Source organism: Mus caroli, unplaced genomic scaffold (assembly GCF_978045245.1).
Source record: "Mus caroli unplaced genomic scaffold, Mus_caroli_1 scaffold_3, whole genome shotgun sequence".
Classification (NCBI taxonomy): Eukaryota; Metazoa; Chordata; class Mammalia; order Rodentia; family Muridae; genus Mus; species Mus caroli.
The window spans coordinates 40,332,117-40,476,295 of record NW_028227258.1 but is presented as its reverse complement, the minus strand read 5'-3'; the positions used below and the strand labels follow the sequence as shown (position 1 = coordinate 40,476,295).

Genomic DNA, 144,179 nt, shown 5'->3' with positions numbered 1-144,179 from the left:
ATCCCTGCACAATTACTGTTCTGTTGATTCCATGCCCACAGCACCAGAGGACACTCCCTAAGCCAACCTTCATTTTTCCATCTTCTTTGTCATGTTGGGTGCATGGGAATCTTTGAGTTTCGTGTGCTATACTTGCTTCAGGTGTAATAGCTCTCTCTTCTACTTTCACATGATGGTAAACTTAGAGCACTAGAATTTGCCAGTGTCTTGGGCTAGGGGTTAACAGTTCTTTTTTGCACGTGCCCATGAAGGTCAGAAGGTGCCTGTTCCAATTGACCGAACTCTGCCATTGTGATATAACAGTACTCTGTAGACATGTGAGAGCAGGCAAGCCAGTGTCTGCATCCTCCCTTGGGCCTTTCCCTGGGAATAAAATACAGAGTTCTCTATTCTTGGCTCTACAAATTTATCAAGGTTGATTCCTAAGATGTAGCCCACTCATGATCACAGAATACATAACCCTGTCCTCAATCCTTCTACCATTCTAATCTTTACTTTTTCCTTAACCATTTATTTCTTCCTAGATAACATCTTGGGCCCAAGAAATTCTGACTTTGACTAATGACTTTAGGACATGCACCAAAATGGAATCTGTCTTCTACTGAAGGGCAATTAACTTTTTGCTATTATAAGGTATAATGCACACACACACACAATACAAAATAAAAGTCCTGTGCACATAGGTGTATTCTAGGTAAAGGGTGTGTCTAATGAAACCATCATGGCCAAAATCACTCTAACAGCCATTTGTGGGTGAATTCCATGAATTTGCAGAATCCTGTGCAGCTGTGTGAAAGAGAAAGGACAAACGGGGATGCAGGGTTCATTAGCCATGGTACAGTGATGAGGAGAACCAGGGTCAAGAAGCTACCAAACAGACCCACCCCTAAGGGTTTCAGTGTACCCCTGTGGCATCCTTCTTCTGTCCAGATAAGGACTGTAGCAGACTTCCCATCACTAGCCCAGATTCTCTATGCTTTCTTACCACAAATAATCTATCAGACCTTTAAGTAGAGTGGTGAGATGTAAGCATGGGTGGGAAAGTTGCAATATGCCAAGACATTCACGAGGAGATGAGCATGAGTGGCCTTAAGAAAAACAGCCTCCAGGTCCTCAGTTTCCCCTCCTGTATGGCAACCTGTCTGAACTTACATTAGCCTTCTTCCCCTTTTAGGGGTACATGGTCCACAAATCCACTTTTAATACATATTATTAATGTTGATTAGAAAATTTCCCAGGAAAACACAACAAAAAAGTATGATGGGGCTTCTCCTGGACCCACTTGTGGTATAAATAGCAGAGACCTCTGAATGTGTAGGACCTTTAATGAGGCGGAATCTCAGCTAACTCCCCTGACCTTCCCCTAACTCTTCTGCCATCCCATCTCCCCATGTGGCCCTCACTCCCTCCTTACAGCTCTGTTCCGTCCCTTCTGCTTTTTTCCTTCCCTCTCTTCATCTCCCCTCTCTGCCAACATCCTTCCTGTCTCTCTCACTGCCCAGAAGTTCTGCCCCTGTACTATCTGCCCCAGCTATTGGCTGACTTTATTACAACCAGTCAGCAATAAGACAATGCCTGGTCTATCTCTTTGCTTGCCTAAGACATTGAAAGCTGCCTGACCTTCATGTTTGGGGCAGGTGTGAAAGGACAAGCATTTACAAAAAGAAGACCCGATGGCTGGCCATAGAAACAATGTCAAAATCCTGCCAGCACTTAGCTCTCTGCCTGTACAGTAATCAACAATTAAAAATACAGTCAAAGTATTTTTAGTCAAAGGGAAGGAAAGTCACCCCAGGGAGGAAAAATGAATATTAGTGATGAAAAGTGAAGTACAGACATGGAAGATCCACCATTTACTTTCTTTTGGTGTCATGCCATTATATTATCCCCACCTCTGAGTGTGGGTACAGCCTGCCCTGAGCCAAGCGAATAGGCAAAGCTGATAAGTAGGATGTTCTTCCTGTAACTACACAATGTGATATGGCCTCAGGAGGCTGCATACATGAGTCCTGCAGAGATCTTTCAGGATGACCGTGATACAGGAGCTAACAGTAAGTCAGAGCCGCTCCTAGGCAGAATAGTCTAGGAATTCAGCTCTCATAATGGACATCCTTGTTTTTCCAGCCACCTAAGTTCCCTGTACTGAGTTGTGAAAAGGATTGTGTTTCTACTGATCAAGTCTGCAATTTCTTTGCGATGGGAAGTATCCATCCTCCTCAGCACTTTCAAAATGGCAACACTTCTTATGAAAATAGATAGGTGGAAATGTATTTCTTTTTCTAGATGGAAATATATTTTAGTTTCTCTGAAATTGCATCCATTAATCAAATTAAATCTATTTATGAGAAAAATGTAGCTTCTAAATGGACAAATGATTTATTCAAGGTCAGATTTAAATCAATCAGAGTCATGAGTGGCTCACTCTCCCAGAATTTTTATGTGTTCTCTTATATAGTGTCTTAATTGTAAAGAATTTCTTGCAGTAGAGTAAAAATTTTCCAGATGAAAAATATAATTGAACCAAATATATGTATAAATCTGGGGTTATCAAATCTCCAGGTTCCAAATGTGGGCTTTACCACAAAAATAATGATTTTATTTTTATTCTAATACTTCAGGATTCCACTAGGCATTTTAAACTATCACTTGTTTTTAATTGGGAAGAAAAAGAAAATTAGGTTTAATGAAGTTAGTTGGGAAATAAATGCACTATGACTATGTTGACATTCTTTAAAATTGTACTCACTTGTTTGTGTTTCACATCTGTAGAAAGGCATATACATGTGCCCAGCCATATCATGAGCATGGATGTACAAGGACAATGCCCCAGATACTGCTCTCTCCTTCTCCCATATGGGTTCAAAGCACCCTTGTCTACTGAGCCATCTCACCAGCCCATTTACAGGCATTTATTCTATAAAATGTTAGGTCTTATTGTGACACGTATCAGCCACTCTTTTATTGCTGTGAAGAGACACCATGACCACAGAACAGTTTCAGAAGCTTAGTCCATGATCACTGTAACAGGGAACATGGCAACAGGCACGGCAGGCATGGGGCTGGAAATGGAGTTGAGAGTTACATCCTGATGTGCAGACCAAAAGAGAGATTAGGCCTGACCTGTACTTTTGAAACCCCAAAGGCTATCCCCAGTGACAGGGTCACTTCAACAAAGCCACATCTCCTCCTAATTCTTATAATCCTTTCAAATAGTGCCATTTCCTAGTGACTAAGCATTCAAATATATGAGCTTCTAGGGGACCATTTTTATTCAACCCACCACGTGACATTTTCATACATGGATACCACACACTTTGATCATATTCACCACTACTATTACACTATCTTCTTGCCCCTCCCCTGTTATGCTGCTCTGTTCCTCTTCTTATTTTCAAATAATTCTATTTTCATATCATATGTATTACACACACATGCGCGCACGCGTGCACACACACACACACACACACAGATAAAGGGAAAAAGAGAGACTGGATTCTGTACAAAAAGATGCATGCATATAGTGTTTGTCTTCCTGAGTCCTATTTTGCTTAACACAACAATCTCCAGCTCCCTCCGTTTTCTTGAAATATATTTAATATTCTCCTAAATGGTCCAATAAAATTCTGTTGTATGTGTGTGAGCACACATTTTATATATTCACATCTTGAGTATCTAGACTGATTTTAGAACTTGCCTATTTGGACTAGTGCAACCATTAATACAGACATGCAGGTATCTCACTTACACACGTTGATGCTTTGGGTATACACCCAGGAGCACCATAGAGTTCTATTCTTGGTTTTTGAGAGAACTACACATTGACATCATAGTGGCTGTACTAAATGGTGTTTGCACAAGCATCACTCATCTGTATTATTCTTCTGTCTCTTGTATACTAACCACCTTTCCTTTTGTTTACTGGAGGATGGCCATTCTAACTGCGGAGAGATGGAATCTCAGAGTAGTTTTGACCTGCACTTCCCTGAAGGTTAAGAATAGTGAATATTTCTCCATATATTTATTGGCCATTTCTACTTCTCACTTAAAAGAACTGTCAGCTCATTTCATTTTCCATCTTCTGATCAGGAGCTCTTCATAAATTCTGGATATTAATGGCATCAGATGAACAGCTTTGCAAAAATTTTTCTCCTATTCTGTGAGCTGTCTCTTCACCCTGATGCTGCTTTTGCTGTGCAGAAAATTTTTTATTTGCTGTAATGCTACTCCCCCTCTTCCTCCTCTTCCTCCCCTCTTCCCCCTCTTCCTCCCCTCTCTCCTCCTTCTTCTCCTTCCATCCTACTCCTCCTCTACCACCACTGCCACCACAATCGCTTGTCCTAGACCACTGGAGTCCTCAGGTACACACACACACACACACACACGCACACGCACACGCACACACACACACACACACACACACACACACACTACTTTTCTTTGTCCTAGACCACTGCAGTCCTCAAGTCTCCATTCCTGTATCTTCACTTCTCAGAGGCTCTTGAGCTCTGTGCTCTCTTGGAGCAGTTTCTGAATTTCAGATTTTACCTCAAGGTCTTTGATATACTTTGTTAGGATTCTTCTAGCTTGTCTGTCACTACTGACTTCAGAAATGGTATAGTCCTCATAACTTCTGATAGTTTATAGTTTCAAACAAATGATGTATTTATTTCTGACAAATCCCTGCCTAGTTAAACTTAAATGGAATGAAATTAACCTATATTTCATATAAAGAGAATAGAACTTATAAAACTTACATAGGATTCCAGCTACCCAAATTACTTAACATTTAATATACAAAGAAAAATCATTATATTTGAAGTACTGCTGAATCTTATCATTTTATAGTTTTTGATACATTGTCTTCCCTGAATTAATAATAATCACCATAAATACTGGCACATCATTTACATAAGTATGTTGCTTTTGATTCTTTTAATAAAATTTGAGAATTTGTATTCTATTGGAACACGGTCCAAGAATAGAATTATATGAGATTTCTGAGTTCTTACGAGAAAACACCAAGAAACCAAGAGGCCTTGTAGCCTCTGTTTCTTAAAAAAAAAAAAAAAATATCCTTCAGGTTTGCTTTCATGCCCTTCCCAGGTATAGTAGATAGAAGTACATTTGCTTCAGATTATTCATTATAAATTGCTATTTTTATTTTTTTTACATGCCTCTATGGAAACAGAAAACATGTTTTTTTGCTATGTGTGGCTTGTTTGCCCCATCTGGCTTGGCCCTGTGGTTGTGTAAATCACTCGATCCTCTTAACCTTCTGTATATAAATTGTCTGGTGCTCTGAATAAAGGTAGCTGTCACATGAGACTTTAGTCTGCCTCATTGATCAGCTCCACTCTCCCAGGGACCACCTCCTCTAGAGCAGTAAGCAGTGTTCTGGTTGATTTTATGTCATCTTGACATAAACTAGAGTTATCTGGGAGAAGAACCTCAATAGAGAAAATGCCTCCACCAGACTGTGTGTAGGCAAACCTGAAAAGGATTTTCTTAATTAACGATTGATGTGGGAGAGTCCGGTTCACTGTGGGTGGTGCTCCTCCTGACAAGGTAGTCCTGGATAGATTAAGAAAAGAGTCTGAACAAGTCATGGGGAGCAAGCCTGTAAGCAGCATCCTTTCATGGCTTCTGCATCAGCTCCTGCCTCCAGATTTCTGTCCTGACATCTCTTCATGATAGGCTGTAAACTGTAAGATGAAACAAATAAGCCATTTCCTCTCCTGGTTGCTTTTTGTCATGATGTTTAGCACAGCAATAGAAAACAACTGAGAAGAATATGTGTGCCTGTCTGAGTGACTCGCTCATGCCTTTGAAAGTAGAGTTGGAGGTGGGTATAAGCTGCCAATATGAATGCTGGAAACTAAATCTGCATATTCTGCAAAAACAGGAAATGCCCTTTAGCCTGTGAACTATCCTTCTAGCACCAAGGATTTTATATTTTTCATAGAATGATATTTTTGGAATAAAAAAGTATCGGTATATAAGATTTTTGAGTCATTGGAGAACATACAAAAGAAATAAATACTTGCTTTAATGTTAGTAGATGATTTGTCCTCATTTTCAGGGATATAACAAATGTTAGTCTTACCTTAGGTTTATTCTTGCTTTTATGATCATCATAGTTATCAAAATAACCTCAATGCAATCTTCATTTCAAATTGTCAGAATTCTTATAGCCTCCTCTCACTCTCTCCTCTCCCACCCACACATGTTGCTCTTGTCTGATTGGTTTTGAGATAAGGTTTCCATGTATCCCAGGCTGGCCTCGAACCTGCTATCCTCCTTGCCTCAGCCTCCCAAGTCCTGGCATTACGAGGTGTGTGCACAACTCAGCACAACTTTGTCCAGGTTCCATTTGTTACTTATTTATGTGTATGCGTTATCTGTGGAGGTCAAAGGGCAACTTCCCACAGTTGCTTCTCTCCTTCACAACGTGGGTCTTAGCAATTGAGCTAACACCAAGGTCATCACATCAGAGAAGTGGCAAGTGCTTTTATCTGCTGTGCTATCTCGCCTGCCCAACAACAAATGTGCACCCTACCCCTTATTTCTGTTAAGTAGAAGACAGAAAAGCAGTCATAACCACAAAATTTAAAATTAATGTGCACTATACTTAATTCAACTATTACAACCCAACCCAAATCAATGACATGTAGACTTTGGCAAATTTCCTAACATATTTATAGTATGATGAAGGAAGATATGGTAGCATGATAAAGTAGCAACACACAGAGTACTTCCCCTCAGAGAATGCTAAATTGAAATTTATATTAAAAATAAATATGATAGGCAATAAAATATCCATAATTGACTGATAGACATTCCTCAGGAGTTCTACAGATAAATGTGAACTCCAGAGTCAAAGCAGTATTTTAGCTCTGGCTTGATTTCCTGCGATGAAATAGATATCCTGAGATTTAACTTGAGAATAAATGAAAATTTCTGGCAGCTTCATTACAGAAATAAGACAACTCTACGACACTGACTGCTTCCTAAGATCATAATCAAGTTTGTGAATTTTAAGGGAGGCTCGAGTTCAAAACGTCTCAAAGTTATGATTATACTTTTTCGCTTTTAAATTAATTTTGAGGAATAGGCAAAAAACACCCTGAAAGTTCATTCATAACCTGAATGTTGTTCTGTTGTCACAATAATGTTAAAAGCAGAACAATCTGCAGAAAAACAGTGCTGAGGAGGACCAGTGCCAAGGGCTGATGCATTTATAAATTGGATCATTAACATGACCAGCCTGGCACCAAGGGTATGCAGTCAATAGCTAGAAGGGATACAGTTCCTTGCTTCCATCTCTGGCTGGAAACACAGGGAAGAGACAATGGGCAATGCTTATTGCAGACTTGATAGTTACACAGTTATATATTAAGAACTGACACTAAAATGATAAACTGAACCACAGAAAAGAGATTTGGAAGCAATTACTAATCAGGAAAAGATTCTAATAAATCAATCAGCATTAAGGTGGCTCTTCATCAGCTAGACTCGTGGCATTGCAAGCTATTTACATTTTTAAATGGCTCACCTGGCTTAGCAATGATATTCAAATAATTTCCATAATGTCGCTTGACAAGGACATCTTAGGAAATTGCGTATTTAACTCAGGTCTTAATGGAACAAGGAGTGTGTGTGTGAGTGTGGTGAGAGAGAAGAGAACACGAGGGAGAGAGAACGTTCACCCAGCCGAAAAGAGCAAAAAAGAAAACAAAGAACACAAACAAAATGTTAATGTGACTGTAAATTTAGATTCAGGCTATCCAGAGAATATATGTAAGTGCAGACTTGTGTAATTCCTCCAATAGTATATCTATAATTTTTGTCACAGAAGTGGCAGTAATAGTCTATGTATATTTTCATATATGTGGTAAAAGCCATTCAGAACTCAGATCCATTTGTCTGTTGTAACCTTCCAGATTAGCATAGATTTAAACTTGAAGGCAGGACTCTATAAGTTAGAATATATTGTCAAAGTCACTTTGCCAAACAACAGCAACTAAAACTGTTCGATGTGCTTGAAAGATTCCTACGGTGAAAGAGGCCGTGTCTACAGTGACATAGTTAAGTCCATGGGGCACCCACATCCTTCCCCACGGTGGCATTTCTTTACACTGTGTACCTTGCCAGAAATTACCTTCTAAATTGCTTTGTGCTGAATTGAACTGAGATGCACAAGCCAAGAACAAGGTAAGTTGCTTTAAACACAAAGGATCCAAAAAGTAGCACGTTGCCTAAGCAGATGCTCTTTCATCAGGAAGTATCATTTTGTGCTGTTGGGTTTTTAGAGGGATAGGCTGTATGGCTGCACACCCAGCCCTCAGGGAACTCGGTCTAGTTTAGCATAGAGGATTGATAACATAAATAAACAGGTAAGTATACCACCACCATCATCCCCTTTCTATAGAAGTCTCGTCCACTCTATTCAAGCAATTATCCTTGAGGTATATAGTCCAAGGTCACTCCAGATATTGACTCTGCTCCTGTCTCCTTTCTTTGTTTTATGTATGCTTTTTTAAAGGTAGATGTCCCAACAAAAGTTTTCAAACATGCTGCTACCTCTCACTCTCTTACACTATATAGTACATGCCATGATACAGTTTGTTACACAGGCTACACATAGCAAGGGAAGTAAAGATATTATTGAGAGTGGGTGAGATGGCTATATGGTTTCAGATTATATAGAGCTGGGAATATAAGCTGTTTTCCAAAGTCAGATATACTGGGCTTGAGATGCTCCAAAGTTTTAATTCATGGATCTTGTAGACACTTAATAAGCAATTTTCATGGGCCAAACGTTTAAGTTTGAGAGATTCAGTAGAGAAGGGAAAAATGACAAATGCCAAGGTGAAGATGGAGTTTCCAGAAGTAAAGATCTTTGGAAAATATAGGATCCTACTTACAATTGTCAAGAGATAGCGATGGCAAGGGGATTCTGTATCCTTTTAGTTTAGGAGCGCAAGACAATTTAAGGATAACATAGACTGTTGATAAATCGAAAAGGTTACAGAACACAATCGGGATGTTGGGTAGAAATAAAGAAGTCAAGAGCAAATGACTTCCGTAAATACAAAAGCATCAATATGATTGGTAAGATGAAAATGGGTAGAAGAGAGAATGTGGTCTGGACTTGGCCAGTTGCAAATTCTTCAATGTGGCCATCATTTGGGGGTGTCGTTGTTGTTGTTGTATGGGGTTTTTGTTTGGTTTTTGGGGGTTTGGTTTTTTGTTTTGTTTTGTTTTGTTTTCTCTGTGTAGCTCTGGCTGAAGACCAGGCTGGCCTCAAACTCAGAAATCTACCTGCCTCTGCCCCCCAAGTGCTGGGATTAAAGGCATGTGCCACCACCGCCCAGCCTGTTTTGTTTTTTGAAAGTAGACGTTCCTATGAAACCATAAGAGAAAGTAGAGCTCACTTTTAGAATGTATGTGAAGTAAGAACCACTAGGTGCTGTTAATAGAGTGGTAGGAAAGGCATAGCAGGACACTATGGACATAGAGGATTCTGGTTCTGGAGCAAGAGAGCTACAGACCCATAGAGAGCATGATGGTGTAGAGATGGCTCAGGAAGGCACAGCCACGTACAGCATTAAGAGGAAGGAGATGCTGAGGACTTGAGCTAACCTTGTAAACCTGTAACCTCTAAACATGAGTTAGCTGACTCCAAAGTGTTAAGGGTCACTAGGGCAGGTTCTTTCCAAGGTAAAATTTAACTTTGCCAAGTCTTGGGAAACTCTATAAATTCTTTTGTGTTCAGTTACCAGACTGGAATTCCTAAATAATATCTATTATTAATAAGCTGAAATCCAAGAGAAAACATTAGTCTGATCTGTACATGTGGTAGTTAGTACCAAGAATAGGTTCCCTCAAATACAGAGCACTATAGCCAGTCATTGGACATTGGAACTCAGAGCTCTCAATGAGATCTCTCCAACAAATCCCTTCCCTCAGAGCTCAGAAGACCCTGCTGAAGAAGCAGTGGAAAGAGTATGGAAGGCAGAGGGGCTGAAGGACAACAGAACAAGGTTCTCAAAATCAACTGGACAAAGCTCATAGAAATCAACTGGACAAAGTTCTTATGAACTCACAGAGACGGAAGCAACAAACACAGGGCCTATGTGGGTCTGCACCAGGTCCTGGAATTCCTGAGTGTAAGAATGAGTGGGTCTCTGATTCTTGTGCCTTTGGGGGGGGGGCACTATTTTCCTTCTGTTGGTTTGCTTTGTCCAACTTTAATGTGATGATTTGTCTTATCTTAATTATATTTTAAAAATTTAAGAATCTGTATGTACTATAGTTTAATTAAGAATAGCATTGATGTAATTGTTGGGAAATTTTTCCATCAATACAGGGGTGAGTAGATGACAGAACTTTTAGAATTCAAAGAATTATTTTGAGAAACAGGCAGCCGGGATATAATTAAAGTTAGTTTGTGCTATTTAGCTGACATCAATGGTTAGTTTTCTCACTCTGAACAGCAAGATCTAACTTACTGAAATTCCCTGAATTTTCACCAGAATATAGAAAGGAAATTAAAGATGAAATGAAAAGACGTAAGTAAGTAAGTAAGTAAGTAAGTAAGGGCCCTGACTTCCTAGCACTTTCTAACACTGTCTTTTTCTTATAGTTATTACACTTTTGTAAAAATTAGCTCTCATCTCATAATTTTAATACAACATTGTTTTGTATAGGAAGAAGAGGAAGAGGGAGATGAGGAGGAAGAGGAAGAGGAGGAGGAGGAGGAGGAGCAGGTTCCCTATGAAAATGGAATCTAGAGTATAAAGAAACTTGGCGCAGATGGTAGCCACCCTGTCCTGAAGTTCTTACAAATCAGAACACAGTGAAGGGGCTAGAAGCCTGTACAGACATAGATGTTGGTGGTAGTCAGTGAACTCATGTTTAGGTCAATGTAACTTGTACATTAGTGTCCATTAGCGGTCTAGACAGCTTGTTTGTTTGTTTTGGGTTTTTTTTTTAATAGATCATGAACCCTTCAGGTTTCTTATTTGGTGGACATAGGATTCATCTTGAGAATACACATTCATAAGTTATCAGGTAAATATAATTCTGGTCCAGGGAGCTAAAGTGAAGAACACTACCACAAAGTTACATCTGAATGTAGATGCTTTCTTGGCAACTGCACATGACCAGTGAAAGGTCTACGTTCAATGAATGAGGTGATTAAACATTATGAAGAGGAACGTCTGTGGTTAGACATCAGAGAAGATATTGCAAAGGCTATAGTTGATACTGACAGCAGAAGGATGGAAGCCAGAGGATGAAAGCTTCGGAGAAAAAAAAATGGATCCCAAAACCAAAAATGTTTGCAGAGATAGCCTGAAATGGACCATAATTATGTTGTGCACAAAATAAATGCACTTTTGATGTCTGTACCTAACTTGAAGGATCAACAGTATTGAAACACAGAGCCACTAGGAAGTGAGCCTAATGAAGCTATTTGTCCTATTCTCTGACTCTGAACCCTAGCGCCTCCAGTAGGCTCTGCCATGAAACTACAGCTTTCCAAAAGCTATCAAAAGGTATTTATAGGGGGCTGGTGAGATGGCTCAGTGGGTAAGAGCACCCGACTGCTCTTCCGAAGGTCTGGAGTTCAAATCCCAGCAACCACATGGTGGCTCACAACCATCTGTAACAAGATCTGATGCCCTCTTCTGGAGTGTCTGAAGACAGCTACAGTGTACTTACATATAATAAATAAATAAATCTTTTTAAAAAAGGTATTTATAGACACTTATAGACACATGACAAAGTATTACTATTAATAGTCTGGGCTAGGGGTGACTGGAGGAGTTCTGTTTAAAGCACGGGCTTTACCATTTGCTATACCTACTGATCCCTGTTCTCCCCAAACATAATACTTGCCTCATGCTTTGTCCCAAGTCCCAAGCAAGCTAATGATGATAGGGCTCAGCCTGTGATAGTAAAGTATGCTGTAAGTTTCTCCCATTAAACATGCTCCAGAGTAGATGGGTCAGTCCACACCTACTGGACACCAAGGACTCTTCCTGTTGTCACTGTTCCCACAGTGTCTTTACTAAGAAAGGAATACTGAGGTCTCCTTCCTGTTAAATCCTCTAACTCACAGACAGGGGACAGCTGAGAAGAAACGTCTGACTTTCATCCAAAATTATTTAGATTATATACTGGTTGTATAATCCAAATGCGATCTGTATACTTACACATGACCTATATGTGCAGGATTTATATCCAAAGGACAATACAAATGTTAGAATTGAGGAAAGGAGGGAGATAGTTAATTATTAACCAGTAGACCACTCGGAGGAGAGGTCCTAGGTCATTTGGAATGATCTCTGAGGACTTCCATGCTAGATTCCAGAGGGCTTTACTCCTGGACTCTTGTCCAACAAAGCCTGCCTCATCACTGAGCCTTTTTTCTTCTCTGGCAGGATGTTGGGCTCTATGCCAGAAGGCTAACCTCTTCCCTGACCTACCGTTAGGCCACAGTGACCCTCAGACTGGGCTGTGTTAGGCTAACTCTCTCCTTCTTGCTGCCCTGTTGGAAAACAGGCAGACTCCTTAGGCATACTTCACCTAGATCCCAAAGGTCCCTAACTTTGTCTCACTAGGCCAAGTCCTTGCTGTCATTTAAAATGACCCAGCCAGTTCTCCCTCTCCCTCCCCAGTTCTCTCTCTCTCTCTCTCTCTCTCTCTCTCTCTCTCTCTCTCTCTCTCTCTCTCTCTCTCTCTCTCTCTCTCTCTCTTCCTCCTCCTCCTTCTCCCTATATCATGCAGGAGTGTCTATGTATGCTTATGTACTGTCCCTGAACTGCAAACTTCTTGTCCTATAATTCTTTTCTTAAAGGAGAGCTAGCAGACAATAATATCAAACACTGGCTGAGATGAGGAAGTAAAGAGCCAATGGTAAGACTGGAGGAAGCTCATCTTTCACTGAAGGAAGCAATCGTATGATTTCAGTATTGGGTTCAATCTAAAGGACTTTGTTCTTTTGTACTGAATAATCTAACAAAGTTTAGATCCCTGGATGGACACTTGTATTTGTATTTCTTGTACTTCTCCACACAGTCAAACAGCTGCTAGAAGCTCCTGATAAAATGTTTCATTCTTTGGGGACAGAAAAGGGGTCACCATAATCCTAAACCCCTGGGAATGAATTGATTGTTAGATGTAGTTGGCCCAAGAGAAATAGGCTCATCTGACTGAGTCTGTTATCTTCAGAAATCTCATTACATGACTGGTACTCTCTAGTGTCTCACTATTCATTTGAATTGTTCCTATCATACATTTCAAATTAATCTAAAAGAATTAAATAGTTCATGTATCTACCCCCTGCCCAAGACAGCATTGTATTTTAAAAAACCAAAACAACAACAACAACAAGGTAGGAAAAAACCATGCTTGTTGGCTCAAATCTTGTGATGGCTAGATTTTTCTCAATTTGGCACAGGTCAGGATCATTTGAAAGGAAGGCACCTCAACTGAGAAACTGTTGCTCTAAGATCAGAGGGTAGGCAGATGTGTCCCAGCCCATTGTGGGTGATGCTACAGCTAAACACCTGGGGTGTTTATGAAAATGAAGACTGTAAGCAGCATTTCTCCATGACCTCTGCTCCAGTTTCTGCCTCCATGTTCCTGCCTGAGTTCCTACACACTCTGACTTCCCTTAATAATAGGCTGTGATTGGGACATGGTAGCTGAAATAAACACTTCCTTTCCTCCCTTACCTGGTTTTGGTAGTGGAGTTTTACCTCAGCAATTGAAACCCTAAGACATACCTCTAGTTGTACCACTTGGGAGGCAGTGACAGGAACACTGTGGAGTCCAAATCAATATGAGCTTATGGAGCTACAGTCTGTCTACACACATAGAAATGCACCCCCTGGCTTGGACGCAGGCCATTGTCAGCTACACAATGAGGTTCAGAGTTAAATTCAAGGCCAGTTTGGGCTACAGGAAATCCTGGATACTTCATTCCTTCTTAGAAGAGGGAACAAAATAACCATGGAAGGAGTTACAGAGAAAAAGTTTGGAGCTGAGACAAAAGGATGGACCATCCAGAGACTGCCCCGCCTGGGGATCCATCCCATAGTCAGTCACCAAACTCAGACACTATTGCATATGACAGCAATGTTTTGCTGAAAGGACCCTGATATAGCTGTCTCTTGTGAGGCTATGCCGGGGCCTGGCAAATACAAAAGTGGATGCTCATAGTCAGCTATTGGATGGAACACAGGGCCCCCAATGGAGGAACTAGAGAAAGTACCCAAGGAGCTGCAGGGGTCTGCAACCTTATAGGTGGAATAAGAATATGAACTAACCAGTACCCTCAGAGCTCGTGTCTCTAGTTGCATATGTAGCAGAAGATGGCACAGTCGGCCATCATTGGGAAGAGAGGCCCCTTGGACTTGCAAACTTTATATGCCCCAGTACAGGGGAACACCAGGGCCAAGAAGTGGGAGTGGGTGGGTAGGGGAGCAGGGCGGGAGGAGGGTATAGAGGACTTTCGGGATAGCATTTGAAATGTAAATGAAGAAAATATCTAATAAAAAATTGAAAAAAATAAAATGATGAATATGGAAAAAAAAAAAACCTTAAGCCACACTTTGCTTCACAATTGCCATGTTAATTTTTACTAAACCAGGGTCAAGTGTTTGCTAGATTGGCTACCTTATTCTAGCTTTGTAATTTTATTTGTGGGTTCGTTACAGTAAGGTGATTTTTAATTTAAAAACTAGCTAGATAATAGAGACATTAACATGAAAAATAATTATTTTGCAATAAAAGTGTGCTAGTAAAATTCAAAAAAATAAATTAATTAAAATAAATTAATTAAAAAAGAGGAAAAATCTGGTCAAATACTTGCTGCCGGGATTATCAATACACCTATATTGCTCAGACTTAAGAATTTAAAGTAGTGGTTTTATTTTAGATCTCTAGGCTGCCTCCTGGTCTTGGAATACTCTAAACAACTCAGCATTGACTTGTAACCTGACTATTCCCTATCTGTCTCTCTTCATTTGGTCCTATCTACACCCATCTCTGTCCATCTTCTGTCTTAATCATAGCAAGAACACGGAGTCAGCCTAAATGTCCATCAGGTTACAACAGATAATGAAACGTGGCACATACACAAGGTGGAATTTTATTCAGCTGTAAAGACAACGAGATTTTGAGGACCAGAAGTCTGACTCAGGGGTGAATTGCATGCACCACTCTTGCAGAGTTTGGGTCCAGTTTCAACCACTTTTAACTCCAGCCCCAGGAATCCCATACCATTTTCTGGTCTCAAGAGGAGCATTCACTTGTTAGCATCTGCATACACACACACCCTCCCTAACACAGAGTACATTAAATTTTTTATAAAAACTGAAATCAGGAAATTAATAGGAAGATGACGGATCTGGAAAGCATATTAAGTGATCCAAACTCAGCTCAGGCAAACAAACCCCACCCTCTTCAATATGCATATTCAAGTCTGTAATGTATATACATAAAACACTATTATACAGGTGCTGAGTGAGGAAAAGCCTTAAAAACTAAGAAGGACATCATGAGAGGGTAAGAATAGCTGAGAAGCAATGGAACTGGTCGGTGGGGATGAAACAAAATGACTTTTGGGATGTCAAGATAGACTGATGGGAACTTTAAAATGGGGATGGAGAAGCCCTGGGTGGGGAAGACCAATCTACTGAAACATGCGGTTCAGGCTCTGCTTCTCCATCCATATGATTGGGCCACAATCACAACATTGCGAACTGAGTCGGGAAGCGAGGCGAGCTGGCCAGGAGCAGAAGAGACCACAGGCAAAGGAGGCAATGAGCATGGAGAAAACAGTCAGTAGGCAGCTTCAGTGAGACAGCTCATTGAATGGGGGGAACAAAGGCTATTTAAACCCTTGTGGGTGAGTAGGGGCTATGTAATAAGGATGCCTCATTTGCATAAGGAGAAATTCCAGGTGCTGCTGGACATGACCTTATAATCAGAGAGGAAGTTTAACCAGGCTATCAGGCTACATGATCTCCAGAGGATCAAAGGTGGGGGTACAGGGCTACAAGACTACTGCAGATCTCTGCACGAGATTTCCTAGGTTTGGACCTGTCGTGAAACCTCAACCTTCTCCCCCGACCCCAGTACCACATCTCCCCAGTCCCACAAAGAGAGAGCTGAAAAATGGCATAATGGTACTTTGAATGCTAATTTAAAAAATAAACAAAACAGATTTTGGGTGAGTTGTGTGTGATCCTGAACCCCATTGTCTAGCTCTAGGGTAGCTCTTGGGTCCTGAGAAGACTTGCAGGACCCCACGAGTGACCTACTTCCCCATGAAAACCTTTGCTGGCCCTAAAACTAAGCAGCTCAGAATCCTGCCTGACCAATCCCGTCCTAGTGGGATCCACAGGGCATCCCAGTTGGTGTGCCTGGGACAGCCTACAGAGGTGAGGGGCACGCGGTCCCCTGAGCCCCACTGCCTTGCCCTGAGCTCACTCTTCAGTCCGGTGGATACTTAGGGGAACACAAGAATATCTGTCCTGCTTCCCAGAAGAAACATTTAGGGGTCCAAAGACTAAACAACTTGAATTCCTACTTCAGCAATCTCATCTCTGTCAGATCGGCCCGCCACCCCAATTGGGTCCTACTGGGTACAGACCAACCAGAACACAACCTGGAGAGTGGGGTCTGCCTGAGGCACAGCCAGCGGTGTCAGGCACCCGGACCTCCATTGTCTAGTCCACGGATCGGACTTTCCGAAGAAGACCTGTTGCTATCAGGATCTTTTAGTCAATATTAGGAAAAAACAGATGCCTAAAGGACAGCTTAAGATTACAACAAGATCATATGCCCCAGTACAGGAGAATGCCAGGGGCAGGAAGCCGGAGTGGGTGGGTTGGGGAGCAGGGCAGGGTTATGGTATAGAGGGCTTTGGGGATAGTATTTGAAATGTAAATGAAGAAAATATTTAATAAAAAATACATTCAAAAAAATTTACAACAAGAACCAGGGCAATATGGCACCACCAGAGTCCAGCTATCTTGCTACAACAAACCTTGGATTTTCTAATGAAACTGAAGCAGAAGAAGAGGATCTTAAATCCAATAAAAATGATAGAGGTTTTTAAGGAGGACATATATTTCCCTTAAAATATATAGGAAAATGCATTGAAGCAGGTAGAGATATTAAAAGAGGAAGCAAATAAATATAAAGAAATACAAAATATACATATAATCAAACAGGTGAAGAATATGAGTAAAACTGTCTAAAACCTGAAAAGGAAATTAGAAGCAATAAAGAAAACACAAACTGAGGCAATCCTGGAGATGGAAAACCTACGAAAAAGAACAAGAACTACAGCCAGAAATATTACCAACAGAACACAGGAGATGGACGAGAGAATCTCAGATGTAGAAGAATCTATCAGTCAAAAAAATGCAAAACCTAAAAAGTTCATGACACAAAACATGAAGGAAAGTTGGAACACTATGAAAAGACCAAACCTAGGAAAAATAGAAATAGAAGTTTCCAAGATTAAGAACCCAGAAGAAAATTTTAATAAAAATCACAGAAGAAAATTGCCCTAGCCTAAAGAAAGAGATGCCTATAAGGTACACAAAACACCAAACATACTGGACCAGAAAAGAAAATCCTCCTGCCATGTAATAATCAAAACACTAAATATATAGAACAAGCAGAAAGCAAAAAAGCCAACTAACACATAAAGGCAGACTTATCAGAATCATACCAAATTTCTCATCTGAGATTCTAAAAGCTAAAAGAGCCTAGACAGATGTCTTACAGATGCTAAGAGACCAGAGATGTCATTACAGACTATTATTCACAGCAAAACTTTCAATCACCATAAATGGAGAAACCAAGACATTCCATGGCAAAACCAAATTTAAAGAATACCTTTCCACTCAGCCTTAAAGAGGATAGTAGAAAGAAAACTCCAACCCAAAGAGATTAACTACACTCAAGAAAACACAAGATATAATTTCATACCATTAAAACCAATTGAAGAGAAACACACACCACCACCACCACTACCACCATCACCACCACCAAAATAACAGGGACTCACAATCATTGGTCATTAATATCTTTCCATATCAATGGACTCAATTCCCCAATGAAAAGAAACAGGCTAACCGAATGGATGATGTGTAAACAGAATCTGTCATGCTGCTGTACAAAAGAAACACACCTCAAAGTAAAGGGCTGGAAAAAAGTTTTCCAAGCAAACAATCCCAAGAAACAAGCTGGAATAGCCCTTCTAATAGACTTTCAACCAAGAGTAATCAAAAGAGACAGAGAATGACACTTCATACTCATCAAAGGAAAACTCTACCAAGATGTTTCAATTCTGAACATCTATGCCCCAAATGCAAGTATACTCACATTCCTAAAAGAAACATTACTAAAAATCAATCACACATCAAACCTTACACATTAATAGAGGAAGGCTTCAACTCCCCACTATCATCAATGGACAGCTCATCGAGACAGAAACTAAACAGAAATAATGAAATTAACAAGAGGTTATGATTCAAATGGACTCAATAGATATCTATAGGACATTTCACCCAAACACAAAAGAATATACCTTTTTCTAGCACCTCACAGAATCTTTTCCAAAATCAACCATATAATCACTCACAAAGCAAGCCTCAACACATACAATAAGATTGAAATAACACCATGCATCTCATCAGATGACCATGGATTAAAGCTGGACTTCAACAACAGAAAGTCTACATATTCATGAAAACTGAACAACTCAGTGATCACTGGGTCGAGGGAGGGAAGGAGGGAGGGAGGGAGGGAGGGAGGGAGGGAGGGAGGGAGGGAGGGAGAGAGACAGAGAGAGAGAGAGAGAGAGAGAGAGAGAGAGAGAGAGAGAGAGAGAGAGAGAGAGAGAGAGAGGAAGGAAGAAGTAATTTGTTAAGAAAAAAAGAAATTAAAGACTTTCTAGAATTCAATAAAAATGACGGAACAACATGCTCAAACTTATAAGACGGTAAAGTTCATAGCACTGTCATCATAAAAAAATTTGAGAGTTCTCATACTAACAAATTAAAAGTACATTTAAAGGCTCTAGGAGAAAAGGAGGAGGAGGAGGAGGAGGCAGCGATAGCAGCAAATACACACAGGAAGAGTAGATTATAGGAAATAATCAACTTGAAGGCAGAAATTAATCAATTAGAAATGAAGAAAACAATACAAAGAATCACCTAAATCAAGAGCTGATTCCTTGAGAAAATCAACAAAATAGACAAATCCTTGGTCAAACTAACTAAAAGGCAGAGAGATTCTCCAAATTAACAAAATCAGAAATGAAGACAGGGACATAACAGTGGACACTGAGGACAATCAAAGACTCAGCATGCCTTATTCAAAAGCCTGTTCTTCACAAAACTGGAAAATCCAAATGAAATGGATGATATTTTTAGATAGATACCAATTCCAAAATCTAAATCAAGATTAGGTAAACTATCTGAAGAGTTCTATAAAGAAATAGAAGTAGTCATTAAAAGTCTCCCAATCAAAAAATGCCTTGAACCTTGATGATTTTATTGCAGAATTCTACCAAACTTTCAAAGAGCTAATGCCAATACTCCTCAAAACGATTCCACAATATATAAACAGAAGAAACACTGTCAAACTCATTTTATGAGGCCAGCTACCCTGATACATAAACCACACAAAGATTCAGCAAAGAGAGTTTCAGACCAATTTCCCTTATGAATATTAATGGGAAAATATTCAAGAAAATACTGGCAAACCAAATCCAAGAACACATCAAAGACATCATCCACCATGATCAAATAGGCTTTACCCAGGGATGCAGGGATGGTTTAGTATGCTAAAATCCATCAATGCAATCCACCATATAAACACATGGAAAGAAAAATAAAATCTGCATATCATCTCACTAGATGCCGCAAAAGCCTTTCACAAAATCCAACACTCCTTCATGATAGTCGTGGGGAGAGGGGATACAAGGTGCATACCTAAACACAATACAGTCAATTTGCTGAAAGCCAATAGCCAACATCAAATTAAGGGAAGAGAAACTTAAAAGCATTTCCACTAAAATCAAGAACCAATTAAGGCTAAATTCCACCCATCTCTTCAATATAGTACTTGAAGTTCTTGCTAGAGCAATAAGACAACTAAAAAGGGATATGAATGGAAAAGGCAGACGCCAGTGTATCACTAGTCACAGATGATATGATAGCATATATAAGCAACCTCAAAAAGTCTACCAAAGAACTCCTAGAGCTAATAAACACCTTCAATTAAGTGGTTAGATGAAAAATTAACTCAAAGAAATCAGTAGCTCTCCTCTCCTCTACATAAGCAATTAAGAGGCTGAGAAAGAAGTTAGAAGACAGTACCCTTCAAAATAGCCACAAATAATATAAAATACCTTGGTGTAACTCTAAACAAGCAAGTGAAAAACCTGCATGATAAGAACTTCAAGACTCTGAAGAAGGAAATTGAGGAAGATATCAGATGGAAAGACCTCCCATGCTCATGGATTAATAAGATTTACATAGCAAAAATAACCATCTCAGCAAAAGCAATCTACAGATTCAATGCAAGTCCCATAAAAATTCCAACACAATTCTTCAGAGATCTTGAAAGAACAGTTCTCAACTTCATATGAAACCAACCAACAAACAAAACAGAATAGCTAAAATGATCCTGAACAATAGAGAACTTCTGGGTGTATCAGTATCCTTGACCTCAAGCTACACTACATAATAATAATAAAACTGCATGGTGTTGGTATAGAAATAGACAGGTGGATCAATGGGATTGAATCAAAGACACAGAAATAAGCCCACAAACCTATGGACACTTGATTTTTGACCAAGAAGGCAAAACCATACAAAGGAAAATAAAAGGAAGTCTCTTCAACAAATGTGCTGGTCTAACTGGATGTCTGCATGTAGAAGAATGCCAATAGATCTGTATATATCACCCTGAACAAAACGCAAGTCCAAGTGGATCAAAGCCCTCAAACGTAAACCAGTTACACTAGATCTAATAGAGCAGAAAGTTGGAATAGCCTTGAGCTAATTGGTATAGGAAACAACTTCCTGAAAAGAACACCAATGGCTCAGGCTCTAAGATCCACAATGATAAATCAGACCTTATAAAATTAAAAAGCTTCTGTAAGGCAACGAACACCATTAAGAGGACAAATGGCAGCCTACAGAATGGGAAAAGATCTTCATCAATCCTACAACTGATTGAAGGTTAATATCTGAAATATAAAAAGAATTCAAGAATTTCGACAACTACCACCCAAATAACCCAATTAAAATATGGGGTACAGAGGTAAACAGAATTCCCAACAAGGAATCTTGAATGGCTGAGAAACACTTAAAGAAATGTTCAAAGTCCTTAAGGGAAATGCTAATCAAAACATCCTTGAAATTCCTTCTTACACTAGTCAGAATGGCTAAGATCAATAACTCAGGTGATGGCACATGCTGATAAGGATGGAGTAAGGACACTCCTCCACTACTAGTGGGAGTGCAAACTTGCACAACTACTTTGGAAATCAATTTGGTGTTTTCTCAGAAAACTGAGATAGTTCTACCTGAAGACCCAGCTATACCAGTCCTAGGCATATACTCGAAAGATGCCCCAATATACCAATATACACAAGGATACTTGCTCAACTATGCTCATAGCAGCTTTATTTGAAATAACTAGAAACTGGAAAACAACCTTGATGTCCCTCAACTGAAAAATAGAATACTATTCAGGCATTAAAAACAAGGACATCATGAATTTTGCAGGCAAATGGATGGAACTAGAAAATATCTTGAGTGAGGTAACACATACCCCAAAAGACATGCATGGTATGTACTCACTTATAAGTGGGTATTAGTAATAAAGTGCAGAATAACCATGCTAAAATCAATAGACCCAAAGAAGCCAATAAGGAGGGTTGAAAGGAGGATGGCTGAACCCTTCTCAGAAGGAGAAACAAAATAGTGAGTAGCAGTGGTCAAGGAAGGAGGGGCCTATCTCTAGGACATGTCAGAGACCTGGGAAAGCTCCAGGGAGTCTATGGGGGCAACACTAGCTGAGAGTCCTGCTTGGGGGTGGGGGTGGGTGGGTATGGACCCTGAAGTGGCCACTTCCTGTAGCCAGGCAGGACTCCCAGTGGTGGACAAGAAGAGCAACACAACCACAAACCCTTCCACCCAAAATGTGCCCTGCCTACATGATGTGTAAGACAAAGAGCAGATAGAGGGATTAGAAAACCAAATTTGAGGACCGTCCCAAGGGCAAGAACCGATCCCTGACACTATTAATGATACTGTGTTATGCTTGTAGTCAGGAACCTATCATAACCATCCTCTTTTGAGAGGCTCCACACAGCAGCCAATGGAAAGAGATACAGATTCATACCCAAACATTCAGATGGTGCTCAGGGAGTCTTGGAGTTGGGAGGATTGATGGACAGGAAGAGGACAGGGTCTCCAGAGGAAGATCAACAGCCAAATAACCTGGGCCCTTGGGGGCTCCCAGAGACTGACTTACCAACCGAAGAGGGAGCATAGGCTAGACGTAGGTCCCCTCACATATGTAGCAGATGAGCAGTTTGGTCTTGATGTGCATACCTCAACAACTGGAGCAGGGACTGTCTCTGAGCCTGTTGTCTGCCTGCCTGCGGATCTCATGCCCCTATGTGAACAGCCTTGCCTGGCCTCAATGGCAGAGGATGAGCCTAGTCCTGCAGGTAGTTGATGTGCTTGTGTGTGCCCTCGCGTGTTGGGGTAGGGCAGCCAGAGGGGATTCTGCTTCTCAAAAAATGACTTGGGTGAGGGAGGGGTACAGGTAGAGGATGGGCTGCTGTTAAGTTGTATCATTCATCCATCTATCTATCTATCCATCTATCAGATTTTGTTGTGCCATGCAGCTTTTTAGTTTGTACAGGATGTCACCATCTTAGTTTTTTTATTTGTTTTTAACTATTCTATATACATTTGCGCCCTTTTCCCAAACCTGGGTAACTCCCAAGAATCTTACAGAGCATATGCTAGTGGAGTCTAGGTGTTTCTCCACGCACTGTTACTAATCTGGACTATTATCTGGTGGCTAAAGGCCCCATTACATGACAGAAGTATACTTTAGTGGACATTCTCCATCAGTTTTCTAAGCTGGATTATTAGTAGGTATTTGTAATATGAGGGATGATCCTCAAGAGGCTAAAAGTATATGTCAGCACAGGATGTCTATCATCTGTATTTTTAAACTTAGAGCATAGCAGATAGGAAGGCGGCTCTTGTGGAAAAAAGTCAGTCAGTCATGTTAGTATACCTGTGGCCTCGGCTGACTAGTCAAACTAGTGTACATGGCAACAACCTCAGGCTCACATTTGACTTCAAATCGTTAGTGGGTGACAAAAATTCTTATTTTTAAAAGGGTGCAGACTTGAAATCAATACTGGTCATTTAATGACAATCCTCAAGGCTAAATTTTGTTTCTTCTGCTCGCTTGTAGTTAAGTTATTCATGTATAACATAGGTGTTTTGAGGATGAAAATCTGTTCACTCAGAAAACTGTAATGTCATCATCCAGAAATTAGTGCAAAAGGCCCTTACCAAACATATTCCCATGGCACTTGATAATTTGTAGTTACTACTAACTACCCCCTTGAGACTTAACCAGGCAAAGACAGACTAGCAACTCCATTTCATTGGTGAGGAAAGGAGCCGAGAACTAACTTTTGGGGACCAACTTACTGTGATTAGTAACTGGAAACCCAATCTTGTTTTTCAAAGTCCAACTTTACATCCTTTTGCTATATGCTGCAACAATATGAACTTTACTACACACAACCAAAATGGTCACTTCTTGCCACACTTGGCAAAAATGGGACATAAGGAAACACCATAAGGTTGCAATAAGGCACTCAAAATCTTTATCGGTGCCAAAGACTCAAAAACAGCAGCATAATCTTCCATGTTAAGTGGTTAAAATGTTTAATGCTGTAAATACAACTTTTCAGTCTGAAGATGTATTGGCATGTGTTTGAGGAAAGGAATGAAGGAGGGCAGTAGCTTAATAGGAATGATTGGCAGGGGGCTTATCTGAAGTAAGTCCACAATGGAGACCAGTGTGGTCCTTAACACGGAGGACTCGGAAGCAGACCATACATGATGAGGTGCATGTGGGCATTTGTGTATTCCTTACCCAGCTTAGTTCAGCTGGGTTGTCTCCTGCTTCCATTTTGTAGCTTTTCCAAAGAACCACGAAGCAAACATGAAATTCACATTTAAGCTGTTCCCTGATATATCAAAGTGCACTTTTTATTTTTAAGGTGCCATGGGGGCTCTTTGTGTCTGTTCGCCCTCCAATAGATAACATACACCGAGTATCTTCTGAAGATTTAAAATAAGCCAAAAGCAGGTAGGGCAGGGGACCCTTCCTAAAGGAAATGCCAAATACCACAACAGGGACAAGAGAAAGCTGACAATGAAATGGGACTCTTTCATGTGGTCTTCACAGGTCAATAGAGGCAGTGATTATCTACTTCACAGAAGTGAAAACTAAGGCTGACGAAGGTCTCACCACAGTATAATGAGGTCTCAACACCATACAGTGACAGTGTCATCAGTGCTTATACTCTACAGATGCCTCTGTAACTAAGTGCTTTCATATCAGAACATTCCAGACTTAGAGAAGAGCTCAAACAACCACAGAAGCAACATCCATTGTCCCTGAGACAGCTTCTACTGACATTATGAACTGGAATGGCTTCAGAGAACTGTGACCTTCTTTAAGGAGTTCTAGCCAAACCGACAATGTTTCCTCCATTAAACACATTTGGGGGTCGGGGAGAACACTTAGAACTTTCAAGTTTCAGGAAACCAGAACAACTACCACAATCTAGATTTGCTTGGGATTTTGTTGTTGTTGGGTGTGTGTGCACATATAAGAAAGTTAAGCCAAACCAGACCAAAAAAATACAGTAAAATACCTTATTATATACATACAATGCATCATCATTTGTCAGTTCATTAGCCAAAAGCAACAAAAAAGTTACAAGTGATTACAATTTTAAATCAGAGGAGCAAGAGAAAGTAAATTTCAAAGAGAATGATGAAATAGAGTGTAGGGATGGGCAGCTGAAGCAGGGGAAGATTGGATAGCAACGAGCAGAGCAGGAGACAGCAAGGCAGAACAGGACAGACACCAGACACATGCTGTGCTGCAGGGGGAGTGGCCCTTGCAGGCACACTTCTCAACAGCTAAGTCCTTTGGGATCTCTTCTTCCAGGAGGTGAGAAAGGGCACTTTAAAGGTACAAAGTGAAAGGAAAATGATTTACTAAAGACCCAGGGCTGCCTTCTTTCTTAATATGTTGACCAAGTCCGGGCTAGAGGTAATTTACAATTACTTTTAAGTCAGCTCTTGTGGAAATCTCCCTTTTCCTTCTATGCTAACACTCAGCATTAAATACAAGCCAAACTAACTTCAACCACATATCAATTCAAAGATTCTCTTTATTAAATCTAAGAGCAACTTGTATTTCTCTTAATTCATATAATTCAAGTCAAGGGTGGACTAGGAACCTAGTGCCCTGTATCTCGGTTAATGAAAGTCACTACTAATGTGTGCTGCTTGTTACTTCATCTAGTCTCGCCAGAACTGCTAATTCTTATGTAAAACTGCTAATGAAATAGAACAAAATGTACTCAAAGAAAACAGCAAAAACATCCTCACTCCTGTGCCTCAAACTTGTATGTGCAGGAATCTTGCCCAAATGCTAACTCAGGTCAGAGGTTCCTGATGTTAAGGCCTAGGTGACAGCAACCGACCTTGGTTTGTGGTTGTGTTGAGTAGCAAGAAAGAAATGCAATGCTGAAAAGTTAAAATTACTCAGATTATTAGAGAAAAGACAGATGTACCCAAAGATAAAATACGGTTAAGGAGAAATATAGTCTTGATGAACATTCTTGAATAATTATGCATTAAAATGAAGGAGGGTTGGGTGGTGAAGGGAAACCAAGGTTGAATTTATCTTAATTTTCTTATATATATAAAACAAAAATTCAGTTTTGTTGGCTTAAAGAAGAGAGACACAACACTAATACCAGATAAAAGGGACAAAAGGAGAGAAGTTGAATATTCTTTGTCAACCAAACTATTTACTGAAGAGGGTCATAAAACTTCTTTAAAAAAGGGTATCAGTTATCACTGTCTTAATATCCCAATCTTAACTAGGAACTGTAATGCACAAAAGGAAAAAAAACATACAGCAGCTTGGCTCTTATAGTATTTACGTTCATAGAAAGTTAAGCTTAAACACAATGACAGAATACAAAATAAATTCTTTGGAAAGCAACTACTGAATAAAACACTAAAGTCAAGGTAAAGATTGTCTCCAGTGCCAAAATGAGGTAGGTCCTAAGATGGGAAAGAGGTAGTCTCTGGATAGTCCATCCTTTCGTCTTAGCTCCAAACTTTGTCCCTGGAACTCCTTTCATGGGTATTTTGTTCCCTGTTCTAAGGAGAAATGAAATATCCACCCATTGGTCTTCCCTCTTGATTTTCTTGTGTTTTGCAAATTGTATCTTGGGTATTCTAAGTTTCTGGGCTAATATCCAATTATCAGTGAGTGCATATCTAATGACTTCTTTTGTAAATAAAGAAAATATCTAATAAAAAAAGAATAAAAAAGATGGGAAAGAGGTAGAAAAGGGGGCAGGCAAGGCAGTGTACACTCAGCAGAGCCGGTGGGCAGCTCTGATGCATAATGTTCTCTCCATCTTTATAGACTTGTTTTTACTTTGAATTACTTATAATGTAACTTTAAAATGTACACTACTCACAAAATCACACTACGAAGATAACCTACAGGAAATAAAAGAGTCTATGTAAGACTTCTTAAACGACTATGTCATGGAGACTGACAACCAGCCAACACTCCAATACCAGTTTAATAATTTCTCACATTTCTTATCAGACTTTCTAGAAAGCAGTGTTCAGCTGAAATAGAACCCTTTGTGTGCTCAATTTCATGAAATAATTCTATATTCTTATGTTCTGAGTGGAGACCGATGTTCCCATTTTGTATAAAGTCCTGGGTTACTCAGAAAATTATGCCGTTTTTTTCCATCTTATGCTGGAAAAATCTTTAGTACGGTTAGAATTATCTTCAAGTTTCACAGCAAATTGTAAAGGCTTATACATAATCTCCTTTTATATGGAGTCTGTAACTCCAAAAAGCTATACTTTATTACTCAACTATCAAGTAGTTCAAATGAAATTTGAGGCTGGGCATCCTTGAGCTCTAGGATGCATTCTGTAACGGCACTCTACTGTTAACAAGTAGCATTTGGGTGATTTTAAAACATTAACAAACATTTCTTTGCAACAGTGAGGAAGACAGTGGGACGATATGGAGTGTTGATAACTATGTTTCCTTCAGGCAAACCTGGCAAGGTAGGAATACTGGCACTTAACATTTTTTTTGCTTAACACAGAGTGCCACAGCTGGCACAGCCTACCCTAAAACTCAAACAGCAATCCTCCTGCATCAGCTTCCTGAGTACTGGGGATGTAACTTTATGGACTCCATTTTACTTTTAGATTTAGGAAAATTGTCCTTCCTCTGAAACTATACATCTGGTAGTTTAAACAGATATACGTGAACTAATTATGTCAATTAACATAGTTTCTTATCCTAACCTTAAAAACCTCAATATTGTTAACAGAATTTTTACCGATTTCATAGAACTGTTATCTTCTTCCTGGCAAAGGTCTTAGTGGATTTCCCACAAAGAAACAGGTGTCCAACATAAAATGTGATTAATATGAATGCCCTTCTTATGTAGGTGATTTGAAACACATTGTCAAAAGCCAATCTTGGTTATTAAAAGAAAGTTTTTCTCTCAATTATAAAAATTCAATTCATTTGTTTCTAAATTCCCAAGAGAAAGCTTTTACTAACAAAGCAGTTGAACAGTGAAAATGCTGTAAGGCTAGTGTGAGAGACTGAGGCAGTGAACATAACAACATAAAGCAACAGGACGTTTACCTCCTGTTCTTTTGCTAGAGTGCTATTCTAATCTAATGCACTGAACTTTAAGAATTCTAGATGGCAAACTTCCCACTTCAGTATCTTGATACTTTTAAAATAAGACCATATTGATGGAAATTATTAAAAGAGGGTAAAGCCAGCCACACCCTGGATGGGCAGGAGGCAGGGAGGGACCTTGGCTCTGTCATTAGAGAGCGATCTGGAACTCCTCCCAGTGTCTTAACATAGCCTAGAACCTTGTTTTTCCTTTTAAGCAACTGTAACCTACAAAGAACTACCTGAAACAAAGAGAAACATCTATTTTCAAGTATTGGAGCCTCCATGCAATCCCGAAGAAAACCACACTTAAAGCGGTTCTGTCCCAGTGCTGGTTGTAAACTAACAGAATTAAGGCATAGCTGATCTCCCTGTACCTGGTCACAATACTGCAACATCACTTTAAAAACAAACAAACAAGAGCAACACTCAAATTCTTAACTCTAAAACGGAACCATTCTTACTTACTGTATTTCTTGGAGTTGAGTACACTCTTGTGAAAAGAACAATACTTTTAAACATGATCCTTCATTTTTATAAAATGACCCTAATGCCCAGTGTGTGACTTTGAGGTATACATGTATTAACACCAAAGTTAATTGATACCAGTATTTATATATATAAAGTTACCAAAAAAAATAACTCGATGCCAGCATCAGTATAAAGAGTGAAGAGGACAGCACCTGCTGTTTAAAAGCCTGCATGTATATACCCTATGGCACTCAAATAGAAGCCAATGCCATAGCCCTTTCTTTCCAGTAACAGCAGAACCCTTTGTTAAAACTCAGTAGTAGTCTAAAATTAGTAGGAAATCTTGAGCAGACACAAAGATGAAAGATGAAACTGCAGCAAGAGAGCATGGCAAATCCAAAAGACCTATTAGTGCATAAATCTACGGGAAAACAACAACAACAACAAAAGAGATAGAGAGAATTAACAAGCTACAATAGAAGTTATGTCTTTAAAGCAGATTATAAACAGGGTGGGAAATGTTTAATATGTGTCCTCCTGAAAAAGCAGTTACCGTCTTTTGCATTAAAAAAAGGAACAGCTGGTACATTTTCACAGCATCTAGATTTATTTATGGTATAAAGCCATAGGATTGTAATAGTATTACTCCTTTCCCACCCTGGCAGAGAGTAAACATGAATTCAGAAGCACAGTGGAGTGAAAACAAAGGAGAGAGAGAAAAGGCAGCAGAGAAAGACAGAAAAGGTGAATACAGAGCTACAGAAGTGTTTATTGAGCATGCTACAGAGGTAAGCAGAGTACACACAAAGTGAAATTAAACAACCATCAAACCTCCCAACTTTGTTAGAAAATTAATTTTTAATTGTGCCGCTTTCAAACTATACTGAATTTTACATTTCTAAAGATGTAAAAACTCAACTAATAGAAAATATACATGACCATTCTGTCTACATAGATAACAGAATCTATGAATCTTGAAACTAAGTACATCAATTTCAAAAAGTATTGGTCATTTAACAGAATCAACAATTCAGATTGACAAGAACTGTTCAAATAAATTTGACCTGTAGATTCTGAGCCATGTTTTTATTAAAGTCAGATCTATTCCTAAATACAAAATATTTTGAAGATTTATTAAAACTGAATATTACAATGCAAGGTAAATTAAGACTAAAGGCACATAAACTTTGGTCCCACCTGGTTGTCAGTTTTAGAAAACTGCCACAAAATTAATCTTCCTGCAAGTTTTCGCAGTACACTTTCTTTGTCTTTGAAAAATACATGCACCAGTTCCTGAACTAGCTAGACCAGTCTGCACATGCTCAGAAATCCACAACCATTTCCAAATCTTAATTACAAACTAAGGATGGCAATATATATTTAAATGCACGTAAGTCATGTCAACTTCAAAAACATCTACGAAAAATATTCAGCCACAAACAAGACATTACTTAGTGCTGACATTTATATGACACGTCCCACAAGAGTGTGTACAAAAAGGTTAAGGTTCCACAATGCTTTCCACATAGGGCTCAAACTTACAGAAATCACTTGTCTTAAGAAATTAATACTCTGCATCTTGTTAATTTTAACTAATGCCTACATTCATAACTGAATCTAGACCAGATTTGTGAGATACAAAAGGCCAATGTTTTCAAAAGCAATAAAGCCTAAGATAATAAAAACTAAAAATGCTGTTTTATACTCTCAGTATCAAGTATCTTATTAGATTAAATAGAAAGAAATGTGATAAGCCAATAATTCAAAGAAAGTTCCAAGCAGGAGAAATAAAAACTTAACCTTTTGACACACCCCTGCCCAAACATATTTTAATTCCCACATAACGATGTGCCCTAAACAACCAATTCCTTTTTCCTAGTAAATGCACAATAGCAACACTAGTTTTCCTTTGTAAGGCACGTATGTCAACTAAGTTGGAAAAAAAAAAAAAAAAGCAAAATTAAACTAAAAGTTTAAACAGACAAAAATGGCTTCCCTATGGAACAGATGAACCACAGCAGTTAGCAACTCTGCCTTTACATATGCCATTTCACTTTATAACCAAGGAATGATAACAGCATGAAAAATCAAACTCTGGTCCCCACTTTTCTCAACAGTCAATAGGTGATGACACCAAACAATGGGATCTGCCCGCCATCTTCATCTCCCGTGCTTAGATTGTTGACTTGGAGAAAGACACTCTCAGATGATGGTTTTCTCCAAGGTTATAATTATGAAGATCAATCAAAGCCTGAATAGCTTCCTCCACTGTTGCCATCTGAAGAAGAGCCATTTTGTGATCTCTTCTGAAACAAAATTATGAAATTAGATACTTCATAAGAAGAGTTTAAACACTGATTTTCACCCATTTGAGGTAAATAGATACATTTGAAAAAAAATTAATTTCTATCAAGTCCCACATTTTAAGACAAAGAAGCTTGCTTACTGAAAAAACTTAAATGCTTTCACAGTGCCCCCGGTGTTGGCAAACAGAGTTCGCAGATCCTCTTCTGCTACAGAAGGGCTAGAAAAAGAAGACAGGGAGAGTCCAGATGAATACAGATAACCATAGACCTGCTTTGCTGACAATATGACTGTGCTCAGTCATGAGCTGAAATAGATACTCACGGGATGTTAGACAGGTGAAGGGTAGCAGAAGGAGGGAAAATGTTCTGAAAGTTTTTGGATCCCGGCTTTTTAAAACGGTGCAGTGGTGAATTCCCAAAATCTTTTGTTAGCCCTTGATCATCAAGTCCCTCTCGAGGTAGTTGCACAGTCTGATGTTTAGAGAGAGTAACACGAATAATTTTTCCATACATCTTCTGCCCATTAAGATGATTCATGGCTAGGAAAATAAAGAATATCTATTAAAATATCAAAAGTTTAGTATAAAAGTACTTCTAATTTGGAAATTCTGAATTTTCTTACAACTTAAAAATTTATTTATTTATTTATTTATTTATTTATTACCATTTTTTATTTTTACTAGACAAAGTATTGTACCAAAACACTTCCTTCATAGAACAAGAACAACGTCTACAAGCATCTACTATAAGAATCCTGATGATGAACTGGATTTTAATGGCCACAAGAAAAACGTAGTTGTCACCCCTAGTGTTATCCTCCCTCCTGCTGCTTGGCTTCCTAGTGTGTTACAACTCCTGGGCAGTAGGGTTGGGATGTCCTCTCAATCCCTATCAAATTCATGCTCCCTCTATTTCTCACTAATCACTAGATCTGGGTAACTCCATTTCCTTACCTGCTTTGCTATTGGATCTCTCTGTTTCTAACCCCCATCCATTCTATACAGAGAGAGATCAGTTAAAAGACTTTCACAGGTTATAACTCTGACCATGGCATCACTTAATAAACATCCCTGGGAACAAAATCTAAACTTACTCTTTAATGTAGTTACATTTCCCAGCCTGACCCTTGCATTCCTCCCAGCCTTTTTGCACAGAATATTAATTGCTGGGATGCAGTAACAGCTTGTGTTGGGAATGATGCTGTAAGACACTATCCAAGCCATAACGTAATGGCATCTTAGTAGTGTATTTTTTATAATGCTCTCTGGCTAGAAAGTATTCTCTAACACTTCTCTCAATTTTGTCAAATAATTTTTATGAAGTCAATTCTACAGAGGCATTTTAACCATCTATTGCAGAAGTTCATATCTCACTAAATATCATCTAATGGATACCCTATACCTTCATTTAAAGTCACCATAATTTATTCAAATCATTTGATTATTTTTTCCCTTCAAATTCTAGGACACATGAAGACAAAACACAGCACATGGTAAGAAGATATCATATGGCTTCCTTAGGTACCTGTCAGGTTGTCTTCCAAAGAAGAGAACTTGGCTAATATATTTGGTTGTTAACCTAGCCTTTAATGGCTGAGCCATCGCTCCAGTCTGAGAACTTGCCTAATATTAGCAAAGAGTTAAGTGTTTTCTTTAGTCACAAGTCTAGGCACATTAAGGGAGGAGGGGAGAGGGAGGCTATTTTTAAAAGATACTTCACTTTGTATTGAAGGGTTTTACACAATGGTTTATACCGAGTGTTAACACAACAGGATCTAGAACACCTAAGAGACAAGCCCCTGAAGGATTAACTAGATCAGTACTTCTCAACCTGTCGGCTGTCACCTTTGGGGATCAAGTGATCGTTTCACGGAAGTCATACATCAGATATCCGGCATGTCAAGTATTTAGACTATAGCAATAACAAAATTAGTTGTGAAGTAACAACAAAATTTTATGGTTGAAAGGGTCACGATAGATATAATAAACTGTATTAAAGAGTCACAGCAGGGATCTAGATGAACTCAGATGGGAATGTACACAATAACTAAGGACAGCAATATCCCATGGGCTTGCATTCTAGACAACATAAGATTATAAAAAGCAAGCTGTATCCCAGCTAACTTTAATTCACCACTCTGATTCCTGGCTATGACCTCACTGTGGCCAGCTACCTCAAGCATTTGCTGATGTGACTGCCTCATTGTGATGGACCAAACCTTCAAATTGTAAGCTAAAAGTAAACCCTATTTTCTTTAAGTTTCTCGGTCAGAAACTCTGTAGAAGCAAAGAAAGAAGTAAATCCACTCAGTATGCTCACGCTGGGCACAAACAGGAGTGGCAGGCAAAAGCGCTGTAACCAGGCTCAACAGGACAGCCTTCCATGGGTATCAGCACCTTCATCTGCAAACATGTCAGCCACAACTTCCAGCAAACTACTTTCTGTTGTTTCAACTTTACATCATAGTATTTTGTTGTGACAATCAAGCACAATAAGGATTAAGGTACCACTTGTTTAAAGTAAGTCTTTATATAAAATGAAAACAAAAAGTGTTCTGAATAAAGGTGTTAGTCCCCTTATCTCATGATGACTTGTTATTAATTAAAGGAAGATAAAGTCATATTCAAATACAAATAAGAGAAGGAAGTACCTGAAAATGTTTTTGTTCATGAGTATATGTCAAATGTTACTTACATATAAAGGCACTATACAAAAACAACACTGAGCTGGGGCTTTAGCTCAGAGAACTTGCCTAGCATGTACAAATCTCTGGATTTGATACCCAGCATTAAAAAATAAATAAATAAATAAATAAATAAATAAATTCAGTGATAACAAAATAGCAACAACTCACCTCAGAAGAAAAGCATGTTCATAAACCCAGGAGAAAATGACATACCAAATACCAATGTTTAAGCTACTAGCACATTTAAAATATGTATTGCCACTTTAAACCAGAAAAATCAGATAGTTTTGTATCTGACCTACCAAGTTCACAAAGCTCCCGATTGTTGTAACAATTAATCCCATCAAAATGGTAAATTCCAAAGTTTAAAAATGTGAATGCAGTCAGAAAAAGGTAGCATCATTCTTGAATTGTAATGAATCAAATTAGAAGCTAAGAGCCTGGTGATAGTTACAAATAATCACATTCTGAGCATGCAGTTGTGTTCTACACTGAAGCATGTGTGAAAGACAGTGATATATCTGCAACTTGACTGAATTACATTTTATGCCTTTGGATTAACCATTGGTGAAGATTTGTTGTTTTGTAAAACTTAGCAACTCAAAGATATTTCCCTTTCCACTGCCAAACTGAGTCAAAATCTAAAGTGATTTTAGAAAAACACAAGGACACTGAATAGGATTTTATGGCCTGTATGAAAAATTATTTCTAATACAGGAGATACACAGGAATAGAACTCTTAACCAAAAGTCACTTCAGCTTTTGGGCTAACAGCCTTTTCCATAAAGCTGTGCTCAATTTGTTAGGAAGAAAGCAAAACACAGACTCACCATGTATAAACTATAAAAATATAAAAGTTAACATGACATTTTCAGACTTGATCATTAAAAAGTCACAAATGATCTCTTAATTAAAAGGGTCTGGTTTTAGTCACAGATATGGACTACTGCATTTGAATGTAGAATTTCAGTGAATAGGGATTGTAGCCCCCTCTTACCGAGCTGGGACTGGTTCCCATCAGCCATCTGTATCAGAGCACTGTCTTTCTTATTGTACAAAATCTTCACACGCTGCACATCTCCATAAACACCTTTTTGTGGAGCCACAGAGAGGTAATCCAGAAATGGAATTAATTTTATGTGAAAGTCAGCTAACGATTGATTATCTTTCTGACACATCAATGAAACATTCAGACATCAACATGATCACTCACTCAATCTCACCATTTACACAAATGAATAAAGAAGAACAAGATTTTGAACAGTGAATTTTGAAAAGAATAATTTTTGATAAACCCTCAAAGCTATGTGAATGATATTAAATTAAAAACCATGCAAAATAAATCAGCATGCATTAAAACAAACTTTGTGTCTATGGAGAGTTTTAAATAGCAAAGAAAAATAGCAAAAGATTTACTATTCAACTTTAAGCCAAAGTGCTAGCTACAAATAAGAATTAAGGTGAAACAAAAAAAATCAAATCAATAATAAAAGTATAGTGCTAACAATAACATACCGAAGAGGGTAAACAGACTTTGGGGCGTAACCATCTTTAGAAGGAGAGAAGAGCAAGCAGCGTAAGACAAGAAGAGAGAAGAGTCGAGGAAGAGCGGAGATGAACAGATCATCCATAACGAAGGGTGGTTCCCGCAGAATGGTGAGGTGGTCATGGATCATGGTTCAAGGCGGTTAATTGGGGCAAGTTGGTCCGAGGAACATTTGTTCAAGCACAGAAGCATGAACATAGGGAATGGAGACAGGGAATGAAGACAAGGACAAGGAAAATAAGGATAAGACAGGGAAGGGAACGGGCATTTGGGAGAAGACAAGGAAAGGGGAGGTGAACACACAGGGAAAAGGATGAAATGGGGAAGGGAAACAGCAATGCAGAAGAAAAAAATAAGGAATTGGGGAACAAAAAAAAATAAAATATAGGTCAGTACATAGGAAATGCAGGAATTTGGTCAGAAAATGGTTGGTTTATGTACTGTACAAGAAAAACTGAGCAAAATGTAGTCATCCAAGACAAATATGGGTAAAGTACATATCTATCAAAGAGTAAATACAGCATTTCATCTCAACATGGGAAGGGACGCATGCATAGGGCTTTAAACTTTGAACTTTAACTGCATAAGCATGGCTGGTTATGAAATGCAGGCAAGTTGTAAAGGCACTCTGATTCAAACATTTTAGCATGCAGAACTGTGAATGATAACATTACTAAAAGACAAAATTAGGTTATGTTTATTATTAACAGAGGCCAACCAAAAATGAGACAAATACTCAAATTAGACATCATAAACTGATACATTTGAGGGTCCCACATTTCATACCAGCTTTCATAGCAATCAAAATAAAATATATCAGACATAAATGTACAACTGAAGAAAATAATAGCAACTATATTTAACAAAAGGGTGCAGGGTAAAGTTGAAATATATATTTGTAGAAGACAATGACTAAAAAACTGCAAAGAAAAAATTACTAAGAAAGACTGGAAGAGTGCCTCGTCAAGATCTTTGGAAGAACCTTCAAAGAAAAATGCATTAGAGTAGTTCACATAAAATAAGATTAAAAAAAACTCAATGACACATAAGCATGAAATGAACAAGCAAATCATTAGAAAAGGCAAAGAGCAAAATCATTTCACAGTTACACTTGCAAAGTAGATCACATTTGCCTTTGAGAATAACAGAAAAATAAAAAGCCAGACTACGGTACTTCACCATATTTTTCTTAGGAAAAATAGGTAGCTATATTAGAATCTATATACATATATAAAGATATATGACTGTCTAGAGAAACAGCACTAACTAAACAAGTACGGAGATTTTATTCAGAAGCAGAAATACAAAAGATATTTTGGCTAATGAATATACATAAAAAGAAAGGCAAGTGCAAAATGAAATATGAAAAACTTTCACAAATGAAATGGAGATGAAAAAGCCATTAAAAATGATTTCACTAACCTCTTCATTTAAATTGCTAACCAACAGGACTGTATTGCCACCAGCTGAGACTCCAGGCATGCCCACTCGGCCAGCGGCAGCGGCAGCAGCTGCTGCAGCAGCGTTTGGAATAGCCAAAGGACTGAGAGCCCCTGGAACAGCTGCAACAGGAAGCCCTAATTTTAAAATAAAGCATATTTTACGAAACACACACAAGTCGTTTACAAAACCAATTTAAGCACAATGGCTGCATGGCTTATGGGTGACCGTTCCAAATGGTTCCTGTAAGTCAATTTTTTTTATGTTTAGAAAAGTGTTTTGTTGGTGTGGAGCAGTTATAGAAAAATAATTGATTTCAACAGTCGTTTATTATTTGAACTAAGGTACATACCTGTATAATGTTAACATATTACATACATGGTAGTCCTTTATCTTCCCTATGGAAAAGCTAACAAAGCATGAAGAATAAATCTTCCCTCACTCATTTCCACCATTTACAGTGAGAGGTAGGTATAAGAAACCGTTTAACACAGTGATACTTCCCACTGCTACATAACAAACAAATATAGTTCACTTCCTATGAACAAATTTGTTTTCATACAAAATTCAGTTAGTACAGACAAATCCACCTAAACAATTCATATAAATGTCCTAAAAACGTGACAAGTTGCATTCTCAATTTCATACTGAAGTAGAAACAAAATGAACCTCCAAACACTTTCAACCCTTAAATTCTCATTTACCTAGTATTTGTTATTTGTTGCCAAGTATAATCCAAATCAGTACAGAGTTTACACCTTGACATAAAAATGGCCCCAGCACTACACTTAAATGACCCAGATCTAATGACATACTTGCTTAGAAACAGTCCTTCACTGTGGCTTTGTAAATTCACATTGTGTTTCTCTTCTTTTTATAGCGTTCTTGTTCTTATGCATTACTCTGGGGCTACTGCTACTTCACTAGTCGGGATCATACTTTGCCTGTCAGCTTTTAGATGGGTTTACGGAAGTTTCAACAATTTAGAGTGAAAATTCCTAAGTTTCTACATGAAAAAAATCTCCTCCAATTTCCTCATCATTCAGGCTTTCTTCCTCTTCTGTGTGCACCCTACTAAAGGTAGGTACACAAAAGATTCTCAATTATAAATTGTTCTGGGTGAGTGTCTTTTGCAGTTTTTTTGTCCACTTTCCTTGGGGATTACATTTGTTTCTGAATGTTCTAACTTAAATAAAATTACAAAGGCTAAAATAATAAAACCAGTATCATCATACCTTCTGAACAATCATGACACAATATTCTTTTAGTTATTAGCCCATTTTATTTCTTCTTGTATGTGGTATGTATGCTTGATAAGATAATTGTGCACATGTGGAAGAATCATATACTGCTCTTTGCCTTTGTGTTCTGAGTTGAGTGTCTCTCTTGAAGCCCAGGCTGACTCAGCGAGGCTGGCTGGATGATAGGTTTTCACAGCCTCTGACCTGGCCAGGCACGAGTTAGAGTGGTGCTGCCCTGCTAGGCTTTTTCACACTGGTTCTGGGGATTTGGGCTTAGGTCCTTATGCTTGACATGACAGGACTTTCTTTACCCAGCAGGACATCTACTTGGCCCTGACTTACTTCTTCACATTAAATACAGATCTTCTCACCACACCTCACAGGTTATTTCCATTTAACATCTAAACAATAACTTTACTTTTTGTCAGGGGACATATACACACTTATAAACTAGACACTCACACTCAGTATTTTTTCTCTTATATTCTCTTGGTAAGTGACCTCTCCATGCTTACAAACAAAGCTACACAGGAAAATACCCAGCATTTTTAGGTGGTTTGGCTGACAATACAATTATTTAATAATAGTGGAAATACGAGAAGTAGTAATTATATTGTCAAATCATTTCTTTGTTTTAATAGCTTTAATTGGCTACCTCTTGGAAGAAACAGTAATATGTTGCTAAATTCTATGGTCTTTATGAGGCTCAGAATTAATATTGGCAAAACTAAACCAAAACAAAGCCACCAACCTTAATACACTAAAAGCAACAGAAAAAAAAGTTCCTTGTCAAGTCTCACATTCTCTTTTACATAACGACTTCAAAACAGGTATTTGGTAAGCTCTTTTCCTACAACAAATGAAATCAACTTCATTGATGGGCTATTTTCAATTTTAACAGGTAAGGAGATGCTCTCAAGGCCACTAACTCAAAAAACTTTTACTGAAAACCCAACCATAACTTAACACAAAAATAAAACAATCTCAGGAATTTTCAGATCTCGTCTTTTCTCTGTACCTCTAGACTCTTAACATCTCTTGTTTATGATCTAGAGCTCCTTGAGCTTTGTAACTAGGCTAAAACAAAATTGAAACCTTTTCGTCTCATGTCTCCCTTTTACACTTAAAATTACTGAGGAAAACAAGCTTTGGTCTGAGTTATACCTACTGATTTTTACAACAAAATTAAAAACAAGAGAACATATAATTATGTACTCTATTAGCCTTAAGGCTGATGCACAAAATAAAACTCCTATGCATACCAATGAGAAAAATCAAGAATCAAAAAGTCAAAACCTATTTTAGTATTAATGTCATATTTTGATCTTGTGGAGCTCCCTATCAGGCATTAAGAGATTGCCTACAATCTTTGGTAATATTTTATAAACAGTACCCTTAATATTAAAAAGTACTAAGGTATTTTAACAGACAATTCATTTCAAAGAAAGAATGCTGTAATGACATTTAAAAAGGAGTATCAAGGTATGCAGTTAAAATTATAGACTACTGACAGTCCTAATCACTTCTTGTTTTCCTGTTTTATTTAAAAAAATAATGATAATCATTAAAATATTAACAAGGTTTCTATCTAAGTATACTTAGTACTTACTTCACTTTGGGGAAAACTCTTTTTTCTTCTTTCCCATGATAACAATTCACAATACTCTAACAAAATTATCAAAAAAAATAATAACAAGCAGAAAATTTATTCAAAATACTAAATATTTAAACATAATTGTTTAAAAGAAATACTCCAGGCTTTTACATATGTGTTTTATAAGGGAGCAAATTTGATGTTAAATATTTAGATAAAGCTTTAGGTCATGAAATGTCATTGAAAGAATTATTTATATGAACCTAGAATAATTGTGAATTAAAAGGCAAATGTAAATTGTTATAGATTCAAGAGACAGTTTAAAAGTCTAAGCTGAATTTTAATAAATATTACCTTTTAATAAGAAGACTGCTCAAATTTCACCCAAGAATGTTTGGGTTCAAAACAGAAGCAACGAATTCTCTCTTAGTAAGAAAAGAGATAAGGAACCTTACCAAAATGTAAAATGTGAGCTTCCAGGCCCCAGTGCTGCTCACATTTGTTTAAATGCTAATCCACAATCTATTTATTATCACTATTCCTGGCTAAGAGGCTACAAAGCAGGTTAGTGAAATGATGTCAAAGGGCCTGCATAATTGTGTCCTAAGCCACCTGCCACATGGACCCACTGGTTTTTAAGAGCTATGGCAAACAGCATTTCCCCTTACTAACATGTTCTGCTGTGCAGTTATTTCTCCCCTAGGCTGCTAACAGGAAAAACTACCTTCACTTCTAAACCAGAGGCACAGCGCAAGCTTCCATGACACTTGAAAACCTCTGTGGACAAATATCAGCTTTTTTTCCAAATATTCTTCTCTGAAAAAATTAACTTTGTCATCACACAGAAACTTTTTAGATTTTACATAAGTACTTGTGGCAACAAGAAAACCTACAAAATATTTAGTGGAATTTCTACATAAATGTATAAATGTTAAGTCAATTTTACAAGATAACTGCTCCTTTGTAAAACTTAAATAAAACATGTCACATGCGTAAGTTTTAAATTTTAGCAAGAGGCACCAATTTTAATGATTGACAAATTCTTTAGCTAAGTACATTAATACATCTTCCATTACAATAACAAGCAACCTGAAACTAAGTACTGTGAAAAAAGTTGTTTCTGGCTTACAGGCGATCACATGTGGTAAGAGCCCCTTCAGGTCACCCCTGGTGTTAAGGTACAAGACAACAAAGGTAATGTGAAAGAGAGCGAGGTCACATGGGGAGAGAAGTGGGAATGGCCAGTCCTAGCCTTTTTCAAAAATCCTTTCTCAAAAACCACTAAAACAAGTCTTTCACAAAACATCACCCAAGAACCCCCCATTAAACTCTACTTACAAGTTTCACCACCTTTGACTAATGACACAGAAGGGCTGACCCAGTCTCTAAGCATTCAAACGATTCCTAGCTATTCTTTTGAAAAAAACATTTTTTAAAAATATATTCCTAGTGGGTTTTTTTGGGAAAATATACAAACTATTGTCAGTTTTGGTCCAAACTTTTTATAAGAACATGAAAAATTTTCCTATGTCTTACAATGTTCCTATAAAAAGGCATTTTTTTCTACACATCAATATTCTCATTACTTCTTGATCCAATCGACTACAACAGATTCCAGAATTTTAGCTTGAAAAACAAACACTTGTTCCATGCTAGGCGCTGGGAAACCCCTTCATGTGTCATTCTATTTAATTTTCACAATAGCTGTAGATGGCAGGGGTCACCACTATTGCGCTCACTGCAAATGTGTATGCCAGACAAGGACGCTACATCACATTTTCAACATAGGAATGCTGGACTTCAACATTATCATTATGAATTCTGCCACACTGCAAACATTCCCTCTTGGGTAATTCTTTATTTACCATGCCATTTCTCCTTCCTATGGCAACACCTTTTGGACATTAATTTATTGTGTGGGTTTTGGGGGGGGGGTATAATCTACACTTCCTCCTAATATGCTTTATGTTTCTGTGGACAATCTTGTGGTGACAGTGCAGTCAAGAGCCACATGTGAGTTTAATCCTAACTGTCACAGCTATCACTTTTCATTTTAGGTCCTGGAGACTAAAGCCAGGCTTTGCAATTGTTAAGCAAGCACTCTACCACTGAGCTATGTCCTCAGCCTCAATCTCATTTTACTACAATAATAAATGTGTATTATGTACTTCCAAAATGTTATTTCAACAATTTAATCTTGTTCTCTTATATTTTGAAAATTGTAAATTAAAGCAAAGTTTTAAGTATTAATCTCTGGTTTCTAAATTCACAGCTCCCTATAGCTCTTGCCAAAATTCAGACTAAAATTTAAAATTCTAGATTAGATTAGGTATGGGAGTGCATGCTTCTGCTTCTAGCACTTGGAAGTCAGACACACATGGATCTTTGTGAGCTGGAGAGCAGCCCCATATTGCAAGCCTGCCTAAGTTTCACAGTGAGACCCTGTCTTTAAACAAACAAATCTTTACGCTAAATTCCCTTCTGTCTCATAGATATCTTCACATTTCATTTTTTTTTTTTTAAGGTTTTTTTGAGACAGGGTTTCTCTGTATAGCCCTGGCTGTCCTGGAACTCACATTGTAGACCAGGCTGGCCCCCGAACTCAGAAATCCACCTGCCTCTGCCTCCCAAGCGCTGGGATTAAAGGCGTGCACCACATTCTTTATAAATAACTATCATTAAAATATAATACATTTAGTTACTTTTGCCACATTTCATTTCATGCTATCTTAAGCTCTTTGAGACAAAAATAAAAAATAAAAATAAAAGCATTTAGTACACTTGTCTTTAGTCCCCAGATACACCATGAAGCCAGCTTCTTAAAAACTAAACTGACCATCCTTACTCAATTATTCAGACAACCAATACATCCTTCAGCAAACATTAATTAGCATTTTGGATAATTATAATCTATCTTCATAAAATAGAGAATGCCTGGAAGCTTATTTTTTGATAAGCTTTTGATGCTAAGACGCTAATAACTCCAGTGTAAAATTCACATTTCACAGATAACATTATCCTTAAGATCTTGCTCTGTAACCTTTTGTAACACCATCTCATTCCTATTTATTCTATGTGCCATTCAAAATACTTGTCCCTTGGGAAATACAGCGCAGACTTTGTGTCATATTTGCTTACACTGTGCCCATAGCTCATAAGACCCTCCTGATTCTTTAGAAGACACATCAGGTATTTCTGATCATGAATCACAGATTTCACTCTACACAAAACAACGCTACATTTATTTATTATCTTAAATCAAAACTATTCTTGGTAATCACCTCCCACTAGAATATAAAACATGATCAGAAACCTTGGTGTTCTGTTCAAAGTAGTATGAAAAAATATGCTTAAAATCAAGAACCTAATTGAAACCTTCTGTATGTATCTTATGTTTTCTCATTGATGAAACTCTCCTGCATAACTTCACCTCAAGCTATCTTCTTCTGTTGCACTAACTGCACACACAGATGTAATGTGCATCTTTAGAAAGCTTTTCTGAGTTTCACACATGTCATTTTTCTGTTTTATTATTCTGGTGAGACAAGGTCTCACACTAGGTGGTTCAGACAGATCTTGAATTCATGACATTCCTGCCTCAGCCTCCCAAATAGGATTACAGGTGCACATGACGATAGTCAGCTTATAATTAAGTCTGCAGCATGGTTTCATTTTAACAAATCTTCTAGAGTCAAAGGCTATTATAGAACTGTTATAGAATTCAGGCTATTCAGTCTTAAAACACTAAATCTTCTTGGTCCTGTTCTGAGATTACAGACTGGTGTCATGACAGTTGTTCCCCAATTTCTTTTCTAAAAGATTAAGATATAAACATTAAGAGTATACAAAAAAATCCAACTACAGTAATATAAAACACAGATTAATAGACCAAGAACCCACATTTTCTCAGATCATCTTTGAACATACATTATACACAAACACAAGATACAAACACAAGACTGCTCCTGGAATAACATGGGACACTATCTTACAGTAAGTTTTCCAAGTTACTGGAGTCTTTCCTAAAATAATGATTAAAAGGTATGATACAAAGCCAACAAGTCATTCAACATTATCAAGTATTATATACTGTACATTAACTATATTCACTATATGTTTATACAGTAGGCAGCACAACTGTTTCATAAGTCTCTCATGAGACAATGTTGCTAGACAGTAGCATTTTTTACCTATATTACAATCTAATGAGAACATCTTCTCTAGATCAATCTATCTCTGACTGAAACACTTAGTAAATGGTTGTATTTTAAATGTTCCTGCCACAACAAATGACATAAAGAACTTTAAATAGAGATAGAATCTGAAGTAGTTTTTCTTTAAGCTGGTATTTTTCTATTTATTCTGTAGAGAGAAACTATCCTTAAAATAATCTGTCTAGGTATTTGACAGTGGAGTCAAATTTTTAAATAGGAACTAAAAAAATGGGAGACAGGACAGAGTGCTGCTAATCCTTGTATTCATGTGTTCACAACTCTTCACTAGCACTAGTCTCTTTAAAAGGTACTTAAGTCTAGCAATGTCTTAATAATTGAAGGGAACCTTTTGATTCACAAAATTAACAAGCAGCGTTTCCATCTTTCTAAGCATGTTTTACTAATGGTTCAGTAGAAACTTTAGAAGTAGCAACCACTATGAACAAATTAAAAAATATTAAAAACGACAGTAATTCGTGTTTTTTTAACATACACAGATGAAAGACCAGGTCTTACTAGCATATATTATGGAAACAATGAAAACAGCTCTATTACTGCTACAATGCTCACTTACGGTTTTTCCTCCTGGTGCTATTATAAAATACATAATATAACATGTATAATGGAATGCCTTGTAAAAGCTGTTTACATTTTTCTGCATAAGTTATAGAATCACAAAAAAGGGAACCAATGGCAAATGTAATTTCAGGAAATGTTTTTTTTAAAAGCAGAAGACTGACAGAAAGGCACTAAAATTATTCAAAATAATTTTGAAAGAAAATGACAAAATGATGGAAAGATGTTTATAATACTGAATATAGAGCTAGAGTAAACAAGGTAGTAAGGTACCAACAGAAACATGCAAGCATGAATGGAACATAGACACACACCAGAAAATATTTGAAAAAGAACAGGTTTAACTCACTACAGCTTCAGCCTTGGTTAGACTGGGAGAATCAGCTAGTTTGAAACAAGGACAAAAAAATTTCCTAAACTTCATTCCTCATATAAAAATTTACTCAAAGTGGATGATGAAATAACTAAAACCAAAAGTGCTAGAAGACACCACACCTTCACGATTGAACCCCACAAACCACTAAGATAAGACAGTAAATCAGACCTCATCAAAATGATGGGTCTGTGCTATGGAAGATGCTGCTGAGGGATGGAAGAGCCTCCCTCCCCCAGATGTGCTGTGCTATGTGGATACTCTACAGTCTAAGAAGCGACGTGGAAGTAGAACAAAGACTATTTGAGAAGTGAAAGGGACAGGCTAGAAGGGGCAGGCAAAGAAAAAAGAAAGTCCAATTTATTATGACTAAATTGAAAACTTTTCACTGCCTCAGTCACACCGGGGTCTTTTTTTGTTCTCACAATTATGACAAGAGGTGCAATGTATTATCTTCTGCTATTTATTAAGAAAATACTACTGCTTTCTGATCTTTTTTGATTTATGGGCATGCATTTCTTTGGGAAAAGAAATATATCTAACCTGGGATAAACTTGGATTAGTAGCTTTGTTAAGTCCCCTGCCCAGTTCCTTCCATTCTGGAGTCAGAGAAAAAGCAAGTGAGTCAACAATCACACATGAATAAACTGCATCAATGACTCCCTAGGTTACTCTCTCAGGCTACGAGAATCTGGAAGCAATGGTCCTAAAGTATAAAGCAGATACTGGGAATCATCTAGCCTATACCCTGTACCAATTCATAAACTTGGCAACAATGAATGCTTGTACCCAGTCATAATTAAAACAACTAAATACATGCAAATGTTTTGTCTAGCAACTGTATTTGTTAGCAAAGAAACTGAGGGATTTATTGTTCTACACTGCCTTAAGGATAGGCTGAGTCATAGCATATGCCCAAAAGGGTCTGAGGTTCTGGGTTCAGTCTGCAGTACTGCTTCCATCCCCAAAAGTAAGTGAAAGACCAGAATTATTTCGCACACACTCTCTATGACAAGGCAAAGGTCTAGCTTATTGAGGGGGAAAAAAAAACCTTAAGTTTTTGCTAACTAATGAAAAAGAAGTATGTGAAAGGAGGACAATCTTTCAAACTCCTCATTCTGATGAAAGACAGATACTAAGGCAGAAGTCACTAGTGAATACTAACCGGTTAGCAGACAACTAGAATGAAGGCTTCCTGTGGTAATACTAAGTCACAATCACTCTCCAGCACAACGAAGTGAGGAGCCATGGAGGAACCAGGTGCTAGTGTCTTCTTCAGAGATGCAGGAAGCCCAAACGCAGTGCATAGAGGAAGAATGTATGACACCACAGGGAAACAACCAGAGCAGTGTACAGCTACCAACTTTCTAAAAGCTTAATTTAACGTTTTTCGTTTTTTTTATCAAATCAATAAAACTGAAGTTGGGACAGAAAAGAGGGCTTATCACAGTACAAAAAGAAATTATGCAGATAAATAACAACTAACATCAATTATCTCTCTCAGAATCCTACACTGTATAAGGCTACCTTAAAAAAATGAACAAACAAAAAGCCACTTTTTTTTTTTTTTTTTAAAATATAGGGACTGGCACAGGAGCCTGAGTTACATATTGAGATTGTATCTAAAAAGACCAAACATAAATAAATACCTTTTAAAAAACTAAGAAATTTTGATGCAGGTTAAATATTTCGGCACATTAAGAAATTGCTGCCTAGCAGCCAGGAACAAAAACATAGGCCAACAGTCAGACAATATGGAGAGAGGGAAGAGACCTTAAAATGTTCAGCCCCAAAAGGTATGCCTCGATCAAAATCCCTCACCTCTGGGCTCAGGAAACTCAGGAGAAGAGGTGGGCAGAGTTTAAAAGCCGGAGGGGAAGAAGGTTACCGAGGACATAAAACCCTGTATATCAATAGGATCAATGCACACAGACTGAGGGACAGACGCTCTGCTCAGGTCTGCGCCAGGGTTCTAGAACCGAAAGCAGAAGTGGACACGGCTCATTCCTAACCTAAAAGCAATCTCCTACTGATAACCTCTGGTGAATTAAAATTAGTTTTCTTCAAGGCAGTCTCATTGAAAAAACAAAGCACTCTTTAAGGGCAAAGCCTCAGGCTCAGCCATAGATGGCCAATAGAAAATGAACTCACTGTCTTTAAGAGGTTCCTTGTCTCATGTCATGTCATGGCCTTTTCCTCCTTTTAATTTTTATTTTTACTTTTTTAAATTTATTTTTTCTTTTATTATACTACATGGCCTTTATATGGTTTCCAGTTTTGTGTTTTTTATGAGATTCCTGAGTGTATAAACTAATAAGTTTCTATGTCTACATGTGTTCTTACGCCTTTTGATGTTTCTTTACTAGTTTTGTCATATGCTGATGTGATAGTTTTTGTTTTTTCTTGGTATTATCCTTTAGAAGCCTTTTTGTTTTCTACTGAGAGATAAAAAGGGAGTGGATTTGACTCGGGGAGGGTAGGATGGAACTGGGAGGAGGAGAGGGAGGGGAAAGCATAATCAGGATATACTATCTGAGCGAAAAACTGCTCTCAATGAAAGAATAAATAAATTTAAAAACGAGGGAGAAAGAAAACCCTCTGCCTGGTTTGGTGACATGGGAAGGCATGGAATCCCAGCATGCAGGAGGCTAAAGAACAAAACACTTTAGTTTGAGGGCAGTCTGTTCTACATAGCAATTTGCAAGGCCAGACTGGAACCTGGACCACAGAGTGAGACTCTTGTTTCTACTCAATTAATCAGAAATTCTTGATGTGGTAGATAAATTTTGTTTTGGTAAGAAATCTGGGGATATTGTTGTGATAGTTAAGATATGACTTTGATTTAAATCACAATAGAAATAAAAACAAGTAAATTCACAGTGATCACTACTAATGTTATTACAGAAATGTGGGATTCACATGGAAGACATGGAAGATTGACATATAAATGTAATTTATAGAATATTACCATGTGAATGACCCACTCAAAAGCAACAATAGAAAAAGCTTCCAAAGTTTTAAATAAACTTGGTAATTTTAGGATTACACATAAAAGGGAGAAACATAGTAAACCTAGATTAACAATAACATTTTATCAGAATTATACCAAGTAAATTATGACCTGAATATTAAAATAGACTGTGCAATGACTATGGTGTCTTTTTATGAGGACATAATAAGTAATTACTAAAACCCTAAAATTTGGTATAAAAAATTCCAATAGCATTTAATTTTCAACTCTTGCTTCACTAAAATATTTTGGGATATTTAAAAACGTTATGAATGCCTTGGGCTCATTCCCACTGATTTTCAGTGATGTCCACAGCCAACACATTTGGAAAAGCACCATTACACAAGAAGTACAAATTAACCTTCATGAAAAATGTTCTATCTCCTCATAACCATCAACTAACTGCACAACCTCTACTAATACTGTTATCTTAAGAATGGGTGATACTTTATTCAAACTCTATTCTTTTGACAGGTTAGTTGCTCTAATATTTTTAAGTGGCAACATGATCATGAAAAATCATTTCTAACAATTTTCTAAGGCTACCCACCTCTTAATATATTAACATTTACCTTGACAAAAATTTTAATGCTGACTTATAGTAAATAATTTTGACCAACTTGTCCTCTGAAAGAGGTATGTGAGTGAATAAATATACTGTGAAGCTTATGATTATGTATTTAGATGTTACATTCTAAGTATCTACAAAGTACTGTGTTTTTCTTCTCTAAATAAACTACATTTACCAAAACACTGTGATTCCCAGTAAAAGAGGGAGGGAAACCAGGTATAAGTGATAGTTTAAAAATAATTAGCATTTAAAATAAAATCTTTTTGGAAAGTAAAGACATTCACCAAAGCAGCTAAATATAAAAAGCAAAGTGAACCCCCATATATTTGAAAGAATATAAGTATAGTCTTTTCAGTAAAGGGGCACTGTAGTGATTATTTCAGGAGTTCTGCATCAGAAAGACTGACCAAGAACGGAATCTCGCCACTATTACTTTGGTTGTACTCTGAAGTCACCCGATAAAATATCCTAAGAGGCAAAAAATAGAGAAAAGACAGTTATCATTTCATAGTGGCGACATCACTAATGGAGCATTAGATGCCCCTGGAAAGTGTTAAGAACCTTTCAGAAACATAGCACTGAGCTGTACACACAGCACAGACTTATAGTCTCACTATTTCAAGACTGCAATAGGTGTTAAGGCAAGATCAAGACCTTAGTTTTAAAAAGACATAAACTTTATTCTTTTAAAAAATGAGAATAGTTACTAAAATTACTTTTCTGAAAGGTAACAGACCTAAACAAGTTCCAGATTCGGCTCATATCCTAATCAAACCTAAATCTCTAGTACGTACTTTGTAAGAACTACCTAACACACCAGCTGAAAGATTCCTGACAACTGAAAAATTATAAACAAGTATTTTAAAACTACAAATTAGTTTCTAATTAATGACACATTTCCCCAGTAATTTAATATGCTTTGACAAAAAGAAATGAAGTCAAGTATAAGAACAAAACAGTGGTTTCAGCATTAGTAAAGTTGAGGCAGAAAAAAAAAGTCAAGAGTACAGGGCTAACCTGGGAGGAAAGCAAATTTCCAGCAGCTCTCTTGACACAGTGACATTGTCTCAATCAAGAAAGGTGTGCTGACAGGGCAAAAATACAACCTTCTACACCATTTATATTATCTCAAATTAATACATATCTTCCAGGAAGAAACTTGTAAAGCTATTAATAATCTTTAATGTTTTTATTCAATAGTTCTAGAAGTATAATCTTAGAAAATAATTTAAGGTAAAGATTTTTAATAAAAATATTTTAATGTCCACTTTCAAAGATTCAATGTACTGCGGCAAAAAACAAAAATAGCCAATGAAGATTATAAGTATATCCATTATAAGTTATTAAAATTATCATTTCTACTACTTTTAAGTTCTAAATATAACTGGTTTTTTTTTCCTAAAGTCAAAACTTTAACTGGTTAGTATGAATGTATCTCTTGTGAATACTGTAACTTACAGAATCTATTATTGGAGTTTTGAAAGTTAAACTTTTAAAACCAATTTGAGAACAGTTAAAGTAAAAAGTCCACTTCTGAAGAGTTTAGGAAAGCAAGCCTAATTCCTCAAATTTAACCTGGAACTCACCAATTAGGTTGGCTAATGCACTCCAGGGGTCCTCCATATCCTCCTGTCCCCTTCTTCTCTAGTCCCCACCCTGGGGTTAAAAATGGTGACTATTATGCAGGCTTCCTATAAGTACTTGAGATTCAAGTACTTGAATCATGCCAACAGAGCAAGCACTTTAAAACTTGAGCCATCTCCAGTTCCATGCTGTTAAAGATTTTTTTTTCTTTATATTTTCTAACCAAAGCCTTAAGATCACAACAAAGAGTTATTCGGTTCCCTAGAAAATTCCAAATGACCTCAAAAATATGCCTCTATCTAGGATCCAAACATACACATAGCTTCTTAGAATCTTTTCATGTTATCAACAGTGTTTTAAAAATGGCACATTTCTTTAGTATTTTACCCATAACTTTTTTTTTACAAAGTGGTATGTGATTGTTTAATTTTCTAGACTATAAAATCTTTGCTACTACCTATTTAGTCTGGCTACTTGAGGTTTCATTAACATACCAGGGAAATGTAGAAGAATGCCTAAAAACCAGAAGCTACAATTACAGGTCTTTCTACTCTTTTTGTAAAAGTTCTGTCCAACAGAGTTAAAAGCTGCATATCATTTATTATCATCTCAAGCTTGACACTGCCATTAAAAACTGTTAACTATAAACCAACCAAGGCTTCAACCAAACCTACAGTGCAAATAAAATTCTGTCAGGAACACTGCTAATAGGAACAACCTAAAGCATCTACCTACTATTTTTAGTCACAAACAGCAGTGCATGGTGCTGGAGACAGCAAATGCTAACATAAAGGGTTACCAGTTTTGTATGTCCTGAAAATTAACTGCAAATAACTGCTCTTGAACATTAGACTCATTTTGCATTCATACCAATCATTTTTATACATTTACAAGTGAATGGAGTTGTTACATATTTGTAATAAGTATTTTCAACACTCATCTGTTTTGTAAAAGGATGGGCACAAACTAAAATTTTAGAAGCTACTTTCTTCTTTCTCAACCATCAATCTGGATTCTCTCTAGCTAGTAACCTTGATTTCAAGATACTATACTTGGGGATAGAGATGGCTCAGTGGTCATGAGCACTTAGTGACCTGTTGAAGACATGGGCTCGGGTCCCAGAACTCATGTGGCAGCTAACAACTGTAAACTCCAGTTCCAGAGATTCGGATGCCCTCTTCTGCCCTTCACAGGCACTCTACACAGGTGGTATACAAACATACATTCAGAGAAAACGTCCACACAGAAATAGAAATGAAGATAGTATTAAAAATATCAAAGTAAAATTTCAAAACAGAACAAATTCAAGAAAACGATTAAAATTTGACATTATCAGTTTGCTTATTCTAACTTACATTTCCCCCACTCTTCGGTCAATCAACTTCCAGCTGCTTGTTTTTACACTGCACTTTATGTAAGTAGCACAGATCCATCCATTGTAGGGGTAAAGTAAAATAATGATAACCACATCCAAAGGAAGAGCAATAAGCATGTTCTAGAAAAATCTTCATGTACAATTTTTCAACATTTGTAGTGGACTATACTTTTTAAAAAATTCCATGCACCCATGGACTCCTATTTTCATCTTCATAAATACTTTGTTATTTCTGCATACTGCTAAAGCAATCAAATTCACCCTAACAAGAACACATAAAGACCTTTGGTTTAGACAGAATGCCAAATCTGAAGCATACATATTTTAATAACATTCTTTTTCATTCAAGTTTTTCTTCATTTATTTTAGGGGAGTTATATGTGGGAAAAGTGAGGTGATAAAAAGGGGTAAGATGAAAATATTTTTAGTTAGTTATCCTCAGGAAGTTAAAGGCTTCCTTGTAATGGCATTCATACAACCCTCTGCATAGGCAAGAAAACTCATAAACTCTCCACGTCATTTGTTAAGGTGTGAAATCCAAGGTTAATCATACTTACAGTAGGTTACCAGGCACTTTCCCAGAGAGCAATGGAGGAAAGGTGCTACAGACAGTAAAAGTCCTACCTAGAAGGGATGTCTCCTTGGCAAATGCTGCAGCAATGGCTGGGTCTAACGCAGGCTGGCCGTCTCCAGATGGAAGATCAGGTCGAGTATAATCCCTACTTTTATCATTGTTGTATTTTACATTCAAATTCACAAGTTTGGAAAAATCAATCCTTAGGGTACAGCAAGCATTATAAATATTTTGACCATCTAGGGCCTGTAAAAGTGAATAAAATATATCAGCCATCATAAATTTGAAAATTAGCAAAAACAGGAAAAGGATTAAAATTTCACACATCAAGCCATGCTACTGTTCTAAATGTGTTAGTTTCTACCACTCACTGCCTTCCTTAAATAGGCAATGCTATTTAACTCTAAAATATAACCATTTCAATATCAATGTAATACTTTTAAATAAAAAGCTGTAAAACAGCCTAAAAAAAACAAAAAAACAAAAAACACCTGGTAACAGTCACACACACAGTCAGCCCTAATGGCAACACTAAAATGAGCTGATCCAACTCCTCCTGGACACCACACGAGAGGAATATACAAAAACTTTACTGAGCTGAAAAAAAATTCACCATCACAACAAGATCACAGGCCTGGTAAAAAACTAACTTAAAGGCATTTCATAAACATTATTATTTAAATTACATTTAGATCAAGCAAGCCATTAGACAAAAAAAAATATATACCATATAAAAGACACCAAATAATATCAATTTTATCAAGAATTTAATGTAAAATAACCCCGTTTCTTCCTGTGGAGCATAAACCACTAATAGATATTAATTTACAGTAAGTTGAGTCATTCCTGTTGGGAGAATGTGAACCAGTGACAGAATTTGATTTCTATGCAATCTAAATGGCACTGTGAATATCGGTACTGCAAATGTCTATCAGAAGATGAGTAGCAAAACTTTACCCTTAGGTATCTAATTAAATATTATCAAGGAGTACATATTACCTCATTAGAGCTGGCTTGAATCACCATCCCTAGGTTAATGCTAACAGAACTGACAGAAAATTACTAAATCTACAATAGACTTTTCAAAGTGTTATTTTAATGTGATATTAAGGCAGAATGCCAAATTATCTACAATCAATGTAGCAATTACTACAACACCCTTTAGAAACCTTTGATAATTTCAATTTTAACTTTTAGAAAAATATCTGTACACAAGTAAAAGACACACAGCCACAGAGACTGGGAAAGCTGGAGAAACAACTAGTCAAATTTTATATATAATTCTGTCATACAAGGAGAGGAGAACAGCAATCTAGTTAGTTTAAAATTTGTATGAAGTAAGGTGACTGTAAGTAAGGCAGAAAGAAATCATGTTGAAAAACTTCTGCAAGCTTCATTTCAAGCTGTATTTACAATCCCAAGAAAGAAGAGTTACACACAAACCAGTCGTATGCTGGGTGCAGCCAGCAGACCACAATGAACTCGCTAGAACAAAGGCTACTGTCAGTGAAAGCTAAACATTATTTGTAACAAGCAAAGGCTTCTCAAATATTCCTACTTTCAAAAAAAGTTTATGACCCAGGGTGGGGGAATGCTACGGCAGTGAGGCAGGAGTGTGCTGGGGGGTGGGGGTAGGGGGAGATATAGGGGGGTTGTGGTGGGGAAACTGGGGAGGATAACATTTGAAATGTACATAAATAAAATAACCAATAAAAAAAGTTTAGACACTAAGTAGAAATAATTAGGAAAAATTTGCCACAATAAATTAAAATTTATAAAACACAAGCATCAAAATGAAGGAAAATGTTAAGACAGAATATACAATTACAAGAACACAGTGAAACATGTAGATACTTCAATGGGCACTATTTATATATAACTTGCTTTAGTGAGAGGTTGTTGGGCTTTCTTTAGGGAGGCTCTAAGTTCCGAGTTCTCCTGGACTTTTAACAGTAATTAAGTAGTTCAAATCAACTATTTGCAACATAAAATTCCACACTGGTAGACTATATATAATCTTTTAAAACTCCTGAACCACTATAAACTCCTATAAATGCAAAATGTCAAAGTCAAAAGGGAGTGAAGCAAGTCCCAGCAACTGTCCACAGAGCACCACCACATCACCGTTTCCAGAACATCTGCAGAAAGCAGGGGCTTCTCTGTAAGACAGACTGAAGGGCATGATTTTAGTGCTGCAAGCATCTGAGTTTACTGTGGCTGTTGCTTTCGTAAAAGGTAAAATGTAACCCACAGGTATGCTAAAACAAAATGACAGTATGAAAAAGATTCTAGACAACACAGCACCATTATCTCGCATCTACAAAGACATACAGTCCATGGACTTCAAATAACAAAAGCAAAAGGACATTGGCTACTCACGCGTTGTTGTTACAACTCTGCTGCAAAAAATAACCTTTAAAACTGGGGTATTTACAGGCTTCAGTGAGCTTTAAACATTCCAAGGTAAAATGCTACTGACAAGACAAGGAAAGAGTTGCTTTGCTTTGCCAGTATACTGCATGAGTTTTCTTACAAAAATATGAAGACCTTTACTTTATGATAATTAGGATTGTTGTTATGGCTTCAGCTCAATAGACGTAGTAGAGAGCAAAGTAGACATAGTATCCACTCATACTAACAGAAAACAGTTATCTAAGAAATAATTACTTTAAAAAATCCATTCTAATTCAAAGTACAAAGTAAGTTCTCTGTGAAGAATTTTCTAAACTGGAATTTGATTAAAGGAAAAAGTAAAAGTAAGTGAAGAGGAAAGCAGTCCTAACCAATGAAATAGCACACTGTAAGCCTCAAAGATCACAGAAAGCACACCTATTAAGTATTTAAAGAAGTTTGACGCAAATGAAAAGGGACTCATGAAATGAGACTTAAGAAACAAGCAAACATTTAATCTAAATCATGCTGATGACTACAGACTTTATCCTAAGGACAAAAGATAGTCACTGAAGGACACTGAGAAAGCCAGTAGTGTCTAAGCTGAAATCATCATGTAGTCTGAAAAGCAAGCAAACAACAAAACCGAAGTTAAAACCCCATTGGGAACAACCTAAGATCCTGAAGGAATGGATTTCAGCCAAGTACCATGACCCTAACTTCAGATGATGTCCTGATGGCTCAGATCAGAAAACTTCTATGCACTGCTGGTAAAGGACAAGAAGCTCATTCTGCATGAGATGATTTGTAGCACATAGTCTACCAGTCTCAAATGACCATGCTGTTCTTGAACTTGCCACCTCTGGGCTTAGAGAAGCTTCTTTTGGCAGCAAGCAGTAGTTAACTACAGAGACACAAGTGCTCAGTTCTAAGAAAAGAAACTGTATCACCCTCTCAAATGCCGAGGGACCATAGCAGAGAGAGCCAAGGAAAGGGGTAGAATGTTATTCAAACTGTCTTCTGGGCATGACATGTTGCACTCTTGAGTGCTTAGCATCTGTAATTACCTGCGCAAGATCTATACAAGACTAGGCCTGCCAACATTCCATTAACCAGAAAAAAGAGGGTAATGAGAGTCTATGGGCACTTATGATAACTAGGGAGAGACATTTCTTCGGTAGTGTAGGCACTAGTAAATTGGACCTCATAGGCTCATGTTTGAATACTTGATTCCCAATTGTTGGAAAGGATAAGAATAGGCCTCCAATAAAGTTTTCTATAAGTTGCCTTGGTTGTGGTATCTGTTCATAACAATGAAAAAGTAACTAAGACTGTTGTTGCTCCTGTAATAATCCCCCAAATGTTCCTGGAAAGGGATCAACAGGAATTGTAGAACAAGAAAGGATAATTAATAAGCATGGCTGTGATTAAAATATATTATATACAGGTATAAATACTATAATGAAGCCTATATGTGTAACTAAAACTAAATAGAGAAAATATACAGCATTACTTGTTTGTAAACACACAAAACATTCTATTAGCATCAGCACTACGTAAACTATAGCTACAAATACGTTATTTTTATAATGACATAAGTTAAAAAAAAAAATCAGAGAAAAACTTTGAGTAATACCTGTTCAAACTAGGGTTGTAACAGCTGAAGGACAGACAAACAGGAACTCAGGAATCAGAATCAATGTCTGAAAACAGGATGGAAGGAAGGAGTAATGACTCCAAGTTTTCTGGTTTGTTAAGAACAATGACACTGGCATATTACACTATGAGACAGAGCAACACTAGGAACCGCAAGTTGCAATGAGAACAGTCTAAGTTTGAAAGTGTACAATGATTGGCTAGATTCCTAGTCTGGGTCTTTTAGTAAAGTTCTGAGCTAGAGAAGTTAACAAAAGCACTAAGGATAACTAAGTTGTATGAATAAAGTCTGCCAAACACAAGCAGAACGTGAAAGGGGAAGGGCAATTGAAAAGAAAGGAAGGAGAAATCTAAGGGAAAGTATCAGAAACTAGGAGGGAAAACCTTACCAAAGTGGGGTCAGAGTGTCAAATAGCACCCACAGATTATAAGCAAATTTAAAACTGAAACCGACTACTCCAACTTTAGTGCCCACTACCACAGTTAAAAGGGTAGTTTAGGGAATTACGGATGAAACCAAACTACGGTGCACAGAGAAATGAGGAGAACAAAGATATGAGCAGCAAAAAGCTTGCTTAAGAAACCTGATTATACTTAAAAGAAGAAGAAAGGATGGAGGAAGATGGAGAGACATGTACAGAAGAGAATCAGCAAGATTTGAAGTAAATTCACTAGAAACTTCTGCGTATTAGAAATCCTGGTGATAAGCAGTCAGAATGGAAAAATAAGTCAAAGTAGATAAGACAATTATGCCATTTCTACTAAGCCTGAGGAAGGAAACAAAGGATGAATTTATGGATCTGTTCTTTATTGATGGACATATATGCCTTCTTTAAGAAAGGCATATATACTTAGACATAGGGATACAGATTAGATTTTGCTAGACTACTAAAATTCCCATCTGACTTAAAAAAAAAAAAAAGCCATAAATGAGAGTGAGAAAAGACCGAGTAAAGCATCATCGCCAACTCTGTAAAACAGAGCAGTGCTGACTAAAAAAGGAACGTGAAGGGATTTCCCCAGGAAGAATGCCTGCTTTCTGATGACACTCAAAAATGTCAGAGGATAGGATACTACGCAATGTTCTCTAGTTACACCCTTGATAAAGGCACAAAGAATGCAGACTGCAACACTCATCAAAACATTTCCAAAGCAGTCTACGTGACAGGAAAATAAGACAAGGAAGTATGGTGGAAAGTCAGTATCATTTCCTTTGCTAACAGGTTCAGCTACCAGAATGTGGACTTAAGAAAGTGTATTCCTCTTAAAATTATCACTTTAGACTTCTGTATAGAAAACGTAAGCAAGCATACGTAAATAGTCACAAACACATATAATCGGATGCTTATGTACACACACGCAAATATGTAAAACAATTGTAATACTTTATCATAATATTACATGATAACTATAGATTATTTTGACAAGATACATATATTAACTGTTTTTTCTTTAACAAATGGAACATAAATTCTAAACAAACTCCAGTTCACTGATCCTTTGTCAATACTTTCCTCTGGATCAAACAGATAAGAGATACATACAGACACAACCCAACAGATATATAAAATACACATTTAAAAAAAGTACACCACTTACAAATACATTTAACATTGTAAAATGATATAAAAATAGGTCTCTAGTCATTTCCAATAGTATAATCTTATACCACATTAATATAAAAGCTTTATAAATACAGGAGGTAAGGCATGTGAAGAATAAGTATTTTGGCCAAGAGAGAATTTTAATAGTTAACTGGTGTCTGAAAGGAAGCATAGTAAAATAAGATTATATAACCTGAGAACTAGTAGGCTAAGACTAAAATACCTGAAAAAAAAAAAAGATAAGTAATGGACTTCATTAAATCCTAACACTGTTTTCTATCAACAAAGTGGAGAAATACTGTATTGCAATCATGCCATTATCACTAACAGAGCTGTTTGCTACTGGAAGCATAGTTACTGGCCAAATCTGATTGGGTAGGTCAAAGGAAATGAAACAATAAAAAACCAGTCCAACTTTCAGACGGGTGATCTTGACCTAGAGAAATCAATAGAACACTAGAGAACATGATTAGTATGAAAATAAAAGAATCAAAAGTAAAAAATTAGGTAAGACTAACATAAAAAACTGACTTAATAGTTTCATAAAATTACTTAATATTCATTTTTAATTATTTAATAATGAAATAACCTGGCAAAAGAAGTTTTAACAGTAAAACCAGAATTGAATAAATTAGAGAGAAAGCTTTAGGCATTAAGAAGCAAAGGGATTTATAAATTTTCAACAGCATCATGACAAAGGGGTAACCTTGCTTCTCTACAGTTTCTTACCTTTCATATCTAAAAATGATTTAAAAAAATAAATGGTATGACTAAAAAGCATTAAAAAACTAAAAACAAAACAAAACAAAAAACCCCACAAAACCTGTAAGACACAATGTAACTAGAGCTGACCAGAATACTGAAGTATGTAAACCAAAATCCCTTGAAGTTACTATGACACTCCTAGCAAAAGGTACATTAAACTGTGTGCATGCACAAGGCTACCCCACTGTCTTTGCAAGATCACAGTTTACAACCAAATTGAACAAACATCTAAGACAGGCCTATGTTACAGTTGATTAGAGCTACAGTTGTTCTAAGTTAAACTAACCCCAGGAATGCATGAAAAACACATCACTATCTCAAGAGGCCCCAACTTACTAGCTTGGCTTGTTGAGCATTTACTGGATCACCATACTGGAGCAAAGCCTGAAACTGGTTGTTTTTTGTAAATGTGATTATCTTCAATACAGCACCAAACTTAGAAAATATCTGTGAAAACATTAAAATCAAGGCATCATCACCTACTAAATTATTTCTTCAAGCTATAAGCAACTATGCAAAGCAAATGACACTTACTTGGTGAAGGACATCAAGTGTTACAGGGTAGTACATATTGTCAATAATTATTCTAAGTACTGGACTCTGGGCTGGAGTCACTGCACTCTCACTGACTGTGGTGCCACTAAGAGGTGTATTTGCTGTCTGGACAGCTGTCACAGCTTGAAGAACTACTTGAGCACGCTGAAAAAAAGTAACAGACAAGTAACACACCCATTATTTCTACTTACATTGTTACGTTTTACTACTGTCTCCTTGTAGCTCAAGTATTCCACTACATTTGTTTCCAAATAGTTACCTAAACACTTTTAACACCAATGCTGACACAGGTCATGCCATTTATTCTGAAAGAATATGATTTACTTGGATAGATGTTTATAACTAGAAACGGTTAGATGAGAAATTTACAGAATAAAAAAACTTTAGCTTCATATTATACATTATTCCCTCTATGAAACAGGTACACTACAGGAAATGGACTACCAATAATCTTTCAGAAAAATTATCACTAAGTTTATTATTTCTAATACAATCTTAAAAAATGAACACAGGAGATTTAAAACAGTTTTTTACACTAATAATATGAAATCTGACCAGAAACTAATGTGGTCTTTAGTATAACTATCAGGCGCATTTTCAAATATGCTATGAAGGATTATTTTCAGTATATTTTATGGTAGATAATATACCATCAACCCTGCAAAATGCACCATATTTAAATTTCAAATTATCTTAATGGTTTGACAAATCTTTATTGGTAAATAAATAACAAAAATACAATTAAGTTCTGAAAGAAAAGAAGAACACAAAAGAATTAATATGTTTGTAAGAATAAACCAAGGATAACACAACCTAAGATTCAAAAAGTCGGCACACACATCCAAATAAACACCATTTAAATGCTAAATAATATTAACTACACATTCATATATCACAAGAACCTCAAATGAAACTCAGCATTTTACAACAGTAACTACTTGATACTTTAATACTACTGTGGAAAATAAAGACCTTAAGAGCAACATTTCCCTACAGACATTTATCTAAATGACAGCATTAAATACCATAACATCTGTTACAAATTCAAATCTTTTAAAACTAGAAACTGCAAGTTACCCACATTAAATTCGATAAATAAAAAAGGTGAAGTTTTCCCTGCAACTTTGTCACATCAGTTTCCTTTCCTGTACCAATCCCCTCACCATCCTTTGAGAAATAAGATCTATACAAAAGCATATTAATCCCACACTTTTTCATGGGATTAATTCCATGCTTATTTAGTGCTAACCATCCTTTTTAGCTTGACAATTACAATTTCTAATAGTAGTAACAAATGACTTTGTTTTAGTACATGAAGCACAGTTAGTTTGCCAATATAGGTTTTAGGTTTTCAAAATATTACATGTACACAGAAAAAGGCTCAAATACTTGGAAGAGACCTCAGTAAAATACCACAAATTAAACTTATCTGAAAAAAATATTAACCCAACAAACAAAACAAACCCCTGTACCACTACCAATGTACCAGAAACCAGAACCATGCCTTCTCCCAAATAAAGAAATGGAACTATAACATCTACGGTCTACTGTGGTCTGGCTTTCAAGAAATACCATTTTATGATGTACACTTATGCTTTACCAAAATACACAGAGCTTGTTCAGTCCTTTTTGGCTACAGATATTCCACAACTTCTCTTATTGCTGCACACTAGCTTTAAACTCCTAGAATGTAATAGTTGCTCCCTGGATTTTTTTTTTTTTTTTGGCGTATCTCTTTATTTACATATATATATATATATATGCTTTCTCAAGCATGCAATTAGGAGTGGAATTATTAAGTATACAGCATGCATATGCTCAACTTGAGATATATTTCAAAAATGATTCTACCAATTTACATCCCAGTTACCTCTATATGAGAATTCAAGCTTCCTTGGATATCAATTCCAACATCTGCTATTAGGTGTCTTGTCTATTTCTTTATAGATAGGTCTTTTGCTACATAGCCCAGACTGGCCTTACCCACATCTAAAAGTGAGAGCACAGTGGCAGCAAAGACTTCAAGCAAGAGAAACTTCATCCAGCTAGAGGACTAACACATCATTACTTTTTGAAATTACATTGAGGTAAAAGTCGAGGCAACCAGATGGCCATAAGGGAGGAGACACAGTAGGTGTTCTAGGCCTTTATCTAACCAAGGGAAAAAAAAAAAAAAGACATGATGCAGGAGAATAACTTAGTGGGACTCAATGCAAATAACTGGGTCATCATCTAAGCAACAGTAGCAGCAAGGAATAGGGAAAAGTGTACAGGTCACATTAAAGAGTGAACTCATAGGTCTTGATCATATAATAAATGGCTATAGCCAAACATGTATTTACTTGCCTCTCTGTTATGAAATGCCAAAATACTTGTAAGTGAATAATAATGTAACAAATACTAAACATTAGGCTGAAAATGATTTTTGTCAAATTCCAGTTCAAACTTATCCTGGCAACAACAATGACAATAACAAAACAAAAACATAAACAAAAAACCAGGAATCAGAGCAGCAACTGGAAGGTTCACAAAACAGGGAGCAAGGAAGCACAGACCCAGACTAAGGCAAAGTCTGGATAATGAACAAGCAACTCAATTCTTGCCTTTGACTCATCATCTCAACATTAAAACCAATAAATCCTTAAAAGAATCAAAAGCCCTAAAAGTTACATTTGTTAGCTCAGAACAAATGTCCTTTGGCATTTGGGGGGTGGACAGGGGACAAGCATGGCATCCAAGTCCTCATTTTAATCTAGGGGGAATTATATGAGTCCAACAGAATTCCAATTGTGCATTCTCAAATAGGAATGAAACAGACGAGCATGGCAGGAGAGTGAGAACAAGACAAACACAAAGGGAAAACTCAAGAGGAGATAGCATTCAAACTCTGCTAAGTTATCTTGAAAATAAAACTGTACTTAGAACCTTTAAAGAACTGCAAGGTTCTTTCTTTGCCCAACTAAAAGGTAAAAACATACTAAACAGTCTGAGGGGCTTTTGAAAACTAAAAACTTTACTTAATTTGAACATTCCTTCCATAATAGAATAAGTAATTTATTGTCTAGCCACTCTGAAGTTCATTATACCAAAGTACCCTCTATATGGGACTTTAAGTAACATTTCTAATTTAAAATAATACATCTAGGTTTGTTCTCCTTTTTATATATTTCTTTCCTTTGAATCTTTGAAAATGAAAGGCATAGCTCAGTGATGGAGTGATCGACTAACATGCTCAAGACCTTGGATTTGATCCATCCACAGCACTACATAGAATGAAAATCATACTGAAGCAATATACACAGAAAGCTTTTACACGCACTGTTAAAGAAAAGTTCTTAGAACATTACAGCAAATTAACATATTTTGGTCTAAAAGTATACTTATATTATTTTATTAATTTTAAATAGTATCTGTATACTTCAAAAGCCAAAATTCACATGTTCTTCAGTCTTAGTTTTTCTCAAGGGAAAATATGCCATTAGAAAAGAAAAATAAAAACTTCTGTAATGAAAGAATACCGAGAATCAAACATGGCCTTGGATTTCCTATGTCCCAGAGGCAGAGCAGTGCAATTCATGCTACCAAGATCCTTGCCCTGACAGCAGCTCCAAGCTCTCCTCCACCTGAGCCATTCCCCTCCCCTCCTGCACCTGACCACCAGCTCTAGCTGTGACTACCCATCTCTCGCCAGTGTTCGTTCACTCTGTTGCTTGCTACAGGGTCTAAATAACCCTCAGTCCCAATTTCCAGGTTAAAATCTTTTAACTTTAAACCTGCAAAAAGTAGCAATCTCTGCCGTCTTTAAAAAAAAAAAAAACAACAGTAAAACGAATCTAATAATAAATCAGGAAAATGAGTATCAGAAAGGCACCTATTTTTATAAAAGAATACGTAACATGTATATATACACACTAAAGTATTTTAAAGATAACAAAAAATGCATATAAAAAGTATTTTCTATTAATATATACTACTTATTAGTCTTAAGATGCTATCGGCCATATTATTTATGTACCTAAAAACACTCACTTGGTTTAATGTATTATCTGTCTTTAGTTCTTTGTGATTGGAGTACTGGATGTAAATTGGTTGGTTACGAAGATGAGGTGTCACAGCAGAATAGTAATTAACCATAGTAATAGCTGCTTCCTCTGTTGCCAGTTCCAAAAATGCCTGAAAATGAGTTTTTAAAAAAGATACCATGAATTAAACTTAAATAAAAATTTACAATTCTTAAATCAAACTCAAGCGTCTGTGTAAGCTAATCTGCTAATTGAAATACTGCCTAGACTATAACCTCATTTCCATCTCAGTGCTCTAACAAAGAGAACTTAGCATCTGACTGAGAGGCTGAAGAGATGGTTGCTATAAGCACCTAATGCTTTTCCAGAGGACCTAAGTTCACAGCATCACCATCCACAAGGCTTACAGATGCCTTGCCTGAAACTTCAATTCCAAGGAATGGAACACCCACAAGCTTTTGCTGGTACCTTAACTCACATGCACATATCCACAAACAAGATATATAATTTGAAAATAATAAAACATCACTTAATTTTAAAAATAATATTGGGGTTAATTCAAGTAATACCCTTCTATTTTGTTGGTTCCATCTACAATTTACTACATTCCATAAATCTGTTTTTTTTTAAACTAGAGAAAATAAGCATTTTCTAGCACCAAAATTTTATTGTTACTATCCTAAAGGTCTCATATAAAAACTCAAGAAGAATGAAGACCAAAGTGTGGACACTGTGCCCCTTCTTAGAATTGGGAACAAAACACCCAGGGAAGGAGTTACAGAGACAAAGTTCGTAGCTGTGATGAAAGGATGGACCATTTAGAGACTGCCGTATCCAGGGATCCATCCCATAAGCAGCTTCTAAACGCTGACACCATTGCATACACTAGCAAGATTTTGCTGAAAGGACCCAAATATAGCTGTCTCTTGTGAGACAATGCCGGGGCCTAGCAAACACAGGAGTGGATGTTCACAGTCAGCTATTGGATGTATCACAGGGCTCCCAATGGAGAAGCTAGAGAAAGTACCCAAGGAGCTAAAGGGATCTGCAACCCTATTGTTGGAACAACATGATGTACTAACCAGAACCCCGGAGCTCTTGTCTCTAGCTGCATCTGTATCGAAAGATGGCCTAGTCGGCCATCAATGGAAAGAGAGGCCCATTGGACTTGCAAACTTTATATGCCCCAATATAGGGGAATGCCAGGGCCAAAAGAATGGGAATGGGTGGGTAGGGAAGTGGGGGGCGCTATGGGGGACTTTTGGGATAGCATTGGAAATGTAATTGAGGAAAATATGTAATAAAAATATTAAAAATTTAAAAACAAAAAAAACAAAAAAAAAAGTTAATTATAAGTAACCGTACATAATTTGGTCATAGATATTAAAGTTTGCTCAATAATTGAAAAAAAAAAAGTACAACTGAAAATTTAAAAGGACAGAATAATTATTAGCTACATTTTAGAGAATATTAATTTTCATAAATTCTTCTAAATAAAATTTTGGAAATTTTAAAACATAATGTCATTTTTAATATGCATAGGACCTACTGCTACTGTTAATGAATGAGCATCCAAAATTTAAGCCTGATTTCTAATGCTACCAGATGAATAAACTCATGTAATAGATGCTACTAGTACCCCTGGTTTCTGCTATTACAAAACAAAACCAACAGAAAACTGAACTTCTTTTAATTCTGTCAGACAATGAATCCTTTAGGTGACAGGTAATTCTCCTTGTGTGTATTTAATGCGCTAGTAGCAATGCTTGTGCACTGTACCTGGTTTTTTCCTTTCAGCATAAGGATGTTAGTCACCTTACCAAAAGGTAAACCTAAAGCAATAACTTCTGTTTCAGTCACTTCACCAGGTAACTTTCGAATGTGAAGTACACGAGAGGGAGCCCCATCCATTTTATCTTCTCCTTTAAATTTCTTACTATCGTTACCGTTGGCTGAAAGACATACAGAAATATTCTTTATAATCAGTATGAAAAAAATTGATTCCTATGAAAAGTTAAAAACACTTTAAAACATAGGTGAGTAAATCTGAATTCTTGAAAAGCTAAAATTAGGCTTTCAATGGAAAGGAGAAAAATCATTAGACCATCAATTAAGGTTACCATCAAGCCATGTACAGTCTATGTAGAAGAATAATTAGCAAAAATACTAAAATTCAACTTCATACCAAAACTGTCCAATGAATAAAGAACACAAGTAAATTAAAATTACCATTGAATTCTTTTTACAAGTTAAGCAATACAGCAGGCTCCCCTTAGCCAAAAGAGATACATCCCAAAGCCCCCACTCTACATGTATAAACAGCTAGAATTAAGCTCTATGTTACATGCATATGGTAAGGTTTAAACAGGACACAGGACCTAAGAATAAATAATAAAACAAAACAACACAATGAAGAAGTATACACTTTTGGTTCATTACATTAGACCAGTAGTGTTCATTTCAAAAAATAAATATGCCTTCATTACAAAGTTCCATCAAAAAGAAAAACATTGTGTAATTATGGATGCCTATAGATTATTTCATACATAACTGAAAGCCATCTCTACATCTATCAGTTGGTCATAATGTACTAGATACTCAAGTGTACTTGTTAAGACTTCAAGTAACATGAAAAATCCTTACACATGTTAATATATTCATGGTTACATTTTAAAGATTAAATACTCTATAAAAGTAAAATATTTTATGATTCTATGTGAAAGTCAGAGGACAGCTTGCCAGAGTCATGTTTTTCTACCATGTGTGTCTCAGCAATCAAATGCATGCAGGTCATTAGGCTTGGTGGCCAATGCCTTTACCTGCTGAGCCACCCAGGAGGCCCACAAGTCTCATTGCACACCATTTATCATATATTACTCAGTCCTAAGGCACTTTAAGTACAGTTTCTACTTTAAATATCCAAACAAATGAAACTTGAAAGCTATTTCTACTCCATCACTTCTCTTCAAGTCAAAACCTGTTTTCTATGTCCATCTCCAACAGCAACATCTTCATGAGTAAGGAAGGTAATTTCATGCTGGACTCTGAACAAACCATTTCTCTGCTTTCTACTGTAATTACCTTTCTCACAACTGTCTCTCTAAAACTGCTGTTTCAGAAACATTCTTAAGCTCTCCTATAATTCAGTACAAGTGACCTTCACATTAAAACAGAACACTTTGGTTAAAAAATAACTGATAAAAAATAAAATAATAATATTGAATCTATTACTTTTCTGGACCAGCCTTTGGAGACCACCCACCAGTGACTAAGAACTACTACCCTCCCTTATTAGATTTCTTCCAATCATTTTTAAATTTACTGAGTTATTTTATAACCCAGAATAGACTGTATCATGATGAACACCCTACACATATCTGCAGGCTGGTCTATAGTTCCCCAGTACAGTTTTACAAACAAGGGTCACCAAGGTGACAAAGCTATTGTTCGAATTCTCTAGTCTGACCTCTTATTTACAGTGTTAATGGTTAAGCTTGTCAATTTGACTGGATTTAGAATCACCATAGAAACACACTTTGACTAGGATACAGTAGGATGCTACCAGAAAAGTTTAAGTGAAAAGACCCAGACTACACAGCTAGAGTACGAAAGGAGTAAAAGAAAAACAAAACAAGCTAAGCACCAGCATTCATTTCTCTTTACTCTCTGAGTACAGACTCAACGTGACCTGATGACACTCTTGTGTCACCATGGCTCTCCTGTCCCAGGAAGCTACATCTCTTCTTACAATATAGAAAAAGTAAACCGTCCTTTAAGTTGCTCCATGCCAGGTATTGAGTCACAATGAAAGAATAATCTAGGGAGAAAGAGGTAAACTGTCCCATAAATTCCTATGAGATGGTTTACTGAAAGAACAACTAAAACATGAAGAACATGTGCTTCTGTCATGTTTATCATGTCTTAAGGTTGTTCCAGACACAGTTCTATAATATTAGGTTTTCTGATAAAAATGAAATATTTTCTATAGATATTTCCTTATCTGAAAATTTCTGTTCTCACAACAGTAAAATAAAACTTTATGTTTTCTGTTTGTATGGAATACAACTTTCCATCCTTTTACTATTAACCTATTTGTTCCAACTAGACTTTAGAATAGTAGCTACAACTTCTTTCTAAATCGAGGGCAATAATTCTTTTGATTAAACTGTATAGTCCAGTACTTTACAAAAGAAAATGGAATGCAGACCTCACAATAATTTTCAGTTTAGATCCACAGCAACAAAGATTTTCACATACTTTCTTCCCACATAAACTACCCCCATTATCAACATTCTCCACCAGAGCAGAGCATTTGTTAGATCCTTTGAAGTGCACTTTTTATGTCACTAAGTTCTGACAAACATACCATGACATTACATCCATCATTACAGTACCAACATATAGTCTACCCCTAGCCCTAAACACCTTCTCTATTACAAGCTACATTCACTACCTTGTTTTCCACTGCCATCATGTTTTTATCAGACTATCAGAGCAACATGGTAAATCAGACTTTGGATGAACCCATCAGGTATTAAGCATTAGGATCCTTCCCTGGTTTTTCATAGCTTGTTAGTTTACCTACTTTTACCTGGATGTACCGCAACTGTGTATCAATCTACCTACTGAAGGACATCCCATTTCTTCAACATTTTGTTATAAGAAGGATTTTACGTTGTTCCCCCTTCCCCAGACATAATTTTTATTTCCTTTGAATAAACAGGAAGGAGTACAACTTTTACAATGTTTAAGGAAGTGATTACTTTTATAAGAAAGTACAAAATAAGCCTTCCCAAACAACTGTATCATTTAGTATGCCTACCAGTATTAATGTCCTGCTGTATCTATCATCATCACTATTTGGTGGTTCAATGTTCTGACTTTGGGTCATTCAAATATCTGTACCTATAAAATATGCTGTGTGACCAATTTCAGTATGTGCATGTATATTTCATGAAACCACCAAAAAAAAAAAAAAAAAAAGTTGGCCCTCTAGATAAGTAAGTTCTTTATATGTGGACCCTACCTTGAATTTGTGGAAAAGTCCCCAGAAGAGATAGGGATTCCACAAGAAGACCAACAGTCAACTGACCCTTGGGGGCTCCCAGAGACTGAACCTCCAACCAAAGAGCACACATGGGCTGGACCTAGGTCCCCAGCCTCTGCACGTATGCAGCTTAGTTTCCATGGGATTCCCCAATAACCAGAGTGGGGGCTTACTCTAACTGTTGTCTGCCTGTGGATCCTGTCCCCTTAACCAGGCTGCCTTGGCTGGCCTCAGTAGAAGAGGATATATCTAGCTATGCACTGACTTGAGGTGTCAGTCGGTCAGTACCCAATGGGGACTCCACCCTTCTCAGAGATGAAGGGGATGGAGAGGTGGAGGGAGCGGCCATGAAAGGGGAGGCCGGGAGGAGAGGGACTGTGATGGAGATATCAAGTGAATAAATAAGTAAATAAATAAATGGAAAGATATGAATAAAGAAAACTTTAAAAAAAAAAAACCTTGAATTTCCTACCTGCTTATCTCTATGCAAATGAGATGTAACAATTAGATATCATAATATACAAGACTTAAAAATGCACAGAAAGATGTACATTGGTTATATAAAAATATCACATCTTACAAAGAGATCTGAGTATTCATAATCTTTGGCATGTTGGGAGGAAGAAGGGGTAGTCCTACAACCAAGCTGCCATGGAGGTATATAAAGCTGTACTTTTATATATAATCATCCTTCTCCAATCTGTTTATGCCCTTTGTCATGCCATTCTACTGTCCTTTTCCTATCTGTGAATTACCTAGCAGCCAATATGACATTTCTTACAATTTACTATTTATAAATTTATCATCTATAGGCATACTTAATTTTTAATCGTCTTTTACCAAACTTGACCTGGAAGTTTATCTCTGCAGTTGTATCTGTAACTCATACTTCAGAGCTAAGCAATACAACATTGTACAAACAGTACCAAATGCCAAAACAGGAATTTATCCTTTCATTTGCTGATGGATATTCAAGTTGTTTTAATTTTGGATTACTATAAACTACTCAACCTTCACATAATATGACATTTTAATGAACTGCATTTACTGTGAATAAAGACCTAGGAGAGAAAGCAGGAGAATCCTACAGTATACTGCTTTAAGTTAAGAAACTGCCAAATAAAGGCAGTGAGTGCATTCGCAAAGGCCATCGAGGCCCTTGTGAAGCCTCAGGCCATCAAGCCCAAGATGCCAAAGGGCCCCAGCTGCAAACTCTGCTGTCTGGCTTTCATTGCTCACCCCAAGCTTGGGAAGCGGATTCGAAGCAACATGGCCAAGGGTCACAGGCTCTACAAACCAAAGGCCAAGATTCAAACCAGGGCAGAGGCCAAAATTCCAGCTCAGGCTCCCAAAAGTGCCCAGGCCTCTGTGAAGGCCCCATAGAAAAGGCTCCTGCCAGTGTGAAAACAGATGCACTGCTGTGACACACCTACCCACACACTATTTGCAGATGACCAGTGTCCTATGTTGTTTTTACAAATAAACTCAGGCAAGATGAAAGAGAAAGAAAGAAAGAAAGAAAGAAAGAAAGAAAGAAAGAAAGAAAGAAAGAAAGAAAGAAAGAAAGAAAAGGAAGGAAGAAAACAAACTGCCAAATAGAGAAATCAACCTAGGCTGACCAAGAACTGTCTCCTTACTTAGTGACAGAAGATGCTATGTAGGCTACTGATAGAGAAAAGATATCAATGGTCTCATCTAGCAATAGACCCTGAATGCTACAACTACGATACCAACCTGCCTAAAAGGAGATGCCTACCCACTGATTCAATAGTGGCATGACAGTTATAGCAGTAACCAACGACTTTCCACTTCTTTGAATTCTGCTCTATGTCTGCCACTGTAAACCTGGCCAAAAGCTTAAAACTGGAGAGAACATAGGCCCAAAGGAATACTACTGTTGTTTTGTTAACTATTTATGCTGTCAAACTACCCTCTAAATATTTACTCATGCCCACAAGTTTGTGTTACTCTCAAATCTGGTCAGAAGTTTCTTTTTTGCAGCGTGTAGCTACTATTAAAGCAGATTCACAGCTGATCAAAGTACTGGGTAGTAGTAACTATCAATGCTTAGTTGTAGATGGTCATTCATCTATATTGACCTTCCCCAGCCAAAGCTCAGTGTTTATAGAACCAGGACCAGAAAGGTAAGAGTTGATGAATGAGGAGGAAAGCTGTGAAATTCGGACTTCCGGACCAAACAAGGAGGCTGTATACATGAATTCACAGCAGCTGTGGTTACCTGGACACCATCAAGCCAGTTACAATTCCAACATGGCTTGGAAAGAAGCCCTGAGTAGCTGATGGTGCTGAAGGTTTAACAGTCAGTTTCTTTGAAGATATGTCTGCTGACAAACGGCTTATGCCTGTGGATGGCCATACATCTAAGCTAATACAGGCAGCACTAACTGATGGGGTTGCTAATAACAACAAAAAGGAAGACACAAGGTTGGGAAGAATAGCAGGGTACCGGGTAGTAGAGCGGGAAGGACGTAATGATGACCAAAACGCAAAATATTTTGATCAATTTCTAAAACTGGGGTTGTTAATCACCTTAACTGTTAAATTTGAGTTTGCACATTTCTAAATTTATATATACAATCATGATACTAGTCTTTATATTTATACTCTTTGTAAAACTATTTGGTAATAACATGGCTTGCCTTTCTTCTTAAATGTCTTTAAAGTGCACACATGTTTAATTCTTTTGTTCTTTCAGACAGGTTTTTAGAATCATTATCAGTAAAATGATTTTACTGCCTAACCTAAGTCATGGAGAATGTCTACGGTTTTCTTCTAAATTTTTTCTAACTTTCAGACTTACATTTACAATACAGTCCATTTGAAGTTCATTGCCACCTCATCAGAAGACGAAACTCACAAACTCACTAGGAGAGGGATAGGAAAGCAAGAGCTATACAGCTTTCTATTAAATTTCTTTTTCCCATAAGACTTTGCACCTCCCACAAGCATCAGGGGCCCATAAATATGTGGGCTTACTTTTGAATTCTCTATATTATGATCTACTGACCAACCTATTTGGTCAGGAACCAATATAATTCTCTTTTGATTTTTGTAATTTACAGTTATTTTCAAAATCAGACTATCTTCCAGTGTTTCCACCATTACCTACTAGCTACACTTGAATCACTCCATAGAGATATCACCAGGATTTTAGTCTACCCTCAAGCTCAGAATGTTTTTATGTTAAAAGTCACACTATTCTATGTAAAATGAGAACATCTTCACTTCTGGGCTGCTATCATGGTCTCATAAATGTAATCAACAAAGTTTCCACTATATAGTAAGTGTAATATACAGAAATTCAGAGAAGACAAATTCAAATGACTGAGACAGGGTTAAAGGAAGAATCATTTACAGCTGCCATTTCACAGTACTATTCAAAAATAACCTTTATGTGCTCTGAGATCTTAGCTAATGTCATTCTATTAAATCTAAAAAGGTTAGCCTGTACTCTTTTAGTGAGGACTTCTTGTTAAATGTCTTTTGCATGAATATTTGTAATACCTTTACTATTAATTTTCAATTACTGGGTACTTTGTGCCTCAGTCTGTGTTTGGTTTTCAAATTAACCTAATAATAGGGAGGATGTTTACTGAGCTGCTTTAAGTTCATGTTTCCCACTAACTTTAACAAGTGTTCAATTTCTATTTCAAATAGACATACGTGTGTGTGTGTGTGTGTGTGTGTGTGTGTGTGTGTGTATAGAGAGAGAGACAGAGACAGAGAGACACACAGAGACAGAGACACATACATACATGTGTGTGCGCACATACGCACACTGTCCCACTCACTCTGTGGGCTATCCAGAAATTCAAATCCAGGGTTAGGAGGAGGGGAAGACTGCTTACTTCTTGTTTGGTATTCCCATAGGTGTACTTTTGGTTTTTCAAGACAGGGTTTCTCTGTGTAGCCCTGGCCGTCCTGGAACTCACTTTTTAGACCAGGCTGTCCTGGAACTCAGAAATCCACCTGCCTCTGCCTCCCAAGTGTTAGGACTAAAGGCGTGCACCACCACTGCCCAGCCCCATAGGTGTACTTTTTGTTTAGCAGTCAATAAATTTATGGAAATTTATTAAACATTTTCATGTTTTAATCTCAACAAGCAAATTTTTCATTTTAAATATTCAATTGTTCAGTCAGAATATTTTATGCTTTAAAAATACAAGAAATCTTCATCTAAAGAAATTCCATTCTCTGTTCAGTTATTATTTTAATCTTTCCCTTTAAACTTAATTTTATGGCCTTTGCAAACTAATTCTATCTATCTAGACATTTTAGAAGTCTCCCCCTATTGTAAACCTCACCCTCTAGGTTTTTATTTTTCTCTTTCTTTATATAATCTGTAATTTTTTATTGTAGGCTAATGATATTATATATGGCACATATAGAAAGATTAAATTCTATTTTCATCCTTAAGGGCTGTTTTACAAATGTGTGTGTGTGTGTGTGTGTGTGTGTGTGTTTGTGTATTGGATTTTCAAGACAGGGTTTCTCTGTATAGCCCTGGCTGTCCTGGAACTCACTTTGTAGACCAGGCTGGCCTCGAACTAAGAAATCCTGCCTGCCTCTGCCTCCCAAGTGCTGGGATTAAAGGCGTGCGCCACCACCACCCGGCCATATATGTGTATTTTTAATCAGGCAACTAAATTTCATATGAAATCTTCATGTCTGTCATGTTAGATTTCTAGTTCCTTCAACAAATGGCACTTACCACCAAATATAGATTTATCAAAGATCTGGGATTTCTATATTCAAATTGTACGTTGAGGATACCCTGGAATGTGCTTTAACAGACTCCTCAGAACTCCAATGTCTCAGAAAAGTGTTCATCCTATGAGATCACCACATAGCTCTCAGGCCTACAGTAAGGCAATTTTGATAGATATTGCAAGCTTCCTATCAGTACAAATGTAACGAAGCTAATATCATTCTGCTATGGCCACTATACCAACTTCTGTCTGCCTAAACTGCACAACTTCCCTTTATTCAGGATCCATGGCCTAAACCCTGCATGTTTAGTTCTAATGTGTTTCTTTGGTCCAGTAGAACCTCTGTGCTTTGTCTATGCAGGCATGGCAGTAAGATGCTTCAAAGCAGAAACCTAAAATGATCACGAGACTCATGGCAGGTGTTTCCTTTCATTCAAGCTTATAATTTCTGTTCATCGATTCCAACAATCAACGTTGGTTTGTGGGCTTGGAAGATGACTGGGAAAAGGGTCAAGGCTACTATAGTTACTCAGGTATAGCCTAAATATTAAGTTTTAAAACATCCCTACTATCAATTACTATGTTATACATCAAAAATCTGACAAAGCAGAGTTGCAGACATTTAATTGGTTTATCGTCAGAATCATGGTCTTGTGATACCGTTTTATAATTATTGTACAGAAAAATAAATATGTACTAAAAATTCAGCTTTCCACACCATCATGCTGCAGTTAGCAAATACTTTCCCGTTTTTAGTTAACTGAAAGAAGTGTGTTCCATCCTTTTATGACCTTTATAGGAGAAAATACAAAGTAGTTTCAGGAAGATAGGTATAAAATATAGTCTTGAGATAAATTAATATAATAATATTATTCAAAATAAAGTCATAAAATTAAAGCCTAATATTAAAACATATTTCTCCTTCAGACATTAAAATATTTTTTGAGACCTACCCAAGAAAAGCTCTAAATGTATAAATAAATGCTCTTAGACTTATAAGTAGACACCAAATTGAAATTCATTAAGAAGTCAGAGCACAAAGGGTGACACTGCGTAGGTCAGGTTCAGGTTGTTACTTACAGCACAGGCAATAGAGCTATGGTATAAATAAAGGTGACACAAATACAAAAACTCACAATCTAAGAAAGATGCAAATATGAGGCATGTGAGAATGGGTGTGTGTGTGTGTGTGTGTAATTAAAAAGCAAGTTATTAAGCCTGAGCTAGTCTGAGGTTCCTAGACTCCCCACTACATGGGAAACTAACAGAAGGACTACATGCCCACTTGAGCCCAGGAGGGGAAGGTCAACCTGGACAGCAGTGAGAGCCCGTCACAAAAAGGGGGGTGGGGTGGATAAAGAAAGAAAAAGAAATTAAAGCTTTTGAAAATATTAACTACAGGATCCAGGATCTAGATAAGTCTACAACCCACATTTAAAAACCAAGGTTTTAAATAGGAAATGTACCATGGATACAAAGAATCTTTATTCTTTGGGAAAGTTTTAGGGCCGAGGTATGTGTGGCAGTGTTTCTCTGGCGTGGGGAAGAGTGTGCAGCATCACAGTGTTGGTAAATAAATTCAATCAGATTTAAACACTACTTGCCCACAAAAATTACCAATTTCAGGCTTCAAAACAAAAGGCTATTGTGGCATAAACTATGCTTTGGCTTTAACACTCTGCCCTGGCAAATAGTAAGACAGTAACACTTACCTGTGACTACCACGCCACTCATATTAGAGTTGGGGCTACTGAGAACACTGCCTGAGAGTAGCTCGTCAGATCCTCTCTAGAAAAAACAAAACAAATTACTGTAAGTCACTGGGATTAAAAAATAATACAAAAGTTTATCTTGTTTCTGACTTTTCTACTGCTGCACACAACTGAGTCCCTAAGACAGTGGTTCTCAATCTCCCTAATGTTGTGACCCCCCTTTAACGCACTTCCTCATAGTGTACTGACCGCCAACCTTAAATTGTGTTATAACTGTAAGTTTGCTACTGTTATGAATTGTAATGTGTATATATGATTTGCAGAGTATCTGATATGGGACCACAGTGGGATTGCAACAACACACAGGTTGAGAATCCCTGCCCTAAAACAAAGGATAACTTCATTCCTCTTTATTCTCCCATCTACACCAAGTAAAAGTGTTTATTTCTAAGGTTCCATACTTGATTCTCTGGAAGACCACACATCAAATTTTTGCCAAGAGGAAAGAAAGAAGGAGGTCAGAGGAGGCAGCCTTTCTCCAAGTATGACTTTCTCTTCCGTTCTAACAGTGTTACTCATTCAGATAATCATTCAAATTTCAAAATGGGGTGGCTTGTCATTAGCCTAATGAAGATCATGCATAAAATACCAACAACTAGAACACTGAAAATAAAACCAACATGGTAGGAGTGAAAATTTTCATTTGGCAAAATAAAACAAAAAGGTATGTATGTATGTATGTATGTATGCATGCATGCATGTATAAATAAGACAGGGAAAGGTAATACTGTCTCACATGTTCAAACCACTCAGTGATGTTTTTGATATATTGAAAATACCTGTGTGTTATAAAAATATAATTCACTAGATAAGCATTTAAAGTAACTAAGTCAACTATTTTGTCTATTTTAACAATGTGTGTATTTAAAAAATGTATATATTAGCATAGAAGGGCATTTATATTTAAAATAACTAAAAAATATTGGATTAATGAATTTATCAGAATAAAGCTGAACACAAAAATCAAGATAATAAATTATGAAATATAAAAAGACAGTTGAAACCAAGTTCCTGTATACACAAAAGATGGCTCCCTGTTACAGGACTGGGGTTTTGTAGAGTGAATGAGTCAGCCCATCAGTCAATCATTCTGTATCTGATTCTAAAAGTCAGCAGGCTGGAGAGCTCTGGTGCTTTGTGTACGCACACAAGCCACAGAACCGTTTAGAAGAGTTTCTGATGTCTAACCATCCACCATTACCCCACACAAATCCCAGCTTCCAAAAGTAGGCATGACATCCTTTCAAATGTGGATTATCACTCTATCTTTCAAGTTGCTTGATTACTTTTCACCCTAGAGGTTCATAGGAACTACTAAGAAATGGGTAGGAAATAGTGCTTCTAAATTAAAGGGAAACCAAGCCTTTACTCGTAATTAACTCTACATGCACAAGGCTGACTCTCTTCCTTTTCTCTACAACAAATCTTTTTGGCAAAATCTTTTGGGATTAAAAAAAAAAAAAAAACCCTGTATATTGGCCTTTTTTTTCATCCTATTATTTCATACCTGTTGTTGAGAGTACATTTTACACATATTCTGTCAGAATACACAGTTTATTATTTGGAGCTGACAAGTACTGAGGACTGTATCTACAGCTGATCTATACAAGGAAATTATGCTCACCCTTTCAGAGTATAAGGCTTACCACTACCATGACCAAGAGAAATGATTCTACAACAATGCTGTTAAGTTTAACACACTGTCTAGTACAATAATTTTACATGAACTATCTTAGTCAACCTAGTTTTTTAACTTGGACTTTATAAAAACCATAAAATAATAATTGATGACTGTTCCATTTTGATGGCTACTGAAAACAAATCAAACTTTTAGAATCAAATTTTAAATTCAGAATCAAATCCTGTACTAAGAATATGCAATCATTAAAACTGTTCATCTAAGATGTCAACTGGTTTTACACTTAACTAAAAATTTTATATGTCAAAATTAGCTTTAAATGCCTCTTGATAAATGAGTATGACCAGAGAAATATCGACATCTACTATGCTACAAGTGATCATTTCAAAACAATGTATCCTACAGAAGGCTCACAAGAGCTGAAATTTCCGAGAGAAATGAATACGGTTCAAAAAAAAAAAAAAAAAGGCAAGTCATTTGCCATTAGTTTCAAAGGTACGAGTCAGGGTTTCTTCTGTTATTTATCAGTCTTCTCCTATCATAACTGAGCCTATCATCTACTACTCGCTGGCAAAAAAGAGTTCTTATAGTTGCCAAGAAGGCAAGCAAAAAATGTAAGCAGAAGTTGAGAAGTCCATGTGCCCTGCTAGAGTGAAGACTGACATCCAAGCACTTCCTACTCCAAGATGCCAGCCTAGGAAATCATGACCTGAAAAAAGAAAACGGTATCAATTCCAGAGAAAAACTAGACTTAAAAAAAAAAAAAAAAAAAAAAAAAAAAAAAAACCATACTCAACCTTGATACAGAGAAAGGACACAGCACTAAGTACCTATTAAAGGCTAGAAAAGCACTAAATCACACAGGCAGTAGACATAGTAGATTCTGACAACCAAAAGTTACATTTTAAGGACTAAAACTACAAACCTCAGAAGAATACCAAGCAGAAAGGGAAAGTGTAGCAGTTACACACCATCACGGGTGTGTGTGTGTGTGTGTGTGTGTGACACACAAGTGAGGATCATACAAGCAAATCAAAGAAATGTGGCTTGCTGAAATCATTTTCTTACACCAGCAGAAGGAAACTTTAAAAAAAATTTATTTCAAGGGTCCCTAATAAAGAAACTAAATCTAAAAGGAAATATTGGGTAAAATCCTATCAGTACATAGTCTCAAAGTCCCCAAATAATAATTGAAATAATTCAAGACAATATTCTTTAATAAGTTTAATAAAATTAATAAAATGAGTAACTTTAATAAGTTCTGTATGATATTGTGAATATACACATGTGTACATATACACACAAGGTCTTCAGTTCAGTTGTCTGGCATACAGCTCTAAAACTCATGACACTCCCAAGATGGCTGATGAGTGGAAAGCTCAAGGCAGGTTCAAGATAGTTGGTCACTGCAAGAACAAGAAGGATGATGAGGGACAGGGAAAGGTTAAGTTGATCACCATCAGCCAATGATTTGGTCAATCATGCCTATGTAATGAAGCCTCGTCCATAAAAACCCAAAAGTAGTCTTCAATTGTTTCCAAATTTTAGTGTGTAGAGATTTCTGGAGAATGGCACCGTAGAAAAGTTCTACATCCCCCTCTCACCTTGAGCACCTCTTCATCTTAATCTTAATAACATTCTAAGTCTTTTTCTTTAGAAAATTAAGTCATCTCAGGACAGTTGTGGGAACCACACATCCAGAAGCAAGGCAAAAAAAACCCAGGGGCTTCTGACAGGCATCTCAAGATGGAGAGAATCGGAAAACAGAACCCTCAACCTATGGAATCTAAGGCTTTCTCCAGGGATAATGTCAGAAGTTATTTGGAGGACATCCAGCTGGTAATCTGTTAGTAAAGAATTACTTGTTTGCTGGTAAAAAGAAAGCCTTCAATCTTTATGGGCCAGGAAAGTAGCCTGTGTTGACTGCCACTGGGTATGGACAAGAAGAAAGTTAAGCTTGTTTTCCAACCATATTCCAACAGGCTTTCGACAATCAACAAAAGGCAGCCAGAAGAACAAGAGAAAAATTAAAATGTGCAAGAAATGTGTTCATATAATTTTAACAACATGCAAATGGAACATGTGGCCATATTAAAACACTGGTAAACCATGGGAGATAGCTTTCAAGACAGCAGAGTAAAAAAGAACTTTTGAAATAAAATACCAACAACAATGGGACTAACCCCAAGTATCAACAGATGGCACTGTATGAAAAAATTAAGTTTCTATACAACAAAGGAAACAATTAGCAGAATTAACAGCCAATAAAATGGGAGAAAATCTCTACCAACTATGCTTCAGACAAGGGGTTATATCTGAATTTACAAGGAATTGAAGAAATCACATGCTAAGAAAATAAAAACTAGCAAAGAATGAACAGTGTTCAAAAAATAAATGAAAATGACCAATAACTATATAAAAGCATCCAATGCCCCTAGTATCAAGGAAACACAAATTAAACCTACTTTGAGACACCACTTCACCTCAATAAGAATGGCTATAATTAACAAATCTCACATCAGATTTTGAAGAGGGTGTGAAGAGAGGACTCCATTCACTGTTGGTAGTGATTGGGGTGAATTAATACAACTACTGTAGAAAACCATTTGGAGATTTCTCAAAAACTTAAAAAGAACTACTATTTCACTCCTTGGCATAGATACCCAGAGAATGCCCTATCCTTCTATAAAAAGATCTGTACCCCATGTTTAATGATGCTTTGTTTACTTTAACAAACAACAGAAATTAACCTAGGTGTCCATCAACACAAGGATGGATAATAGTGATATACAAGTATTTTCACACGCATACATACACACACACACACACAGAGACAGAGAGAGAGAGACAGACAGAGAGAGAGAGAGAGAGAGAACACACTAAGTCCTAAAGAAAAATGAAGCTAAAAATGTTGCAGGAAAATAAATGGACTTAGAATGTATAGTATTAAGCAAGATCACACAATCTCAGGACAAAAACCTGCATTCTCTCTCATATGTGAAATGTAGTCAATACATAATTAGGTAAACAAATGTACATGTGAGTAAAGTAACAGGTTAGAAAGACCACAAGAAAGGCTAAATATAAGGATTTAGAGGATGAATATGGACTAAATTCAGGCAATGAACATGAGTTCTAAAAGGAGATAAATATAAGGCTAATTTTTTTTTCTAATTCTGATTCTGTCCTGGATCATTTTTCTGTTCTTAGTGCTGGATAAGTGCATGAAATATATCTGATGTTGTTAATGTAAAGCGCCATATTAAAAATATTAAAAATATGGAGCTTTGGATCCCAGCACTTGGGAGGCAGAGGCAGGCAGATCTCTGAGTTCAAGGCCAACCTGGTCTACAGAGTTCCAGGAAACCAGGGCTACAAAGAGACCCTGCCTTTAAAAACCAGGTAGGTAGGTAGGTAGGCAGACAGACAGATAGGTGGGTAGATGGGTGTGTGTGGATGGATGGATGCCAAAAACAATGTACACTCCATTATTCAGGGGGAAACAACCAGGAAAAAAAAACAAAAACAAACAAACAACAACCAAAAACCCACAACACATCACAAACCATGAGACTTAACAAAAATTAAGAAACTAAATAAAAAAGTGTCAGTAACAATTTGAAATGTAACACTTCTGTACTTATCCAAGACATAAATCAAAATGAAACCCTAGGAAATAACACACTGCTGCTCGGTAAAGTTTAACACACTCAAGCCTCAGTGTACACTCTCAAAAACGGCCATACATACACCAGCACTGTTCAACTTTAAATCCTTATCCCAAATATCCACCAAATGAGATAATTTGAACATTTTCACAGAAGAGCTCTCCACAGTATTATGCAACTGCACATATAATTTGGCTAATTACTGAAATCTTCACTGAATCAAAACAGAAGTCACAGCCAGAGTCAGGTGTACTGGCTTACATGGGTAATCCCAGCACTCGAGAGACTGAGACAGAAGGACTGCCTACATAATGAGTTCAAAGCCAGTCTAAACTACTGTGTGAGACCCTTCCCCTACCCCGAAAATGACAAAGCATGGGTAACTATTTTTATAAGATCTATTACATTTGTACATTTGTATATACCTATGTGTACACACACAAACACATATATACACCAAACTATCAGGGAGAAATTAAGTTTTGAGATTCTCAGGGACATAAAATGAGTGGATCCTCATACCTTGTGTATGGCATGACATAATTGCTTATAACCTACACACATCTTCCAACATATAGTCTTTAAGTTACTTACAAAACATAATACAATATAAATTGTACATATACGACATGTTTACAAGAATCTGTCTTCACATACTCAACCAATTTAAAGGCAGTATTTTCAATACAAGATTACCTGAATGCAGAACATATAAGCCAATGAGCATGGAAGAACAAATGTATTATCTTTTTCAATTACATGACAAAATTATATTTGAAAGAAAAAAATCTTTAGGATACACCTGTGCTAAATGTCCAGGTAGGTAAAGAAAAGAGCATACAGCCATACACATATATGTAGCACTTACATTTTAAGTGGTAGATTTGAGATTGCTAATACTATCACAAATAAATTTGATTCCAGGGAGGAAACAATGAATAAAAATAAGGCATTTTAATCACCCCGAATAAGCCACTTCTGTGAAATAACATCTAACCAAATGATCAGAAAAAAATCAGAACAAACTCCAATCGAACTTGTAGATTAAGATATCACACAAGGCAGAAACAGGGATCAGCAGGTAAGATGGTGAAATCCTGATAACAGGAGTTCAGCTCCCCAGAACCCATGTACAAAGGCGCATGTGGAGTCACTCATTCACAGTAAGCCCAGGACCGCTACAGAAAGATGGAACGTGGAGACAGGGATTGTCCTGCCACTTCCAGGATAGCTCAGCTGAAGTTCAATAGAAGGTGAAAGGTACAATATTCCCAGGAGTTGTCTACTGACCCCACATGTACAATGAACAACATGGTGCACACAATCCCACAAGTAAATAAATGTTTTAAAAGCCATCACAAAATTATTTCACAAGCAACAGATACAACTTGATGCTACATAAAATTTGGCTCATGTTCTGGTCATCTCTCCTACTTAGCAAGCAAGACTTGTTTTAAAGATTCATTTGCTGTTTTATGTATGTGTCAGCATGTGTTTATGGCACATGTGTACAGGTACCCACCTATTATAAAGGAAAGTGTTAAATACTGTCATATTTCCTCAAACACAGGAGGAACATGGGGCAGGAGCTGATGTGCAGGCCACGAAGGGATGCTGCTTTCTTGCTAACTCATCATGGCTTGCTCGGCCTGCTTTCTTACAGAACCCCGGACACCAGTCCAGAGATAGTACCATGCAGTGTTTAAACTCTCTCCCATCAATCATCAATTAAGAAAATGCCTTACAGCTTGATTTTATGGCATTTTCTCAACTGAGGTTCCCTCAATTAATATTACTCTAGCTTGTGTTATAAAGTTAACCAAGACATATCCTCTGAAGTTGAAGTTACAGGTGGTTATAAGATGCCTGATATGAATCATGGGAGCCAAACCTGGGTCCTCTGGAAGAGCAGCAAGCATTCTTAACTGCTAAGTCATCAATCTAGGCCCAGGATTTATTTTTAAAAGACAATCTATGCACGAGATATACAAAGGAAGAAAGCATGGACCGTACTCATTCTGGCCAAAGAGCCTCAAGACTCAAGAAAAACAGGTCAAAACAGTAGACTGAAAATCTGTTTTGTTCCTTAAATCATCCTAATATTGATTTATTCATTCTATTTAGATGTCCATGAAATCTACTGGAATATAAGCTCTATAATACATTCCATGTTTATCCAAACACAGTGAGATGCCTTTCATGAAAAGCATAGAAAAAAAGAAAAATGCAATCAAGTTCAACTGGTTTAACCAGATACAATTTTGAAATAAATTCTAAATAACTGAATCAAAAAAGAAATCTAAACTTCAAACACAGACTTAAAAACTTGAAGATCTTGGCAGAGGAAGTATAAATCATAAGCTGAAAATCTGTTTAATCTTCCTCATAGTAAAACAAATCCAAATTAATTCTGTATTTGGATACTTTCTCACCCACCAAACTAGCAACACTTCCAACTCTTTCTTTTCCTGAGACAAGGTCTCTCATTGGGACCCAGAGTTTACCTGATTTTTCTACAACAGCTAGTCAGCAAGCCCTAGAGGTCCTGTGTCTTCCCTACCACCTATTTAGGGCTACAGGCACACACTGCAAAACCTCTTTGTACTATGATATGAGACTCTGGCATTTGTATTTCTGGGTAGCAAAAACCACTCCACACAAAACATTTAGGGATATCCTGTAAAACTGTATTTGTAATATACATTGATCCAACAATTTCATATTTAGGACCTATTCTAAATAAACACTAGTTATGTTTCATTCTGGCAAGAGTAACACCATGAAAGTCTGCAGAAGGCGTGGTTTGCTTTCCAGGAGGTGTCATTTAGGAAAATGCCAAGACATAAGACATTATGCATTATGTTTTCTACCTATTGTGGGAAGGAAAATGAAGAATTTACATGTGCATGTAATGAATGAGTTGGATAAATCAATCAATTAATGAAAATACACATTTAGAGAATACAGAGGGTGAGCTAAGTTTCTTTGAATGTAGCTTGTTTGGGGTCTTTTTTTTTTTTTTTAAATTGGAGGAAAGTTAAAAATTTTTTTTAATTTAATCCAAAATTGAAAACAAATCTCTTTATTTTGCTGGTAGAACAGAGAATAATTTCAATAAACTTTAAAATTCAATAACTACATTTTGCTTCTATGGAATATGCCCTAAAGACAAAAACGTGACTATAAAAAAAAATCACTATTTTAAATAATGTTAGTACAGTATTAATATGGCTTTTAGTAGTGTCTTTTTTAAAAGCTAGTGCTACATGTGGTAAGCTAGTGTTTCTTAAAGTGCTACGCATGGTATACCAAGGTTAATATTAGCAATCAAGATTTTTCAAGGACAAGAGATACAAACATAAAAAGAGGGGGCTGGAGAGATGGTCCAGTGTTTAAGAGCACTTGTTCTTACAGAATTTGGGGTTTGATTCCCAGTACCCACATGTCAATTTTCAACTGTCCGTAACTCCAATTCCAAGATGTACATGATACACAAACATACATGTAAGCAAAACACTCAAACACAGAAAATAAATCTGAAAAAGAAATCAAATAAACAAAACCAGTATTTTAAAACTCAAATAATCAAAACCAGTGTAACTTTAAGTATGAATGAGAAATATTGAATGAACTCATAAGATATTTCTATCAAAAACTGCTAACTGCTCCCTGAAAGAGTGGTGAAACAATCTTAAAGCAAATATCCCTTGGCACATCATTATTATGATTGCTAGGGAGCATTTTCTACACCTTGGGCACAAGGACTTTTGAGAAGCATGGCTCAAACTTCAACCACATGTCAAAAGTTACTGGTATTTGAATCTCCACTTGCCCAAGATTTAATAACATTTTAAAAATAGTCACTACAATAGACTACAAAACAAAGGTAAAAATCTTAATTTCAAAATGGTAATAATAACAAAAAAGAAGGAGCCCACACTAATTACACTGGAGGTTGATCATTAGAAAATCTGTGATGAGGAGGGGCTTATGAGACCCAAGCCCAAGTCCTCCCTCTCCAAGGAAGTATCAGCAGTCAATGTTGGCTGGGAGAGAGGATACCATTTTTTTCAGTGGTACAGCCACTGGTAAATTTCCCATCCTCCAGTAAGTCGCCTCCCACCCAGGTAAAGGACTTCTCAGGAAGGAGGGTTACAGTAAAAGAGAGAGGAATAACAACTACAATTCATTATATTCATGTATGAAACTATCAGAGAATAAAATCTATCCTGCTTCAGTTTTAAAAAACTGCATGTAGCTACAGTGTAAACACGTAATTCATGAGCAATTCTTAGAGGACTTTTAATATATGAAGAAAAACCATGTTATTTTCACAATACCAGTAGGATTACACAATCACTTGTTACTGAAAATGAATAAATGATAGGAGCATTCTATAATGAGTATGTCAAACTGACAACATCTCACCCTACTGATGAATGTCACAAAAGGAACGAAGACAGTCTGCTCCTCCCGAAATAATACAACAGAAATGGCATAGCATAGCAAGATATTCTTGCTAAATATTAAACCTGTATCAAGTCTGATCAAGTTTCATCCAATTTCTATGTTCATAATTAATGAAGAAAATATAAGGAGCATATGAAACAAGCAACAGAAGACTAAAGGGTGGAAATAGAAAGTACGAAGGACTGGGTACAGGAATAAACTGATTGATAAAAAAGAGCTCTAAGAGACATTAATCAACATGTTGGCTTTTCTTAATTCTTTTTTTTTTTTTTTTGGTTTTTCGAGGCAGGGTTTCTCTGTGTAGCCTTGGCTGTCCTGGAACTCACTCTGTAGACCAGGCTGGCCTCGAACTCAGAAATCCGCCTGCCTCTGCCTCCCGAGAGGAATTTTACTGGAAAGTAGTTTTACTCATTAAGTTATTTTGACTTTTACTGTATAAAAAAGAATACTGTCAATGTAATCAATATACATCCTTAACTTTTGATGTATTTTAATGAAAAATAGTTCAAGATCAATTTAAATTAGACAAAATGTGAGACTTTGTGTGGCAAACATTTAACATATTCATAATAGTGGAAGGCACTAGAGCAGTAATTCTCCTCCTGTGGGTCCTTAACCCCTTTGGGGGTCAAACAACCCTTTCACAGGGGTGACATACCTGATATCCTGCATATCAAATAGTTACATTATAACTCATAACAGTAACAAAAGTACAGTTATGAAATAGCAGTGAAAACGATTTTATGGTTAGGGATCACGACAACGTGAGGAATTATATTAATGGGTCCTGACATCAAGGAAGGTTGAGAATCACTGCACTAGAGAATAAAGTTAGTATTCTCACTTTTTAAGCAATGAGGTATCAAGTCATTACATGAGTTCTTTCTATAATTTGTATTTTAGTATGATACTATCTGAAACTATTAGTATTCAATTCCTAGTCATAGGGCTCTAGAACACATAGCTGAAATATGAGATCACCACACTCGAATCTGTTCCGGTTACTCTAACAACTTCCAGGTACCTATGCTGCTTCCTGGGTAAATGTTTCAGCTGTTCCCTTTACAAACAACAGCTATAAACCTTTTAGGATGCCTAAAAGTTTGTAACTTCTTAGTATTGTCAGAAGTTAAGTCTGTATTACAATGTGCAACTTTTCATGAACATTACTGATTTATAGGGTTTATTACCTGGCAGGATCTAAACCTAATATAAGGACCACTGTAAGAGCTGATTAATACCTCTCACAACATCTTTTTACCCAGAAGTTCTCCATCCTTTTTTTTTTCCCCTTCTTCCTCTTTTTGGCTTTTTGAGACAGTTTCTCTGTGTAGCCCTAGCTGTTCTGGAACTCACTTTGTAAATCAGGCTGGCCTTGGACTTACAGAGATCCACCTGCCTCTGCCTCCAGAGTGCTGGGATTAAAGGCATGCGTCACCATGCCTGGCTCTACTCTACCCTTTTAAGTATTACCTCTCATTTGTTGCAGAGAACTGATACACATTTATAGAACCTACAGAACTGCCCATGGCCTGCAACTGTTTGCTATAGTCTACTGTGGTCTATTATGTTCTCTACATTTCCAGTTAACTGACTGGTAGTGGTACACAAAGACTTCTCAGAGTTGTGACGTATGGCGGTGAGGTGGAATGGGGGTAGGTTACTAAGTAGGGTTTTTCTATTAAAATAAGGTTCATTTAACAAGTGTATGTTAAAAACCAACAATAATCCTTTATATTTTGACTCACTTTGTTTTGCTAGATTGAGAGAAAAAAACTGTTGACCAGTACTCTTACAGAAAGAGGGTGGGGAGAAAAACACCATTCAAAGTATTAAACTTGGTGCTAAATGACTGAAATTCTGCCAGTCACCACAGACCTGTCATTGCCTCCCAGGCCTCTCAACCCCTCTACTAGGAAGAACAGCTTACTATTTCCAGGGAGCCCACTGTGTCACTGAAAAGTCCCTACCATAGCTGTATGGCATTTACTTAAAACCTTCAGTCTCCAAGGAGATGGGATCCCTCTACAGACTGGATCTTTTGTTTGTCCAACAAATAGGAATATGGTAAAATAGAATCAGTATTTATCTTTTTACTTACTGCTAAATTGTTCATGAATTATAAACATAGCCCAAGACACTTTCATAGTCATTATGCATTAACTGAGAACTACTTAATATGTAACTTAACAATGGAATACAACTCAACACACTGTTTACAAGTCTATGTTCCACAGAGCTGGCACTCAATAGATATTATGTTAGAAAACTTGACATTTTTAGAAAAACCTGTAGCACAAAGTACATGCTATGGCACTAAAAAAAGACTTTAATCAAAATCTTAAAACACCCAACTTTTTAAAACACATACCTTATTTAAAAAACAAACAACAAGTTACATTCAACTATTACCAAAAAAGACATGCTTGGTATTATTTTATTACTCATGAAAGCAAACCAATGATGAAGAATTCAATAGTCCTCTAGTACAACTTGAACTGGGAGTTAGAGATGAATGTGTTATGTTTAGAGCAGAATCCAATTTGGTAAAAAAGCAAGCTACTCTTAACAACAGGAATACTTTAAACAGACCTTGAGTTTTAGTTAACAAACAAAAACACAAACAAACAAACAAAAGCCAACTGCTATAAATCTAGCCATATTTACAAGTCTGCAACAAAATGTGCAGTATTAAATAGGAACAAACAAAATCTAAGACAGCATATTCAATGAAAAGCAAGTCAAGATTTAGGGGATGCCATAGAAGCATCACTAAGAGGGATATAATAGCTAAACCCTGAATCAGAAAAGGTTTCTGTGTGCTTAGGCTTTGTCAATCTGACATACAGGAGAGAAGAGACCCCGGACAAAGGAACTTAAGCTGAGGAACTGTCTCCATCAGATTGGCCTATGAGCAAATCTATGGGGCGTTTTCGTTGATTATTGACAGGAAGGGCCCAGTTCCCTGCAGATGGTGCTACCTCTGGAAAGGTGGCCCCAGGATGTATAAGAAAGCTGACAGAGCAAGCTATGGGAAATCCAGTCTCCCTCATGGTCTCTGCTTCTTTCTGTTCCTGCCTTTAGCTTGTCCTGGCTTCCCTTGATGACAGACTAACTTGTAAACCAAATAAACCTTTCTTCCCCAAGCCGCTTTTTCAGCCATGGTGTTTGTCATAGCAACAGAGCAGCAAGTAAAACCACTTGGTAGAGAAAGCATGAAGGGGAGGAGCACAACTGTGGTTCTAGGTCAGCCTGGTCTACACAATGAATTCCGAGACAGTCAGAGCTACACAGTGAGAACCTGTCTCAAGTAAAGTAATTAATTAATTTAAAAAAATCAAAAATAAAAATTTTTTAAAAAGGAAAAGTATACATTCATATGAAGCAATGAAAGAAGGAAAAAGAACCAATGAAGACAAAAAATTGACAGAAAAGTTCATGAAGCTGAAGTGAGAACATTTATACTATGAATCAATAATCAAAACAACACACGAATAATCGGTGTAAGAAAGCAGAGCGCTCAAGTGCCTGCAGGTTCTAAACTGGAAAGCAGGGAGGAGGACTGAGTGCAGAGGCGCACAACTGTAGTGCCAGCTTCCCAAGAAGGCAGCCCTGACACTCCTATAGGTCTCATCTACAGAAAAGTCTCAGGCTGGAAAAATAACAATAAGATCCTATCTCAAAAAGGGAAAAAAGAAGGACAATAGAAATCATAAAGTATGCTCAGTATGTAACTTACAACTTCCCCACAGAGAGAGCAAGCCCCAGACCTACAGAGCCTCACTTTACAATGGCATTCCTTCCTTAATGGACGGGTCATAGAGCTTAAATTCATGACTCAGGAAGATAGACTATTCACCCTAAATCAAAGGACAGGTAACACTGGCTACTCTTACCACCTCCTGTCAACTTACTACAGGCCACAGACAAGAAAAAAATGGCAACCAAACAGCTGGTCATTAATGGTTAATGTAAAAATTCTGTTAGAATCTGAAACAAACATCAGATTAACAAACTGAATTTGGTAAAAGTGCAGAAAGCAAGAACAAGAACACATCATATTTCTAAACTCTTGCCCCAAACAATCAAAGTTGAACTCTTAAAAACACGTTAACTGGGGGATGAACTCAACATAAAACAAACAAAAAAACATATAAAACTTCACAGTGAAATCATAAAGACTGAAAGACCTATGTGAATGAAGAAATAAACTTTTATTTTGTCATTGATAGGAAAATTCAATATTAAGTTGTCAGTTTTTCTCAAATTGCTTCACCAATTCAAACCAAATACAGCAGGATTCCAGTATGCTTTCTGTGACGCAGCAGGGCCAAAACAACTTTGCAAAACCAACAAAGCTGGCAGAGCAAGGCAACTTGATTTCAAGAGTTAATATGGAACTAATGCTTAAAACAGTATGCCCTTGACATCTAGATAGATAAAAACGGTCCACAGCAGAGAGGACAGACATAAAATCATACATAGGAAAGCTTTTTAAGGCAACTTATTTTTGACAAAGCTGCAAGACTAATTAATGAACGCATTTTCTAGCATTGCTAGAAAAAATAATGTCAATATCTAAAATAAAATTTTTCAATCCATGTTCTCAACCTGTTTTGTGGGACTCTTGACTTTTTCTCTCTTCTCCCTGCTTCTCATACTGTAGTCTTCCTCTCTACCCCCTTATTTCCTTCTAGGTTTTTGATGTGTGTGTGCTTGCGTGTGTGTGTGTGTGTGTGTGTGTGTGTGTGTGTGTGTGTCAATGTAACAAAATACAGAGGTCCTGAAAAACTTTAATCCCAAATGGAGAAGAGACCTAAGTATTAAACTGGAATAAATCACTTTACTTTAGGTAGGAAAGGCTTAAATAGGACAAACTAAACCATCCATAAAAGAAAAAGTTAACTAACTAAAATGGAGTTTAGCAGCGTAACTACTGCTCTTCACAAGTACTGGATAGAGAATGGAAGGTAATGGGAAATTTGTGCAATCTACTCAATTAATAAAAACAAGTCCAGAATGAAGCCTGACAAAATCCAAAAGTAAAACTGTATCTTAGAAACATGGACAAATAAACAAGCTAGATGTGATGGCTATCCGTGATTGTCGTCAACTTGACTAGGCTGGAGTTAACCAAACCCAAGCTGGCTGGAGGGTAGACCTGTAAGGGGTTTTTCTTGATTAATTCATTGGAGGCAGGAAGACCTATCCCACATCTCCATCTTTTGAAGTCAGAAGACCTAACTTCAGGTGCTGGCCTATTTGAAGGGCATGGAGGAGACACTTTTGCTTTTTGCCTGTTTGCCTTCGTTCTCAAGGGCAAGTTCACGTATCTTGCTGAGGCATTCCTTCACTGGCATTATAGAACCTAGTCCTTCAGGATTCTGATGTGAGCACAGGACCAGCTGACAACAGGAGCCTCTGAGACTTAAATATTATTGAATTCTTGGACTTTTGGTCTGGGAGACAACCACTGTTAGACTAACAGAACCACAGCTGTGGTCATTTGAATGAAAATGGCCACTAGACTCAAAGGGAAAGCTATTATTTGAAAGGAGGATGTGTGGCCTTGTTAGAGGAAGGGTGACAATGCGGAGGGGCTTTGATTCAAACCAGGTAGGTCTGTGTCTCTCTCTGTCCCTGTCTATGTGTGTCTCTCTATGTCTCTCTGTGTCTGTCTGTCTCCCTCCCTCTTCCTTCCCTCCCCTCCCCCGCCCCCCACTGCTGCCAGCCAATCCAGATGTAGAACTCTTGGCTTCTTCTCCTGCACTACGTCTACCTGCATGCCACCATGCTTCCTGCCATGACTATAATGGACTAATCCTTTGAATCTTTATGCCAGCCCCAATTAAATGTTTTCCTTATAAGAGTTGCCTCCATCACAGTGTAACTTAACAGCAATAGAAATTCTATGACAACAACCTATAAGCTACTCTAATAATAAAGTTACACACACACACATATATGTATATGTATATGTATATATGGGAGGTGGGCATTGATTCATTCTGTAAATCCTCTTCCTCTAAAGAACCCTAACTAAAGCCGGGCATGGTGGCGCACACCTTTAATCCCAGCACTCGGGAGGCAGAGGCAGGCGGATTTCTGAGTTTGAGGCCAGCCTGGTCTACAAAGTGAGTTCCAGGACAACCAGGGCTATACAGAGAAACCCTGTCTCGAAAGAAAAAAAAAAAAAAGAACCCTAACTATAATATACCAGTCATAGTAGTCTAAGCCTTTAATTCCAGCACTGGGGAGGCAGAGACAGTCAGACTTCTAGCTGGAGACCAACCTGGTCTATACAGTGAAACCTTGTCTCAAAAACAAAAACAAAACAAAACAAAAAAAACAAAAGGAAGAAGAGAACAACAGCTGGCAAAAGGCACACTGAAAATACTCATAACAGATACTATACAGAAATAAGAATTAAAACCACAATTAAACTATCACTTCACACCCACTAAACACTAAAAAGCACTGACAAGTCTCTGGAGGAACTGAAATTTTCATACCCTGGTGGTGGCAAGATGGTGCAACCACTGCAGAAAAGAGGCTGCAGTTTCTCAATTAGTTAAACATATGCCTAACATATGATTCAGCCATTCTTAACAATGGACCCCAAGAGAAATAAAAGCATATGTGCACAAAAACGTGCAGAAATGATCATAGCAACTTTATAATACCCCCAAACACAAATGCCCACTACAGGTTTTTAGTTACCATATAGCAGGATGACACTAAGCAAACAGTGGAGAAGAGAACATTAACACTGTGTAAATAACTTAAAAGCTTCTGCCGAGTAGAATACAACAGAAGACTTCCCTGAATCCATTCATTTAAAATTCTAAAACTACAAGCAAATCTGCAGTGAAAGCAGATCACTCGCTTCTGGGGAAAGGCAAGGCAAAGGGGATGACAGAGGGGCAGGAGGGCATTCCTATGAGTAATAGGTTTCTACCTCGATTGTAGGTACACTCAAGTGAGTGTGTGTGTGTGTGTGTGTGTGTGTGTGTGTGTGTGTGTGTGTAAAGGAAACATTGCATACTTTAAAAATAGGCAATTTATGTCATACCAAAATAAAAATTTGAAAAGGTCAAGAATTCTACAAAAAATAAGAAATGCATGATAATGTGCAAATCAGTAATTTTTAAAAATGAAAAACTTAACACATCTACACCTAAGCAACTGAACTGTGAATGAGGAGAAATGGATACTACAGTTTCAATTATTTTAAAAATGCACATATATTACTTTCTTTACAACTATTTACTTGTAAGAAAGTTTAAGTGCTGTACAAACTTCTGCAAACAATATAAGAATTTAATGAATATAATTGAAAATGATAAAAAATGAACTTTAACTTTACAAAATTTTATATTAAACGTTTTAGAATGGGTAGTGAATATTTTTATACAATTTTCAAGTAACAGACCACAGAGCTATCAGTTAACTCATTTTTGACAAAGTACCTTATAATCATTTATTCTTTTATATAATTCACAGAAGAAATCTATTTGGATAATAACTACAGTATCAAGACATTTTGTACTCTTGACCTATTCCTGACTTCAAAGCTCTTAATATCGCAACTTGAAAAACATGACTGTCAATGAAACTAAATGTTCTTCACAATATTAAAGCATGGGCCTCTAGATCATTATCATAGAAAACACAGTAACATCTCCTAACCTATTCTGAAGATTAAACCATCATAATCATAATTTTTTAAAGTCCAAGAAAAATACTGAAGGTGTCACTAAAGCAGGTTCACTTACAGTTCTCCTAAGGGCATTTCTATGCATGGGGTTTTATATTTGTATTTATAATTAAGGTGAGGGACAGGAGAAATCCTATTACAGGCTTGGGCATGAGTTAAAAGACGAAGCATCTGTCCTAACAAGGCGGAAAGGCTTGCAACCAAACAGTCTGTAATGCACCAAGACACTAAAAGGTCTATCTATGCCTTCAAGGAAGTGCCAGATGGTAGGCATGGAGTCAACTGTAAGGGCTCAGCAGTTTTTCCACCCAAGAAGTGAGGGGAAAACCTACACACACAAGAAAGCTCTTCAACAACTCAAGCTGCAAGTACTTAAAGCAACTGAGTCCTCCTTCCATGTCAGGACAACTGATTACCAGTGTGATCCATGCCTAGCACACACATTTCACTTTAATCAAACTGTCTTAAACTAACAAACTTAACACTACTTAAAGAGGTTAAAAAAAAAATCAGCTTATTATCAAGTAGTTAACATACCACAGTCATTAACAATATCCAACTGTACTGTTGTTTATACTCTGACTTTACAAATTAAAGGAAGCATTTTAAGCTTGGCTTTTGTTGTCAAGGCTAACTGAAATTTTCCACTCTTTACAATGGTACCATATCCAACACCCCCAGTTTCCACTTTACTTTCAAACACAATCTCCTACCTTCACACCAACAGCAACCTCAGTGACAATTCTGTAAAGGAAAAAAGAAAAGTGTCAACAACCTCTTATTCTTCTAATGATCATTCCTTAACTTTGAAACTTTTAAGATCTTTCATAAATTATCCAGGCCCTGGCAATACACAGGTGCTCAGTGATAATTTTTTTAACTATTATTTACCTGGATTTTTTTTTTTTTTTTTTTTAGAAATAACTTTGAACCATGAGATGTTTCAGTCAGTTTATGATCATTTTTAAGAACCTTTAGCAGCAAGATGAAAATGCAGAAACACTATACTATTCCTAACGTGCTTATATACGGACATCAGCAATGTGAGTGAGTTCTTTGGTAACCTAAACAGAATCTGGGAATTGGAAAATTGTCTGGAGAGAATTCACATGTCTGAAGCTACATTTCCTGTGGTAAATAATATCCCATTAAGGTAATTTGTGGCAATGATGTTTAAAGCCTTTTTATTATCTCTTTTAAAACACCAGATAACTAACTCTAGACTGATAACCTAGTAATAAACTACTGAATAAACTCGGATTTTACTTTTTTAGACTCGTCACATCCAGACACTCAATTTTAATAACAGTTCATGTTCACTGGGTCTCTTTTCGTGCCCGTTCCCCTCTGCGGGCTGTGAGCTGTGCCCCCCTTCTCTGAACAATGAGTTGAACTGGGTCGTTCGGGATGTGGAGTTAACAAGGGCGCGACATTGGTGAGCCTCCTCTTTTCTTCTCACAGCTCTCTCATCTCACTCAGCATCCTCCTGTCTTCACGCCCAGCCTCTCGAAAGATGCAACACGACTCCGATCCATGTTCCATATTTGCTTGGGGGGGGGGGGGTCTTGTTTGTTTTTATTTATTTATTTTTCCTCCAGAAACTAATCAGAGTAGGGGGCGGGGGAAGGCCAACCCTGTGTGGATTATCTGTTGTCTCTGCCTTGCGTGGCTTGTGGCCTTTGCCCATGTGACTGATGCTGCCTCTCCAACACTTCGTGGGGGTTTTGTTTTGTTTATGGTTTAATTTCTGGGCCCTGTGGGCCGAGCCTCGGATTTTTGTTGTTGTCGTTGTTGTGGTGGTAAAGGCATTCCGATGGCCTCCCGCCCCCGCTCCCAGACTCTGATGAAAACAAAGGAGTGTGACATGTGCCCTCCTCCCTCCCGCCGCCACGCGCCCTCCCCTTCCCCGCAGCTCCCTCTCGGCGCTCCCGCCGCGGCGTTTCGGGCGAGGCCGGGGATGGCGGGCCTCGCTCGGGCTTCGCGCTCCGCACAGGCCTCGGTGGCTTGGCCCGCTCGCGCCCGCGCCGCCGCCGCCGCCACCGCCACCCCAGGGTTCGGGTCTCCCCGCGGCGTCGACATGGCTCCCGAGGGGGCAGGGCCGCCCCGGGCTTCCCGCCCCATCCCCCGCAGTCGGGCCACCCCGCGTCCCCACAGCAGCCCCGAGGCCTCCCCGGCCTCCCAGCCGCGGCTGCGGTTCGCGCCGGTAGCCGGAGCGGCCGAGGGAAGCCCGGGGAGGGGTGTGTGTGATGGGGCGGGGGTTGGGTAACGGCGGCGCGGCCTGGGAGGGGCCGCCGGAGCCCCGCTTCCCGGGACCCGACCCGACCCGGATCCCGGCCGCCGCCTCGCCGGCCTCCTCTCCCTCGCCCATCTCCTCACGGGCTCCCGGTACCTACCCGTCCATTGCCGAACCGGACAAAGCTTCGCTCCCAAGAACCGAGCCACGCAGCCAGCGAGCCACACAAGCGGCGAGAAAATGGCGGCCAGGGCCCGACGGAAATTGCCGAAGGTGCCGGAGCGCACGGGGCAGCGCGCGGCGGCGGAAAGAGCCGAGCGCGCGGGCGCCCGGCGGCGGCGGGAGACGAGCGGCGGGGCACAGGGACCGGGGGAGTGGGCGCCTCCGCCGTTGGCTGCCTCCGCCCGCTTGCCCGCCCGCTCGCCCGCGCGCGCGCTGCCTCCCGCCCTCGGAGACGTGCCGGCTGCAGTGGCTGGCTGGCTGGCCTGGGTTCTTTCTCTTCTGTGGGCGGTGTGAGTGGGGCAGCCTGCACCGTGTGTGCCTCAGGCTAGCCCGGACTGCAACCCTGCTGCTCTCAGGCTGCTTCCACTCTTCCTTCCAACCTCAAGCCGCATTTTTACCACAAAAGACCAACCCGAGGCCCGGCCCGGGCACCCTTCGCCCTCTCAGCCCTAGAGAAAAAGACTTTATAGCTGCATCCTAGACCCACGTTTGCAAACTCTCCATCCTCAAACAGTTTACCCACCTGGCCAAGACCCATTGCTTTGGAAAATATAACAACATCTCCTAATTAAGGACTGCTCACCAGCTTAGTGTTTGCTTACAAACCTGGAATCAATCAGGCCAAGAGGAAGAAAAGGTGATTCTCATTTGGGTTGGTAATTTTTGTGCATCTGTTAGGAAAAACATATATTCCAAGATCCCTACGTGGGAATGGCCCCAGGCTGAGCAAGGTGGCAGAAAGCGTTCCTGTATTCCAACATTTGGGGATATGGAAAGAGGAGGCCAATTGAGTTAGCATTAGTTACAGGGGATGAAAATGTTAAAACGCCCTAGACAAAAATCACTCTTTTCCAAAGAACTAAAGGTCTTAATATCATAGAACATGTTTTCCGTTCTCCTTTAATGTATTTGTATCATAGCCTCAGCAACATTTGGTTTCAGAAAATGTTCCCGGCATGCCACTAATGCCAGCACCCCCCCCCCCCCCTTGATCTTCCCTACCTCCTCCAACACTTACCAACTGTGTCTGTCCAGGTGTCCTCCATGCCTCCTCCAGATCTGCCGCGTCCCCTTCAAGAAGCCTCTTGCCCTTACCTCCTGGAATTTCACGTCACTAAGTGGGAGATTGTATATTATTTTTAAATGATAAGTCAGAACCTGGGCCCCAGCTCCTCCAGAGGATGACGAAATTTAGTGAAACCCTGTTTCAAAGGCAATCAACAACAACCACACACACATGTGCACTGTTGTTGCTCTAAGAACGTTTCAAAGCCACCACCTGGTCAAATAGTCTTGATTTGCCTTAGGGATTGTCGATTCTTTTTAAAAATCTAATTTCCGGCAACACCCCCCTTCTATCTACACTATTGGCTTATGATACAAAAAGGCCCCATTATCATTTCCATTAATAATAGTTTTTCATGGGTTGTGGTTTTGTTCGAATAGTTTCAACTCAACAATTAAATCTGTATGCTCCCAGAGGGAGGGAGGGGATCCAGGCTGCATTCTCCATAGTCCTCACATTGGCACAATCAACACTGATAATTCCTTCTCGATTTATCTCAGGGAAGACAATCTGTGTCAAGAAGAGCAGAACTTCTGTCAAGTGTCAGATGTTCACTAAACTACAACCTTTGGTTGTCCTTCTAATAAAGTATAAGGGCAAACCACAACCCAGTCAATATGCTGGCTTATTTAAGTCAACACTTTGGTAGGAAATATGTGAGGGAGTTCGCAAGTCAAGACACATAAAGTACTTGATTTTAAAATGTAGTAAAGAAATAAGGGTTTAAAGTTGGGAATGATACTGATGTATCAGCACACAGCAGTAGGCTCCTCTGGACATCTACCTGAGGTTTCTGTTTCAGCCATTTGTTCAGTGGTAAACTGTGGCTGGGAAATATTAAGTGTAAAATCTAGAAATGATTTATAGTTTAAAATTCTGCACCATTCTGAGGTAAAGCAAAATGAAATCGCCTCCATCTCACTCTCCAGTCAGGACATGAGTCACCTCTGTGTTCAGTGTATCAAGGCTAAACATGCTATCTTCCAGCTAGCTTATTCAATGGACAGGTATCTTTCATCAGCTTAACTATCATGTTATCTCAAGGTTTGTATGTGCAGAAAGGAGTTCCTTAGTTAACTCAACTCCCAAAGCACAAGAGTAGTGCTTCTGGCAATCTGTATGCCAAGAAAGTGTCATATGTCAAGAAATTGTAAAATGCTTCCTTGGAGGTGAACAAGCAACCAAGTATTTCAAGACAGGAAACATTCCCATGTCTTTCCTGAGTATGTTTTGTGCAGTCACTCTGTTTTTAGTATTGTTAATCTCTGGCTATGTCTAATATATGAATAGTGTGAGGTTAGCTTATCATACATTGTTTTGAGAAGATGGGCGTACAGAATGAAATAAGAGAATCAGAGGCTGGTAGCACCTGCAGTTGTAGGCATCTGGTAGCAGGACAAGACTGTATTCCCTGTGTGCTATATACCACAAAAACATGTCCTGTCCATGAAAGCCTGCCTTCGCATTTGAGATGTTCCATTTGTTAGCTACGTGACACTGGACATGGTCAGCATAACCCAAGGATGAAGTTCATGAAAATGAGATTAAGAATGACGTCATCATCCAAATTGGTGTCCAATTGACAGCCTGGCCGCAGTCAATGCTTAAGAAACGGTGCTGCTATCGCCTTGATTGTTGGTGATTGGTTGTTGTTCCTGTCACTGATACTATTCTCTGCAGAAGGAACAGGCCACACTTTTGGCTTTTGGAACTTTGGAGGCAGCCCATATCCGTATAGCTGTATCTGTACAGAGATTCTTCACAAAGGTTAAACATGTCAGTAATGAAATTAGATTGGCACTCATACAGATGAATAAACCAGGGGAAATGTCACCGGCAAATTTGTAAAGTCCCACCCATATGTCAATCTGTGTGCCTGTGTGAGTTAACCATGGGCTGGATTATTAAACAGTGGAGGATGGCCAACCCTTGTAAATGCTGACTAGATTCAATTCATGTTTATGAAGTCCTAACAGAATAGGGCAATAAAAAGTGAAGTGGCTGGACAATATTCTTTTCATACCCAGATCTTCTTTCAGTACAGTAATTTGTTCTTTTCCATCTGAATGGTAACTGTTTTGACCTTTCACAGAAAATTTTTCACTTATGTGAACAATCATTAAATCTAAATTTCAGCCTAGGCTAAGCCAAAATGAGGTGTAATACTGATGCAATAAAAATAAGAAATGGGACCATGTTCGTTCACATCAATAACATTTTACTCTTAGTCTGCTTAGGGTACTGGAGTATCAGTTAACTTTTCAGTCTAACAAGAGAAATAAAAATATACCAATTAATAGTATTTTATTTTTGAAAAGGTAATATGAACTCAAAGTAGAGAAAAGGACATTTAGAAGCTGTCAAAGCTTATGCAAACTCCCTGGAAAAGGGAAACAATCAGAAAGAGGGGGCATACTAGGTACTAGGTTGCTGGGCACCGAGCATGGGATGTAAAATAGATGTACTGGCAGTAAGTTCCTTTATATCATGAAGAAAGTTATTCCTAACTGCCATATAGTAAGGGTCTTATGATTTCTCAAATGTACTTTAACTGCCATGTGGAAAGGGTTTGACAATTTCCCAAATATACTTAAACTCAACTGAAACATGATGCTTATTACTTAAGGACATGTGAACTATGTACCAGCAAATTCTACTAGAAGAAGAAAGAGCATATATTTTAGGATCCGGCCCGCCATCCAGATTCCTTCGCTGCCCATCTTTCCATTTTACTACATACATTTTTGATAGGTTCTAATACCGGTATTGACATTGTGATGGTTGATTTAACTGTCAACTGGACACAGTGAGGACCATCTAGAAGGACAGTCTCAGTGAGGGACTGTCTACCTCAAGTTGCCCTGCAAGCATGTTTGTGGGGGATTAGTTCCATCACAGTAACTGAGTGGGAAGGTGCACCCCACTGTGGGTGAGAGCATTGCCTGGGGTTGGGCCCTGGACTGTAAGAAGTAGAGCATACTGAGCAGTGAACACAAATGTTTTCACTCTCCCTCCGCTCGGACCGTGGATGAACTAGCTGCTTCACATCCCTGTTCACGTGACATCCCACCAATGATGGACTGTGCAGTGGTTTGAATGAGGACAGACCCCAGAAGGCTCATATATTTGAATACTTGTTCCTCAAATGGCAGAAATGATGGGAAAGATTAGGAGGTGTGGCCTTGTTAGAAGAGGTGTGTTACTGCAGGTAGGCTCTGGGGCCCTGTCTTACTCTTGGCCTCTTGCTTGCAGGTCAGATACAAGGTCTCAGCTACCCCTAAAGAGTCATGTCTGCCTGCATGCTTCTACACTCCCTATCATGATAGCTGTGGGCTCATCCTCTTGAAACTGTAAACAACAATTAAATGCTTCCTTTTATATAAGTTGTCTTGGTCAAGGTATCTCTTCACAGCAACAGAACAATGACTCAAAGTGTCACCTAGAATTGTAAGAGGAATAAACCCTTCTTCTCTGTTAGTTGTTTCTGTTATTATTTTGTCACAGCAATTGGAATCTAAACTAGGACAAAAATATTCATGTGTTTGTTTTACTCAAAGGTGATGATCATTATGTAGTCAGTATTATCTTGTAACTTAAAACTATTGTCTTAGTCGGGGTTTCTATTCCTGTACAAACATCATGACCAAAAGGCAAGTTGGGGAGGAAAGGGTTTATTCAGCTTACACATTCCCCATTGCTGTTCATCACTGAAAGAAGTCAGGACTGGAATTCAAGCAGATCAGGAAGCAGGAGCTGATGCAGAAGCCATGAAGGGATGTTCTTTACTGGCTTGCTTCCACTGGCTTGCTCAGCCTGCTCTCTTATAGAACTAAGACTACCAGCCCAGAGATGGTCCCACCCACAAGGGGACCTCCGCCCTTGATCACTAATTGAGAAAATGCCTTGCAGCTGGATCTAGTGGAGGCATTTTTCCCCCACTGAAACTCCTTTCTCTGTGATAACTCCAGCCTGTGTCAAGTTGACACAAAACTAGCCGGTACAATTATGTATCTTTGAGATCTAAGAGATGAAAAATACACAATATAGAGTTTAGAATTGTCTTGTTCTTGCTGCATAGCTATGTATTCCACCAAGAAAAAAAAATCATACTTTATTTAACTAGATATACTGACAAATCCTTAGGTGGCCTTTATGTTAATTTTGTGAACAATTTTGCAACTAATTTCATTGTTTCTAAGTCACTCCACACTTGAGTACATCTGCTAGATGACTGCTCTAAATAAAAGAACTAAGTAAAGTGTTTTTAATTCTGAAAGATGGTACCAAATTGCCCTACATGGGACTTAAGACCTTGGAGAAAGATTAGCAATTGCTGTTGTAATTAAGTAATTGTCAAAGGCCAACAAGAGAGTGCTCAGCAGGTAAAGAAAGGTGTTTGCCATCAAAGTCAGAATTCATGGGATCCAGCTGGCCCACTCATATAAGTTGTCAGAAGGCCATGGAGTGTACACACACACACACACACACACACACACAAACACACACACACACACACCACATACACAGAGTAAATAAATAAAAATGCAATCTAAAGGTAAGCATATAAAAACAACGATCAAATAGGAAAATGAGCAAAGCACTTGAATAGGATATTAAAAGTTTATACAAAATAAATGAGCACAGATAACATCATCCTCACTTAACAAAGCCCCAGGAATACTGTGCTAGGATGCTTTGTTTTGAGCCCCCACGAGAGACAAGCACAACACTGAGTACTGAGAATAGAAGAATCTCTTCCATGCTGTCACTGACACACAAAGACAGAATGAAGTTGCTTCGGGGACTGTAGAGATGGCTCAGCAGTTAACAGCACAGCCTGTACCACTTCTTCCTTCAGACAAGTTGGGTTTCATTCCCAGTACCCGTGTTCAATGGCTCACAGCTGTATGCAAGTCCAGCTTCAGGGAATCTGACCCCTCTGGCCTCTGAGGGCACCTGCATTTGCCTGCCAATTCTGCCCCCCTCCACACACACACACATAGATGTAATGTTAAATAAAAATCTTAAAAAAGTGATTCCTCTAGATGCCTTACAGCTAAAACAAAACAAAACAAAATAGACAAATAAAACTCTTCCATACACACTTCTTAGCTCTCTTGTGATGATGTGTCTTTCAGTACTCAAGAAAGAAGGGAATACAGATCCTGAGAACCTGAGACTCCATATGTGAGCCAGGATGTGGGTGAGAGAAGCCCCTGGTGCTATCTATGAACCTGGCCCTATGGACCTGTGGAGCCAGAGAGCAAAAGCTGCAGGAAAGGGTCTTCAGAATAATCACAGAGACACCTATGCATCTGTCGGACTGAGACTTACGGTTCTTGGCCAGCTTAGGCAGAGAAGCAAAAGTATATGGGATTTGGAAACGTTTAGGATGTATTTGTTTATCCTGTACTGTATGTGTCTAAGTATGGGAACTTTCACCACAGCACATGTGTGGAGGTCAGAGGGCGACTTGCAAGAGTTAGTTCTCTCCTTCTACAGTGTGGATTTGGAGATCAACTCCAGTCATCAGGCTCAGAGGATATCATCCTCTAACGGCTGAGCCATCTTTTCCACACCAGATTTTTTTAAATCCAGAATAACTAAAAATTTAATGAAATATCATTATAGTATACTCAAACTTAAGATTGTGGAACAATTTTGTAGAGAATAGTAGAGAAATGTCTGTATGTGTATGTGTGTATGTATGCACACATGTGCACTCCAGTACACTAGGGTTAAATTTTGCATTTTCCAAAGTGGAAAGTCAATAGGTAGTTTGTGTACAATCTGTACTCGAGAAAATGGTGGGTGAGCATGTTAGCCAGGGTGAGGACTAGGAGAGTCAGAGAAGTGTGAACATTTTGAAAAAATCATTTCCACATGGGTCATGGAACCTGGAGATGAGGAAGGGTGTAGTTTGGGTTCCACTTATTTCCTAACAGATCATCCAGACCTGTTTGCTTTCAAAGCTATGCGAATTTCTTACTTTGATAGAAAATAAGCTTTATATTGAAAGAGGAAGGACTGGGTTGTAGGGAGCAAAGTGTGGCTTTAGTGCGCCATTGCCTCCTTTGTATTCCGCTGTCAGGAATGCTTGTCTGCATGATTACTGAAGGGACGTTCAGCAGAGATGGCTGTCCTTCCTGTATTGGGCACATAATAAAGATTATTCCTGGAGGAGCATACAATACCTTTGATTGGATCTGAGTCTTTCAGAATGATAACACATACAGATTACTCAAACTAAGGGTGAAGTACACACATGGAAAAGTAAAAGAGGGATGGTGGGGGGGTTAAATACAAAGGAAACAACATCATTTTACTATAAGCCACAAAATAAAATATAAAATCCATATCGTAATATATGTGGCTTTGTGCATACACCCACACAAATGGAAGCTAAGGTCAAGCGAGTTGCAAACAAAAATCATGGAATAATTTAAATTGTTAAATTAAATGGCCCGTAGTAGGAAAGAGTAAGGCTTTTACACTAAATTCTTGTATAACTTTACAACAACAACAAAAAAAAGAATCAGTTTTCATCACTATGTAAGGTAGCCAGCAGGAGGAGTTTCCTAGTCTGTTGAGCTTGCTTGCTTTATATCCTGCATCCACAGTGAATGGTGCTCTCAGCAATAGGGTTTTATTCCCTAGTTATGGTGGGCAACCAAGAGCAATGACAATAGCCTGTGTCGTTTTTTGTGACTCTGGCTTCTGCAGGGTGTGGGTGTGTGTGTGGGGGAGACATTAATGGTTTCACCCAGCACTGATCCTGTCGATGCAATCGTGGCATGAATGTTGTGGTGGTAACCAAGTACTGAATAAAAGGCCTCTTCTATGAGAGGAACGCCATGCCCCAAACTGTAAACATGGTGAAACATGACTGGAGAGGTCAAGGAACCTGCAGAGGAACTTGCTATTGATCGTTTTGCTAACTGGCCATGCTTTCAAACTGCCTTTTAAATATTTAGGTTTAGACTCACAGATTTGTGTTGCTCTCAGCTTGGCTCAGAGAGGCTTCCTTTTGTCGTGGGTAGCAGTTGATATAGAGTCTCACACCTGGCCGACGTGCATAGATAAGTAAGAGAGAGTGGGCAGCTATGGCTAAATCATCTATGTTAACCTCCCATCCTCCAAGGTTTAGAAAGCATCACAAGAGAGACGATAGAAAGAACATAAAAGCTGGTGAATGAGGAGGAAAGCTGTGCAATGCAGACTTCTACATGTGAGCAAGGCCACTATACATATCACCTCACAGCGGCTGTGATTACCTGCAGAAGACATGGAGTGGGTAAAGACAGTCAGAACCCCAGCATGGCTTGGCAGAGGAGCCTCAAGATCCCACCCTTGAAATGAGAAGCTATTGAAAGTTGATGGCTGCTGACAGAGTAAGAGTCACTCTCCTTTAGAGACATGGCCACGGGCAGGTTGCCAATGTACCAGTGGATGCCCCACCTCCATGTTCACCTAGGCATCATTAACTGCACTAAAAAAGGTTATTAGTAACAACAAAAAGGAAAGACAGGAGGCTGGGAGCGATGCAAGATGGGCACCCACAGTAGTGGGAGCTGGAAGGAGGTAGTGGTGGATGGATATGATCAAAATACGCTGCATACACGCATGAAATTTTCATAGACTAAATAACAAATATTACCATAAACAGGAAACCACATTGCAAATGGAAGTAGCCAGCCTCTCCAAATTCTCTTACTCTGTCGAGCTTTCAACTCAAAGGACAGCAGATGCTGGTGAGGTTGTGGAACAAGGAGAGCACTCCTCCACTGCCCGTGGGAGTGCAAACTTGTACAACAACTCTGGAATCAATTTGGTGGTTCCTCAGAAGAGTGAGAATAGTTCTACCTCAGACTCAGCTGTACCACTCCTAGGCATAGACCCAAAAGATGCTCCACCATCCCATAAAGACACTAGCTCAGTTATGTTCATAGCAGCTTTATTTATAACAGCTAGAAACTGGAAGCAGCCTAGAAGTCTCTTAACTGAAGAATGGATACCAAAAATGCGGTATATTTACACCATGGAATACTACTCAGCCATTAAACAAGGTCATTATGGATTTTGAAAGCAAATGGATGAAACTAGAAAATATCATCCTGAGTAAGGTAGGCCAGACCCAAAAGAACATGCATGGTTTGTACTCACCTTTAAGTGGATATTACCTGTAAAGAGCAGTATAACCATACTATGATCAACAGACCCAAAGAAGCCAAATAACAAGGAGGGCATGAGGGAGGATGTTTGAATCTTTATCAGAAGAAGAAACAAAATAGATATCTGAGAACGATGGAAGAAGGGAACTGGATGAGAGTGAATGGGGAGGGGTGTGGGGAGGGGCAGGGGAGACCATATGTAAGGAGAACAGGGGAGAGAGAAGGGAGGTTGGCTGGGGAAGGACAATCTCTAGGACATGCCAGAGACCAAGCATAACTGTCCTCTGTGACACTCCACCCAGCAGCCAATGAAAAGAGATGGTGAGACTCACACCCAAACATTAGATGGAGCTCAGAGAGTCTTACAGAAGAATTGAGAGAAAGATGGAGGACAAGAACTCCACAGGAAGACCAACAGAGTCCACAAACCTGGACCCTGGAGCCTTCCAGAAGCTGAATCACCAACCAAAAAGTGAGCATGGGCTGGACCTAGGTCCCCTGCACAGATGAGCTGTTTGGTCTTACCATGGGTTCCCCAACAACTGGAACAGAGGCTGTTCCTGAGCCTGTCGCCTGCCTGCCTGCCTGCCTGCCTGCCTGCCTGTGGATCCTGAACCCCTAAATGGACAGCCTTTTCTGGCCTCAGTGGGAGAGGATGTGCCCAGTCCCACAGTGACTTGATATGGGTGAAGGTGGGGGTGTGGGAGGTTGACATACAGAGGATGCTTCTGCCTCTCAAAAGAGAAGGGGAAGAGGGATGACAGAAGGGCTTGCATGGTGGCATGCTGGGAAGAGATGAAGGACTGACATTAGGTTATAAAGGGAATAATCAAATAAATTTAGTAAAAAAGAAAGGGAAATGTCATTTTGTTCTTATTGAGCAAATTTTCAAGTGGCATGTGACTTATACTGCAAAAGTCACTTTGCGTACTCAATTCCCCAGACAAATATCATAGAAGAAGAGAACAGGTTCCTATAGCTGTCCTCTGATGTCTAGTATGCTGTGACATATCCCCCAAATAAATAAATATAGGTAAAAGGAAAACAACATAAAATACTAGGGCAGCAAGATAGCAAAGTTGAAAAAAGTGATTGCTAACAAGTGTAATGTATAACTTTTCTGTTGCTGTGATAAAATACCATGACCAAAAGCAACTTATAGGCGAGTTTCTTTCACCTTCCAGTTCCAGAAGGGGCATTCATAATGGTGTGGGAGGCACAGCAACAGGCATTTGGAACAGGAAGCCGAGAGATCACATCTTCAGCTGCCAGCACAAGGTAGAAAAGTGACCTGGAAGTGAGCTAAGACTACAAAGTTCCAAACCCACTCCTAGTAATCTACCTCCTCCATCAAAGCTAAAAGTTCCTTAACCTCTCAAGCAGTGTCACCAGAGACCAAGTACACGGATACAGGAACCTGTGGGGAGCAATTTTCATTTAAGACATCATATCTGTTGACCCAAGGTTCATCTCCTGCACCTAAAGGATGGAGGGAGGTGACTGACTCCTTAAAACTGTTCTCTACAACCGCCCATGTGCTATACTATAGACATCCACACATGTGCAGACACACACACACACATGTGCAGACACACACACACATGCAATATATTTAATTTAAAAAAACTGCTGTGTTAAGTGCTCTACATACATCAGATACACGACCATTACAATATCCATAAAGCAACCATGAAGACACTGACCTAAAGCAATTAAAATCTTCGATCTTGTTAATGAAATTAATGCACTCAACTAAAAGCAACAAAGTCCCATTGGTCTCTATTCAGGTTTTGCTGATCGTTTGTGCTGAATTAAAATAAGCATTATGAAAGCAATTAGTATTGATGTCCATACTATGACTGTAGAAGGTGTTATGGTTGGACTTTCATTCCGTCCTTCCCATGTGGAATAGCCATGCAATTTGGGTGCATTTGACCTTCTTTTACAGCTCAGGGATAAAAGCCCGTCAAAGCCATGTTTCCTAGCTGTGGTCATAGTTTCTGGTAAGATCCAAAGCCAGTCTATGCTCAATCCGAGATTGCCTCAGAGATAGATCAATAACCCTGCAATTTCCATTTGATGATGGTACAAATGTATTCATTAGGAGCATGGAGTTCTGATGGACACCAGTCACCACACAGACCACAAAAGAAGCTTACCTAAAAATAAAGCCTACAGGAAGACAGAAAACTGTCTTGCACCTCAGCAACCTCTTCTCCCTAAGACAAGAGGACATCGTTTTAGAACATACGGCCATTTCAGTTCTCTGCTCTGAGTGGACAGAGGTTTATAAGCTAGTAGGAGCTGTTCTCTTGTCCGCTCTCTGACCTCATTCCTTGCAATTCTCTTGTCTATTCATTCCTCACCAGAAGCGTCAGCCTCCTCAACTATTCCTGCTGTGGTTGGTATGCAAGATCCTGTCTCCTTTTAGGGTCTTAGCTAAGCTGTTGTTCTCCTCTCTCTCAAACATTTGCCTCCCTGACAGATAATGCCTTCATTTCTCTGTCCTTATTCAAACCCCCAATTCTCAGAGGGATACCCAGACCATCTTATCAGGATCCCACTCTGGCCTTCATACAACTCCATTGTCCTCCTTATGTCTGTCTCTATCAAAAGAATTCAGAGGAGACACAGAGTAAAAGATAAGAGTCTATTTTTAGTGAAGTGGGGCATGAGAGCGGGCAATGGCCCAAGAGACCATTGCATCAACCTATATTTTTAGGGTAGGCTTTAAGCTTACCTAAAGTCTCTGGAACTTAGAGTTTTCCTGAAACTGTTTCCCTGCCCAGGTGAATGACAGGACCCTTAGAATTAACTCTTCAGGGAGGAGACTAATTGAACAGTTTCTGTTTCAGATCATTTATCGGTTTTGTTGTTGTCATTGCTTTGTTTTTTTGCTTGTTTTGTTTTTGGGGGTGGGGAAAGGTGTCCATGACCAGAAAGCATCCAACTAGATAGCAAATTTATATTCTTTGGGGGTAGTTTAGAGTTTGCCATGTTTCTGAGAAAGGCCAGAGATATTCAGAATCTATTCTTTGAGCAGTAATAAGTCCTGCAGTTTCAGTTTCTGTTTTTAACAGATGCTGAAGGAGGACCTTTCAACCTGCTAAGATCTGATTGGCTAACTAATAACTATCCAACCAATGTACTGCCGTTTGTCGCATTAATTTCTCAAAGCACGTGTTAATATTATAGTGTATTATGTAACATTTATTGTTTGGTTTCTGCCCCCCCCCCTTCTGTAATTTAAGACATCTGGTGAACAGTAAACGTTCCCTAAGCCTTTGGAAGCACGGAGGGTTAGTAGCACTGCTGGATCGCATGTTGTCTGAGCACCGGATCTGATGTGAGCCAAGGGGGTTCTTCCAGAACTTTATACACTGGCAGTCAGAATACGTTTGTAGAAAATTGATAGCAAACTACTGACTAAAAAATAATGAAGGATGAGCCATCTATAACATCCAGAGAAGGTTTGGAGGAATTGGTGAGGTCATCAGAGAAGAAAAGACCAGTTCTCTTCAAATAAATAAGGAGCTGTCATATACAGGAGGAATTGGGTGTATTATATGTTTTTCTTCTACAAAGCAGAGTGGATTAAAGTTATAGACAGGCACATTTCAGCTGTGCAGAGCAACCAACTTTCTAACAATAAAGCTGCCCCACACTGGAACAAATTGCCTCCCACTTTAATCAGCTCTCTGTTAGCATAGTGGGCAAGCAGGGGCTGAGTGTGTCTGCCATTGAGGACAGGAGGCATCCCTGCACCGGGCAATGCTTGGACTTGGTGACCTCTACTTTAGACTGTATTATGAAGTATTATGATGTGACCACTCGTGTGCTATCCATAAACAAATGCCCTCCCTCTGCTGTCTCTCTTTCCCAGTTCCCAAACCATCTTCACATAGAGAGTACCACTTGTACTTCACGAGCAGACTCCTCTTGACCATGGTTGATTAGATCAGGAATAAGCAACATTCTAAAAGCTTGTCTGTCCAAGTCTCTAGCCCTACAAATTCACGGGGAGGAACAGACTCTGGTTCTCTGAGGGGATTGGAAAGGTGACCTCCTAACGCAGAAGTGACTGACTGCCATTTCTAACATGTCTGGGGAGAGGCAGATACTTCTTTAGAAGGATCCAAAGAATGAAGCCAGCACAGATTGATGAGCACCTGGGATCTGAGGCATGGAGGATACTTCCTGCCTGGATTACCACACCCTAACTCTGGCATTTACTAAAGCCCACTGATACTGGTACTTTGAGGAGCATGTTTCTTCTTCTCCCTCCTCCTCTTCCTCCTCCTCCTCCTCCTCTTTCTCCTTCTCCTTCTCCTCCTCCTCCTCCTCCTCCTCCTCCTCCTCCTCCTCCTCCTCCTCCTTCTTCTTCTTCTTCTTCTTCTTCTTCTTCTTCTTCTTCTTCCTCCTCCTCCTCCTCCTCCTCCTCCCTCCTTATTTTCCTGTCTCCCTTTCTCATCCTCTATGTTCAGCCTTCCTACATCTCCCTTCTCACCCTTTCCCCTACTCTCTTTTCCTTATGCTAATCAGCTATTTCTGTCAGGTGCTACCTGATCATCATAAACTATAAACATTTTATTTAGATTTTCAGCTCTATTTATTTGTATTTAATTATCCAGATTCATAAAATCTTGTTATTATTTATTTAAAAAGGTTAAAATTAGTATCCTTTCTTGGCACTAATTGGAATTAGATACTACAAATTATAAAATAAGTTATGTAATGTCTCTCAAAATGTTTTCCCGGCTTTGCCCTCACTGCTATCATATTAGTCCCCAAGGCAAAGTTCTAGAGCTGTATGTCTGACATCATCAATGCCAGGCATTCCTATTTTTCTAAAGGAATTACTACATCCTCTCAATCTGAGGGGTGGTGTTTGTTCATTGCTCCTGTTCCTCACTGCTCCCTGGCCCGTCTGTCTTTTCAGGTTGCGGTGCTGGTAGTAGTAGGAGTGTGGCTGTGATAAAGAGGTGTTGGGGAACAAAAGGAGACACTGAGTACTTTTAAAAATCAGGTATGGTAGGCACTGCATGCCTTTATTCCCAGTACTGAGGTTGGTCTCATTGAGCCTGATTTACATACTAAGTTCCTGCATCACCAGGGCTTCATAGTGAGACCCAGTCTCAAAACAATTGTAACTCTCAATTGGTTACAAAGTAACAGGTTTTATCAGGGTGTTTTGACCTATGCTTTGTCCTTATTAGTCCCCCCTCCCCTCTCCCTTCTCCTTCTCTCCCCAACTGCTTTCTGCTAATCCCTGTCCCCCCTCACACAACCCTTTTCTGAAATCAGCCAATCACGTGTACTTTATTTCCACTCGCACCCATATATGAACTATGAGTTTTCTTCTCCCCTGAGTACCCCCTTTCTAGATTTTAATGATGTGTATATGTGTGTGTGTATATGTATGACAGTATGTGTAGTTATGTGCAGGAGCCCATGGAGACCAGAAGAGAGCCTTTAACTCAGGTCTTCAGTTCTGACTGTTCCTCATCACCACCACCAAGTTTTGCCTTTCCTCACAGTGTACAAGCCTCTCTGATTCATTTTCTCTTCCCTCTCTCTACCGTGTATTCTGTTACAGGCAGGTACCTGAGTATCTTCGGGCTGCCCAGGCAGGTGTGTGTCTGTTTTCCTGATATGATTTCAGTAGACCCTATGTGTTTGGAATGGAAAGATGGTGCTGCCTTCAGGAAGTAGAGCCTCACTGGAAGACATGGGTTATTGAAGTTTTATAGCTGAGTTCCACTTCTGGCTCACTCTGTCATTTGATTATGGGTACAATGTGACTAACCAACGTCCTGCTTCTGTGACAAGCCGCTCTTGGGCCATACTTTCTCTACCGCCTGTTGTGCCTTCCCATTCCCCCGAGGAACTGTGAGTCAAATTAGACCCTTTCCTCTGAAGTGGCTTCTATCAGGTGATTTTATCACATCGAGAGAAGAGGAGATAATACACATTTCACATTTAAATCACAACACACATTTAAGAAAATTAGAAGTTAAAATAATGTCACCTTTACAATTCCACAACACTCAGATTTTATAATAAGTTAGAATTTTTTGTTATGTTATTATTTGAGGCAGAACTGGACTTGAATAAAATTTATATATTTTTGCCACATAATTCTTTGCTTACAGTTAGTACAATTTACTTCTAACCAGCATGTTTAGAATAATGCAGAATATAAACTGTTTGTAAGTACTTCTAGCAACTTCAAGTACTTTACAAGTAGGAGATTTAAATACAATTGATATACTAATTATGATTAATTTATGGATAATTATTATCTATCCATTAAATCATTCCCGTAAGGAATGATTTGTATTCATTAATATGTTGTTTGTTAGCTATATGAGTTTAAGTTGCTTAAGTCTTAAATGATCAAGCTGAAATTATGAACTATTTTCTGCCTTTTATCTTTGTCAGATGAATTAGGGCATTTTTATTCTTTGGCCTACTTGACTGTTAGACTTTCGATCTAGAGCATCGTTTAAAGGTCCATGCTTTGGATGCTTGGTCTCCAGGGTGCCCCTATTGGGAGGCAGTTGAACTCTCGGGAGGCAGAGCTTCATGGAAGGAGTGAGGTCATTGGGGGCATGTCCTTCATGGGATAGGAGGACCAGGATCCTGTCTTTCTCCTCTCCTTTCTAGCCATCACAAGTCAAACATCTTTGTATCACTACACATTCCTTCACCTTCTATTTTGCCTTTCCGTTGTCCCAAAGCAACAGAACCAAGCGATCATGCATCAGCACAAATGTTTCCTCCACTGTTTGTTTATGTTGGGTGCTTGATCAGAGTCATAAAACTGAAGCACACAGTGGCTGGGTATTCAGTTAACCTCCTCTTTTTCCACTCAATGCCACTAAGCATGCTGCTAGCAGTATCTACAGGTACAAGGGGTAAGTCTTAAAGACATAATTACTCACAAAAGCATAGCTTCTCTCTGTAGCCTCTGATAGTTTCCAGATCCAAAGGACTCTAAACCACACCCAACATATTTCTCCTCTAGTCAGTTTGGGATGTTTCCTTAAAATGGAAATACATGGTGGCCCTGCTTTGCTAATTAATATCTTAAGTATACATTTAACTTAATTACTGCTTAGGCCAGCAGCCAGGTTTGATAGTAACAAACTTGATGAGCCTTTTCTAGACACCATCCTGGACCCACCAACAGAGGCCTGAGAGCCAGCATGTACCTGTATGGGCAGATGATTGCATCTGTGGGCAGAGGGTTGTTTTGAGGGTGGCTTTCTTTTCCGTCTCAGTCCCAGCAGTCTGTCGTGGTTCAGAATGAACATATATTTCTGGTCATACAGTCTCTCTCAGGAAATGTTCATATACGATCACAGTGCTCTGATGTTTGAAAATGTCATGCTCCTGTTATATGAAAATGACAGTTACTGAGTTGTGCTTCAAGTTGTTTATCTAGAAGCCATAAAAGGTCAGGGATCCAGTCAGTCTTTCTCTTCAGTCTCTCTTAGAAAAGGTAACAGATACCCTTGAGAAGGGTGACTCAAAAACAAAACAAAACAAAACAAAACACCGGTGTCTCCTAGTGACTGCTTCCTAAGGGTATAAGGTCTGTGTAAGGAGATCAGGAGACCCAGAGAGGGGTCTTTGGATTGTGTCATTGGGAAGCTGCAGGGGGAGGTGTGTCAAGGTATCATCCTAATTTTGAGGTAAACATTATGAGAAGCATCGTTGTCTGGGCCTGCAGGCTCAGAACCATGTGATCGATCGACCCCGTCTTCATTGAGTCTGTCTCCTGCAGGTTTACACTTTGCCCTGATCTGTATCTGAGTTTGTCTATTTACATGAATTAATCAATGGTCCCAAAATATTCATGAGGCTGTGCGCACCCATGCGCAGGTGCCAGTGCTCACATAACTACCCAAGGAAAACAGAGGAGGAAGTTGGGTGTCCTATTCTGTTATTCTTTCGCTTGTCCCTTGCAGATAGGGCCTCTCATTGACCCTGGAGCTTGCTGCTTTTTCAGGTAGGCTGGCTAGCAGTCCTCCCCCATCTTCCGTGGTCCTCCTGTCTCATTGCCTACCCTCCAATACTGGATGTATGAAGCCAAGCCTTATGTTTTATGTGAGTACTAAGCTAAGCATCTGAACTCACGTTATGCTTACACTGCAATCTTTGTTACCCACTGAGGCACCTCCCCCCCTGTCAACCCACCCCCACCCCCGCCCCCACCCCCACCCCCACCCCCTGGGTCTCCCGAACCCTGTCCTCACACTCTGTCCTCACACTTTTAGGGATGATAATGAAGAGGACTCTGAAGCAGTGTTAGACTTTTGCCATTTCTTTTTTTCCCCTTTGTCTTCCTGACTTGTATGCCCTGTCCTCTCCCTGTTGAACAAAACACATTTTCTCACATTTCTCTTGCAAATCAATTTAGTGAGACATGGTTTGGGGAGTTTTTAGAATCAACTCCAAGAAATAATGATTGAAATAACATTGCACCTCGTTTCTCTCAGGAGGAGCTCTCATCGGTACCATCCCATTCAACGATAAGATGGATACAGACAAGCTTTTTATCTTTAAATAGATTCCTGCCCCCTTTTGGTATGAAGAAAATGTTGGTTTAACCCAACTTGAAACTTTTGACCGGTGCTCAGAGAAACTCTGAAACCCCATTCTCTCATGTTGACCAGCACAAACCCCAACCACACTTCCATTAGTAACCTTCCTTTTTGTACTTGGACAGTCATGTCCAAGTGCTACTAGAGGAAAGTATCCCAGCCTTATAGCTGATGTACCAGAACATCGTATTTCCCAACCTCCAACTACACAATAGAATAGCATTTACAATTGCATTATAGCTGTGTTTTCTAAGCCATTGATCTGTACTGAGACCACTACCGTTAACCTGCCTATCTCTTAGCAATGCATGCACTCCCATGCAGACTAGTCAGATTAGAAAACCAAACCAAGCCAAACCAAACCAAACAGCCAACCAACCAGCCAACCAAGAGAAACAAACAAACAAACAAAACCTAAACCACAAAATGAATCTTTCTCAGCTGACCAATGCACATAGCTTTTCACATCTCTTTGCTCTTCTTGTCAAGAGGATGAAGGAAGGGCACACCTTTCAGTTTCTTGATGCTGGACCATCTGTGCTGTGTTCTCCATCAATGACCTCCCTCCCCCAACACACCCTGTGCATTGCTGAGGGGCAGCTACCATCACTGCTTCATTTACTTCCTATAGTAGTTTTTGGATTGTTATAGTCGTTGTTATCTAAATTAACTCCACATTCCACTCGGTGTAAAATATAGATCCTTTTATGGGACTCAATCCCTTAGAATGCTTTGATGACTCTCCACTGTAGATGAAGTGTAATCTTGTTAGCATGGCATGAAAACTCCATAGTGCTTGAACCCCATTCCCAGGCACTGTGGTCTCACACTTTCACTTTACGGTTCAAATGAAACACTGATTCTGGGCCCCCTCCATGCCATTTTTTGCTTGAGTGCCCCTATTTAGCATCTTCACAGCTTTCCCATGCTCAGCTATGCCACATTATGTTGTATGACTCTTCGCCTAAGTAATTTCTGCCTACTTCATTGGGGTCAGCATCTCACTTCTACAAAAGTCTTTCTCTTGGTCTGTGGTAGTGTCCAGTGCTCACTATTACCCATTCTCATTACAATGTTCCCATCAGCTCCTTAAATCTGTGTTCATGGACTTCAAACCAGTCTCTTGTCCTGTAATGCTGAAGTATATTTAACCAGTTTACACACAACACTTCATCTCCTCTGGATACCTTATCTTTAAATTTGATGATTCATATCTCCCTCACCCCCAACCTGTGCTTGCTTGTTGCATTCTGATAACAAAGTATTTATAGAAATATCCAACTCAAAAAAATTAAAATGCCAATCATGAATTTCATAATTACAAAGCTTGTCTCACTATATGCAAAACTTTAGACTTTTATTGGGAAATATTGTGAAATGGGATGTGTAAATAGAATGGAAGTATTAACAATACAGAAATAGTTTTAAGACACTAATTAAATTTCATCAATTGGGTTAAGAAATAATGGCTAACATCCTGTTTGTCTCACATAGCAATAAGGTTCACCACACTCTGGGCATTTGGCCTAATTGGAATGGAGGCAAGGTCCTTGAGCCAATGATGATAGCCACTCCATTCTCCCTCTCTTTCTTTCTCCCTCTCTCCCCAAGCACAATGATTGTCTTCAATCTGTGACTCTCAAACAAACAGAACGAATTTCCATGTGGCAAAATCCGGCTTCTCAACTAACCCCGAATCTGGCTTCATTGGATGGAAAAGAAAACAGAAACTTTATGAGTAAATAAAGCAAGAAAACAAAACAAAAAACCAAAAGAGCCCAGCTGGTGTTGGTGAATGACCTTTGAAGTACAAGGCCACCTCTCTCTTGCATGTCATTTTATTGACACATGGCTTTCTGAGCTGTAACCATCAACTCCAAGAAGTAATGCTTTCAAATACCGCTGCACTTCTTAGAGGGGCTCAGACAGACACTGTTCCCATCCTCTATAGAAATATCATGGAGAATATCCTAAAAGATAGGTAGGATATTTTTGCCATTAGAGAATAACTAATATTCAATTCTTCTGCACACAGTAAGATGAAAAAACACAAACAGTGGGGAACTTTGGAAAATGGAAAGAAAAAGTGTTTTCATGTATTGGACAAGAGGTACAGAAATGACAAAAGAGAGAAAGAAATGGAGGCAAGACCCATGAGTCCTCTAGCCTCACATCTGAAGGCATTAGGGGGTGAGGGGGAGCTGTCATGAGGAGAGAGTTAGGCAAAGCAAAAACAGAATGGCAGAGACAAGATTCTGGTAAAGCTGTGGTACCTTAAGTATAAAGCACTGGTAAGTGGAATGGAAAGAGAATAGAGAGATGCTCTAGCCATCACCAAGAGTGACTTCTCACTTTGTTGGTGCCCAGTGAACTGTACCTGCATAGGGTAAAACTTGATCGGAATAAACCCTTTCCTCCCCAACTTGCTTTTTGGTCATGGTGTTTTGCTGCAACAATAAAAACATAAATAAGACAAACAGGTACTCAGAGAATATAATTTTCAGCTTAGTATTTTTATGGGGCTCCTAAGTATGTCAACAAGTGGCTCTCTGATTCTTGTGCCTTCTTTTGGGCCCTTTTTCTTCTGTTAGCCTGCCTTATCTAGCTTTGATGTAGTGGTTTTTGTTTTATTTTATTTTATTTTGTTGTTATTTCTTTGAAGCCTGTTATTCTCTAATGAGAGAAAGAGGGAGTGGAGGTGGGGAGGAACTGGGAGGAGTAAAGAGAGGAGAAACTATAGTTAGGATATATTATATGAGAAATGAATCTATTTTCAGTAAAAACAGGGGAGCAAGACCAGTAAAAGTGACTGAGGAAGTACCATCTGTGGCACTCCATTGCCACATAAGGCTGGGACAGACTAGCATCACTGCAATGTGGAAGTTGACAGCCATTGTCTGTTTCCTTGGGTATTCAGCAGAGATTCATGCAAGGCCAAAGATGAGCTATGAGCCTGAATTAGTGTTACAATTCTTCACAATTATCCCTTACCAAGCTATAAAAAGTATCTTGAAAGATTCAAATTCATCCAAAAAGTCCTTAGATGTCTTGTAAATAAGTGTCAACAGTCACCAAAATTAAGAAAGCTGGCAGTGTGGCTCCATGGCAGAGCAAGTGCTTAGCTTAGATGAGGATCATGATTGGCTCCTCAGCACCAAGAAAAGAAGACAGGAGGAATGATGGAAGAGAAGAGAGGGAGAAAGAGAAGACAAACATGCATTCTGTAGGAATAATCTCTTGGATACTATGTGGAAGCATCACCTGTCAATACAAATCTGATGACCAATAAGTTGAGGAAGAATTAGAAGGTGGGACAGCTGACAGAGAGAGAGAGAGAGGAGCTCTGGGCAATAGTCAGGCACACGGGAGATTTGGGAATATAAAACTGAGGAGAGGTAACCGGCCTCATGGCAGACATAGAATACTATAAACTGGCTAATAGAGTTATGAGCTAGTCAGGGGGAAAGTCTAGCTTAATGCCTAGGCATTTATCAATAAATAATAAGCATCTGAGTCATTATTAAGGAATTGAGGTGCAGGTGAAAAAGCCTGCAGTTACAACATACAATGTAAAAATTGTCATGCCTGGAATTCAATATAAAATTGAAGGACATACAAACAAGCAGAAAATGAGGCATATTAAAGAGATATCAATCAGTAGAAGTACATACATCAATTATAGAGATGATGGCTTTTATTTTATTTTTGGATCAGGGTCTCATAGTCCAAACTGGCCTCAAACGTATTGTGGAGCCAAGGGTGACCTTGAACTTCTGATTCTCTTGCCTCCATGTTCCTAGTGCTAAAAGTACAGGCTTATGCCACTAAAAAGTACTGGTGTATACCAGGTGTACACAGCTGAATCCAGGATTCTGTGCAAGGCAGGCAAACACTCTGTCAACTGAGCTATACCCCAAGCCTGAGATTGATGGAGCTTAGCAGATATTTTAGATATCATAATATGCTCAAAAATGTAAAAGAAACACATAAAGATCATACAGCATAAAAACCATGAGATCAGGACTGGAACACACAAAGCATTGTTATAGGGCTGAAGATGTAATTGAGTGAGAACTTCTGCATAGAATGCGTGAAGCCCTGGATTTGAGACCTGCCACTATGAATGAAGATTAACTTTCTTACAGTATTTTATTACATAAAATCAAATGTACAGTTGGCTTTGCTTATTAAATAACATGGAACTTCCAGAGTTTGGAAAGACACATCTGAATTTTCAAAGTTGCTAGGTGGAATTATTGGAATGTAGAAGTGTTAAAAAATAATCAGATAGAGCGGGGCATGGTGGTGCACGCCTTTAATCCCAGCACTCCAGAGGCAGAGGCAGGCAGATTTCTGAGTTCGGGGCCAGCGTGGTCTACAAAGTGAGTTCCAGGACAGCCAGGGCTAAACAGAGAAACCCTGTCTCGAAAAACCGAAAAAAAAAAAATTAAGAATAATCAGACAGCTGGCAGAGCATAGCATAGCAGCCCACTGAGAGGCTTTACCCAACAGCTGACTAAGAGAGACACAAATATCCACAGATGAACATTGGATGGAGGTTAGAATTAGCAGAAGGATTGAAGGCCCTCAAGGAGATGGGCCCCATAGGAAGACCCACATTATCAACTAACCTGGACCCCTGGGAGCTCCCAGAGACTGATTCACCAACTAAAGAGCACAAGCAGGCTGGTCCAAGGTCCCCAACACAAATTTAGCAGAGGGCTGCCACCTCTGGCCTCAGTGGGAGAGGATGAACCTAATCCTGCAGAGAGAGTTGATGCTCCAGGGTAGGAGAATGTGGGGGGGGGGAGCTGCAGTCTCAGAGGCAAAGGGGAGAGGAGATGGGGGGAAGAACTCTGTGAGGGGGGACCGGAGGGGGGAGCAACATTTGGGATGGAAAGAAAAGAGGAAGGAAGGAAGGAAGGAAGGAAGGAAGGAAGGAAGGAAGGAAGGAAGGAAGGAAGGAAGGAAAGAGGGAGGGAAGGAGGGAGGGAGGGAGGGAGGGAGGGAGGGAGGGAGGGAGGGAGGGAGGGAGGAAAGATAATCTGGAAGATTTAGGGAAGCAGCACAGTGGACAAGAGCTTAGGTTCTAAGAGTAGGAGAACTCGAGTTTGAATATTTAGCATCCGTGTAAAAGCCACACAAGGCTGTGTGTGTCTGTGACCTCATCACTGGGGTAAGGAGACAAACATCCTGAGTTTGGGTGAAAAAGCAGAACTAACTCCATCTGTCCACTAGAAACACCTCGTAAGTACAATAGAAGTAGAAAAAAGGAAAGGAGCTGTTGGAAACGGCAGAAGAAGATAATGTTCTGTTTGTTTGTTTAGTTTTGGGTGGAGGATTCAATTCAAGAGCCTTGCACATTCTCAACAGGTGCTCTATGCTGAGCAATCCCTCTAGACATGAAAGAGCTAGTGCTATCTTTTAACAATCTATTTCTTTTTCCAAGTAAAATGAAATTATATAAAGCACCACTAGTAATAAGTCACAGTTCAATTTCCTCTCATTTGTACTCAAATTGTTACGCATAGAAATAAGAAATTTGCTCCATTTTTCTAGAATTAAACTGATAGCAAATATTCCTATATGTCACTGCTAATTTTAATAATAGAAGATGCAATTCTGACCCTTCCTTTGACTGTTAAAATACCCAAGACTATTTTTAATCTGCAATTTTCAAGAAATGTGTTTGCCTGGTATCCTAATCTTCAATGCATTGTTATTCAATGTCTTTCAAAGCTCTGACCGGAGGAAAGATATTTTGAAGAATTGACTGAAAGCCATCTCATTTATTTCTTTGCGTGATGTAAAATCTGTTCTTGAGTTGTGACATCTCTGAACCATATCATGCTGACCTTCCAATGTACTGTTGGTTTATCTTTCAGTGACTTGCATTGGTGGGTTATTCATAGAAAATACACCCTTGTTTGTCTTGGAGAGTTCCAACTCCCACTGGAATTATCCTTAATGTCCTCACTCCCAAAAGTGTCACTATTTTGGCCTAAATTATATGGCCAACTTAGTTATAAATTAGTGCTCTCTCTCCTATATGCTTTTTTGTCTTTTCTACATTCCCTTGTGTTCTTTGTGGTTTTTTTCTCTCTTTTTTTTAGCAAATTGGATATTTTCTTTATTTACATTTCAAATGCTAACCTCTTTACTGGTTTCCCCTCCAAAAACCCCCTATCCCCTCCTCCCTCTCCCTGCTCACCAACCCACCCACTTCCCTTTCCTGGCCCTGGCATTCCCCTACACTGAGGCATAGAGCCATCACAGGACCAAGGCCCTCCCATCCCATTGATGACCAACTAGGCCATCCTCTGCTACATATGCAGCTGGAGCCATGAGTCCCACCATGTGTTTTCTTTGACTGGTGGTTTAGTCCCTGGGAGCTCTTGGGTACTGGTTGGTTCATATTGTTGTTCTCCCTATGGGGCTGCAAACCCCTTCAGCTCCGTGGATCTTTGTGTTCTTTGTTAACCTGTTAAGGTTTGTATATCACCATGGGCTAAGTCTCTTAGAAACAGCAGGGGTCTGTTTTTCACAGTTTAGAGGCTGGAAGACCAAGGTGCTGTTACATTCAATGTGTGAGGACCTGCTTCTAAGTTCATAAATGGTGCCCTCTAATTGTGTCTCCACACGGAAGCAGGGAGGAAGCACTTGGGCACTGCTTCTGAAGAGCAGTATGTTCTGTACTGGTACATTCCTGCAGGAGCGAGAGGGAGACTCCCGAAACTGTGGGAAGAAGCAAAAGCTCACATGTCGGAGAAAGGAGAAACTTGGAAGATTCTCTAAGGCTCGTCCCCAGATTCACACAAGTAAACAACCGACTGGGAGGGTAGTGAGCATCCCCCGGCAGAGAGGACATCTTGGGACTCATAATTCGGCCTGCAAGCTGTGTAAAGTGCTCCACGGTTGTGCCTTTCATGAGCCTTCCTCTTGGTGAGGTGGACTCTTCAGTTAATTTAGAGCCATTCACATTTCTCTGAGTCCTCACTTATACTCTTGTTAGGAACCTCCATAAAAGTCATTGCTTCACCAAGTTTCATGTTGGCTTATCATGGATTCTCTTTTTGAAATAAATGGACTCTGTCTCTGTCTCTCTCTCTGTTTCTCTCTGTGTGTTTCTTTCTCACTGTTTCTGTCTCTCTGTCTCTGTCTCTCTCTTACGTGTGTGTGTGTGTGTGTGTATGTGTGTGTATTAGTTAGGGTTTTACTGCTGTGAACAGACACCATGACCAAGGCAAGTCTTATAAAAAACAACATTTAATTGGGGCTGGCTTACAGGTTCAGAGGTTCAGTCCATTATCATCAAGGTGGGAGCATGGCAGTATCAAGGCAGGCATGGCACAGGAGGAGCTGAGAGATCTATGTCTTCATCCAAAGGCTGCTAGTGGAAGACTGACTTCCAGGCAACTAGAGTGAGGATCTTATACCCACACCCACAGTGACACACCCATTCCAACCAGGTCACACCTATTCCAACAAGGCCACACCTTCAGATGGTGCCACTCCCTGATCCAAGGATATACAAACCATCACATTCCACTCCCTGGTCCCCATAGACTTGTTCAAAAACATGAGTCTATGGGGGCCATACTTAAACATAGCATAATGCAAAATGCATTTAGTCCAACTTTCAAAGTCCTCATAGTCTATAGCGGTCGCAACAATGTTTAAAGTCCAAAGTTCAAGGTCTCTTCTGAGATTCATTCAACTTAATTAACTGTAATCCCCAAAGCAAGGTAGGAAACCAGCTGGGCAAACTCCAAACTGCATCTCCATGGCTGATGTCAAAGCGGTCTTCAGATCTCCACTCCTTGTTCATGTTTTTTTTTGACTGCAACAAACTGCTTTCTCCTGGGCTGGTTCCACTTCCTGTTAGCAGCTTTCCTCAGCATGTATCCCATGGCTCTGGCATCTTTAACATCTTTGAGTCTCCAAGGCAATTTCAATGTTACAGCTTCTTGTTTCAGTGTCTGGGATTCCACTTGATCTTTTGGACTCCTCCTAAGGGCTGGCATCACTTTTCCATCTCTGTGCTCTGTAGCACTCTAAGCTCAGGTTGATCCACTCCACTACGGCTTCTGTTCTTGGTGATCATCCCATGGTACTGACATCTCCAATACACTGGGGTGTTCCACTCCAAATAGGCTTCACCAATAGCCTCTCATAGGCTCTCTTCAGGGTGCCAAGCCTCACATTCTTTGCATGACCCCTTCAGTCCTGGGCCATCAACTACAGCTGAGGCTTCAACTTCTCCAATGGCCTTCCCTGGCCTCTCACAGTGCTAAGCCTCAGCTTCTCTCCATGATCCCTTCATTCCTTCACGAGCAGTACCACCTGAGTGACTCTTACACATTACCAAGTCCAGCCGCAGCATGAAGTACAACCTTGGGTATCTCTGGAACATAGCTTCTTTGTGCTCCCAGAACACAATTTCCAGAAGATTTCACCTCAGTAATGCTGGTCTCTTCTTAATCACTGCTAATTCCTTAGCTCCAGCTAACCAGCACCAATTTTCCCAGTGGTTCCTCCCATTCTTAACTCTAGAGCCAGAGCTACATGGCTGAAGCTGTCGAGTTCTGCTGCTTACAGGAACTAGAACATGATTCCCTTGTACTATCACATTATCACTAGCTTTATGTTTTCTAAATCCTTCACTGCCTAAGCTTGGCTATCCTGGTTCTTGCTCTGTAGATTGACCTTGAATGTAGAGATCAGCATGCCTGTCTCATGGGATTAAAGGTGTGTACCACCATGCCTGGATCTAATTAAGCTGGGTAGAATCTTGCCCCAAGGTCCCACTCCCTTAATCTGTTATCTCCTAGAACTCGAGATTTTGCTCCATTTCACTTCCTGGTACTCCTTTAGTACTCAAACCATACATTTTATATTTTTCCTTTCTAAGCTTGCTATGCTTGTTCATACTTCTCTTCATAAGACTTAACCAGAGAACAAAGTCTCTGCTGGGCTTTTTTGAAACTTCTTTTGTCAATGCAACTAATGCAAGTCTCTTCACCTTAGCCTCAGGCAAACTTTTCAGACAAGAGCAAAAAGTAGCCACATTCTTCACCAAAATACCACAAAACCAGTCTTTATGCCACATTGTGAAATTCTTCTCCTTTGAAATCTCTTGGGCCAGGTCAACGCAGTTCAAATCACTCCCAGCAACAAAGTCTTCTATATTCCTACTAGGATGACCCATTAAGCCCCATTTAAAGCATTCCACTGCTTTCCAAATCCAAAGTCCCAAAATCCACATTCTTTCAAATAAAAGCATGGTCAGGCCTATCACAGCAATACCCCACTCCCAGTACCAACTTCTGTATTAGTTAGGGTTTTACTGCTGTGAACAGACACCATGACCAAGGCAAGTCTTATAAAAAACAACATTTAATTGGGGCTGGCTTACAGGTTCAGAGGTTCAGTCCATTATCATCAAGGTGGGAGCATGGCAGTATCAAGGCAGGCATGGCACAGGAGGAGCTGAGAGATCTATGTCTTCATCCAAAGGCTGCTAGTGGAAGACTGACTTCCAGGCAACTAGAGTGAGGATCTTATACCCACACCCACAGTGACACACCCATTCCAACCAGGTCACACCTATTCCAACAAGGCCACACCTTCAGATGGTGCCACTCCCTGATCCAAGGATATACAAACCATCACAGTGTGTGTGTGTGTGTGTAAAAGTAGTTATCTCATTCACAAGGGTTTCATGGACATGGCTTTCTTACAAGACAACCCTTTGCCTACTATCATGTTGGGAATTAAGAGCAACATAGAAATCCAGGAGGGATGTAGTCAATAATTAATGTGCTCACTATGTAAGTCAGAAAAGGTGCTATAAATGTTATTTTAAAAAAGAAAATAGAAACATTCATATCCTCTGTGCAGCCTTACAAAATATTCCTATATAATTGACTAAGATTTTAGCAAAACTACTGGATAACTTGAAGTGATTTTAAGAGTAGGGGGATTCTTGGGCAGTCTTCCTTGTCATAAAGACAAAAGCCCCGAGGCCAAAGGTTCACATGTCTAACCATAGTCATTCTGCTAGAGAGGAACAACAGAGGGATTTTCAGTTCAAAGCTATGTCATTTCATAGACTACCAGTTAGTCATCTTACAGTATTTATACTTAAGGTGAATATTATCAGTTGTCAGTATGTATACAGACTAACTATTATCCAGTACTGAGTGGTCATAGGTAGCTAGGAACTGCCATCATGCAATCCCTTTACAGTTTTCAACTGTAGTTGTTAAAGCAGTGAAATTGCTAAGCACTGGCCAACAGGAGCTTTTAATGACATAAGTATGCACATGATCTCCGTTCTGCAGGGGACCAAAGTCTGGTTGCAAAACTCAATCCATCATTGTATCAGTTGGAATTATGGAGGGCATGCTAGGTAGAAAAGCATACTTAAGCCACACAAGAGAGAGGATTTGTTAGAAAAAGGATATCTGAGAGGATAAGTCACTTCAGGCCTGCAAGGTAGCCCTTCCTGAATCTATACCTTTTCTGGTGTGACTTTGCCTTCTCTCAGGACTACAAGTTATTTCAGTCTCATTTGTATCTAGGCTTTTTGTGATGATTGCTTTGGTTAGCAGAATTGAGCAGAAGCAACGGTCTAGGGTAAAAAGTGTCCTGTCCATTCCTGAAACTACTCCTAAAACCCTGCCATTGTCATGGAAACAGGTATAGTCCAGCTTGCTAGGCAGAGACAGACCAGCTGTATTCCTGTGTTACCTACAGGTTGAAAGGGAGGAATGCTAGATAATATTAGACTGGATTCCAAGAATCTCCAGGTAGGACATCATACCTGCAGAGGCTCTTGCATATGTTCCCACCCTGCCTGTCTGGATGGCGTCCTCTCCATTATTTGTTATATGTTATATGTTATTTATTTGTTATATGCTAACACATACCCTTGCCATCTTCCTTCTCAGCCAGCTCTCTTCTTAGCTAATCACCCACAAATACTTTCCCAAGGTTTGCCAAGATCTTTGTGAGGAGGAGCAAGAAAAATGTAACAGGGACCTAATTATTAACATGTCCCCACGACCCACCACAGGGACTTCCTCCACACTACTCTTTGCCTCACTTGGTTCATAGGGATCTCAGGACTTCGGTTACAACCATCGAGTAACAGGTCTATTTCTTTCGTAGGGTTGATTGGATCGGGTAAGATCATACACTCATCTTCTAACAGACCATGGTAGCTAATGTCATATGCTTCCACAGATGAGCAGGGATAGTGTGAGGCGTGGATCACATGTGGTCAGTCGGCAAAGTGAAACACAGTAGCATTTTCTGTGTAGGAGAGCAATAGTGCTCATGAAAGTTAAACAACAACAACATTTTAAAAATGAAAGTTATTACAATAAGACAGTTTACTCATAATTACTGCAGGTTTTCAAATGAGGCATCTCTCTTAAAGCTGGCTGTGTGTGTTACAAGCTAGACTCTACTTTGCAAATGACAGACAAGGTCCACTCCATTTCCAATAGAGAGGATACACATTGGCTCATGAAACTAATGATAGATAGGAAAGGTGACAGAGACAGGGATTCAGAGATTGTAGATCTGTTTGCCGCCCCAGTCATTCTGTTTACCTGCCAACCTCTTTTCTATTCTGTTTTGACCTTGTTCAGTTCTGAGGTACAGTCTTTTAATTCAACAGCTCTAGACAAAAGCATTGTCCTCTTCCCCACAAGCTCCAAGAAAAACCCAAGATTGATTTTGATCTGGCCAGCCTTGGACCGCATTATTACTCGGAAGCTACTTGCTGGTGGATTGGGCTCTAGAAGGAGGTGTTGCATGGTCTGCCCAGCACCAAGTCACCTGCACATCCAGTTGTTACTTCTGGAAGAAAGAGGGAAGCAAATGTAGAAAAGAAACAAAAGAATGGGCTCCATTGCTACTTAGCTTCTTTATTTGTTTACATAATAGATATGTGAGAATCCATAATAGGACTAGGTTTGCTATCAGGCCTGCATTTGAATGACAAAATTGAGAGAAACGTGAAGGATCACAAGACAGATCTCATGCAGTACACAGGCGACCACAGAAATTCTCCCTGGGGCCTGATAGCATCCCAAGAGGGATGAATGTAGTGATAGGCAAGGTACAGGGGCCTTCACCTCAGGAACAAAGGAGACTTCAGAATCTCTCTGTGCATTTGCAAGTGGAGAAAAAGGAAAAGGAAACAAAGCACCATTATCTCCCTCTGATCTCTCAGATTTATCACTTTGCCCTTTGAAGCCCAAATCTGAATTACTTGATATTTACATTGAATTGTTCCTTAGCAACCGTCTCAGGTATGTAGAGAACGGTACAAAACTGATTTCATAGAGCTGGAAATTAAATATCTCAGCCAATTCAAAATATTATCATCTAAACATATTCCAAGAGAGGTTTACTTTTTTGTCACCATAGAATTACATGTACAATTATCCAGCACTCTTCTGATGGCCAGCAATGCTTCAATGACTTTATTTAAAATAGTAAAGAAATCCAATCCTCTTAACAAATCCCAACATGTTAATGTGTAGTGACTCCATTGCAATGGCCAGTTACCCCAGCAAAGTAGGGAAGGACGCTTCAGTGGTGATCAATGGTCAGACAAGGTTTTAGGCATCCAGGAAGCTCTGCAAAGCTACAAGACAGGTGGTGATTTGGAACATCCAGGTTCATGAGAGAAACTGACAAGTGACAGACAGCACTTAGGGACAGACAAGAGTTGGGGGTGGGGAGTTGAACAGCTCTTCTGCAGGTGGTACTGCTAATGCCTCTCTTTGCCTTTTTAGAGGAGATGGGAAACTATTAGCCTGCAGAGAGGCTGCAGTAAGCCAGAGCTGTGTCCTGCAAAGTGCTAGAGTTAGGTAATGCTAGAAAGCCTACAGGAAGATTTCAGGGAATCCTTAAGTTAGCATCTAATGAGATGCTATAATAAAAACACATAGTCACATTACAGAGGAACCAGACAGTAAAATTCTGATATAGAAAATCATATACGTGTGAGTTTATTTATATGGACATTCTGAGTAAGTCAAGAGATTAAAGAATAGTAGTTACCACAGGGTAGCAGAACAAAGTAAAAGGCTATTTCTAGAAGATAAAGCATTAAGTTTCATATATTTTTATTTTTCTCAAGTGCATGTGTATGATGTGTGTATGTGTTCTTTTCGTGGCACATCTGTGTGCATATGTAGTTGACATCATTTATGTGAGCTCTGGGGATCTGAACTCCAGTTCTCCTGCTTGCACAGAAAGCAGCTATAGTATGATTATGTGCGTGAGGGGCTTCTCGGCCTCAGGCTAGACAGGAAAAAGGAGAGAGCCAGGGAGCCAGAGACAAAGGTCCTTAAGGTCCCACCTCCAGTGATTACTATCAATTCCTGAAGTTTCCAGAATATCCCAGAATCACAGATCCAGCCAGCCATTTTAGTACATCAACTTATGGTGTATGTCAAACATTTTATATTTAAAACATAACAAACAGGGAAATGCCTCAAGTCAATGATAAGAAAGCAAAACAAAAAAGTATGAATTTTAATTTCCAAAGCTTAGTGTTTATATATTGTTGCTCTAGTGTACGTTTTAATTATCTTTTAAAGGTTTATTTATTTTTATTTTATGTGTAAAAGTGTTGTGTGTACCTAGTGCCCATGGAGGTCAGAGGAGGGCATCAGGATCTCTGAACAGTGGCGATTGACTGTTGTGAGCTGCCATGTGGGTACCTGGATTAAAACCCAGGACCACTGGAAGAGTAACAAGTGCTCTTAATTGTTGAGCCACTACTCCAGCCCCACTGTTGTACAAAATTTGTACATCCTATTTGAAAGAACACAATTAAGAGGAAGATTTTTAAAAACCCTAAGTTTGAAAATTAAAGAAAAACCAACAATCTATTTGAGACAAGAACAATGATGGTTTTATCCCTGGTGGTATCCTAAAGATTACGGAGTATTTTTTTTACATATATTTTATTTTTGAAATAATAAATACAATGCTTGTTTATTAGTATTGTGATATCTCATAATTGCTCCTTTGGTTGTAATGTCTTCCTGCAGTCTACCACAATATTCCGATTATCCTGGCATATAACTCTGACGCTGTTATTGCTTGTTCCAAACCCATCAGTGGCTCTTCTATGCTCAGAATACTCACATCTTCAGCTTTGATGTCAAGTACCTTTGTAGTTCACCCTATTTTTCACCTCATTTTATTGCTTCAGCCTTTCCTTGGTCATTTGGTGAACTCTTGTCTTCCAGAAGGTCAGTTACTGTGTCCTTCAAGTTACTTCTATTTTCTGATGCTTCAGCCAAATGTGTCTTTCCTCCCACAATTAATTTCTTCAAAATGTTCATCTTTGAACATACTAGAGTAGCTTTTCACTTTTTGTTGGTTTGGTTTTACTAAGACCCACTGAGATAAATATCATTGCAACCCAACACAGATATGCAAATTAAAAAGAAAAAAAAAAGAACAAAATCAAGAAAGAAAGCAGACTTTCTCTTACTTTGAGAGACAGATGTGCAAATCTCCTTTTCATTTGGTATTCTCTACTATTTTATCTCTTTAAAACAAGAATTCAGAGTTCTATCCTATTAAATTGTCTCTTGGCCCAATTATGATGAGCTAGTCTCTACGTGTAAACCTTGCTGCAGTGCTCCTCTAAGGCCGCCTGCTGGGCTGGAACAATCTTAATCCTGTGTCTCCCTTTCTCTAAACTCTGAGACATGCTTCTCACTTCCAATGTCCATTAACACAGAACTCTACATGATCCTGATTTGTGGTCACTGTAGAGTCTTCCTAGACTATAAACTCCTTAAGGGGGAGAGTAATGCTTAATTTTAAGTACTCTGGCATCTAGAACATATTAGTGTCTTATAAGAAGTTAGTCAAATGAAAGAAACTTGGTATTATTTTTCTCAAATCATCACACAGATATTCACCCAATGTACTCTAAGAGATCCTTATCCTTTTTTTTTTTTTTTTTTGAGCTATATATCGCTTCAGGATACAAGGATGATGAGAACATTCACTGGAGGATACTCTATCATCTGTAATCAATTTATGAGGTTATTAAGTAATTGCTGAGGAATTCCCCAGTTCCTAGAAATATCCTTAGTTCAGATACCGTTGTCTCTTTCCCTACACCCTTACATTAGAGTAATAATAAAGACCCATGAAGAAAACACGCAAACAAAAAACAACCACGTCCTGATCAAGAGTATAGAACGATAAGCTTGCACGCAGACTTGACATCCTGGTTGGATCAGGGCAATAGCCTGGCCAAGGGAGCATGCCTAAGAAGTTGAACTGTCTTTAAGCCATGCTCAAGAAACAGGTGGAATACTCGGTTCTTTAGTAAGGTACTTTTTCTCTCCCCGGCACCGCCCCCTGCCCAGCCCGCAGCATAGTCCCAGTGAGCAACTATAAGGTTCAGCTGGATCTTCCTGCCTTTCTGAGATCTGAGTCAGAAAGGTACAAATTTCTGTTTCTTTTCCTGTCTTTCTTTTGGATACTGGCCAGAGCTTAAGGAGGCTTTGTCTGTTGCTTTGGGGCAAACCGGCTAGTTTTATGTCAACTTGACATAAGCTAGAGTCACTGGAGAGACGAGATCTTCAGTTGAAAAAAAAAATGCCTCTATAGGATTGGGAAGCAAGTAGTGCCTTTTCTTATTTTTCGATTGACATGAAAGGGGCTATCCCACTGTGGGCGGTGCCATCCTCAGGCAGGTGATCCTGGCTTCTATTAGAATGCGGGCTGAGCAAGCCATGAGGAGTAAGCCAGTAAGCAGCACTGCTCCATGGCCTCTGAATCAACTCCTGCCTCCCAGGTTCCTGCCCTGCATAAGTTCCTGCCTTGGCTTCCCTCAGTGAACTGTGATTCAAGATATGTAAGTCACATAAGCCCTTTCCTCCCCAAGTTGCTATGGTATTTTACCACAACAATAGTACGCCTAACCTGGACACTTATCAACCCTTACTCCCCACCCTGGGACTGCTTAACCGCCAGGTGTGTGGCTTCCATGATGGCTTCAATATGATGGCATTTTCTCCCTTATCTCCTCTATTCTCCTGCAAGGTACCTGATGAGATTTACAGACTTCCTAGCCTGGGAGGTTTTCTTTTAAAGTCTAATGAAGTTGTCCATGAGCTTCTGTTCTGAGTCCATTCTTAAATTCTTTTGTTAATGAGACTAAGAACCTCAAGACGCCAGTTTTCCCCCCGACATCACTAGGGCCTCATGCATACTAAGTGACTACTCCACCATCACACAGTGTCCTTATCCCTTTCTTCTTCTTATTTTGAGACAGGGTCTCACTAGTTTCCTCACGGTTTTCTTGAACTTGCTTTGCAGCCTAGACAGGTGTTTAACTTGCAATCCTCCTGCATCAGGCTCCTGAATATCTGGGTTTATAGGTCTATACCACTGGATTGGATTTATTGCCACATTAGTTACTTAGGAGTTAGTGATTTTTCAGTACTTATGAATCTGACACGATATAGAAAGAGGCTGGGAAACCCGATCTCGGTTTCACGTTATCTAGGAAAAGCCTGGTACAGTAGTCTCATCAGAACAAAATAATCAAAGCTAGGGTAATAAAGAGGGAAGCAAGCATGCAAGCTGCTGTAGAAGAATTAACATTTCCCCAGAAAATCAGCTTTCTGTAACATAAAAACATCCAAAGAGGGAGAATCCTTTAAATATTGTGTGTTTTTTTTTAAACTTCAAAGAGGATACCCAGGACATGCAACTGTTTTTTAACATGAAAATCTTCAAAGAATATATTTCCCATGCAATACTTAAAATTCTCAAAGGGGGCTCCTTCGGGAGGCAAACCCTTTGAAGGTGAAATCTCTTCAATCATGTGAGTTTTTTCAAAGAGAAAACCCTTTTTCAAATTTTCTTTAAGCCAGGGACATTTTAAAGAAGGACTTATTTCAGAAATGAGGAAGAGAAACACTGTCTTTTCCATGATCTATGCTTTATTGGACTTCTCCAAAGAGGAGCCATAGAAACAATGAAAACAAAGTATTGCCAATACATAGAATATAGTTCAGTTTGGAAACAAAAAATGGAAACAGAAAATGTTTGTTGGCCCTACCAACAATGTGTTTCATTTTAAGATTGTAAAAATGTGTAAGTGCTTTAAAATTGTTAGATATTTGTGTATTTAATTGCAGTAATGGAAGCCACATTTTGTCTTTCCAGGATCCTCTTTTTGCTTGAAAAGGGAAGCGGGCATAAACTTATTATGTATGATTCATTTTAACTGCTGGATAGTTTATTTGACCTCTGCTGAAATCACACTGGCAGTATCTTGTTAACTTTCATCGGTAAACATAGTTCATCAGGTTACTACAACTCTGAAAAAAAAAAAAAACCAAAAAACAAAAAACCAACACTTACCAGGCAGATCCCATGTCCTTAGAGCCTAGTTCACTTGTTGGTTCCAAACCTACTTCTGTGGCCTGGCTACCCAGTCACTTATTTAAATGGTTACGCGTCCTATGTCATCCCTCATGGCCACCAAATGGTTATTTTCTTTCGCTTCTCTGGGCGTTACTACTATCAGGAACAAAAGAATCCAAGCCTGACAGTTTTACCCAGATTCTTCAGTTAATCTTTGGCACTCTCTCTATTTAGGAGGCTCTTGATGAATATCTAGAATATGCTTCCAGTTGTCTGATAAACAAAACCACTGTCAGGATTCTCAAACCAATGCCACTGAAGCCTGGTGTACATTTTTGTTTTCAATTTAAAAAAGTGGTGTGTGTGTGTGTGTGTGTGTGTGTGTGTGTGTGTGAGAGAGAGAGAGAGAGAGAGAGAGAGAGAGAGAGAGAGAGAGAGAATGGCTGCAGTACCTGTGGAGGATGTTTGATCCTCTGGAGTTACAGTGTTGTGAACCTTTCAATATAAGTTCCCTTAAACACTGAGACATCTTTCTAGACCAAAGTCTTCCTTTTCTGTAAGTCTTACAGATGTTTAGGCGGTGCCCCTTAACAGATCGCACTAGAGGACCATTTTTGATGTTCTTGCATTGTTGAAGACAGTGATAATGACTTTGAATCATGTCTTCTGTTTTACCAACCAATTTCCAACGTTTCCAGGGTTATTGTAGCGTTTGTGTTTTTGTATCGAGCATTTCTTCCAGGTATTCTTTCAAATATGATTTTCATTTTATTTTATATTATTTATCATATAATATACATACTATTATAATACTTATTTATGTTAATAACAACAAAACAACTTGTGAAACATGTCTGATAATACATATAAAAAAGTTATATAAGAAAAATCGCATCTTGAAGAGTGGTTGCTAGTGTAACGAAGGCCAGCTAACCAGGAAGAAAATGTAAAATCTCAGGCACATAGTCATATCCTTGAAAGATGCTTAAGCATAAGAAATACCATTTTTTTGACAAAAAAAAAAAACCTTTGATGAATTTAATTTCCTTTGACCTCTACTAAAAGAGGGAATTTTAAAAAAGGTCTTTTTGACATAAAGTACTTTGTATTTCACAAAACCAACCATGAGTTACCATCAAGATATACTTTAGATCTGCTGAAAGACATCCTAGCCTCCGAGAAATGATGATGACTCCGGATTCAGTTGATGTGCCTTCACCAAGTTGAATTCCCATTTAGATTCATTTCAGAAGTAGGAACCACATAGGCCAAAGGACAAGCAAGCCATGTTTCTCTTGATGTTTTCTTCTTTCTCTTTTTCAGCATCTTTCTGCATCACCAATACAGGGAACATCATATAGAAACCTAGTTGAAGGGCTACTTTGAGATTACCTTGCTCTACTACCTTCCCCCTTCCACCAAAATTTCTAAGATGTTAAATTGAATTATCTCTCTTTCCTTCCCTCCCTCCCTCTTCTTTCTTTCTTTCTTTCTTTCTTTCTTTCTTTCTTTCTTTCTTTCTTTCTAGATAAGATTCATATATGCACATATCCTTAATTCTAGTATGTACATCTATACTAGCTATTATGAGAATTCTATAAAAGATTACATGATCCTCAAATACTCTCCTGGGTTGAACTATTTGTGATCTTTAGGGATGGCTGGAGAACAGAAACTAAGATGGGGATAGAAATGCAAGGGATTTATTGGGAAAAGTACCTATGGAAGGCATAGGAGAAGGAGCCTAAGGAACTGGAAACAGCATTCACACACTGTGTGGTATCGGCCTGGTACCCAGGAGGGAGAAGATGAAGAGGGAGGCAGTAGGAACAGTACAGACTGAGGCCCGGTTAGTTTAGGTTAGGCCAACAGAATCCTTATGAAAAAGCCATTCATTTAAACAGTGCCCTGCCTTATAGCACAAGCTCATCACCCTAAACACACAGCACATTTCCACAAGTACATCCACAAACCTTCATAGACCATCTCAAACGCTGCAGGAAATGTTGCTTCATAATGTCTCTGTATAAAATACCTTGCATAGACCCCAACCTTAAAGGGATTCCTGACTTGTGTGTTAATGACAAATGAATAATTTAAAAGACCAGTGGTAGAGAGGAATGAAATGATTGTCCACAAAATACATCAGGACAGACTCATATTGCTTTGCCTACATTAATTTGGGGCTAGTTGTGGTTATAGGAGACTTTATTTTAAAAAAGCATAACAAAAACCAACCTCAAAACACCAAAATATTACCGTCCATGAGTAGAATATGGCCTTTAGCAACTGTGATACATACAGCAGGCTCAACAGTTAAAGCAAATGTCAATCCACTGTCGTGGAGCAGGGAATGAAAGGGATATTCGCATATGTGGGAAAATAAGGTACACAGTCTTAATTTTGTTGTGAATCTAAAACTGCTAAAAACCAGTCTTAAAACTAAGTAAAATGATAACATTTCCCTTTAGTAGCAGTAAAATAAGAGATTAATTTCTAGTGAATAATTTGAAGGTGGTTGCACGTTGTATTCGCCATATTGAGAGTTTTCAAGCATATACTAAGAAAATTGGAAAATCATTGTCACTTTTGAGATAATTTACTAGATTATTCTTTATTCAATGTCCCAATTTTTGGAAAATGATTTCTTTTATTTTTAATTGTACATATGTGTCTCTCTTTGTGTTTGTATGTGTAGGAATGTACATGTGAGTACAGTGTTGGTGGAGGTTCAAAGATGCAAGATCCCTAAGAGATAAAGTTACATGTGGTCGTGAGCCAAAATTGCTACTCACTAAACAATATCCTATCAATGTTATATGCTCACACATACAAATACTGAATATTCCGTCCCAAGAATTAATATAATGAACACATAAATGTATGATACAATGATATTTTTCACTTTTAAGGGTAATTTATCATGCAAGCTTTTTCAGTGTCTGCTTACAGAGAAATGATAAATTATGGCTTGCTTATAAATTGCTCTATTAACTCACTGTTACTGGCAGTTCAACATATAAGCCTGTTAGAGCGGAATGTGTGTATGTATGTGCATACACACACACATATATTTACTCTTGAGATGCAAATATAGGTAAAGTCTGTGGGTGGAATAATAATTTCTTAAACTACATTTCTGAATGAAATCAGTAGTGATCAATGGAAAGAAATAATCTAATGAATACATGAAGTAGCCTTATTTATTATTTTGCAAATGCTCATTTTTCCCTTAGCTCCATAGAAAGAAAACATTTCCATTTGTGCTGCAAACAGACCCAGACTTCAAGAAGCAGTACATCTTGTTATTCATCCTTCCAGTAATGCCAATCTTTAGGACGAGAAGGACCTTTTGGGGTGGTTTCTTCTCCAATTAGCTTGGGCTCTTGAATAGGGCACAGATCTGAGCCACCACACCAGACCCAAATACTGAAATGTCTGTCCTACATGTGCTTCTGATTCTCATGCAAACTAGTAATCATCAGAGTAAAGCTTGCTGTTGAGGAACACTGTTATTTTAGCTATTGAAATAAATAAGCATTTAAATACACTTATAATTTCATTTATGTATCTTTGCTTATATAACACTGTTTATTCTTCAGTTCAATTAAGAAACAATCATTATTATGAAATTTAAGTCAGATAATTTGTTTTCACAATATATGCTTTTAATTTGGAATAACACATTATTTTTGAGCCATATGACTTGAAGACTAATTAATTTCTCCATTTAGTATTTTAGTCAGGGTGTCAACAGAGTACCAAGAAATTTACCAATTTTATAGGATTGTTTATTTATGTATTATACAATTTGTTGTTCTAGAAGTTACTATTATATCTCTTAATGATGTTGTATACCAGATGTTCTTAACTTTAGATGATATTGACAGAGTCAGGGCTGGAAATTTGAAAGTGACCCCAGTTATATTTTCATCTAATTCTTCCTTTCCTTTCCTCCCCCTCTCCTTTTGTTATATTAATTAGCCTACTAGTTATTACCGTTGTCTCTGGTTCCTACTTCTGTTTAAAAACACCATGACCAAGAGCAGCCACTTGGGGAGGACAGATGATTTTATCCTGTACCTCCAGGTGACAAAGAGTCTATCATGGAGGGAAGTGAGAGCAGAAGGCCAAGGCAGGAACCTAGAGGCAGGAACTGAAGCAGAGGCCATGGGGTGGGCTAGGAAGGAGCTGCTTACTTGCTTGCCCCCCATGGTTTTCTCATCTTGTTTTCCTGTACATCTCAAGATCACCAGGAGTGGCACCACCAGGAGTGAGCTGAGTCATCTCACACTGATCCAGAAAATGATTAACAAGCCTGTCCACAGGAGCAGAATCTTAGGGAGGCATTTTCTCAAGTACGGATTCCCTCTTCCTAGGTAACACTTGCTTTAGTCAACTTGCCAACAGGTCAACCAGAACAGTTATAATTTTAAATATTAATGTTATTTTTCTTGATGTATGTTCATACTTCGTAATCTTTGAGTTTTCTTTATAAATGCATAGAATAAAATCCCCTTACATGTCCTTCCAAACACTCCTAAGGTCTCCCAAATCCTGCCATTCTAATATTATCCGTTACAAGGAATTATTTATTTTGAGTCATTTTATAAATAAAAATCAGATTTTTTTGTGATTTTTGGCAATGCATCGATTCAAAAATTATAATCTAAAATAGTATTGTACCTAATTATAGAACATGAGACACCACAACCCAAACTCTGTGACTTACCAGTTAAAAAAAGAAAAGCATAATCATATATGATTAAAATTACTCCTCCAAATAGAATGGTCTAACACTATGGCAAGTATGATTTTCTGAAAATTACTGAATTATGCCTTCCCCCTCCCCCGCCCCAGTTTAGAACAATGGCTTTCTTATAGGACCTTTTGTGTTTTCTTGAGTTTATCATTGATTTCTCTTTTCTATATTGGTAAAATAGGTTGACATTCCAGAATCATATTTTTATTGAAATGGTACTGCTTTTTAATTGTGTGTATGTGTGAGTGTGTGTGTGTGTGTGTGTGCATCTGAGTGCAAGCATGTACATGCCACACCACAGGTATGCAGGCCAGAGGACAACTTCTGCTATTTGATTCTCATTCTAGAGTGGGATCTGGGATCCAACTCAGGTTGTCAGGTTTTCAGAGCAAGCACTTTTGTGTGCAGAGCCACCCTTCTGTCACAGGGCTGTTTCTCAGGCATAGCTTCACATACTTGTAATCTGACAGAGGAGGCATTCTTCTAGATTTGCATCACATTGACAGCTGACGCTGTGACACCCTATCCTAGATCAATTTCTCAAATATAAATGGTGTCAATCAGATTTTAAACATTATTTATGTTACTGCTGTTACATTTCCTAGAATTATTTTATCATTTCCTTTATGCCAGCACATGGTTTTATGCATTGTCTCTTCTATTCTTCAAGTACAGTTGTATTCTGAAAATTTCAACAATATTTTAGATTCCCAAGGACTTTTTATTTTCTGATTTTTTTCACTTTGAAAACAGCTTGATTATATGAATTGTTATGAAGGTAACAGCCCCTTGAATCTTTTTAAGGGATATTATTAGACATCCACTAAATAATTTTCCTGACTTAGTTTGCTTCCCAGAGTGTTAATTGTTCTGTTTGATTGTCTTAGCAGCTCTACTTGGTGTTTCGTATCCACCTCAAGTGTCTTGTTTTTCTTCCTTCTCATTCCATTAATGAATGGAAGGCCACATGAATTAACATAAGGAACTTGCATAGATTTCTTTCACTGAGACTTTAGTGGTAAAGAGAACAGACATGAAGTTAAGGTCCTTGCTAAACCACTTGAAATCTGTGAGGACACTGGCTGATCACCTCACTATTTCTGAACCTTGACTGTGACTTATACGACCTCATGGATTAGTCCTAAGGAGGCAGGAGATTAATGTTTAAAGACACGGACTATGTGATGGTTAACACCAAACACTTGGCCAATCTGTTTCCACATAGTTTTCTTCCTTGCTGTCTTCTGACAAGACAGCTGTGGTTTTTCTGTACCCATCTATGGATGTTTCAACTAGGATGAATGAGAGTAGAAGAAAACAGAGTAGAGATATGGGATAGTACAAACATATTGACTTCTCCAGGCCACTGGTTCTCAACTTTCCTATTGCTGCAACACTTTCATGCAGTCGCTCATGTTGTGCTGACCCTTAAACATACAATTATTTTCAACAGTAATCTTGATGCTGCTATGCATTATAATGTAAACATGTGTGTTCCTGATGGTCTTACCCTCTGACCTTCTGCAAAAGAGTCATTCAACCCTCAAAAGGGTCGAGACCCACAGGTTGAAAATCACTGCTCAAGAGTGAATTTCTTCTGAAGAAGCTGAAGGGATTTGCAACCCCATAGGAAAAACAACAATATCAACCATCCAACAATCCCCACCCCTCCCCGAGCTCCCAGGGTCTAAATCACCAACTAAAGGGTACACATAGAGGGACCCATGGCTCCAGCCACATATGTAGCAGAGGATGGCCTTGTCGGAGTCCTGTGAAGGCTCCATGCCCCAGTATACGGGAATGCCAGGGCAGGGAGGAGGGAGTGGGTGGGTGGGAGAGGGAGCACCCTCATAGAAGCCAGGGGAGGAGGGATGGGATAGGGAGTTTCCAGAGCGGAAACTGGGAAAGGGGATAACATTTGAAATGTAAATTAATAAAATATCCAAAGGGTGTTTTTCTTGGCAGAGCTGTCTTTCCCATCTCTTCTCTTCCCTAGGTCTAAAGCCTTTGCTTTCATTCTCTTTAATGTAAAAATTTCTAATATGAAGTCTGGAGTTTTTCTTTTTTAAAAAAATATTTATTTAATATATGTAAGTACACTGTAGCTGTCTTCAGACACTCCAGAAGAGGGAGTTACAGATGGTTGTGAGCCACCATGTGGTTGCTGGGATTTGAACTCAGGACCTTAAGAAGAGCAGTCTGTGCTCTTAACCACTGAGCCATCTCTACAGCCCTGGATTTTTTTCAAGAGGAGTGCTCACTGGTATCTTTCTTATTTTAAATTTGGGGCAAAAAATGTAAATTTTTTTGTATGGGCCACAAAAAAGTGTGTATATGTGTATCCATTCTTTGAAGTATTATATACATTATGTTTTGTAAAGAACTTTGCTTTCTCTTATGGCTTCACTAGTCCATGTGATAACTTCAAGTTTGGGAACTTGCAGGATGATTAAAACTCCATGTGATTTACCTTCTTCTCCATGTTCATTCATAGTTCAGCATCCCAGGCAACGTCCTCACTGTGTAAGATGCATTAATTCTAAATGACATGTCAGGTATTGTTGAGGACACAAAGATTAAAGTCCCTACCATTACTAAGCTAAGAATATAGTAGGAGGGACAGATAATAAAAAGATGAAGGGTAAGGCAAGCCTTTCAGTGATACAGTGCTTGCCTTCTCTGGAAGAGACCACAGGCAAAACACTAGCAACATACACACACACACACACACACACACACTGGGGTAAGACAGACATAGGTCTCAAATAACATTTTAGACAGCTATAGGGCACTGAGGAAAAGTAAGCATGCAATATAGTAAGACCCTAGACAGAGAAAAGAGTGAGATTTTAGAATCTTTTTTTTAAATTGACCATTTATTATTATATAGAATTGAATTTAAATGGAGCAAGAGCTGATGTAGAAAGGAGGGTTAGGAGGACATTTCAGGAATTGTAAGGAAACAGGACAGAACATTCCTAAGCCATAAGAATGTCAACTCCTTGGGAACAGGCCTTTTAGTCACTGCTGTTACTTTACACAGGAGACAAGTTTTCTTGTACTTGATGCTCAGTATACATGAGCACTATGAATGCATGGAGGACCAGGGCGATATATAGACTAACCATCAAAATATTTGTATCTCTCTTCCAAAAATTCATATATAGAGAAATCTATATCTTAACAATAGAATCTTTGGAGCTAAGTAGGTCGTGAGGGCTCTGAATGGAATTTTTCCCTAAGTTTAAACCACTAACACCACCTCCACTCACCACCACCACCACCACCACCACCACCAAAACCGGAAGGAGCTGCATGCCCATCCATCAGATAAGGATCCAGAGAAGAGGTACCATGTACAAGAAATCAGCTCCCATAACACACTTGAATGTAAGCCACCTCATTCATGACAATGTTGCTACACCAGTCCTAATGGGTCATGACATAATCCTAAAGGCGAAACAGACTGGGTGTTTCGGAGAGGGAGAGGGAGAGGGAGAGGGAGAGGGAGAGGGAGAGGGAGAGGGAGAGGGAGAGGGAGAGGGAGAGGGAGAGGGAGAGGGAGAGGGAGAGGGAGAGGGAGAGGGAGAGGGAGAGGGAGAGGGAGAGGGAGAGGGAGAGGGAGAGGGAGAGGGAGAGGGAGAGGGAGAGGGAGAGGGAGAGGGAGAGGGAGAGGGAGAGGGAGAGGGAGAGGGAGAGGGAGAGGGAGAGGGAGAGGGAGAGGGAGAGGGAGAGGGAGAGGGAGAGGGAGAGGGAGAGGGAGAGGGAGAGGGAGAGGGAGAGGGAGAGGGAGAGGGAGAGGGAGAGGGAGAGGGAGAGGGAGAGGGAGAGGGAGAGGGAGAGGGAGAGGGAGAGGGAGAGGGAGAGGGAGAGGGAGAGGGAGAGGGAGAGGGAGAGGGAGAGGGAGAGGGAGAGGGAGAGGGAGAGGGAACCATAAGATAGCATTAAAAGGACAGAGAACAAGAGGGATGGACAGTGTAGGAACTTAGAATGTCTTAGCTAAGCTCAGAGCTAGAGAATAGGTCTGTAGGGCTTATTCCTCAGAAATACCGGTTTTATTCTGATTGTAATGGTAAACAGTTGGTGAAGTGGGGAATGAATCAAGTAGGGCCACAGTCTGATTCATATTTGAGAGGTTACTCTGCAGTGTAGCAATTGGGCTGATAGGGTGGTGCAAGAATAAAAGTAGGAGGAAGAGTTAAGGCTTGTAAGAGGTCTGATGAGGAAGGGTGGTCGCTTATCTGAGTGAGACACAGGATATGAGGATGGTGTGAGTCAGGATTATGGTCATTCTGATCTTACAGAGCTCGACTCAGGGGTAGTTATCTTTTTGCTATTTTGTGGGTTCTTTCTTCTGCCATTCTTCACACCTTTTCTTCTGCCCTTCCAATCCTCTAACACTAGACAGGAGAGAGAAAAGGAAAAAGGAGAAAGGTTAGAGATCCTGGAATAAAATCGGGGTCAGGAGGAAGGCGATGCTATCTTAGACTTCCTGCTGATTAGGGAGTCCAGTTCCTTGGGTGCAAATTTGATCTTTGGTGGTAGGATATATAATTTCTTCTTCTTGTTTCTTCTTTGTGCATGACTACTTAGCAAACTTCAAACAACACACAACAACCCACCCCACCTCTGGGGACCCTGTCATTTATCTATCCTTTGCAAATCCCCAGAATCCCAAACATCACACAATCGCAGAAACTATCTGCAGCTGGCAAAATTATGCCCTGGGTAAAGCACAAGGCAAATCATAGTCAGCTGCTGTGGGTAATCTGAAACAGCCCAATACCTCACACCTGGGATTACAATGGAAACATCTTCCTATAATATTTCTGTTTTTTTTTTCTTTTAAGAAACCAAGAACTCCAAAATTGTCGTTAGACTTGGGATCATAGGAGACAGAAAAGAACTGAAATTGGGTTGGAAGCCTTGGAGACAAATAGATGTATGATATATAGTTTCAGTAATTGGCATAAAAAAAAGGATCAGATGTATAAACATCTAGAGAAACCAGTTTTGTTGCGCTAACTTTGATAGGCTACTTAGATATGAAGTGGACATGCTGCATATTATCAAAAGTTAGAGCAGACAAGAGCAGTTAAAAAACTTGGCTGTTGATATTAGGGTGGTATGAAAGAGCTGAGAATTACCCAAGAAGTAGTGTATGTAAATGAGAAGTCAAGAAATTAACATTGAAAGCTCATCTATATTAGATAGGCAGAATATGTCCTCTTTAGATGTTTGCCTAATTTCCATGAAGATACTAGGTGGTGGTAAGTACCTTGTGAGTAATGTCATCCACCACCTGTCATGAGACAACGAATGCTTTATCCTGGAAATTTATCCAAATTTCCCATCTTAACTGCTTTCTGTGCTCTCTGTGAATTCTTTCCATTTAAATCTTTACTCTGTTATTTGGAAAGAATGGATATAAAAGTGTGGACATTTAATAATTTGAACCAATCAATCAATATTATTCCAGGATCCTTCACTTTTCAAGTGAGGAAAAAACCACAACTCCACGTGGAAAGTGAGGATTGGAGCTTCTGAAGTTGTTTCTGACATTTGGCTGCTCAGTGGCTGGGGAGTTGCTATCTCCTAGAAGACTCAAGTTTGCTTATCTGCACGAATGGTTACTGAAACTTCCAAGAAATAGCTAATCGACAGAAAAGCTTCCAAGAAATTAAATATACCTAATGCAGGTATTATCCTGAAAAACAGGAATAATGAAGTTATAATCTCTACATGTCTAGGGTTACAGGCTTAAACACCAATACTGCCACCACCACTACCACCACCACCACCACCACCAATATTCAATTGAAGAGCAGAAGGCTGTGCAACATGCAACAGTGCAAAAGACAATTCTTTATTGAAATTGTTTTCCAGAGATCACTTGAGTGTTCAATGCTTCTTCTTACAAATTTATTATCACTTAAATTTATTTAGTAGAGTGTTACTATATTAAAAATACAAGCAAGATAGTCTACCTGCAATGGTTATATATAATATATTATATATCATATTAATTCATATTACATATATTACATAATTAATATGTTATATATTATTGTTTCTACCTTCTTCAGATAGCAACATAAGCTGGAGTCATGACTTGATATATACATATATAGAGAGACACACATATATACATATGTATATATGTGTGTGTATACACATAATACATATATGATATATAAATAGTATATGTATCTTATGTTGCTATCAGAAGAATTTGGAAACAATAAGAAATAATTCCAGTTGGTAGGTATTGATCTTGGATTAATGTGCAAAACTGTAAGTGTGAGCAGGTATTGGGTGAACAATGGATAGGTATGGAGTGAACAGGCATGGGTTAGGACTGTGTTTCTATCCTGAACTACCAGCTGTTGTGCTGTGTTGGGCTTCACTGAGCCTGCAGTCATGCTCTGGAGTTACCCCTCACACTTTGAAGTGAATTCTTCATAGAACCATAGCTTGAAAAGCCACCTCCACCCCTGATACACAGCACAAAGCCGCATCAGAATCCCCAGCCTATCCACCTTGCAATCTGGCCTTGGTCTCCAGTTCCATCCTTAACTCCTCTAATCAGCTATCTTGGCAGCAACAGACAGGGCCGACGTCAGTGACATGCTGTAGAGGCAAAAGCAATAATACCCAGAGCACAGAAAAAAAATTCACAGATTATCTATTATTAGTAAAGTATTGTGAGAACAGCAGATGAAAGGCAGGATGAGCTCAAATAAGTCTGTTATTGGAATGTTGCTGCTCTATATGTGAGCATATAGATGGATGTCTATGCATATATATATACATGAGGGATTTGTCAGGGAAAGGAAGTACACTCTGCAATGATAAATGCTATACTTTGGGGGAATTCGACACTGTCACTCCTTGATGATACATACTGGAAATTTTTAACTGGTTGGACTTTTTTTTTAAAGCACTGACAAGGTATGGGAATGAATACACAATAGGTGTATGATGGCTTGTTATTGCTTTCAGTTTAGCAGAACAAACAGAGGAAAATTTTGGGTTGTCATTGTGACATTCAGAGTCCTCCCCCCAATTCCTTTATATTGTTGCCCTTTTCTCCACAGACACTGTTTTATTCAGTTTTGTTTTAAATTAAAATTGGGCTTTTGATGTGGACCCTGAGAAGAATGAGTAATTCATCATGGATGATTTCAGGATATCATTAGAAACATCCACAGTCCATGCCAGCCATGGCAGACACTGTCCTTACTCACAGTGGATTTATTGCATATGATTTTTGGTTCTTAATAGAAAACTAGGCTATCATCTTAAGAACAGTTGGGAAGTTAGGGGCATTGAGTGCTTTAAGAAAAGGATGTTTTCCTTTGTTTTTGGAAAGCAAACCACAGCCATTAGTTTAGATTCCAATATTGGCATAGAGAACAAGACACTAAAATATTCACATTGGAAATGTGTCTTGCTTATAAAGTCAGCTTTGGAAGTTCAGTACAATAATTTCTGAGTTTACCAAACTATTACACACACACACACACACACACACACACACACACACACTAATATACTAATTAGACATTGTAGGATCCATTTAAGGAAAGCGGCATGTTAACGTACATTTTTTTTATGATTGAATAAGAAAAGATTACAAGACAAGTTAGTGACAGAACAGGATTAGAATTCTCATTCACAGGTTTTTAAAGATATGGATTCCCACATATAGTACAAAATCTAAGAGACATCTAGAAGTGAACTGATCTAGAGTATTCTCCAACTTCCTAATTGATCATAAAATTAGACACTAAAATTGGGCACTCGTATCATGGTGGGTTTGTAGTTAGTGTGACACAGATGTCTGTCTTAGTTACTTTTCTTTTGCTGAGAAGCCCAGAGAAACTTATCGAAGAAAGCATTTATTGAGGGATTACAGTTTCAGAGGGTGAGTTTATGACCAACATGGTATCAAGCATGGCAGCAGGCAGGTAGGAACAGCACTGGAGCAGTAGCTGAAAGCTAACATCTGATCTACAAGCATGAGGCAGAAAGAGAGAGAGATAGACAGAGACAGACAGAGAGGGATGGAGGGAGGGAGGAGAAGAGGAAGAGGAGGAGGAGACAGAGGAGGAGGAGAAGGAGGAGGATGAGGTGGTGGTGGTGGAGGAGGAGGAGGAGGAGGAGGAGGACATGGACTTTTAAAACCACAGAGCCCACCCATATTGCCACACCTCTTCCAACAAAATCACTCATCCTAATTTTTCCCAAACAGTTCCACCAACTGAGACCCAAGCATTCAAATATATGAATCGAAGGGGATCATTCTCATTCAAACAACCGCAGTGTCTCTAATTAAATTTTAACCTTTCATTCTATAAATGAGTTTTTTTTTCAAATGATTCATAAAGTTTTAAAGTATATGGAATGACCACCAGAAGCCAGCCCCATCCTAGTCTCTCATAGTGGTGATTTTCATAATCCAGTAATGTAGTTTCTGATGCAAATGTTTATTTTTCTAGGAGAGAATATATTCACTGGACTAACTTTTATGTGGGCACCAATCTACAGGACAGATGACGTAGAATCTTGTGGCTTGATATTGAATATACACCATGGATCTAAACCCTAGGGAACCCTGTAAAAACTCTCACTGGCAACAACATGCCTTGATTATTTTCTTTGCAAGAGGAAAACAATAAATAAACCTATTGGTGGATGATTTTTTTTTTCTGGAAGGCATGAAGAAATGTCTCTTCACTCCAATAGGGTACTAAAGGCAGACTGTAAACATAGTATGTTACTGGAGAAATTGGAGTTCCCTCTTTTAGGTTATTTGTCAGCTCAATAAAAGAACTTAAAGATATATCCAGAAGGAAGTTTGGGGACAACTTTATTAGCATTTGTGAGAAAAACAACAAGGGAGGCAAGCTGTAATCTCAGCTGCTCCTGGAGAAGGGAGACACAGACAAGGGACAGAGGACACCAGGCCTTTTGCAGGAGAGTATAACACAGGCAGATCTAGCAGCAGAGGTCTGCAAGAAGTCACATGAAAGAAGTGTGGAGTGGAGGCTTCAGACGAGTGAGAAAGCTCTGAGTGTCAGAGAAGGCATGCCCAGGCTTTGGCTGGTATCCAAAAGATAAAGAGAGAAAAGAAGGCATACTTTTCTGAGTATCTCAGAAAGGGGGCAGGCTTAAGGAAACTATATGAGAGAGGCTTCTTAATCACAGTGTTCTAGCAAAGAATGGGATCTTTCTCTATGTGGAGAAAGCCCTTGCCATGCATGTATGATTCTAGAAAGATAGATAGATAGATAGATAGATAGATAGATAGATGATAGATAGATAGATAGATAGATAGATAGATAGATAGATAGGGTTTTACTGCTGTGAACAGACACCATGACCAATGCAAGTGTTATAAAGGACAACATTTAATTGGGGCTGGTTGACAAGTTCAGAGGTTCAGTACATTATCATCAAGGTGGGAGCATGGCAGTATCCAGATAGGCATGGTGCAGGAGGAGCTGAGAGTTCTGCATCTTTGTCTGAAGGCTGCTAGCAGAATACTGGCTTTCAGGCAGATAGGATGAGAGTCTTATATCCTACACCCACAGTGACACACCTACTCCAACAGGGCCACACCTTCTAATCCTGCCACTCCTTGGGCTGAGCATATAAAAACTATCATAGATAGATAGATAAATAGATAGATAGATGATGGATAGATTTCAAGAAACTTAATTTTCTCAGTATCATATGGTTCATATCATATTGGCCCTGCCTGAACTCTCTGAGATGCCAGTTAATGTTTCTTTCCTGCCTTTCAGTTCTAACCATAAAAATAAAAATAAAAATAAAAACTTAAAAAACCAAAACCAAACCAAACCAAAACCCTTTTTTTTTTTTTTTTTTTCTGTATCCCTAGAGGGCATCAACTGTCTCAGGGCAGGGATTCTGAGTGGAGCAAGTATGTTATCTCATTGAG

The 144,179-nt window shown here is 38.7% G+C and overlaps 1 protein-coding gene across 4 annotated transcripts; it reads right to left on the bottom strand.

Moving 5' to 3' along the window:
• Positions 1 to 29,432: 29,432 nt before the first annotated feature.
• On the bottom strand, positions 29,433 to 94,329 carry Ptbp2 (polypyrimidine tract binding protein 2). 4 transcript variants are annotated; one of them, XM_021157892.3, is made up of 14 exons: positions 94,113 to 94,329; positions 92,433 to 92,463; positions 74,166 to 74,241; positions 64,456 to 64,628; positions 62,684 to 62,827; positions 58,634 to 58,798; positions 58,436 to 58,546; positions 51,734 to 51,929; positions 36,554 to 36,708; positions 35,101 to 35,134; positions 34,583 to 34,675; positions 31,222 to 31,438; positions 31,040 to 31,117; positions 29,433 to 30,896 (listed from the first exon to the last, which is right to left on the bottom strand). In XM_021157892.3, exons 1-14 carry the CDS (start codon positions 94,118 to 94,120, stop codon positions 30,767 to 30,769), a joined length of 1,611 nt encoding a protein of 536 aa, XP_021013551.1. In that variant the 5' UTR covers positions 94,121 to 94,329; the 3' UTR covers positions 29,433 to 30,766. The 4 variants fall into 4 exon arrangements, with proteins under 4 accessions (XP_021013551.1, XP_021013550.1, XP_021013552.1 ...); XM_021157891.3 differs by having other exon boundaries at positions 29,433 to 30,899; positions 94,113 to 94,328; XM_021157893.3 differs by having other exon boundaries at positions 29,433 to 30,899; positions 36,554 to 36,693; positions 94,113 to 94,325.
• Between the last annotated feature and the right edge of the window lie 49,850 nt (positions 94,330 to 144,179).

Coding starts and splice junctions, on each gene's coding strand:
- Ptbp2 (XM_021157891.3), bottom strand. Junction 51,930..58,435: donor ATGCTCAACAAGCCAAGCTA/GTAAGTTGGGGC, acceptor TCACTTTTACAG/GCCCTAGATGGTCAAAATAT. Junction 31,118..31,221: donor CTTCACCTGTCTAACATCCC/GTGAGTATCTAT, acceptor TTCTTTTTCTAG/CCCTTCTGTAGCAGAAGAGG.